The 121,896-nt window shown below is 39.8% G+C and overlaps 2 protein-coding genes across 3 annotated transcripts; both read right to left on the bottom strand.

Annotated features, from left to right (window-relative positions):
- Positions 1-26,352: 26,352 nt before the first annotated feature.
- LOC146492076 (E3 ubiquitin-protein ligase Midline-1-like) lies at positions 26,353-118,269 on the bottom strand. 2 transcript variants are annotated; one of them, XM_085150393.1, is made up of 10 exons: positions 118,085-118,269; positions 64,646-65,439; positions 49,668-49,763; positions 41,457-41,564; positions 37,619-37,767; positions 36,812-36,939; positions 34,304-34,447; positions 29,865-30,026; positions 29,365-29,572; positions 26,353-28,748 (listed from the first exon to the last, which is right to left on the bottom strand). In XM_085150393.1, the coding sequence occupies exons 2-10, from the start codon at positions 65,369-65,371 to the stop codon at positions 28,400-28,402; spliced, it is 2,070 nt and encodes a 689-aa protein (XP_085006519.1). In that variant the 5' UTR covers positions 65,372-65,439; positions 118,085-118,269; the 3' UTR covers positions 26,353-28,399. The 2 variants fall into 2 exon arrangements, with proteins under 2 accessions (XP_085006519.1, XP_085006518.1); XM_085150392.1 differs by lacking the exon at positions 118,085-118,269 and adding an exon at positions 86,421-88,841.
- On the bottom strand, positions 75,333-76,425 carry LOC146492077 (selenoprotein S-like). Its single transcript, XM_085150394.1, has one exon. The coding sequence runs from the start codon at positions 76,207-76,209 to the stop codon at positions 75,907-75,909; it is 303 nt and encodes a 100-aa protein (XP_085006520.1). The 5' UTR covers positions 76,210-76,425; the 3' UTR covers positions 75,333-75,906.
- Positions 118,270-121,896: the final 3,627 nt, after the last annotated feature.

Consider the following 121,896-nt stretch of genomic DNA (forward strand, 5'->3'; position numbering starts at 1 on the left):
TCCAATACCTTCTTGCTTTTTCTTTGCCCCCCAAAAAAGTTATGTACAAAACGAAGGAGAACAATGCCGGTCCGTACAAAGACAGACTTGATGAAAAGGCAAAGAAAAGATACGAGGAAAAAATCAAAGGAGTGAAAGGGTTATACCCTTATGAGCACACAGAGGGACAAAATACGTTAGCGTGCTGCCCAACTTTCACCACGCTCATATTTATAATTATACGGTTCTTGGAGTGAGTGCATACACTCATGAAGTTCAGTAACTTCAGGTCACTGCAACAAGCCCCGGTACAGTTTACTGACGGATGGGTACAGGACCATGAAATGCACCGTGTAGAACGAAAGACCATCGTACGTATCATAAGTTTACCAGTCTCACAAATCGTCTTCATAAATACACATTCGTTAACCGTTTATTAATAGGACCTTTGAGCTCAACGGTAATTAATTAGTAGTGGAAATAATTTCTGGTTCGCATTACAGAAATGTAGCAGTGACAATAATATTGTATGCTGTAATCGTACTGGGCAATTAGTGATAGCATAGCGCCACAATTTCTGTTCAGCGCCAGACTTGCTTGTAACCTATATCACCAATTATGTTATGAAAAATGACGTATTAACTACTACAAAACACTGACCTTTGTGGAAATGCTTGGAGCAGACTAACCTATGAGCTGGAGTGTTCTGGGACGTTATATTTGGTCTTTGAATGGCTGCAATCCAGGCCATCTGTCGCCTCTTTTTACTTCAGAAACATGGCTCGAATAATTTCTCTTCAACGACGTAATCCGATAAAAAAAGATCTCTTTACCCGTCGGCTTCCCGTGGCTGTCATGCGACCGGCTATTGCAGTTAATAATACAACAGCTTCTTGACAGTTTTTTGTGTTTCTTTTTATCGCTGTGTAACTGATTTCAATTGAAAGCCTGCGTGCGCTAGTAACACTTGCCACGAGTTCCCAGAATTCTTTGCGGTTTTACCCTTGAATGACGTCACATTTTCAATCTCTATAGACGTGCTAATGCTAGCAAGCTTGATTAGCAAGGTGGCTTGATAGACTGAATGGATGGAACACACAGATAAACAAATCTAGTGCTAACTAACATATGAACAGTTACACACCATTCGATATCCCCATGTTGGTGTCGTTTCTTCATCACCATAATAATGTTCTTCATCAACATCACGACTGACCAATGACATTAGCTTAACATTCATTTAGCATTAGCCAAGAAGCTATCTTGTTTTACTAGAGAAAGTTTTTAATAGCATTAGGGGAGTAACCTTAATTTAGATAACAGCAACCTAACTTGATAATATATTTGTTATATTGTATCGCAATATAACATAATATAACATTTTCCTCACAGTGTTGATTCTGGACCAACATTATTATATAGACACCTAATTGCTTCAGTTTTGGCGAGTGAATTTCTAGTAGTATTTAGACTTTCTTGATGGACTACTGGTAACTGAACACCCAACTATATTATATGTCAGATAATAGCTCCAAAAGACATTAACACCATAGACAGTGTGAATAAATCCAATTCCACAATGCAAATTGACAGCTGTATCTTTAGACCCAACCGGTCACAGTAGATGCCGCCTCTCTCTGTTAACAGGTTTCTTCCTATTAAAAGGGAGTTTTTCCCTCCCACTGTTGCTATGTGTTTGTTCATAAGGGAACATCTGATTGTTGGGCTATTCTCTCTATAATTGTAGGGTCTTTAACTTATAATATAAAGCCCCTTGAGCTGACTGTTCTTTTAATTTGTTGCTATATAGATAAAAAGTAAATTTTTTGTTTTACTTTTTCCCATCAGGGTCTATCGAGATTGACTTGCAAAAGGAGGCAACCTCTAGTGGCCATTCAGAAAATTACCGTTTCTAGAAATTTCACATTGGGGTTATTTTTCAGCCCCTGAGGGTAGAATAACAACTAGGCACAAATAAAAACTTTCGAGATGAAAGGGGGGAAAATTTTATTTTTCACCCATAAAACAACATAAAAAGTTCAGAAAGCACCGACGTAAACATGGCAGTGTGTGAGCAATGCTAAAAGGACCATTGTAGCAGGGATTCTGTGTTAGCTGCAGCTATTTAAAGACGTGTAAGTGTGGTGTAGGAGGTTATTGTTGAAAGAGCATTTTTATCATTCTTTAACAGTGGGAGGTTCATATTCACATTCACTTATTGTGGGTGTGTTGGGCAGCAGCAGTGCGATTAAAGCTAGACAGTCTGATTACCATTTGTGATCGAGTTGCTTAAAGTGTACATGTAAATAAAGGCCCAGAATTCTGCTGTCATGATCAGTGACAGAGCAAATCTAATTATAGTTAGGGGCGATTATTCAAACCCGCCAGTTAGCTGTTGTACTGTCAGCACAGATTTCCTCACAGCTCTGTGGAAATGAACCAGAAGACCTCCACTACAACACTGTCCATCTCACTCTCAGCTGCAGTTCCTCCTCAGAATTATACTATCACTACAGATAACCCTCCCATATGTTCTTTTACCTCCAAATACATTGTGAATCACCTGAGTGAAACTGCAACTCACCTTTTTTTCCCAGAATAATCCTTTCTGGCAATATTTCAGAAGTTTACTGGACAGATTGCTTGTTGATACAAATACGTTAACACATCAGCACACACAAGCACCCACATATATGCATGCATGAAATGTTTAGAGGATGCCCAGGGAACCTTACAATTCAAGGTGTTGCCTCGGTATTTATGTCCTTCCCCTGGTGTGCGTTTGACCCATAAAATTACTAAGCCAAATGGATGTTTGACTCAAAACATCACCCGTAGGATGTTTATGCAGCACTGCGAAGCGCAGTCGGCTTCAAATCGCCCTGAAGTAATTGCAGGGCTTTCCAAAAGCCCGTGATTGCTCTTCCAAGCTGTAGCGTTAACACATCTGATTGGGGGCTGAGATATAAAGGTGCTTTGAATGTGGGATGATTTGGGTAAAAGATGGTTGGAAAGGGATCTGTGTGGTTACATAAATCCACACCTTGGGCGATGTCTTATGCTGGAGCTGGAATGAGTGAGGGTGGAGGAAGCATAAGCTTTGCAAGCTGTTGCACACGGGGACAGGGAAATGATCCCAGGCATCTTGTTTGCATTGTCTTGCGTGGCCATTGTTTGTGAATGTCACGCAGCAGCTTCCAGCTCTCAGCGTGATGGAGAGGGTTGAAGCTTAGTACTATGACACATACACACATGTACAGATATGTGCAGACACACACATACACACACATACACAGTTTTAGTGTTGCAGAGGGTAGGACAGTAGATTTTTCCCCAAAGCCGCAGTCTGTAAAAGTTCCATTACAGTGTGTGTATCGCCCTCTTCTGTTCAACCACTTGAACTGCACTCAGTTCCATTAGCTGACCCAGACTTTTTACTCTTAAATTTGCTTACTGTTTTTCTCTATTTGTGTTTCTCAGTCTGTTTTTAGTCATTAATCCTTAATGGATGGATGATTGAATGTTCAACTGTCGAAGAAAATGCTGCTTTATGGAGAACCACGTGCTGAATTTCGTCAGCTTTGTGTGTGTTAATTATAGAGGCAGTGACACATCTCGACAAGCATTGCCTGCTTTAGCAGCATACCCTTTTACCAGCAGTATTAGCCAAAGGTTTTAGGCACTCAAGGTTTAGAATCTTATCCAACATCAAATACCATCTGGGCTTCTGATGAGCCCCAAATACATTCTGTACCATGACAACAGGACTAAAAAAAGCAAGGAGCAAGGACTCCAGCTACAGATGGTGTGGCCTTCACAGAGGCATGATCTTGACATCATGGAGTACGGGATTACATGGAGGGACAGAAGGAAGAGAAAAGCAAAGTACTGTGGCAAATTCACCGAGATGCTTGGGAAGTACATGCCAAGTACTTTGGCAAAAGCTGTACCTCAGAGAGTAAATGCTAGTTTAAAGGCAAATTATAGTCACACTGCAGATAGTGATGTTTTATGTTTGCAACACTTATATAGATATTTAAGATATAAATTTATAGTTTTATGTCTCAGTACAACATAATGGTTACTTTGAGCGTTTGATTGATTGTTTTGTTTGTTTGTAAAAATATTTAAAAAAATATTCTAAAAGCATTTATTTTCCATGAATAACTCTACCACACAATTTACATGCTCAACAAGGAGTAGGATGAAGTATACGCTTGCTTAATCCCCCCCCCCCAAAAAAAAAAAAGTATTTAAGAATTTATAACTGCATAGAACTCAATACTAACTCAGTTCAATTTCATTTATATGGCATATATTGCAATTCAATACAACACTTGCCTCGAGGAGATTTTATATGGTAAAGACTACAATAATGTAGAGAAAACCCCAACAATCAGACGATCCCCTATTAGCAAGCATTTGACAACAGTGGGAAGGAAACACTCCCTTTTAGCAGGGATAAACCTCCAGCAGAGCCAGGCTCAGGGAGGGGCAGCCATCTGCCGTGACTGATTGAGTGTGAGGACACACACACAGTCTGTACATAAAACAATATAAACTTCACAAACCAAAACAACAAACTCCATTTTTACATACACCCCGTGATTAAGAGCCATATAAATTCCAGTACATTGGGAAAATAACCTTTATATATATTTTTAACTGAGTTCTGTTTGGACATGGCTGAAATTTCACACTTAAACTGTTCCACAATTTTACACCATATATGACCATAGAGTAACATTATAAAACAGTTTGACTCAAAACTTTACCCTACACTTCTCAAACATTTTAGGTAAAGAAATGCAGGTAAAAAGTGTTAATGCCAAGGTATTACAGAGCGAAAAATCATAACAATGGGGGGGGGGGGGGGGGGGGGGGGAACATGTAAAAAACACTTCACTCTGGCAAGTCAACAAACAAAACATTTTGACTGAGTTCAAAAATCAGAAAATGCTATCAACAGTCAGGAAAAAGTCCTTTTTCTCTGAATGATATATGAACAAAACCCTCCATAGAAATCTTCAGAAGGCAAGACAAGAATAAAACTGGAAAATCTGATGTATGCAAGTTCTTCTGAAGTAGAGATATATGACATTCTGAGATTTCTGAGTGTATGTGGAGATTTTGCAAGAATAAAGAGGAAAAACACGTTTGTAGATAACAGCATGTTATGAAATACCACCAACTAAGTATGTATAAACCAAAAGAGAATAAAACAAATGAAATAAGTAAAATGAAAATATATACTTTGGATATTTCCTGTGTTTTGAGAAAAAAAGAATGGTATATTAGGTTCCTGCAGACTATCAAAATATGAGTATTTCTTGTAAATCAGCTATTCAGAACAGGTATCTTTGCATTGCTTTAATCCTGGATTAGCTCTCCTGCTGTACTCTCAAAATATTGATTCTTTATAGGTCAGTCGAGTGCTCTGGAGAGCCTTGGTAAAAAAAAAAAAAAAGAAAGAGAAAATATACCTTTGTTTTTTTTTTCTGGTATTCACTGAAAAAAAAAGTTTAAAAGCCTTTTTAAACCTTAATTAAATATTGATAGTATTTTCAAACTTCAAGTCAGCCTCAGAAGTTTAGGCCTCATTTATATATCGTTTTACCCAGTTGGCACAGACCCACTGCATGAGCCACAGTGTGATTCAGTGCCACAGTGAAAATACAAGGACCACTGAATTTTCAGCTTATCCCTGTCACCCCTCATCTACTTCAGGCCCACCACGGTTCAATACATGCTGTGTGTATAGAGGTATGTAATTGAATGTTACCTATACCTTTCACTGCTCACAGGTTCTCAGTGAAACTGAAACTCTATCAAATACCCTTCTCAAAAACAAGCCGTCTCCGGTGTAAAGGCACCCATCGGTATGAAGTGAACACTGCAGCAGCAACTTTCTGGTTTTATCTGTGGTGATTCTGTGGAAACGTAAGTGAATCATCTGGCCTTAATTTCACCGACAAAGATCATTTGCAGGTAACTGATGAATTTAAAGGAGATGTTTATGCTAATTTTAAAGTTGACATTATATCTATTAGACTCTACCCGAGGCTCTTTTGCATGATTACAGTTCAAAATAATCTTTACGAATTTTCATAGTTCACATCAGTGCCACCATGAGTTCATCACAGCCTGAAACAATACTGTAGCTTCCTTACCCCTTCACTCTTTAACCCCTCTGTCTTCTAACTGGCTACCTCTCTCAAACAGAAGGTATTGAACTGTAGGTGGGTTGGGCTTCTGGACTCACAGTGAGAGCCTTTTGCCTGAGAGGACATAGTTCATAAAAGATGGGACTAGCTACCATGACATCACTCAATGTTTCTGAAACCTCAAACGTGCATTTTACTGTCAGCATCTTGGTTGCAGAAAAGGGGCAGGTCTGGCTGACTGTAGATAATCCTCAAATTTAAAACATGACCAAGACCAAAAAAATTACAGAGCCTCACAAGGGACATTGGAGAAAAAAATGACATGTACTTTTGCAAGATCCTGCAAAAGGGTTGCGAGATCGTGAGAAAGACTGTTCTTTCTTCCTGCATTGATCATATTTCCATCTGTACTTGTGAAGCTGTACTGCAGCTTGTTGTCAATGAATTCAACCAAGACTGCCAGGCACATCTTGCTATGACCTCTGTCCCCTTACACTTCCTACACTGTCAAAATAAAAACCTATGAATCTTTTCCATGGGGTAGTGTTTTCCATCGCGTCGAGTCGCAAAAGCAACTTGACATCTCAAAAAACTTTTTCAGAATCTTCCTTTTTTTTTTTCTCCAATGTCCCTTGCAGGGCTCAATATGAATCAAAGTGAGTGTCATAACAGAAAGTCATTTTTCCATAGACTCTGATGGGGTCAGAAGCCTTTTTTTTATCATAACTGTGGCCATCTGGTGGTCTTCTGATAAAATGCAGGTTAAGGCAACTTAGGACTGGCTTCCTTTTTCTGACCTGGAAGCTAAATCCAGACTCTATACTGCTTATGGAGATGATCATATTAGAATATCGACTATCAGTGACATCATACAGAGCCAAGAGCATAAAAAAACCATCAAACACAACGTCTTAGAGCACTCTGAGCTGTTGATTTGTGTGGATTTATTTCAGATATGTTGACCTGATTGCTAGGAAACTTTGGCCACGTTTAATTAACCATCCAAAATAGTTTAAATACAATGTATGAATGTACTATTGCAATCCTTGTCCAACGTATGGTCCACTGTCCTTGCTTTGCTTGCATATGTTCACCTTACTGTGTTCTGTGAATTTATATTTCATTTTGAAGGTTAGTTTCTCACATTACTCATATTTTCACTCCCCTCCTTTGTTCCTTTCCCTGCCCTCTTTATTGTCTCGATTGAGTCCCCTTGTGCCTCGTCATCCCTCTCCCAGGTTTGTATCTGTGTGTGTGTGTGTGTGTGTGTGTGGACTGACTCTTTGGAAATGCCATAGTATTTTGCAACTGCCGTTCCTCCTCCTACACCGTTGACAGCTGGGTCTACACTTAATTATTACCTCAAAGTGTGACAGTAAAAGCACAACAGGTCCACTTTAAGACCTGTACAGTACCTTTTTGATTAGTTTTTATTTATTTATCTATTTTAGTAAGTGTTCGCTGGTATTTTGGAACCACTTTCTGTCCTGAAACAGATTTCTGCCAAGCCGCCTTGGCTTTTTATTTGACAATAAAAACAGTTGTTGCCTAACATTTATCACCTCTCATTTGTTGCCAGGTCAGCTCTCTCAGTTTTTTAAAACAGTCACACACCAAGAAAGTCCTGGATTTTTCTTCAAAGTACCTTCAAATAAATGAGGGATGGTGTTTAATACAATTCTGGGACAACCTCACCGAGAATTACACATTGTCATTCACTTTCCTATCTCACCTTGCAGCTGAGGTTATATAAATCCAGTCAATTATGAGGAAGGCATTTGCAAAAGGACATATTTCACTATCAAATCAATAAATGTTCCAGCAAAAAGAGAACTCCATTCTCTACGTTCATAGCAAGTTGAATAACTTTTTTTTTTAGTCATTACTGCAAAAATGTTTTATTTGAATCAGCGCAAAGACTTCTCTGTACTCTGCACATGGGGATATTGAAATCCCTCCTGTGTCTGTCACTCTTTGAAATCCTAATTTGCTGTAAGACAGAAAGCAAGCTTGTCAACTGAGAAAATTGCTACCTATATTTTCACACTATTCCCTTCTGTTTAACGTAAATGACGTAAATGACAGTCTGTCGCAGCAGAGACAAGTAACAAAGCTTCACCACAATATCCATACCTTCAGTAGAACAATCTCCCTGCTTAGCTTGTACATGTACAGTAATGTGCAAAAGTCTTGAGCCACCTGTCCTTTTTCTTTCTTTTTCTTGTTTATTTTAGAGCAAGACCTTATTTTTTATTTAGTTTTTATTTTGTCCTGATACCTAATGGCAGTCAGGGTGCCATTGCATAGCCTGTAAAGGTCTCGGCGTCCCTCCATGGATAAGCTTCCTCAGACCATCACCCTCCCATCACCAAACCGGTCATGCTGAACGATGTACACAGGCAATATAACATCCTCCATGTTTTTTAGACCCATGTACATCTGTCACATGTGCTCAGGGTGAACTGCGCTCATGCAGTGAGCACAGGGCCCACCAGAGGATACCCTGCCCGTAGGCCACAGTCATAAAGTCTATTTCTCATTGTCTGATCAGAAACAAAGCCCTGTCCAGCTCTCTATAGTTACTGCCTGTCCCTTGAAATATCCTCTACGCTCTTGAAACTGTGCTGGCAGACACTTGTGGTAAGAATACATATAGATGTGCCATCCTGGAGGAAGTGGACTACCTGTGCAACCTCTGTAGGGTCCAGGTATCACATCATGCTACCAGTAGTGACACTGACTCTAGCCAAATGCAAAATTAGTGAAAAAACAGTCAGAAAAGATGAGGAGGAAAGAATGTCAGTGGCCTCCAGCAGTAAAACCCTTTCTTTTTTAGTAGTTCTCTCATTGTTGACCCTTCAGTGAACTTGTTAATTATATTAACACCAAAGCAGCTGAAACTGATTAACAACCTCCTCTGCTATTTAAGTAACCAGACCAATATCCGAGAAGTTTAATTGATTTAATGCTATACTCTGATAAAAAAGTCTTCCTTCAACTTTTTTGAGAAATGTAATTCTACAGGCCTACCCAAGTGTTTCCAAGTGTTTCTTTGGACATTGGCTGCTTTTTTTTCTTTTTTTATGTTTTAAGCCACTGAACACCAACCTTTGAATCATTCAAGCATTATTTTATAAAAAAGCACCTACCTCAAGGGATGAAGCAGCATTGTCTACACATACCAGGTAACTTAGAAGAGCACCAATTTAAAATTGCATCTTTAGGCGTTTTGCTGCTAGGAGCCTGCTGCAAAAACACAATTTGTTTTCCTCTACAGTTGAATTTATGAGGAAAATGCCAAAATAACACTGTTTGACACATATAAAATGTGTTTTGTTAAACCACCTGACAAGCAAAAAAATATTACCGGTCAGGTACTAGGACTTTTATGTCTGCATTCTTGAGTCAGTAAGCATTGTTAATTTTGTGTTCATTGCTGTGTATTTGATAAGTATTCCTAACACAAACAATAGCTAGTGTTTGGTGTTATGAATTTTATTGGTGCACATTATAGCTCTGTCGGGTATATTTGTCAAGCAAGCACAACCACGTGCTTTGAATAGGCAGACATGAAAAGATTTATTCTAATTGCCTGGTAAACACTTACACCCTCACACTCACATGGTTTGAGCTAGAAATTCAGGGGCCCCTTGAGAACAAAACAGCAGTTATTACACCTGAAATATATGTAATTGCAGCCATCCTCTGAGGCCTCTGTGCAAATTTCGGCCTCTCAAATCACTGATGCTACACACTTTGTGGAAAAGCCAGCTATATTAAATTGTTCGCAGCACACAATCCATCTGGATAGGATGTCAAGTTGCACAAAAATGTTCCTGGTTTTAGTTTGTCATCTGCGACCGCACGGAATTGAGCTGAATCATGGATGATAGATTTCAGGGTCTCGGTGTATCTGTGTTCAGGCTAAGTTTGTATGTGTGTGCAATGAACATCTCTGACGTCACAAGATTATTTCTTTGTGAGTCAGTTAGATGAAAGAGACAATGTATCCCCCTCGGATCTGCAAATGATTACGGGCAACATATACAGATACAAGGGATGGCACACAAGGATGTGCACACAGGAGGCAGAGCAAAAATCAAACCCTCGCTCAGACCGGATATGAACATGATTCACCGAGTCACCCGGGAGTGTCATTTCTAAGTATCTCCAGTGGGACTCGCCTCAGGTAATCCATAAGCAATTATTCTGCGGAGACAACAGACAGGCCTGTCATATCCGTTCTCTTCTCTTGGCAAATGCACTCAGGCAAGAACAAACGGTGCCACGGGCCAGCGCACAAACACACCCACGCACGTACACACGCATCCATATACAAATGTGCATCTTCTTCTCACCTTCACACACAAATACACCTAATCTCACGCATACGCGATGCTCCACTTTTTTGTGTTTCCTGCACAAATTCATCAAATTCACCTTTTTATTTTTTTTCTGTTATCATATTTTCCCTGCTTCTCATCCTCACCTTTCTCTCCTTCATGCACTCTCACATAGCAGTTACATTTCAGACCTAATGAGGTCTTTTCAATGCTCTTATTCATTCCCCATCAATGATTGTGCGCGCAAGGTTCATATTACCCATCACAAGAAGTAGTACTCAACCTGAACAACCGCTGTATAATGTTTTTAGCATCTCTGAAAGAAAGATGGGGCTTGTTTCAGATTATCTATAATACAGATGTTACTGATTTAATTGTATTTATTGGTGATGTGCACATTCAAACTGGCTTTAAATCTGCAGTGTGTAGAGAAGAACTGGGTCTGCAACAACAGCAGCAGCCTCAATGTTGTCATCTTGTGGCCTCAGAGTAAGTCGAACCATAAATTGTAGTGATTTGATCCATTTGGCTGTGAAGCTTCAACATTCAAAAGTTTTCTTTTTGGAGCCAGAAGTTTCCAATGTTTGGACAGAAGAGACAGAAGAGGTGGAGTGCTAAGTCATTAGTCATCGATGCTAGCACACCTGGTTTCTAGCATTGATAGATTGATAGTTAGATGGTCTTCACAGGTACAGATACCAGCTAATTAGTGCTAAGCAACATTATAATGAACTACCAAAATTTCTCTCACCAAAACTGGAGTATAGGCTTCTTGAACAGCCAGCTAGCATAATTAACTTCACAGCATGCTGTACTGACATGGCCAAATTTAATGCAGTTAGCAGCCAAAGAACTTCAGCACTACAGATCAAACCAAGAAGTGACACCTAGCAGACAGAAAAGGTCAATTACCTACAGAATCCAACCTAGTTTTTGCCCCAGGCTCTAAATATTCCTGCTATAAAGTTAGCTATTTTAACATGGGAGTTTATGGAGGTTGAGTAATTATTAGAGCCGCCATCAGGAACAGGAACTTTAGGCTCTTCCTCATAGGTTGGTACATAAGTTTAACAGGTTTTCGATCAATTCTGACACAGCTTAAACTAACCTTGACTTGGAACTGCTGTTAATGACTTGCCTTATCTTCCTTTATCTTCACCCATCTCTTTTCAGTGTATGTGTTTATGAACCACTCTACATTTAGTCATTACTCATTATTCATCTCTGGCTCTTCTTCATAGAAGAGTGATTTTTGAGGTTTGTCTCAAATAATGTGTTTACCTTTCAATGTAAAGGGCCTTGGGGAGACTGTGATTTGGTGCTATATAAATAAAAATGAAGTGGGTTGAACTGAATGTGAAATGGAAGATTTGGTGCTTTTAAAGCATGATACCTTTTGGATATATCTATGCCCACATTTGCACAATTTTCCTATTAAACGTCTGAGGTCGGAGTCATCATCTTTGATGACCCGAACACTAGCATCAAACCCTTAACCAGTATTAGAATTTGAGACAAGCAAAAAGTGTTTATTTAGAAAATAATGTCAGTAGTTTTTCATGTCTGTCAGTTTGTTCCCCGATTGCAAAGAATTCGGAGAGCATTTTTTTAAAAGATCAAATTTAGATATCTTACTTGCATATGGTGGACCTGAAAGGACTAAAAGAGGGTACTAATCCCTCAAGCTTTAACATAGTCAAATTACAGTATAATATGATCCTATTATGACCTAATGGTCCCATTTTAGAACTTGTAATAATGTACTGTGATAATTACATCTGATTATGAGAATTTGAACTTTGTGATCGGATGTGCGTGTGCAAAATGTTTTGGAAATAAAGAGGAGGAAAGCTTTACCCTTATGAAGAAATGTCATCTTTCAGTAGACAGTGATAAAAAGCGTATAACACAGACACATTTATTACATTTCTCGATATCAAGGAGAAAAGAGAAATGTGTACACATTACAGCAGGTATGGTCACTCAATTGTGAAATTCATCATTCTCCAGAGTTCTCTGTTTAGCTGCAGAGAACTCTGCAGAGAACTGATTGGTGATAGTGGAGATGAACCTCTCCACTATCACCAATCAGACAGCCTGTCCTTGATGTAGTTCGTAGAGGCAAAACTCAGGTCATTGTGCTTATGTCTCTTTCAGACTTCCCCAAAATAGTGAGACCTCAATAAATGTGATCAACTTCAAAATATCCATCACATAAATTATAATAGGTAGATTTATCAAAAACGTTTGCACTTCCCAGGTCGGGGAGGCCATTCTGCTTTATGGACTAGAAAATCGTTTTCTTTGTTGACCACAACAGCTTTAACCCTGCGGTCAGTCATCAGCACTGACACTGTAACCCTAAGCCTAAGAGTATGCTATCAGAATGTGATTTTTCACAAAATATTCTTCCAAGTCTTTGAAATGAGGGAAAACTTTTCTAACTGACACACACACCAGGTCTTTGCCTTCATGTGTCCTTTTTGTTCTAAGGGCGAAGTTGTAAGGACTTTTACAGAGATTCCTTTGGGTACACACAACACATGCCACGGCACACGCATTGAGTATTATCATTTGACTTATTCAAATTCATCTGTCTGATTGGTTAATGTTTTGACTCATTCTTTGTGACTTCTGGAAACTTTTAATTGTCTATTCTCCAACAAAATGATTGACCTGCACACTTTTTCAACCTAACCTTAGAGTGCCATCGCTATTGTACCTAAGAAGCTTAACTCTTCAGCCCCTGAAAGCCTGAGCAGGAGTAAACCCTGAAACTCTTTCTGAACTGAGCAGTTTCTGTTATACTTCAGGCCTGCTTGACTGGGTTTGCTTCAGAAGTTAGTGAGGGTAATCTCTACCCATTCATTTACCCTTGGAAAGACCCCAAACCTGTTTTAATGGTCGTTAAAACCATGTTTTTACTGATATACAGTATACTGAGGTGTCAAAACTCATTAAGGGTACTGGGGATTATCAGAAGTTGTGTTTTGGGGGAAACGACAACTTCTCAAGAGTTTTTTTCTCTGCAGTGGTACTGAATTTACACTTGACTGATTTGTCTGACAGTACAAGTCAGACAAATCAGTGCCTGAAGTCTTCATACAGAGGTGAAAAGTCATCACCAAGTTAATAGTTACAAATTCCTTAAGACAAATTCCTGCTAATTCCAAATGACAAACAACATAGTACAGATATTTATTTTATTATTATTTATATTTCACAGCCTCCTCCAAAGTAAACAGCCAGCATTATGAGCTAAACAGTGATGGCAGTAATGGCAGACAGAACTTTTAAAGGTGGCTTGGGGTACAAACATAAAATATACCTTTTTATACATTTTCTTTACTCCTGATTTATTGTCAAGTGTTCTTTTTATTTAATACGTTAAATCTGTTAAAATATAATGAGCGATAAAACTGTATTTATACACATATAGTAGTACAAACATGCCAACCGAGCAGTGGCCGTTATGAGGAACCGAGGGTTAATGCTATCTGAACTTTTACTACTACATTTAGTAACACCAAAGTCGACTCACATATGAGAAATGCTGTCACTCAAGCACATACAGTACACACAAGGAAGTGCAGCCTTGTTTATTCTCCTACTTTTCCGGGTCCGGTACTCCCTCCAGCACTTTTCCAATAAAAATAAAAGTTGATGTGTTGCTCTCCTGCATTTTAAAACCAGATGAGACACATTCTAGCTCTGAGCCAACTTCTGTTGCACACCGCCCCGCTGGGACTTCTTTTGCAAATGCCTGCCACTTAATTTGGCCTTATTCAAAAGAGAAATGAACAGAAATGGCTGAAACTGACACGCGGCCAGTGTCTGCTACCTTTTTAATTCATGCCTTTATCATTTCTTGTTGCTTGGTTGCTCCCCTCTCTTGTCTACCTTATTTTTTTCTGCCAATTACTTGAGTGCACAAAAGCCCTTCCCCATTTGGAGTGCAATAAATTATCGTCTCTTAATTAGGCAGCGAGGCGGTAAAAGCATGTCTGTCCAAGTTTGTTTCAACCCAACTGAAGATTTTATGATTGAGAGGTGCAAACTAATTGGATTCTTGACTGGCTGTCTGGATGAAATTGCAAGACTATTGAAGAGAGACTGAGTGAGTGAAGGTGGGAGAGAGACGTTTTAAAGGAAAGAATCCCAGGAAAAGAAGAAGCGCTGAGAAAGACAGATTGTCAGTACCAACAGAAAGGAGAGTTCAGAGGATGAAGGGAAATTAGAGGCAAGAAAAACCCAGGGTAAAGACATGTTTATTTAGAAACCGTGATAAAGAGGCATTATGATCAACCATGAGAGAGTGTGATTTCTTGTAGTCAAAATTACAGTCATAAAGATCACACTACTAATTCTCTTTTTTTTTTTTATCTTAATATTTGGGGCTTGATGACTGTGTTCAGCTTCCTTGCTAAAACTTTCCAAAACCCTATCATTTTTAAACCAGTCACTATTCTCTGTTGCCAATGGCCTTGCCTGATCAATAGATTAGATTGTTCATCACAAAAAAAACACCCTTTTCCAACACAGTAAGATTAGAATGCTAAGCTAGGCCATACATAACAGGTCTCAGATTAAAACCAAATGCATTGAAATAGAAATTAGGGTTTCTGTTCCAAAAAGATTTAAAAAGAGGGTTTTGGCAAGCGAGGGTACATTTGAATATTGTTCGTCAGGTGGCGGCTGGTAATAGGAGCCCTAATAAGATGCTGAGCTGGATCTGATTCTCATTAATGACCCTCCTGTCTGCTGTCTCTTCAGGAGGCTTAGGAATGAGACCAAAGCTTGTGAGAATAATGAGTAAGCCACAGAGATGTTTTGTTTTTTTTTTTTTTTAAGAAGATAGAGTTGCTATTAAGTCATGAACTTTGTGGAAAAGGGAAAGAGAAATTTGTTCTTAGAGTAATTGCATTGATCTGTAACAAGGCTTAGCAATGCTGACAAGATGAAAAGCCTGCTACCTCCAAATTCCACAACTGCTAGCCTGCAATTAGTAATGAGAGTAGAAGGGCTAATTGCAGGCTTAGGAAATGGAGTAGCCTGCTTTTTAGGGGTTTTCTAACACCAGCTTTTAATAAAGCCAGGCAATGAGTTCTGTACTTTAAGGGGATTTTTTTGAGGCCATCAGTAGATATGCTTAGCTGGACAGCCTTTGGCTCCCTGTAGCTACCCTACCTCCTTACAGGTGAGACCCAACTAGCAGCCAAAAGCCTTGCAGCACCCTCCCAGATGTACTTAAGCCAAGTGCAGAGGCTCATTCTAGACGTAAACCAAGCCCAGAAGCACAATCTCCTTTGCCAACATTCTGGTCTTCAGGATGTCGGCCAATTCCTGGATTCTCAGACTCTGCAGCTTTGGTGGTCATTAAGAAGCTCAACCGGTAGGTGGAAAACATAGGCAGCAGCACATCAAAAGATATGGTTGACTGCCTTTAGTGGCAAATCTCTGCTGTAAACAACAACAACAAAAAAAGAGTGGGCCTTCCATTTGCTGTGAGAGACAATCAGAGCCAGCAGGGTTTGCAGCTGCCCACATCTCTCTCCACCTCTCTGCTAATGATTGACCTGGAACCTGTTAGCCACAGAAGCTAATAACTTGTCCACAATAATTATGATTTTAACATCAAAACTAGCAATTATTTTGTCAGAGTGGGTGTTATTTCTTACAAATAGTGGTCATTTAGCAGGTAATGTATAATAACACTTTACCAGTGGAATGATCCCTTTAGAATAAAAAGCAAATCAAATCACACTGTGGCATCTTTAGATTTGGCAGGGATGGGGTATCGCACTGACAGACACATGATTTTGTTCACTTTTATGGCTAGTCATTTAGAGATCTCAAGTCTCAGAAAGTGCTGCCACTGACTGACCTGAATGACATTCAGCTTAGGACTCTATGCCAGACTATTGCATCAGTCCTCATTTGTCTTTTCGTTGAAGAATGACCATAGCTGCATGCTAGTGTTTATTCCTGAATGAAGTTAGGACCACCCAGATGTAAAAATCTAAGGTGCGTTAATTTTAAAAAAAGGAAGTGAGTGCAGGTTGAGCTACGTTTTTTAAAAACAAAGGTCTCCAGTTGGTGAAAAATGAAACCGGGAACCTGTTTTGCATCTACAGTGTATTGGATCTCTACCTGTATTATCACATTTTGAACGTCTTCTGATTTGAGGGAGGTAAACTTTTTTTAAAATTGTATTTCAAGCCTTTTTTCCACTAGTACCTACTGAGCTCAAGTTAACTTGACTCTACTCTGGACCACAGTGTTGGTTTTTGTGTACCCATTTCCCTCATTGCTGGTTTTCAAAAACTCGTTTCAAATGACTCGTATGTGACATCATTGACTAGCCAATCGGTGCATGCAGTCTGTTTTAAAATATTTTCAAACACTTTACTAAAAAAGTGTCTGGTACGAGGTACTAGCTCCTAACAGAAAACTATAAAAACATAGTTGAGTCCAACTGAGCAGAGTGGAAAAGGGCTATTTGGTATTTTGAAGTGTACAAAGGGAGTTTATTCAGAGATGAGTCAAAGATTTGCTGCTCTTCACCCAAATTGGTCAAAGAATCTTGGAAGAGTTCCACAAGACCTGAAGATCAACACTTTGTCTCTGTGGTCAGCAGCAGGTATTTGGGAACGGTTTTGCTAAGCTAGGGCTGGAGTGGAAAATGTTAACACAAACACATTAAGCCTACCAAATGAATCCATTTTTGGAATAAGAAAATGACCGTTAGGCTGGTGATTGCATATCGATTGCACAATCAGACCACTCCTACGACATTATGCCTGCAGTCAAGCCTCATGACGTAGTTTGTCTGTCTATACGCAGACATAGACACCTACAGCTTCTAATTGTGATACTATAACTTGTGAGGATTAAACAGTGGTTTGGAGTCACAGAGTGACCTGGTGGAGAGCCAAACAAGTTACTTGCTCATGCATACAGGAACTGCATTTCATTTTTTGATTTCGTCATTTATGTTCAATGAAGTCTAAATCAGTGAGAAGATGTATTATTTTTTTGGTTTGTTTTCCACAGCTGGACCAGAGGTCTCACTGTATATGAAATACTTCAACTTCATACGCATGAATTCCTTATAGATTATTATAAATGCCAATCAATCAATCACCCTGATCGAGAATACCTTTTTCTTTGATGCCAGTAATGACTCACACACACTCATGTTTGCAAGACTTTACTACACTGCACTGACATATTCATTTTCTGAAAATTCACCTGGAAACTAAGTCTTTACCCATAAACTAAATCCCCAAAAAGGGAAGCTGTGTGAGTAAACATCTTTATGTCCTTATGTCTAACACATGCACACAAAACACATACACACCAGGTCAAAGTACACAGAAATTCATCTGCTTTGTTGCCATTTACTGTCAATAATGAAGTGCGATTTCTGTGGAGGTACTTGTGTGTTTATTTTCTTGAATCCTAGCAGTGACATCTGCTGGTCATTACAAGTAAGAGCCCTGTTTGCAAGACTGCACAGAGAACAAAGCTCCTGTACAGCCAAGCCAAAGACCTACATTAGCAGTTAGACATTAAGAAAAAAAGGAAAGCTATTGTACTTTTCTTTTTTTAAATTTAAGTGTGAAGTGTATTAGAATTCCTTCTGCACAGAGCTGGTGTATTAAAAGCCATTTTAACATGTTACAAATTGGAATGATGTGAAGTCACTAATGCTGTTGTTAGACTTGGGTTTGTTTTGTTTTTGTTGCTGCTGTGCCTCTGTAAGAAATGCTCTCTCATTTTGTACACCCACTCCTGAGGGAGTTGCTGGTATTGCTCATCTTGAAATTCTGCAGTTGCCTATTTGCTTAAAATGCCAAATTGTTAGCAGCAAGCAGCCACTACTGCATGCCCACTACACACACACACACGTATATTATATTATATATTAGGATGGCAAAAGCCCATAGAGTACATGTACAGCTCCCCAGGGAAGACATAGGCTGTGTCTTTTTGTCTCTGTGTTGTAGTGTAGCCATGAGAAAAAAGATCCTCATGGGACTGCAAGGCCTCTGGACTCACCAGACAAGTACAGCTGCAGTGCACAAACAGCAACCCACTGAACCGACTCTGGCCTGATGGCATGTGCAAAAATGGGACAGTGTTTGCCTAAAGGACAGTGAAGTGGTCTTGTGAAGGAAGGTCAGTGGTTCAACTTCCCACGGGGGAAAAAGTATCATCAAGGTCTCCAACAGGCAGCAAAGAAAAGGCCTGAGCTGTTTAAGTACACTAGTTCACACTAGTTGTCATGTGTTAATACAGTGCGACATCACGAACCGAGGCTGTGGAGAAAAACAACACGAGCTCGGCAAAACCTTCCCTTGACAAAGGTTAATAAAATTGTCGGGACTCAACCTTTTGATGTACATTTGAGGCAAGCAGTAAAATCCCAAGACACATTAAGTTGCCGCATCGATTGTTTAAAATGTCACACAAACTCTTGTATGGCAACGCCAGAGGATGGGTAAGTGTAGAGAGTTGAAAATAGCTTTCTAGTAAAATCTGGTATCAGAAATAAACTGGGGAAAACAGCCCCCCGCCCCCCCCCCCCCCCAAAGGTTTTTGTTGTGATTGTATTTTTGTACCTGTCATTTAAAATGCTATCCTACACCCAGCCGCTAGAGGGCGCATTACGCGCAGTGGTATCGAGTAGCGTTTTGGGGCACAGAGGAAGAATAAACCTTCCTGTTGTGAAACTGACATCAGCTCAACGTGTGTCCCTTTTTCTATTCTTTATCACAGGTTAGTAAATGCATTTAAATGAATGTATACTGCAGACCTTACAAACGGACGATGTTGTTTATGTGGGTAATGAGCGCAACTCGCTAAGGAAATGGATTCGTTCTGAGTTGTGTCTGAATTGTGGGTTAAGGCTGCAGGCTAAATGATGCTAATGCTAGCGGACTTGGCTAATGTGGGATACTGAGTGTGTGTGGGGAAGCTAATCTGACCTGTGAGAGACTCTGATAAATGGGTTTTATACTATGTTTTATTCTTCTGGTTGATCTTGTGGTTACAAGAACAAGTTGTGGTTTAATACAAAGACATTTATAGAGTGTTATAAGGAAACTGTTTGATCAATGCTGACTGCACAGTAGTAGTGAACGCTGTTAAAGGAGCATTGCACTCTATATAGTTGTAGGTTGTATAAGAACAGTGAATATGTTTGTTTTCTGTCAACGACATTATTTTCTTGTAAAGAGTAAAATAGCTATATTTTAAAAAAACAGAAGTTACATTGTCAGTACAGTGGAAATACATTTCACATAAACAATTTAGCGCTGAACAAGAATTAAAATGTTTAAAAATGAGTTCATTTTATGATGTTTGTAATTGTAGTTAAAAATGAAGTACAGAGTACACTATTGTGTTGTGTTTATCTTTGTAAAACAAATGTGTTTATTGTGATACATTGTGGATCTGATATTATCAATGGATTTAAGCAACATTTTGTTTATGTTTTGTCAAAGTTGTATTGAGAGATTTATACAGTCTCTAGCTCAGGGAATTGTGGCCATGTATGGTAAACTGGACTGAAACACAAGGCCATTTCTTTACAGTTAGTATGGTGATACCTGAAGCTGTTCTAAGCTGTTGTGAAGAAGAAACCTTCCTGTTGTGAAACTGACATCAGCTCAACGTGTGTCCCTTTTTCTATTCTTTATCACAGCACCACACGTTGTTGAACAGGAAACCAGTTGCCCCTCTGGTCATCATCTTAGGGAGGCAACAATTCTGGGGGCTCGTCCGGGATTAGCGCCATGGCGGTCAGGTGCTAATCAGCCAAGAATTGCGGGATCCCTATCCCTCTGATGCACAGCATTAGTAACGATTGACATCAGGTATCCAGACATGGCCACTCTGCACGACCTACAGTGGGAGATCCAGAACCAGCTTCATCAGCTGACCAGAGCCGCTAACAGGGACCTGCTACATAAACTTGTAGTATTGTGTCAAGAAGAAGAGGTGGAAGATGTTCCCAGCGAGGATGCAACTGAGGTGGAGCTCTTTGACTTTATTGTTGACTTCCTGAGAAGTAAACGACTGAAGAGCCTCGAAGATCAGGGCATGTCTCGTCTGCTTGCATTTCGTGACCTCATTGATGACCTGCAAGCACCTCAGGTAACTGTTGAACTTGGTCAAGCGTCTGATGAAGGGGATGCTGTTTCTGTATCAGAGACTGAACCAGCAGTAGTAGCATCAGTAATGAAAAAGAGTATCCCAACATCAGTGATTGCTGATCCTGTAACTGGTTTAGTAAAACTGACAGATGTTGCTGCATTGTTACCACATAGAGAATTTAAGATACATGGTGGTCAAATCTCAGACTCAGCTTCTTATTTGAGTTTTAACTGTCTATGTAAACAAATTGATGAAGGTCTGGCTGAGGGGTTCTCAGAAGCTGAGGTCTTAAGAACGGTGCTCAAGATAATTAAGCCTGGTACCTTTAAAGACATGCTCATGACCAAAGACACCCTGACCCTTGCTGAGTTAAAAAGGTTCCTTAAAGCACACCTTAGGGATAAGAGCAGTACTGAATTGTTCCAGGAACTAAGTAACGCAAAGCAACATGACAAAGAAAGCCCACAACAGTTTATGTATAGGCTAATGGGGGTCAAGCAGCATATAATGTTTGCTTCTAAACAAGGTACAGACTTTCAATATGATAGCAAACTGGTGCAGGGAGTGTTTCTTCATTCGCTTTACCAGGGGATGAATGAAAAATGCTCATACATCAGACGAGATCTTCAACCACATATTTCAGACATGAATGTGACTGATGACGTCATACTCGATGTGATCACAAGATCACTGAGGGAGGACACCGAGAGGAAAACCAGGTTGGGACAGGTATGCAAACAAAAAGCAATCAGTATCAATACAGCCCAGCTGGACAGTGACAAACAGAATGCCATTCAAGTTCAGGCAGAGGTGCAGGCCAATCGCAGTGCTATACAGGAGTTAACAGCCCAAGTGTCATCTTTGGCCAAAAGTTTGGAGAAAGCCATCACACCGGTAGTGAATGTGGCAACAGAAAACACCTACAACCCTTTGCCACACACCAAACAGTCAGCCAAGCCTGAAGTTAAAGGGAAATGTCACCAATGTGTATCCCAAGGAAATGACACCTGCTCACACTGCTTCCGATGTGGAAAAGAGGGACAGAGAGCTATTGGCTGCTTACAAAAGGGAACTCTGTCGGGAAACCGTGTGAGGTCGCTGGGGAGGGACCACCAGTGACCTTGGAGAATGCAGAGTCCCCAATCCCAGAGAAGCTGCACCCGAAAGATAAAATTCCATCTTCAACCAAGACCTCAAAATCATGTCAAGTGTCCAAAAGGGAGCGTGTTGCCCAGCTGATTGGGGGCAGGTGTATGGTAACTTGTTATCTAGATGGGGTCAAACTTCAAATGTTGTTGGATAGTGGGGCCCAAGTAAGCATTGTGGAGAAGTCTTGGGTGCAAAAAGCCTTGCCAAATGTGACAATTAGGCCACTGGAAAGCCTACTCTCAGATGACCCACTCAAAGTCACTGCAGCTAATGGGACAGATGTGCCGTTTGAAGGGTGGATAGAAGTTTTTCTTGAGATCACAAGTAGCAGACATGGCTCAGTTGCTATTCATGTTTCCATGCTAGTAAGTCGAGGAGGGTTGAGCAGCCCACTACTAGGCTTCAATGTGATACAAGAGATGATTGCAGGGAATGGTGATCAAAGAGACGACGACAACTTAGTGAGTCTCCTTTCAGAAGTCCTGAGAATTCAGAAGAGTAATGCTGAAAGTCTTGTTTCGGTGGTTCACACAAAGCAACCCCTGGAAGAGTCAGAATGTCCAGTATTACGAGTTGGAAAGAAGGGACTCACGATCCCCCGCAGTCAGATCTGTCAGGTGAAATGCCGCATGAGAGCTTTTCCTGGAGGAGGAGTCATGTTGTTTGAGCCGAATGTAGACTGTCACTTGCCAGATGGGTTGGAGTTATTTCCTGCGCTCGTTGAAGTGCCAGCCGGCACCTCAAAAATAGTGAGAATACCAATCCAGAATTCAACAAGGCATGATGTTTTTTTACCTCCAAAAGCAGTCTTAGGATTCATTGAAGAAATTATTGAAAGCACACCTGTAAACATCCATCCAACTATGCAGGGGCCTAGAGAACCACACAATGACACCCTTCTGTGCGCTACCCAAACAAGTCCGACCAGTGAAGAACAAAGTAATTGGAAGGAAAATCGCCGGGCTGGCAGTGTGGAGGAAAGATGGCATCCAAATGTGGATTTAGATCACCTGCCGGAGCCTGACCGGAGCACGGTGCGGCAAATGCTTTATGAGGAATCAGACGTGTTTGCTCGTGATGAAGGAGACATTGGGTGTGTCCCTGGCTTACAGCTCAAAATCAATACAACTGATGACACTCCAGTTCAAAAAAGCTACAATTCCATTCCACGGCCACTGTTTAAGGAGGTGAAGGAGTATATCCAAAATCTCCTAAACAGGGGGTGGATTAGGAAGTCTGTTTCTGCCTATTCCTCACCTGTAGTGTGTGTGCGAAAAAAAGACAACAGTCTTCGCCTGTGTGTTGACTTCCGTGAGCTTAACCGCAAAACCGTCCCAGATCGCCATCCACTCCCACGGATCCAGGATTTTTTGGACAGCCTAGGCGGCAATTCATGGTTCTCCATCTTGGACCAAGGGAGTGCGTACCATCAAGGGTTTGTGAGTGAGGAGTCAAGACATCTAACTGCCTTTAGCACACCCTGGGGACTCTACGAATGGGTACAAATACCCTTTGGACTGACAAATGCACCAGCTGCCTTCCAGAGGTGCATGGAGGGAGTGTTAGAGGGCATCAGAGACGAGTGTTGCGTGCCGTATTTGGATGATGTCCTTTGCTATTCCAAAATGTTTGACGAACATGTAGACCATCTAAGACAAGTGTTCCACCGGATGCGACAACACGGCATTAAGCTTCGCCCAGCCAAATGTGAGCTCTTTAAGAGACAAATTCGGTACATCGGGCGAGTGGTGTCAGGAGAAGGGATTCAGATCGATCCAAAGGATTTGGAAGCAGTTCTAGCCCTGAAAGACAAGAAGCCTCGCACAGTTGGAGAGGTCCGGACATTGCTTGGATTTCTCAGCTACTACCGGTCCTTTATCCAAGACTTTTCACGACTGGCGAGGCCCTTGTTTGAAATTCTCCAAAGCCCAGCTGAGACAGGTCATGCCATCAAGCCTCAGACTGTTAAGGGAAAAAGTCCAGCGACCAAAGGGAACAAGGGGCAACTTCCCTCTCGCTCACCTGTCACTTGGACTACTGAACATCAGAACGTGGTGTCCCGGTTGGTGGACATGTTGACAAACCCCCCCATCCTGGCCTACCCAGATTTTGATCTTCCATTTGTGTTACACACGGATGCTTCAAACGAAGGTCTGGGAGCTGTATTATACCAACGCCAAAACAACAAACTGCGTGTCATTGGGTACGGCTCCAGGACCTTAACACCTGCAGAGAGGAACTATCATCTGCACTCGGGCAAACTTGAGTTCCTGGCACTTAAATGGGCTATTTGCGACAAGTTCCGGGATTACCTGTATTATGCACCAACTTTCACAGTCTACACCGATAATAACCCCTTGACCTACATCCTGAGTTCAACAAGACTAAATGCTGTGGGTCACAGATGGGTTGGGGAGTTGGCGGATTTCCATTTTGACATTAAGTATAGACCCGGAAAGAGGAACGCTGATGCCGATATGTTGTCCAGGTATCCCGTGAACCTGCAGCAGCAGATGAGTGACCATACAGAGACAGTGTCACCGGAGGTGGTCTCTGCTGTGTGGCAGGGGACAAAAATGGTACAAAACGATGATGTTCCCTGGGTGGCTGCATTGCAACTAAATGGTGATGATGGAAATGCTGTACCACACAATAGCGTTTCAGGCATCATTCCCAGAGATATTAGAGCTGCACAACAAGCAGATCCAGCTATTAAAGAAGTTATTTCTTTGAAACTGAGAGCTTGGACTCCAAATGAAAAAGAGAAAAAAACAATGTCTAAACAGACAAGGAGACTGCTCTATGAGTGGAACAAGTTAGAAGTAGAAAATGGACTACTCTACCGAAAAACAAACCAAAACCGACAACTGACTCTGTACCAGGCAAAAACATTTAGAATACAGACCTCCACATAGAATATCAAGAAAATATCTTCTTACTAATTTTGGAGTAGTACAGATGGGCTTACATAATTAGTTGCACCTCTTTGCATAAAATTATTAATCGATATAGACTAGAGCTATTTATCAATGAAAATAGATAGAATTACCATGAGCAAGCACTTGGCAAAAAGTGGAAAGGAAAAACTCTCTTTTAACAGGAAGAAACCTCCAGTAGAACCAGGCGCAATGAGAAGCAGCCATCTGCCACAGCCAGCTGGTTTGTTGTCCCTCCTTCAGATTGTTTCCTCTTTTATTTTGAAATTTACAAGCTAGTTCCTTATATGGCTCATGGCATTGTGTGCGCCCTGGCTTTGTTTCGTCCCCACCCTGTGGTATACCATCCTTTTTGCTTGGGTACATTTGGCTTCCTGTTGAGTATTGTCACTGTTGTTACATTCTCCCTGCTGGCGTTCAGAGTTTGGTTTCTTTTAAATTGTTTTTGGACATTCAGCTTACCTGGAGTGCTTTTCATCATCCATGTAAGCTTGGAATAAAATTCAATTATCTTACCTACCTGCTGTGTGCCTCCACAGGTTACAGTAACATTTCAGTTCAATTCAGTTTTATTTATATAGCAACAAACCACAACAACAGTCACCTCAAGGTGCTTTATGTAGTAAAGTAAAGACCCTGCAATACAATTTTTCCTTAAAAAAAAAAGACATAAATAAAATGTAATAAAAAGTTAAACTGTTGGTAAACAAAAAAAACAAACTCAGAGCTGCCTACACCGACACATTATTAAATCTCAAAAATAAGGCTTAAGATACATAGTTACAATACCACAACCCATATTTCCAGCTTGTTTTTTTGTCATGATGAATTTTATGAAAACAGGCAAAGAGCCATCCTAGCTGTGAATTACAAACATACACTCACACACACATGCGTGACTCTGCCATTTGGTGACCTGAAAAATTGTCTTTGTGTCCCTTTTGTTGTTTGCTCAGTGGAGCGCTGGGTAAACTAATTTGGCGTGCTCATGCCACTGAACCGTGTGAACGACACACAGAGCTTCAACTAATGCTACACTACAACAGTCTAGCAGTGAAGCCCCAGTGAACCCCTGGCGTCTTAGAACAATTGCTCTTGGAAAAATCAGGAAGAGCCCCCGATGTCCGCGGGAAGTTCACGTGATAAACTTGACAGCTTCCTCTTCTACGGGAAACGTGTAAACTCAAGTGAACTCAGCAGGCTGAAGTCTGAACCTTCTGAAGTGTTTGACGTTAGAACATTTTTTGAATGATTCATGGCTTGACAGAAAAAGCCCACGCTGTCAAGTCCCTGTGCAGCATCTGTTCCTATAGAGTGAAATAGCAGTGAAGTACAATGCTGATGTAAGAATATTGATTACAGCAGCTTTAAATGACTGATTCTTGCTTACAGCATCAAGTGCAACACCTGCCCGAAGGGCACCAGTAACTTTATTCAAAACCAAAATGTCACAGTCTAAACTTATTGAATTTGGGACCGCCTGAATTTTCTCAATATGTGATCTTTATTTTTCACCAGAAATGGCTCCTGGCATTTCTCCTGGATATTTTATGAGAGCGACTCTTGACATTCTCACACCGGCGCCATATTACTTAAATGGAGAAAAACAAAAGAGCACACTTTAATGTGAAAAGGAACCATGTTTATTTTTCACTCTCGTACAGACTTAGCTCAGACAGTAGTGACGCAAGCTCTCGTACTGTATTTTTTTCCCGTAAAAATATCCACAGAGACTGAACGGATAACATCATGGCCTCTTACAAAGTTCAAATGGAAACATTAAATTAAACACAATATTTGCATCATTTACAATGAAACACAGAGTTCAATCTATCGCCAATAAACACAGAATTGAAGCTCATTTGTCCTATGTATTGTGTTTTGAACCAACGTCCGTCAAGATATACAACCAAATCTTTACATTTACAATTTTGTAATGCTTAACAATTATTCAGTGGACTCTAACCTAAATTACAGAGCACATACTGTACTTGATTGTGTTTTTTCTGGGAGGTTTTGTTATACGGATTTGGACTATTTACGTATCAACAGCTAAAACTCACGTTGGCTAATTTTATACGTTTAAATTGGAGAAATTAAGGAAAAACAAAAAAACAAATAGGACCCGGTGACTGAGTGAGGTGAGTTTACCCTACTGACATCGTCATTGTGCAACACATCTGAGGACAGCCCCCCTGTGCGTGGGTGGTTGACTTAATAAAGTATCTTTTTATAGACAGTCTGAATATAGGTTTGATGACCTGAAGTGTAAAAAGAACATGTAAAGCAGTATGTAGAGATGAGAACACCCTGGTTTTGGTGTAACGGTACTGTGGCACAGATGTGTCCCACTAAATATCCATATGCTCAATTAGCAGAACGTTTAAAAAAAGAAGAAAAGAAAAGAAAAAAATGACACTCAAATGTCCATTTCACACCTAATCTCCAATAATAACCTGTGTCTACAACTGTAACACAATTCACATATTATGTACCACATAAAATAATAATGACAGGACTTGTATGACTGCCAAAAACGAACTGAACACAATAAGTCCAACACAACACTTTCCCAATATGAATACATGTTAATTGCACCAGAATGCATTTGAATGTTAAGCTACAAAAAGCATGAATAAAGTATGAACAATGTGCAAAGACAAAGTCTATATTTAAGGGAACTCTGCATTTAATATTGAGCTATTTTCTTCTCTGTCACATTTTAAAAATAAGTCTCCATTTATTCTCATAGCGTAAAATTGATATGAACAGCAATGGCTACTTTGGTTCCTTTTTAATGAGCAAGGAAAAGATAAGAGGGGTGAAATTACTTTACAAAATATACATCTGTAATTCTGCTCTTTCCAACAACCCTGACTGATGAAAGTATACTTTTTGTGTTTATGTGTGCAGTGTGTGCAGTTTGAGGGAATTTCAAAATGCAATATCTAAGAAAATAATCTAAAAAAGGCAGGTAGAGAGGAAAATAATAATTGATTGTGGCTTGTATCCTAGTTACCATGGTACAAATAAGCTCACCATAGCCCAAAGTGCCTTAGAGTAGATTTTTCTAGTCCAGCACAGTCTTGAGACTGATTTAGACTGAGTTATCACAAAGCCTTTCAAAGTCAAGCCCAACATTAACCAGAGTCAGATTTGATTGAGCAAATTTTAATAATAGACAGAAAATCTGTTTGAGAGGCTTTGACAAAGCAACACGTCATGCAATACGTCTTCTTTTTTTCTTTTTTGCACAGTAAAGCTGCACTAGGTAACTTTGCACAAATGCTAGCAAGTTCTGTTGCTGTCTGAGAAAGTGAAGTTGCTGTGATACTCACATAGACATTTAGCCCAAGACAAACAGGGTGTTATGGCATGTATCAAAGGAAGCCAGCTCGTAAAGGAGGAATAAATCAGACATTTGCAAGTCTGGCTTTTTATTAGGACAGTGTGCTTGCTAGCTTCTGATAGAGATGCCATTGCCTCTGGGTACAAAAGTGCATATGAGGAGAATTTATGTTGGGTAAATAGAGCAGAGCTGGTTGAATTAAAGAGGATAGATCCCTCTTCTGTTCTCTATCCAAAGATGAGTACTTTCTCATCTCTTGCCCAGTGCAGCTTTAAGATACAAAATTTGGGTTGATTTATTTTTGTCTCTGTGTAGCCTTCAGTTGTTGGGTTCCAGTCCCTCTAGATGGTCAGGGATCGGTAGACCAGTAAGAATGGTTAGACACTTGTTCCACACGTTGAACACAGGACACACGGGTTGGATGAAAGAGACATGAAATGTGTGTAGGTGCTGGGAGCCTACAGCATCATAGAAGCTCAGGTATCCGGCATCGTAATCCAGCAGGACCCCAACGCGTCGCAGGTGGGGTGACGGCTCAATCGCTAGCTCCTTGCTGTTGTGACGAACCACCCAGGAGTTGTTGCAGCGGCAGAGCACCCAAGACGCTGAGTTCTTGCCGATCCATTCGTGCTTGGGGGCTGACTTATAGGCTATGCCTACAGCATACCTTGGAAGGAGATAAAACTTCTATTATCATTATTTGGAAACCAAAGACCATCAGTATTTGCTTAGTTGAGTATCTCAGTATTCTGTTCATAAGTGAATGTGGTGGTATAAGCAGATGAAGTGGTGAACTGTCAGAAGTAATTGTGAAATGAGGCAAAGCTTTCAATTTCAACATCAATCTAGGTTCCATCCTTCATTTGTTTCCATGACTGAAAAGTTGGGATTGCGGATACAGCTACCTGCGGAGTGTGTCTACACGCATCTTTAGCAACAGGCTGAGGATCTCAGACATCTATAAGGACCTGCTGCTCCTTTATGCAGAAAGCAACAAACTGAGGTGGTCCAAGCATCTAAATAGGATGGAGCTTTCCTTTTAGAGGTTCTCTGGTCATGCTTGGCTGGGAGGAACCCCAAAGGCTGATCCAGAATACAATAGAGGGATTACATTTGTCATCTGACATAGGAGGATACCTCAGGAGAAAGGAGGAGGTTTTGGTGGGGAAAAGTCTGAAAGCCCCACAACCTAATTTTGAATAAGTGGACAGAAATGCATAGATGGATAGATGTTATCCTCAAACAGAATCCATAAATTATTACTTAAAATGTGTAGCTCTCACCATGTGCTCCCTCCAATGAGAGCTTCCCAGTAGTGACGCCCACTGTCAATATAGACATTTCCCACTACACCGTAGCTGCTCTGGCTGGCGAACCGCTCTTGGCTGTGGCCTTTCTTGGATGTGGTTTCATCTCGCTCCACTGTCAGGTTGTCGTGAGACACTTTCAGCTTCTTGTGAGCAGATTTAGGATCAAGCTTGAATGGCTGGCCTGTTCGTAGTAAACGAGATAAATAGAAGAGTTGATTTACAAATGGTTCCCATAATTTGCTAGGAAAAGACAGAGTATACCTGAGTTCTTACCAACTTGACCATAAGGACCATGTAGTTACCAGTAACAGATTATAGTGAAGACTTTTCTAGCATACGTAATTTCTCTCCTTGACCTAGTTACCACCTATGGCAAATATTTAGCAGTCCACCAAATAAATAGTAATTAGGGGCTGTGTGTTTACAGACAGGAAAAAAAAGACTCAGGACTATTTCAGTCTTTATTATCTTACTGTTTGTCTTTAAAGTCCCTGGTTCACTGCTTCTGCTCCCCGCTTGGTTAATAGCCTTCACAACAAAGATATACTTGGTGCCACTCTGCAGACCGTGCACTGTATAGTGGTTCTGCTTGATGTTGGGAACAATCATCCAGCTTTCCAAGGAGTTACAGAGACCTGAGAGTGGAGGAAAAAAACAAAAAAGTCATGTCAGATTTAGTAAATAGACAGTTAATTCACTTAAATTATAATTCATTGTATTTATTTTTTGCATTATGCGACTCTATAGGACAAAGTCTAGAATGAAAATGAAACTGAAGTGCTGAAAAATTCATATAACTGCAGGCATTTCTCCTTAAAATAACTCAAAAATAACAGAAAAACTATTTACTTAAGAGTTCCCTGGAAGAAAAATGCATCGCTGTGTGAAAGGACGGTGAACAAAATAACTGGTTGTGTGCAACCCCATGCCAGTGGAAACAGGTGAGAGGGTGTGAAAAGGCACATGAGGAAACTATTCACACCTTATTGACTTCATAGCTGCACAGTGCTCCCTCTGCTATGTGTGTTTGTGTGTCTTTGGTATGTGCTTTTTATTTAATGGCACTTCAGAGCTGCTGCACAACCTCCTAAGGCATATGTGTGTATATGTGGGTGTTCATTTTCCCTCCATTTCATGTCTTTGTTTGCCTGCTGATTTACTCGGGAAGTTGCCACTGCTCGTTGTTATCCATCCATAGATGGAAACCAGTGTTTTGGGTGTGTGTGTGTGTGTTTTTTTTTTAAATAATGTGCACCCACAATGCAGATTTTAATGTCACTGTCACATAAACTGTTATGCCATATTCTAACAAAGACCTTTAAACAGACAAAATTATCATCGGGTGCGCTGACACTGAACACAAAGTCGTTTAAATATTTGTTTTACCTTTTAAAATGTTAAAGCAAGAGAGGAAATGAAGAGTCATATTCATTTACGAAATGAAATGGAAGCATTTCTGCAGTTATGTAAAGATAATTTGCAGCACAGGCCTAAAACTAACCTGTATATTATGGAGCCCTACAAAGGACATTGGAAAAAAAAATGAAGATGAACTTTTGTGAGATCTCGCAAAGCTTTTGCGAGATCACGCAAAATAGGCCGCATCCTTCAGAGGCTGCATTTGAAGGCTGATTATGTCACAGCCAGGCGAAGACGGCTGTCCCAATTCGAAGGCTGCTCCAAATGCATCCTTCATTTTCCCGAATTTGATGGATGGGTCGGGTGTATCCTTCGTGGCCCAATCTATCCCAGAATTCATAATGTGGCCCAGCCAATTCCAGTTTCCAGCAATGGTTGCAGCTATTACGCTTTTAAGATATTTTCAGGCAAGAATGTAGCTGTGTAAACTTCAAATATCTGCTCGGTTTATCAAGACATCAAACACAAAAGTGCTGCGAGGTTTTCGATAACGTCTGTTACCCACCAGCTCAAACCTAACCAGGAGGTCGAGGCCCACTAGAGCTGACGAGAACACCGCACTTCTGGTACATCGTGCCTGGATCTCCCGTCAGCTTCAAGCCGGCGGCCTCCGAAGGATGCAGCCTATTTTGGAAGATCTCACCAAAGGTTTGCGGGAAAAAGTAACTTGAGATCTCGCAAAAGTTCATTTTCATTTTTTTTTCTCTAATGTCCCTTGTGGGGCTCCGCAGTATATTGTAAACTCACATATGCTAGCTTAATTCTTTCAGAAATGGTAGCTAGACAGTGAGATAGCCTTGATGACTAACTTTAGCTAACGCAAAAACATATCTTGTCAAGGTGATTATAGATGATAGTTTGTTATGTAATATATAATTCACTGATTATGGAAGAAAAAGCATCTAAAGTCAGGCTAACAAAAGCTAGCTTAGCATAAAAGTATGATCTGTTAATAATATAATATGGTCTAGTAAAGCTACTTTCAATATTCTGAATTATTTACAGTATATTGACAATAATGTGCTTAGTAAATGAATAATCATAATGAAAGTAGACCGGCACCTAAATTCATTAGTTATCAGTTTAGGCTAATATGTTAAACATGTATTTGTGTGTACTTTGTTTTTGAATGCAATTTAAATTTCTTTGGAGGAAAAAGAAACAATGAAATGTAGTTAACTAAAAATCCTGAATCCTGAAAATTATTAAATCCATGATGCTAAAGACTAAAGGCAATATTAGTGTATGCCACCATGCAGTTATTATTTAACTACTGAGGAAGCTACTGACACTACAACAAGCTAAAAGACCTCTAAGACTAAAAAGCAGTTTGTGCATGATCTTGTCATGCATTTCCCACTGGAAATTAGATTCAGAAGGCTGTACAAAACAATTAGAAGGATAATGTTTTCACTGTTCCATTCCATAAAATTACAATACTTCTACTTCCTGCATAGTGATACAACTCAATTTCCACAGGGGGGAAACTTCTTGCACATGACTTGAATGCCAAAAGAAACACCTCTGACATTACCAGACCTGATAACAAGAGGAGAGAAAAGTCACGCTGTCTTCGTGAATGGAAAGAGACAGAAATGTGAAAGCAAGAGAAGAAACGAAATGACAGTTTAATGGCTGTCATTTTTAAATACTCTTTAATCTGTGAAGTAATGACAAGGCAATGGCAAAGGTGTAACCTTACATAGATGGGAAGGAAAAAAAATAAAGGAAGGGTGTAACCCAAAAGTATCAGGAGCTGAGTGAAAAGGAGGGAAACAAAGCATGGGAACCAAGAAAAGAAATGGAAAAAGGTACTTTTGCTGTTAGGTAATTCTGTTTGAATGTTAGAAAGGATTTCAAAAAGAACAGATGAAAGACAGAGAAAAGGCGGTTTGATTGAAAGGGAGCAGGGGATCTCGCCTTCAGATGCCCTGACCCCATTTTCTTCCTTGTAGTTGTTGCTCACTTGAGTGTGCTCATGATTGTCTAGGGCTTGTGTGTATTTGAGCAAGAGTGAGTATGTCGGCATATACTGCCTGTCTGTTGTTGCTCTACGAGACATTGTGTCACTTAGCGTGCGTCAAGGATGCTGATTCGTTTCCCAGCTGTCATCCCTCCTGACACATCTCACTCCTTCGATGCCACTTAAACCTAAATGTTTCACATGTTTCAGTGTAAGAACTCTGCGTTTCCAGTGAAGTCTAATCTTTTACTGAGTGCTCTCCATGCATTCTGGATTTGCTATTGTCAAATCTTATCCCTCTTTCATCCTTCACAAGCTACAGTCATTTGATGTGTGACAACATCAGGGTGATAGTAGCATAAAGGCCAGAGGCTTCACTTCAGGAGCTTCCACTTCCACTCCAACGTTATCTTAGAAAAGCACTTCAACTCCCATCTGCCTAAGGGGAGCTAGTGGCCAGCAGTAGGGCAGCAGTTGATCTTAGGTCTAACGAGGATGCCTCCTGGATGCCTCTTAGGTGAGGTGTTTCAGGTATGTTCTGCCAGGAAGAGGTCCTGGAGCAGACCCAGAACTCACTGGAGAGGTTATATCTCTCAGGTGGTTTGGGAATGACTCAATGTGCCCTCGGATGAGGTGAGATGACTTGTCTAGAATTAGGGTTAGGGCTTGGTTTTGGATGTTTCAAGGTGGATGCATTTAGAAGGCCCAATTGACATTGGTATGGGGCAGAATATGGCTTTCTGGCACTACTTTGTCTACTTTCAAGGTGCATGGAGAAAAGAAGAAAATCTAAAGAAGTTAAAAGTCTATCAACACTTTAATAATAATTTTAGTTCTTGACCAAGCCATTAAAGCTCGTAGCCCTCATCACGGTCATCCCTGATGTCTGTAGTGCACCCATGCATATAGACAGCTGTCACTGGATTACTGTGATGATGAATAAAATTAAACTACCATAAAAGTGTCAGCATTCAAACATAACATGATTCTTAGACAAGGTTGATCTTCTTAAAGGATATGTGAATGTTTATCCACAATTCAGCGTGACAGATGGAAATTACATCAATCTGTTTGCATTCACATTTACCAAGTTAGTACTGCTAAAAGGATTGCTTTTTTTCCCACAAATTACATTAATTGGATACTTAGGAAGTGGAGTTGTACCTTAATTACTTAATGGAAGCCATTACGGTGCTTTAAGACCCTGAATGTGGCGCTCAATGGGTCGCTTCAACCTCTCTCCTTCCCCCTGGGAAGTTTTTTTTTTATGCAGTTCAAAAAGCTCTTCCCTACAAACGGCTCACCATCTTTCAACTTTCTTTTTTATTTTGCTAATGCTAATGAATTCACCCCCGTAACCTCTTATTTTCTTTATTGTAGCTGGGACCTTAAAAATAACTACTAAAATAAACTTTGTAGATTGGTTATCTGAGCTGGGTTATATCTTCATGTATTTATTCATTCTTGTGCTTTCAAGATTTGAAAAACCATTTAGTTCTTATCTGATTCCAGCATTCATTTCATACTTACTGGCAATGTTGGACTGTCCGGTGAAAATAGCATACTGGAGCTCATAGGACGTCACAGTGAATTCATCATCTGACGTCCAGTGGGCAGTGATCGTGTCATAGGACGCCGTGCACAGTTCTTCCCTTATGCACGGAGCACTTGGAGCTGCAATGATTGAAGAAAAAAATCATCGCCTCAGGCCCTAATTTTAGATTGTGTTTGGATAAAATTGCAAATTACATTAGCGATATTCCAAAGTGATGACACACTCAAAGGTTGTCAGCTGTTACAACGGTAGCCCTGATTAACCTTGTACGTGTTCATTTGCTTCGATTTATGAGTCTACAAGCTTCATTACACATAGGACTGAGGATGCTCTTTCTAATAGAGTGGTAGGCTGAGCATTAAAAGGAAGGCAGGAGCAAAATAATAAACAATTCAGATAAAAAGCAGATCGCATTAACAGCGGGAACAGTAAATGTAACAGCCCTTTTTAGGAGTAACAAATGCGAGTCATTACATAACCAGAGATGTTAGATTGGCTCTCTTCCACTCATGCATTGATTCATTGGAAAACTTCATTATGTTATAACTGTTTTTGTTCCACAGAGAAATAAATACAATGAATCACTCTTGTATTCAGTGCATGAAACCTCTCGGTAGCAAGAGATAGAAACAGAATGGACCGAGGTAAAGAAATAAAGATACAAAGGCACAGCTTAAATTGATTGTAAAGCCACTTCCTATCTCTTTCTTTGTCTGTCACTCGCTCCCTCTCCCGAGCCTTCTGTCATGAGTGGCTGCACATAGTGGAGTGATTCAGACTGATTCACTTAGTGAAAAGGCCCTCCAGCGAAGCCCTCATGCATCACAGAGAATAAATACGAGCCAGCCACTTTCACAGACCTTCAAAACCCACTACACTACCTCATTTTTGTCCCCACCAAGCTCCATAATTCATGCAGTGACATTTTGATGGGGCCTTGCAAATAGGGCATCGGAAATTAATGTTGAAAATTAATTTTAGAGTTAATAGGCTGGGGTCTGTTCAAATGCAATGCTTGAAGAAAACCAAGACATCAAAAGATTTTTTTAAAATCCTAAATTAAAGCATGAATATAATCTTAATTGGAGGCAATATTTGAGTTTCACAGTCCATGAGAAACTGAATCGTGTAATCAAAGGGCTACACTATAGATTAAGACTATACATTAGGTCAGGGATTCAAAGAAAGAAGCCATCAAAAGATGATGATAATGAGGATGAACATGAACAGCAGTTCTCAGTGATTGTCACCACACATTTTGAAAATTAGTTGTCTGGTTAATCAGTATAATCTGTCCTGTCTTCCACCTCTGTTGTTGTGATTTAGCACCGTATAAATAAAACTGAATTGAACTGAATTGAATTATAATCAGCAGACGTCCATTTGATGAAAAATGGAGGTTAAACATAAAGGTTTCCCAAGCAGAAAGTTCTGGGTTTCTGGGTAAAAATAAAGCCTGCATTTCCTTGAATGGCCACTTGAGGCTATCTTCAAATGCAAAGACTTCCATGTTAAAAGGCTGAACTTTACAGCAGAATAAACATCTTTACAGCCTGATACAAAAGACACTTTGCATCTTAATGCCAAATTACTCCCTTTTGGAGTCACCCACCTGAATTGTATCTAGGCTTATGCGGTCAGATTTCGTTGAATAGGCAAAATGGCACAATCTCTAAACTCCTTGGAAACATATCCCTAAACGTAAATTTTGTGTCACAAGCATTAACAAATGCTTTTTACGCTTCTCACTATATTTTGTGTTTTGAGAAATACATATCCAACACAGTCAGTTGCAGATATTCCCACTTTATACATGCCACCCTGTCACTGTCCTCTCTTTGTAAATACTTAAAATTTTAATTTAACCTTTAGGGCCCTACATGGTCAAGCTCCTCAGTACTTATCTGACCTGCTGAAACCACATTCCTCTTCCCAAGCTCTAAGGTCATTAGGTCAGAGACTGTTGGTGGCCCCACGCACTCGATTTAAAACTCGTGGTGGTCGGGCCTTTCAGGCAGTGGCACCAAGGTTGTGGAATTCTCTCCCACTGGTTTTACGCTATATAGACTCCACTGATTCTTTTAAAAAGCAGCTGAAGACATTTTCATATAGGCAAGCTTTTATTTAATTTGCTTTTATGTTGTATTTTATTGTTTTACATTGTTATTTGTTGTATTTCCATTTTTTCATTTTCTTTGTTGTAAACCACTTTGTGATTTTTATCTGCAAAAAGTGCTATAGAAATAAATTTTACTTACTTACCAACAGTATTTTTTTTTTCATCCAATACCCACTCTGCACTTACGAAACACATTAGTTAAGCTGGCCCATAGTCTACTAACCAGTATTCTAGCATTTTATTTGAATGCTACTTGGCACTAATTAGCAGTGATCTGTATAGTACATTGAATGCCTGCCAAGCTTGTTAGCATTAGTTGGTAACATAGCACATCACCCAAACACAGTCAGGCTATGATTTTTACCAGTGAGGTAATCCAGATTCTCCAACAGCTTCTTCTCTCTAGTAAAGTCCAGGGCAAATGTGTCGAAGGTGTCAGTCAGGTGTATCTCAGGAATCAGCACTTGGGTTGATGCAGTAGCCATGGAAACCCTATATCAGGACCAGTAGATACTTGTAATACACTTTTCATGTGAACTAGTCAGTTTAAGTTATTTTGTAATTGTATATCTATGTTATAGGGGTGTTTTTGAAGGGTAGACCACCCGAAAATAGATTTTAACTGGACTTGGAAAAAAAAAGCATCGCTCATGTCAACATCACAAGTGTTAGCGATACAGTGACAAGCGTTTTTAGCATTTTGCAAAGCATTGTACATAACATCCATATACAGAATTAACACCTCAACAATTGCTAAATAAAAACACAAATTCCCAATCTAAAGAAAATCATCTTCCTAATTAGTGAAGCTGTGTAGATTAGATTCTGATTGAAACACTGCTTTTTTATGAAGGACTAAAGGATAATGATTTATTTTTATATCACCCCTTTTGTTTCTCCTAAGGATGCACATATTGGAGAGCAGGTTTTGTTCTCAATTGCCAAATCAATTAGTCAGAGAGCTTAAGCAGGGAACGGAATAAGATTATGCTAAATAGAAGATGAAATCCCACTCTACTTGTTTTGGCTGTTGGCGAAGTTATGTACACAAAGTTTTCAAACTGTTTCTCACCATTTATGTGGTTGCAGTCTTTAACCTCTCCCTTAAGCTAGATTTTAACATGCTGAGCTGAATAATTAAGGCATGCGGTCAGTGTGTGGGCTGTCTGACCTCTCATTGATGCTCTTGGCTGTCTGCAGAAAGCGAGCATGATCGGTTTCTTTCAGCGTTTGATCGGCCTGTGTTATGAGGGCTGTGGACCTCTCTATGCATTGCTTGCAGTTGGAGATCTGTTGGGCGAGCTTCCGAAGCCTCTGTGCCTAGAAAGTGTGAAAGAGAAAGTCACAGAAAAGACTATCAGGATGAATCAGAATGGATGAAATAGTGGTTATGCAAGTTAAGGTGTTGTGAATCATTATGGTTGATAACATAATCAGAGCTGATGGCACGAAACGTCCCAGAAATATGGGGTTTTATGGGCGCAAGAAGATGGATGTTAACATTTTGAAGTCACTCATACATGAAAAGGTCAAATCCACGGTTGACTAATGCAGGTAGTCATCAAATTCTGCATGTTTTCTTCTACTGATATTAGCATCACAGAAGGTTAACAAAGGGCATGAACATACCCATCATCCATAAATAAAATCACAGGACATTTAGTTTAGCTTTCACTTTACTTGTCTCTTTTTCCACATTCTTTTTGCACGTGACACTTCAAGGTAATGTTTTGGACATAGCTACCCATGATTGGTTGGTTTCTTAAATTCTGTTTTGAAGCCTTGAGGAAACAGACTTGACAACGAGATTAAAAAGTCATTAGGCATTGAGCACATTTATCCGCTATTTTGAAAAAAGGAAAACAAGACTTTTGAAATAGACTTTTTATTTTATTCAGTATGACATAAAATTAGTGACTGACCCATCAACTTAGCAGGATAGCGTTTATAGGTGTCATAGGGGCTCATTTGCTTTCCCATAGACGTCTATAGAACGACTATAGAAAGTCGTTTTTGCAACCAGATACTGGCTATCTGGTGGCCTTCGGATAGAATGGTGGTTTAAGACAGCAGTCACCAACCTTTTTTGTACCATGGACGGGTTTATGTCCGGACCAGCCTTTAAGGTGTTGCGGATAAATACAACAAAATAAAACCAGTACCGGTACCAAAAAAAAGAAGATTTATTCATAACACACGGGAAACGACCCAGGGAAACCGAGTTAGCGATAAAAACAATAAAAAAAATAATGCTAAAATTGCTGAGAACCATGAATTTCACACCCAAGCCTCAACTCTCACGGCCCGGTACCAAACGACTCACGGACTGGTACCGGTCTGGGGGATTGTGGACCGCTGGTTTAAGACACTTCCACGCTGACTTAATTTTTCCAGCTTGGAAGCTATGTCCATGGTTTATCTTGTGTATGCCAATAAAAATGTATGAATTCAATTATTCATATGAATCATTTTAAGGGCATTCATTCTGGTAGGGAAATCTGAAATCGTGTTCATTATTTGAGTCACTTTACCATACCTACCTTGTTGCTCATCTGCAAGATGCTTTGCAACCCACCAAACTAATGTAACAACATGCCTCTTGTTTTCTGTGGTTGGAGATATGGGTGTATAGGTCTTATTGCCGCACTACTAGAGCTACCATCAAAAATAAATTGTTTCATTTAAAAAAAAAAAAAAAAAATTTTTTTCTTGGCTGGAGTAGTCCTCAGAAGCTCCATATAGATTTAAAATCTTAACAAAAGAAAAATATATAAAGAGCAGACAGGGTGCTTGACAAAATGTTTTCTTTCAATATCAGCTAATCTTCTCATGCCCCAGCTAATCTTAACTTTTTCATAGCTGTCAGTGATTCTGCTAAATGCAAATCTGGGATTTTAGATGGCCTCGTTTGCTCTTCGGTTTCATTTTCTTTCCCTGTCAGCAAAGATTTCAGGAGACAGATTTAGGTCAGTGGTTGCATTGAGGTCAAAGGACATTTCATCAGCAGCTTGGCTTGCAAAGAACCCAAGATACTGTAATCCTGATTTAAGGGCACTGAAAATTTCCATCAATTGCTAGTCATTATTACTACAGAAACTTTGTCTCAGAAAAGACAGTGTTGAGTTGTTTTTGAGTATGAGTATCACAAACACCCAAAATCAATTTGTAAGAATTCTGTTGGTCTATAAACAATGATCCATCCATCTGTATCCATTTCTCTATTTGCTGCACAATCCTAACAGCTGAAAGCCTAGATTACATGGTAAAAAAAAAAAAAAAAAACCATCCCTAGTGCATTCCAAGTCTCATTAGACGGAGCTTAAAGAAATCATCTTGGTTTAGAGTACGAGAAAGAGTGCCGTCCCATATGCTCTGGGATCTGCTTTTGGGCAGTCTGTCTGTTTTTCCCTTCTGTTGAATATGTGTTGAAGGGTTTGCCGTCTGTTGGAAGAGTAAGGATCAGGACAAGCAACTGTGATGAAGCATTGTGTTGAATAGAAAATGAGGTCTGATGATATCTTAAATTGATGTCAGAGAGTTTAAATTGGGATTAATAAAAGCTTGGCCTTATAAGTCAATCAACTCTAGCAAAACACAAGCTCTAAATTGTAGTTCTGTGTCATGTAGATATTAAACACACAGCATGAATGAGGGAATCCATTTGTTTCACAGGTGATTACAGCTGCAGACAAGGTTCACTCTCGGAGGATTATTATGTGTGCTTGAGCAGTTGATAGATGGACTGAAGCAGCATTTTAATATTAAATGAAAGTTGTAAGAAAGATTAAGAGAATATGTAGGGAAAGCTTGTTATAAATACAGCATTTATAGCAAACAAATGGTGTCACAGTCCTCGCCCCTCTAAGCGTTCTATGGGCAGAAATCTGTGCCATCAGAAACTGAATTTGAATAAGTTACATTTGAATTTGAATTGCTCGGATTGAATCTGAATTGTAGCTTGAATAAATGCTTTTAAAAACGGAATATGAATTAGCCTAATTTGAAATTCAATTTATTGGTTTGAAAATGATCATCACTAAACTGAAATTGAATTTTATAGTTTGAAAATGAATTAATTTACTTTGAAACTGTATTTTATCCTTTAAAAATTTAGCTCTCGAATAATTTCAGATTCACTTCTCACCATTCAGTTTCAGTCCTACAATTCAATTTCAGTTCCAAAATTCAGTTTTTTGGGACTTACATCTGGTTCCGGTTCAAGAGTAATCGAGCGCAGATTAATGGAAAGTGTTACTGACGGGAATCTACAACGTCTTGAGCTGAATTAAGACTTCAGAAGTCATTCATCATGTCGAATGACCAGCGGATAAACTCTCAGGTTGGTAATAAATGTATTACATGTATAAGAACAAGTGTCATGTTAACAAATGATAGCCGTACAGTAACTTTTATGCTTATTGTAGCTGTTAGCTAAAAACGCTAATCTAGCGTAGTTTGTTCTGGATTCAGCTTTGACAAACAAATATGATCGACTGTTTCTAGTAGAATTCCAAAGTTGTCATCTTGTACCCTGTCAGAGCCCTGTATGCTTGCAGAGACCCCTACAGTAGGGAAACATGCAAAACAGTGTCCAAACCTTTGTATTTTAGCTTTATTTATGTCTTACACAGCATCCCAACTCTTTAGCTTAATAACTTTAGCTAAAGTGAATAGTTAGTCTAATTCATTAGTGCAGCATTACTGGATCACCTCAGTTTGAAGTGATATAATATGATATACAACTATCACTGAAACAGCAAACTTTGAAAATAAACAAACAACACTTCTCATTCTCTAAACATTCTCTAAATAAAATTCAATTTCAGTTTAGTGATGATCATTTTCAAACCAATAAATTGAATTGCAAATTAGGCTAATTCATATTCAGTTTTTAAAAGCATTTATTCAAGTTACAATTCAGATTCAATCCGAGCAATTCAAATTCAAATTTAACTTATTCAAATTCAGTTTCTGATGACACAGATTTCTGCCCATAGCGTTCACCTCACCTTCCCCTCTTTGATCTTGTTCCCGATGATCTGCCTCCTCTGCTGAATAATGTCAATCAGGACGTCACACTCCTCCAAGAGCTTGCCCTCCTGGCGGGACGCGTTCACCTGAGAAACCAATTCACGGCGAGTATTAGACAAACAAAGAGACTGATGAAAGGTGTGGATGGGGTATATAGAGGGATGTATGTTTAGTGATTCCACATCATGTCCACTGAGGGACAGGGTGTTATTTTCATCCATCAGCCAGCCCTCCTGTCTGGAAGCAAACACTTGACGAAGATGGGGCATATTCAGCTATTTTGCCTCCTGCTGGCTAGAGGGCTGAGTGATAAGGAAAGTAAGCGTGAAGCACTATGTCTGTAAGAAAGCACACATGACTCTCAGAAATATGCTGTGCAAGGGTAATGAAATGAGCTCTTATACACGGTACAGTGTATATATATTTGCCTTTTTATATGAGTGTGAGAATTCTGAATGTGAAAGAAATGTACAGTAGGTTTATGTTTTTGCTGTTTTATATATTAAACAAGTACATAAAAAGGTGAAGCGACGTACAAATAGACCTTGTGGAAAATCTGACTCTCTGAGCAACTTCAATAAGTTGCTTTTCAAATTCAACAAAGGGCATTTGTGAACTGTCACAGACATGTAGACATCTATATCAAAATGCCCAATTCACAGCAGAGATAAACATGTTCACAGGCTGATAAACTAAAGTATTTTTGGTCGTATTTTCCCCTTCATAAAAACTCTACTTCCTAACTCATAACTAGTTATCCATTATTAGGAGTGTGGCAGCTTTCAGAGGCAGGTTGGCTAGCTACAAACTGGATGGCTACCTCTTTGCTAATCTTCGGTTCAGCTAATTCAAATCAAAGATCTAAATCTTCAAACTGTGTTTGAGATGTTGGTGCCTTTTGAATCATTTTTAATGCAATTATCTGACAAATAATATGCCATGCTCTTCCACTAATTTTACTAAACAGGCGTTCTATCTATTGTAGCTAACCTAGGTTAGTTAGCTTGCTAAAGAAGCTAACTAGTCAAGAGTACTTATTATTCTTGACTAGTTAACTTGCTAAAGAAGCTAACTAGTCAAGATTACTTATTATTCATGACAAAAAAAAATATGCAGCAACTTTATTTTTACAGATGCTGTTGTGTAGCATTTAAGGGGAATGGAATATACAGTGGGGCAAAAAAGTATTTAGTCAGCCACCGATTGTGCAAGTTCCCCCACTTAAAATGATGACAGAGGTCAGTAATTTGCACCAGAGGTACACTTCAACTGTGAGAGACAGAATGTGAAAAAAAAAATCCATGAATTCACATGGTAGGATTTGTAAAGAATTTATTCGTAAATCAGGGTGGAAAATAAGTATTTGGTCAATAACAAAAATACAACTCAATACTTTGTAACATAACCTTTGTTGGCAATAACAGAGGTCAAACGTTTACTATAGGTCTTTACCAGGTTTGCACACACAGTAGCTGGTATTTTGGCCCATTCCTCCATGCAGATCTTCTCAAGAGCAGAGATGTTTTGGGGCTGTCGCCGAGCAACACGGACTTTCAACTCCCGCCACAGATTTTCTATGGGGTTGAGGTCTGGAGACTGGCTAGGCCACTCCAGGACTTTCAAATGCTTCTTACGGAGCCACTCCTTTGTTGCCCGGGCGGTGTGTTTTGGATCATTGTCATGTTGGAAGACCCAGCCTCGTTTCATCTTCAAAGTTCTCACTGATGGAAGGAGGTTTTGGCTCAAAATCTCACGATACTTGGCCCCATTCATTCTGTCCTTAACACGGATCAGTCGTCCTGTCCCCTTGGCAGAAAAACAGCCCCATAGCATGATGTTTCCACCCCCATGCTTCACAGTAGGTATGGTGTTCTTGGGATGCAACTCAGTATTCTTCTTCCTCCAAACACGACGAGTTGAGTTTATACCAAAAAGTTCTACTTTGGTTTCATCTGACCACATGACATTCTCCCAATCCTCTGCTGTATCATCCATGTGCTCTCTGGCAAACTTCAGACGGGCCTGGACATGCACTGGCTTCAGCAGCGGAACACGTCTGGCACTGCGGGATTTGATTCCCTGCCGTTGTAGTGTGTTACTGATGGTGACCTTTGTTACTTTGGTCCCAGCTCTCTGCAGGTCATTCACCAGGTCCCCCCGTGTGGTTCTGGGATCTTTGCTCACCGTTCTCATGATCATTTTGACCCCACGGGATGAGATCTTGCGTGGAGCCCCAGATCGAGGGAGATCATCAGTGGTCTTGTATGTCTTCCATTTTCTGATGATTGCTCCCACAGTTGATTTTTTCACACCAAGCTGCTTGCCTATTGTAGATTCACTCTTCCCAGTCTGGTGCAGGTCTACAATTCTTTTCCTGGTGTCCTTCGACAGCTCTTTGGTCTTGGCCATGGCGGAGTTTGGAGTCTGACTGGTTGAGGCTGTGGACAGGTGTCTTTTATACAGATGATGAGGTCAAACAGGTGCCATTCATACAGGTAACGAGTGTGGGGGACAGAAAAGCTTCTTACAGAAGACGTTACAGGTCTGTGAGAGCCAGGGATTTTCCTTGTTTGAGGTGACCAAATACTTATTTTCCACCCTGATTTACGAATAAATTCTTTACAAATCCTACCATGTGAATTCATGGATTTTTTTTTCACATTCTGTCTCTCACAGTTGAAGTGTACCTCTGGTGCAAATTACTGACCTCTGTCATCATTTTAAGTGGGGGAACTTGCACAATCGGTGGCTGACTAAATACTTTTTTGCCCCACTGTAAAGGTGATTACATCTAAACAGTCAAATTATTATTTTCATATACAGACATATATACCTACAATCATTGTAGGTATATATTATGGAATTCACAATATGGAATTCCAGTGTAGAGCCTAGTAATATCCTAAGTGAGCAGCAGTATTATAAAAGGAGCATAATTAGCCTAATTTCAGTCTGTGGACTGAAACATCTGTGTGCCTCAAATCCCACTGATGGCAGTTAACTTTAATAAAAATGATTTAGTCTAGCTGGAAGGTGTTTGAAAAAGTGCAGCTGACCGCTTTCAAGGTGGTTCTGCCATGAGGGTCCATTCTGTGAGGCAATTGATTCACTTTGCAGTTGGAACCTGTACAGTCTGAGCAGGCTATAAAAGTTGTTCAAGTCCAATTATCAGAGTGCAGGTCCAAACATAATGTGTAATTTCTCATTGTGGTCATTTCCTAGTGGCCCTTTCAGCACCTTGTAAAGTGTTTTCTTGCTGCAGCAGAGCGATAGCACTGGGAGTAATGAAAGGGAAGTCTGCTGTGAGTGTTACCGAGCTGAAGAAAGACTGCACAGTTATTCATGCAAACATACACTCTTACAAGCACACATCGATGCTGACAGGTGTTTTAATAATGACATCATAGGGGCTCATTTGCGTTTCCTCCACAGAGCCAAACGAGGTTGGAGTAGACTTCCACAATATCCTCAGCGTCCCTTCCTAAACAGCATTTATGTGATTTTCTGGGATCATTTTGCCAACAGAAACAATTTTCCACCTGGATTACATCTCAGTGCTTATGTTAGACATGCCGAGCTGAATGCCTAAGCTCTGCTCTATAGCAATGCCTCTGCAACTGTCTTTTCAACACTGTTAATTGCTTTCATCAACATCACTGTGACAGCTCTGGGGAAGCCTGACATTTTTAACAGTTTACTGTATATGTTATCTCTGAGTGGCATTTTGTACACCACTTAGTATACTTATGCAGATATAAGGTATTTTGGGTTGAAGCCTTTCTTAATATAAACCAAAAGAGCACATGCTGAGGCTAATCTGTTCCTTGGAAGGCAGCTCTTTTCATCTCTAGCCGCATTTATTTAACTTCTGGCACTGATTAATGTTTTGATGTTTTAGGAATGGTTTCCAAAAACTGATTGAAACAGCCTAAAATGAAGTTGGAATAAAAGCCTCAGAATTTTCTGGCATTAATTTGTCTCTTTAGTTTACCAGAAAGCCCTAACTTGCTTTCTCGGACATTACGTGACTGTAGAGGGTGACATCTGAAGGTGTCACTGTGGATTTAAGGTGATATGCCCCTCTATGCTTATCTCTCAATAAGATGGCACAGACACACAAAAGTAATCTTAAGCTCTTTTCACAGATGCACTTTAGCCCTGAAACTTTTCGGGATTTACACAACAGACATTTGAGAATGCAAAGATCTGACACATCCTGGATGTTAGCCAGTATGCCCTCTGTGCCCTCTCTGTTCAACTTAGTCTATGTGCTGTCTGAACATGCCCATGTGAGAATAACACATCTAATGTTCCAATGTATTAACCAATAGTAGGTGGGTGTCACCTTTGCTGTCACCTATATGCTCTATGTCAGGGGTGGGGGAAATCCAGGCCTCAAGGGCCGGCGTCCTGCAGGTTTTAGATGTGTCCTTGATCCAACACAGCTGAGTTAAATTGCTAAATTACCTCCTCAACATGTCTTGAACTCTCCAGAGGCCAGAGGTAATGAACTAATCATTTGATTGAGGTGTGTTGACCCAGATTGAGAACTAAAACCTGCAGGACACCGGCCCTTGAAGCCTGGAGTTCCCCCACCCCTGCACTATGTAGGCAGTACCCTTGACTAAACCAGTAATCACACTTCTATGAGTGCAAATACATGTATTTATGAACTATCTATGGCTCATTCAGAATAATCAGACTGAAAGGCTAGTCTAAAGGTAGGGTAACCCATAACTGACAAGCATGGTTCTGCACTGGTAGTCCACATGGACTTTTGGCCTTAGTGTATTATGAGTACTCACAATCACTCTATCTGCACTACCCAAGATAGCCACCAACGTGGAACCATAAATCCCACATCAGGAAATAATCAAAGTTGAGCATGGTCTAAAGGACGAGGTTGCACAGCACCTATATTGTCAATTGTTCCTCACATTCTTCAACTACCACTTTGTTTTTGTGTCACTTTCTTACAATAAATTAGATATTGAGTTATGTGTAAGCTAACGTTAGCATTGCTTGCATCAGCACCTGATGCTTTTACCTTTTAGCTTTTACCTTGCAAGCTTAGGGGATCGCTCTGATCTTAAAAAAATGATTGATTGTATGTGGCCTGTGTTGGTGTACCACACAACCACACTGGTTAACACAGCTGTCGACTGTCTTACTTTTTAACATCGACTGTTAATGACTTCCTGTGGTGTCTGGCACCATAATCAACTCTACCAATTCTAGTGCATTTCTAGCAGTGGTTACCAATCCCTCAGGAAGTAGTGCATAATTACAATATCTTATCAGCTAGTTTCCTGCTTCAAATCCACTTTCATAGTTTGACAAAGAAAGCTTATTTTCAAGTAAGGAAAAGAATACTTTCTGTACCCTTGAACATAGTTAACCTGTTAGTAAATGGATGTCATAATATAAACAGCAGTAACAAGGGAGTGGCGCAGACACACTGTCATGTACACAGCCACACAGACACCCACACACAATTTGTGACCAAAGTACATGATGTGCTGTGTAAAGATGTGAAGCATCTAATGACTGTGGGCAGAACCCTCCGGAGCATATGATCAGTATGACAGATTATAGTCTGAGAGGGACATTAAGTGATTCATTTAACCACAGAAACACACGCATGCACACAAATTATTCAAGCCTGGAGGATATCCAAACTTTGTAAAATGCGCATCAAACAAACTTTCTGGAGGGGGGGGTGGGGGTGAAGTTGGTCTTGAAGGGCCTATATTCCCTGACACGCATCAGAGGTAACGCTTTCCTTCTCTCTCTGGCTTTAAAACAAAACTGCAAAAGCACTAATCCTTTTTCATTTTCCTGTGTTCTTTTTCTTTTTTTAATGGGATAATTTCCTTCCTTTCATTTAAATAAACAAACCAATTAACTGCCTAAAACGATCCCTCTTTGAGTATTTAGGATTATTGCATTGAAACTCATTGTACCTTCACCAAATTACAACTGTGCCCCATTTTTGCAAAAGAAAAAAAACAGCATATAAGGGTCCAAATGTGGTTTGGCACTAGATTCTTTGAAAAAGAAAAAAATGTGTCACGATGCCAGCCGAAAAAGAATGCGTGCGTAATTTGGTGTGGGAGTGTTAAATGAAACTGTGGCCACAGCCGAACCACAGCAGATGGTGACTCAGAGGAACTGGGTGTGCAGTCATTTTTTCTTCTTTGTTTTTATTTTTTTATTTTATTTTTTTAAACATGACTCGTTAAGGAAGGTTGCCATTTGCTTGATCTTTCGCCAACATTCAGGGTCTGAGAGAATCTCAGCAGCCATCTTTAGTGAGGCTTTGGGAGAGGCTTAATGTGATGTGAAAAGCTCCATCAACAGCACGCCAACCAAAGCTGAGTGACCATCTCTTTTTTTTAATCTATTTATTTATTTATTTTTAAGCCCTGACATATTCATGCCAAGCACATCAGACAGCTCAGTTTCCTGAGTTCACGTAAGTTGTATTTGTATTTGATGTATTTTTTAGCCCATGATCGTTATTGGTTTTTTGCTTGCAACTTTTTCTAGTCCAGTTCGACCCTGTGCAACTTGACCTGACGTGCTATCAGTGTACACCTCAGAGGTTATTTAGGGTTATAGATTATGTTGCGAAACTCCACCGCATGTGTCATAATGCACTGGGGAGAAATAGGTCAAGTGGGTTTGTTTGCCCTTTTCATGTTCATCATTTATTCATCAGAAAAGGATCAAAGTTTTTCTTTCTCCTGTTTGAAATTCTTGCCTCGTCACAGTTTCCCCCTGAGCTCAAAGCTCACAGGAAGCATATCTGTGTGATGGGAAACATGAAAACATGCTCGGAAAAAAAAAATGTATACAGCGCTTAAATGTTAATAAATCATAATCCTCTTTCCTTGCAGCATGCAAAGGCCTTGCCACGCATGCAGGCTGTTCTCCGTTATTTCTAAACTAAGATGTCACTGCCTTTCAACCACTGCCTGTGGCATCACTTTATTTAAAGCTTCTTAGTGGGCTAGTGGAACATGAACAGGCAGGCTTAGCACAGAATTGCCTTCACTCGAGTTAAATGCATGCAGACATTTTCACAATTGGTTGTTATCCCAAAAATAAACGTGTTAAACTGAAACCTGATGATTTGCACTTGCCTGTTTCTGCACTCAAAGCTTTTGGGAAATTTCAACATTTCAATTTTGAAAACAGTTTTCTTAGTGCATGGAGGTTGAAAGATGTTGCAGATGTTACATATATTTGTATTTTTATATATTTATATGTAACCCTTAAAAGATGCTAAAGACGCTATGTTTGTTTGTGTACATATATTTTTGTCTGCATCCTATGTAATATCAGATTTTCGCACGTTCTCTGTTATTATTAAGAATATTTATGTGAAATTAAACAGAGCTCTGCAGTTAATGTAGATGCTAGATACATTTTAGAAGCAGTTTCATTAAAAATATATACTTTAGGAGCGTAATATTCATAACGTATTAATCACTGAAACTTTGAATGTTGTAAAAAAAAAATCTAATATGCTGGCCACATTCCCTGAGTCTACGATGACGCCTCCAAAATAACTTTTACAAATAATGAGAAATCTGATTTTCTTGAGTAAACTTTGCTTTACTCGTATTTGTTTTTAATGTAAATAAATCTACACTGTCACTTGTCATTTTTTTTCCTTGTTTCTGGGCAGATAAAAACAAATATCAGACCAGTAAATGTGAATGAATAAAAGCAGGTTTAAAAAACAAATCACTGTAAATTTTTACCAAAGTCTGCTATGTTTACATTCACTTTTTAAAATGATATTCATTAACAGTCTCACAAATACATAAAGAAAAAAAGGTTTTTGCAGTGGCATTACAAAATACAAAACACAAATAAAACAGCACAACAGTCTGAGTGAGTAATCAAGGAAAAATAACAAATATAAAAATAACTAAAACAAAAAAATAAATATTATATTAGGTTTTGAAAATGATAGTCATATTCAGTCATTTACTGTAAGTTTTGTTGTCAACTCTTACTACATGCTAAGCTAAGGGTTAATAAACAATGTTGAGTAACTATACTGTACAGGTTACACAAGAGATGCTACAGTTAAGTCTTAAGTAGTAAAATATTGTATTATCCATTGATTTGATAAATTCCAACATACAGCTAACTATAAAGCGCCACGTGGGACTCACCTCTACATGCTGACAAGTTTGAATCAGTTTTCCCATAAGAGACTCCAGCTCGTTGTTCCTCTTGATCAGATTACTCAGGTTGGAATCCAGAGCTTGCTGCAGAAAGCAATAACACAAAAGAGACAACGGAGAAACTGAGAGACAAGTAAAGAAAAAAACAGTCTCTAACGTGAATGTAAAGAAATCAAAGTGGAGAAAGAGCTGTAAATACAAGGAAGATAAAAATGCAAAAAGAACTGCTTTCCCTTTTAGTTTTCTCATGGAAGCCAGAGGGGTTGTAAGAATATCAGAACAACAGCAACAACAGAAAAAGTTCTAAAGCAAGTGGAAAATGGCTGCGTCTGGAAAACACAAGAAATAAAATAAAAAAAACTGTTTGATTCCTCAGTTCAAGTCCACAAAATAACAGCAAAGAGAAGCAACGATTTTCTATCAGCTCTCCTTCTGTGCAAGTGTCCCCAGGAGCTCCAGCGTTATCGCCTGTCTTTTTAAACAGGTGCGTTTGGTGACCACGTACCTCTGAGTGATACCCCTCGTCTCTGTACTGCCTCCTCATACTGCCCCGTCCGAGTCCGAGCCTCTGACAGAGAAACCTACTCTACGAGAGGATGTGACCGGGACAGCCACTCCACTGAGCACCAAGCCATGCGCAAACCCGGCCAAGCGGCAAATTAGGCATCAAAAGCTTTCCCTATGAGAGCATGCAGCAGCGCTCCCGGCTAACGAACCGGCAAACAGGTGACAGCACGTCCCTTAATGCTCCTCCCTGCTCCCCCCCCCCTCTCCATTCCCCTTTTCCCCCCTTTTTTTCCTCCTCTCTCTGTTGCTTTTCATCTGCCTGGGCACAAGCTGTCTCTACTTCTAAGACCATCATATTATTGCCAAACCAAGCGTGCTTAAGCTGCTCTGATGCCACATCTCCTCTTGCCCATTCAAAACTGTTTTCCAGATGAATTTCACCCCAGACTTGATGAAGTTTGAGATTTCCATGTCTCCAAAAACAAAAAAGGTATGCAAGTTTGCTGGAGCAGCAAGGCCGTGACAGGCCGCACACTTTTCCTAACGCACAAGAAGTGAATCTTTTGCTTTCTTTACAGCTGCTACTTACTTGCCTTCACAAGTCAGGCTGCTGTGAAACAACATTTGTATTTGCTCGACCTTTAACCCCCCACCCTTTTTTTATAGCTGCAGTGTAAACAAAGGCAGTTCTGATGCTACAATAAGGATTAAAAAGGCACTACCAAGAGGGAATATTGTATAAACAACCACGGTAAATAGTGATAGAGGTTTGCGTGTGCAAGCATGTGTACACTACTGTACTCGGCTTAAATGGATGGCCTTAATACGGCGATGACACACAAAAACCAAACAAGGCATACAGGACTCTTTGAACAGAAATATGGCGCTGTCATCATTATCCCTCTAAAAAATTGAGCTCTGAAAGGATGGAGATGAGGACAAGAGAAACAACAATAAGTCAGCAGCTCCCTCAGATCCAGTTGAAATGTGTTTCCACGCCCCAGTGTAATGTAGGAAAGGTAAAGTTCATGAAGTACACAAACACGCACACAAGGGAAAAGGAGCAACAAAAATTATGTTAAGTTTTCCGTGCTTCTGTTTACGGCTACGTTCCTGTTCATGTTAACATAACCTTTGCGTGTTTGTTTGCTGTTTTATTTGGACTCCACATCGACAGCATCCATGTTGCCAAGTGGCGTTTATCTCTGGGGATTGCTAGCCCTGTCAGGTCACCTGTCAGTCATCCTGCCGGTTTATCCTACCATCTCTCTTTCTCTTTGTCTGCCTGTCCTCTTTTTCTGCTGCCGGTCCAAGCAAGATTTTTACCCTGAATCCCTCCAAAAGAACAGAAAAGTCTCTGTGTGAAGTTAATCTGCTCTGAATCACCTTGGCTAAGCCTTTTTGATTTGTTGAGTTTTATTATACATAGCGAGCCGCAGGATTTAGATTATCTTAACATGGATGCAAAATGATTTAATAAAAAATGATGGATACTTTCACGTTTGACACTGCAGATGTGAAATATACAGTTTATAAAAATGTGGAACACTTACATGTACTAAAAAGATTTTATTGCTTGAATGCTACGGTGATCTTAGACTACCTTTTTCCTTCTCCATCCTCCTTTACTAAGTGGTTTTTGTCCTGACACAAAGACAAAGACTGACACAAAAACTTTAAAACTTAGTTATTAATTCAGAGTGTGTGACTATAGTTTTATTATTATCATGATATTTTACTTGTTTTTATTTTATCAGAGATTTATGCTGCATTATAGCTTGTTTGGAGGTTCTGTTGGTTTTGTTGTTCGTCCCACTGAAACACAAGTTGCCGATAAAAACTGAGCTAACCGACTGAGGCAGTGCCAAAAAATGTGTTGCATATAAAAATGTCATGTCAAAGTGTTTTTTCTCACTTCCTTGTTTGATATGGCTGTCTAATGGGAGGTAAAATTGTAAAAATGCTACAAATACTTGTTGTACACCAATAATGATTTCTTTTAGCTGGTTGTTCATTGCCATCTGCTGCAGAGAACACACTGACTGTGGATCAGACACTGATACTACTCCACTGCAACACCAATGAGCCATGCCCAACAGAGTGAAAACAGATTACCCAGTAAAACTGTCGTTGATTTCCAGTACTTTGTGACATCTCACATGTTTCTTTCATAGAAAGCCTAAAATATCAAGGTAGGACTTCTCAGTCCACTTGGTTTCCACACTTTCAGAAAGCTTGTTAGTTTACTCCCACAACCCACCTAGGGTTTATGTAAACATCCAGAGGTCAGCGATAGAGGAGCAGTCTCAACCTGCTCTGTAGAGGCGGTTTGATTCAGGCTTTTGTGTAGAGACTTGAGACTTGGCTCAAACTGAGTAAATAGGCGAAGTGAATGAAGAGCAGTTCCATCAGAAGACGCATAATTCAAGCCTGTTCTCATTCCCATGGCCTCAATTAAAGCTGTTTTGGCAAAATCACCGGATTGGGGCTTTTGGAATGAAGGTATATTTGGCCCCTGTGCCCGGATGCACAGGCTCACGGTGTTAGTAAGATGGGTTTAAGTCATTATTTTTCAGATGTTGTGAAAGAGAATTTTTTTTTTGCCAAACTATGGTCTTTTCTTTAGTACCCACACCGAAGCAAGAAATTTCCAGTGCCTAAAACTAAACAAGTACTTTTCAGTACCTGAATCTAACCAAGTAGTTGTCAGTCCCTAAACCCAACTAAGTAAATTTCAGTACCCAAACCCAACCAAGAAACATTCAGTACCTAAACCTATCAAGGCGTTTTCAGTATCTTAACCTAACTGTAACTTTGTTATGCCCAAATCTAACCAAGTAGTTTTAAATGGATAAACCGAACTAAGTACTTTTCAGTACCTAAGAGTAACCAAAAGACTTTTAGTGCCTAAATGTAGCCAAAAAGTTACAAGTGCTTCAGCCTAACAGCCATGAGAGTTCAAAACAGTTTTTGTGAGGTTTTTATATTTCAAAGAAAGGCTTATTCCCTCAATGGCATCTGTTTTTAATTAGTAAGAAGCTGTTCTGCTGCAGCATGCTCAGAACTTCTCTTAGGTTCTTCTTAAATCGCCCTAAAAGAATCCACTCTTTGAAACCGAGGCAAATTTTTCATCTCTTTCATCACCTAACATCTTTGTGACGGCTTCAAAAAAGGTTACATGTCTCTATATAACAAGCATCACACTTGTTATCAGTGTATGCACTGTTCATGTGTTCAAAAATGGCTGTAGATGCATGCTGTGAATGAAACAAATCACCCTGGAGCAGTGCTGATAAGCTAAGAATGTATGCGAGCGGATCACACATGCTCGCTCACTCACAGATAGCAAATGGTAAGCAACTGAAGTCGAAACTTCAGAGGACCTACGTCTTTTCTAAGATTTACTGTGACATTGAACAGGATTGTGCTCTGAGGATTCATCTCCATTCTCTTCCTGGTTCATGAGTTAGAGAGATCAGAGAAACCTCAGTCATGCAGATGAGGAGAGAGACTGTGAGGAAAAGATGAGGAAGAACAAAGGCAGACAGTTAAACAGCAAGACAGACATTAAAGAGGAAGCAGGAAGAGGAAACAGGAACTTTAAAAGAGTCCATGCTTGTTTACTGCTCTGCTTTATAGTCTGTCCACCTGTCCCTACACACATCTATAATGTATTTATCTCATATCATCATTGAAGTAGGCGTTGTGTATTGGTTGGTTTCCACTAGTGAGCTAAATTATAAATTGGGAACAAATTGTTTGTGTTTTTTTATCAATCTGAGAGAAACACAGATGACTGCTACAGGAAAAGGGCACTGATTATGAAGCAAAGCACAGCAGAGTAAAAAGAAAACACAGCATGAAAGGAGCATTGTTGTAGAAGAAATTGAAAAAGGATGCGTTGTGTGTGTGTGTGTGAGAGAGAGAGAGAGAAACAAAAACGCCCAGAGCGAAGAGAACATTGAGTACAGGAAGTAAAAGTTGTCTGCGAGTGCTACACAATGCACTGTAAATTTTCACAGAGTGGCTTTTACTTATTACAGTTAAAGAGAGAATCTCATATCTGTATATGAGCGCATGGGATACCAAGCATCTTATAACATCCTTGGTTTGAAATTCAGACTCTAGTTTAGGATTTATCCTTTTATCTTCTTAGTAGCTACATCAGTACTGCATCTAACAGCAGCAGGCAGATCTTTCGAGGGCAAAATGACTCAAAAGCACTAAACAACAGGAAATGCTAGTAACCAGTTCCGAAGACAAAGAGCTTTAGCAATGACAAAGCCCAGTGCACAAACACAGCAGTCTATTTATGCTAACCACAAATAAGCAAAGGTTGATAATAATCACTATTTCAACTTTACAAGGGCAACAATACAAATGCTAACATTGTGCTTTCACCTCAAACATACTGTACCAGACTTTGATATGACCAGAACCAGACCAGCGAAATATCCAAAATGTCGAGGTCCGGGCTCTGGGGAGATCAAGACTGAAAGAGTGGCTTTTCTATCCAGGTACACTTTTACTGCATTGGTGGAGTGTTTGGGATCATTGTCATGCTGGAAAATGAAGCCGTTGCCAATCAGATTCTTCCAGATGGTACTGAATGATGGATCAACATCTGATGGTATGTTTCTGTTTCATATTTCCATGAATTTGGATCCGCATAGTCCGCAACATCACTGGCTGAAATGTATCCCCAAACCAGACAGAGCCTCGACCGTGCTTTACAGATGGCTGTAGACACTGTCGTACCTGACCTGACTTGAGTCAAGAAAGAAATTTGGATTAATCACTTCATTTTTAGTCTACTTCCTTACAAAATTTGGTATATCTACAGCCTTTTCTCTTTGTTTCCCTTCTTCATAGACACTTTTCCACCTAGACCATTTTTGACGAACAATAGAACATAAACTGAAGGGCCAGATGCATCTCTCAGGCCCCCAGTCAGGTCTTTGTTGGATTTTTAGTTGATTTTAGTGGATTTCTGTTCATCTGGAAATGATTCTTTCTTTACCCTCTACATGTCCAATTTCCTTGTTTTTTTTTAAACACACTGCACACATATATGCCATGTTTGCAGGTAATAGGTAATTTTTTTTTTGGGGGGGGGGGGGGGGGTGTAGCTGAGAAAGATGATTTACCAACTAACTGACTCTTGCTTACTTCCAAACATGATCCTTACTCAGGAAGTCCAAAAAGATCAGCTATTGAAGATTTAAGTGACTCTATACCATAATATTGTAGGTGATAAATATGACTGGCATATTAAAGAATAGCCAGTTGCCCCCTAAAAAACATTGCCAATGGGTTTACTTTTCATCTTGCTGCATCAGTAAAGTGATGCAGAGTGTCCTCTACACTCTGGCATCACTGTTGTGTGGTCAGAGGGAAGAAGCAGTGCTCACTCTCTCTGTTTGAAAGTTTCAAGCTTGTTGAGTTTTTGATCACACCCAGCGGCAGCACCAGTGGAGGGTGTGATGTCAAATTGCACTGACACACTGTGTGCTTTTGGCTGTCAGCATATGTATTTTTAATTTAGCTTTTTATTGCAGTTTTATGATCCACTTTAAAGATTGTTTGCCAAAGTCAAGGTTGCATTTAAAAAAAGGAAGAAAAAAGGTCAGGACGATAGGATGGACTGTCAAAGCATGTACGGGAATAAGTCTTTTTTATGATATAAAAGATGAATGAAGTGGCTGGAGGACATGGAGCTAAATGTCATGCTTATCACCAAGGTTATGGTTCAGAAGCTTTTGTGTTTGCTCATGTTTTAATGTGTTTGTACTTGACAGCCCCACGTATTTTTTAACACTAAAGGGCAGCTGATTAACCAAAGTGGATTACAACAAAACAGAACCAACCTGTGATTTGAAATTACACACACAAAGAGCAGCTGCCATCTTTTATCCTCAAGGTTCTTTCTCCTCAGACCCAGAGCCAAGGACTTTAAAAGCTATTTCCAGCCGCCTCCTCTGTGACGGGGGTAATTTTATCTCCGAAAAAGGATGGGTGTTCCCACAATAACCTCCATGGCTCTTATCAGACACACACCACCACCACTGCCACTGGAAAAAAAGGAAACTATTCCAATCATCTGATATTCTCCCCCGCACCCCCTGTGGAGTGGGGATATCTCAAACTGCAGCAGATCAGGGCTAAAAGTGATATGAATGAAATGTTCCAGAAAATATGACCAAAACAGTTTCAAGTTGTCAGACTTTATAATGAAAGAAAAAAAGTGAAAAATCATATCTAAAGAAAATCGGGTGACTTGTAACAGATTGAGCATTTTGGCTTTAAGCTATTGGAACTACCTAACAAAGGGAGGCTGCATGCTGGACCTCCTCGTTTAAGAAGTCTCCCCAAAGTTTTCTGTCTTTATAAATTAAATATCAAATGCGTTTTTCAGCATTAATATTGCATTGCACTTTACTTGGTAATTATGTTAGACCTCAATTTACTTCCTAGCCTGTTTTTGTTTACCACGCAACCTGCCTTTTTAAAGCACAACACATTCACTGTATACTGTACAATGCTCATAAAATCTGAGGGCAGTCTGTGTCTAAATGTACTTGTGTTGCATAATCATAGCTCAGCATTGCTTTTATTTATTTATGACTATATGCTGTCTGGTTTTAATGCATTGTTTCACAAAATACTGCCATGCACAGATTAGAGAAAAAGAAATAGCTTACAGAAATGAATTAAAGTTAAATGACGTGACATGTGTGGTGCCTTGAATCAGAACTTATCCTGAGGCAGAGATATATTTTAAGCCTCACTCTTACTGAAGACAGCAAAACAAGCCAGTGGTCTGAAAAATAAAGTGTGGCTTTTAATGTGATTAGCAATAATCCGTCTTTAACTTGAAGGATAATGTATAATATTCAGCTCAATGGCCTTTTTTTTATTATCCTGGACTTAAAGTCGTGTTTATGAAAATCAGAAATGCTGTTGTGTTAATGTTTTTTTCTTCTTTTTTGAAGAAAAAAACCTGGAATTTTCACCTCAGTAACAAACAGTCACTTTATAAGTTTGTAAAGTGATTGCAAATTTGATGCAATTTCTTCATAACAGCTCAAAAGAGATGATTGAAATTAGTTCCTTCATTTTTTTAATTGCATGCCCTTCACCATTTCATTGAGACAAGGTGCAAAGACAGTTCATTTCAACTTGCTACCAAAACAAAACAAAACAAAACACAAAAAAGCTAATACCATGAAGCTGCATTATACTGGCACACCCCACTGAATATAAAAGAGTGAGTAGATGTAGCCAAAAGTACATGGCATCAGCTCAGTGGTGGCTTATAACATTATGTTTAGCTAATAATAGTAGCTTGCTAACACAGAGCTAATGTTAGCTATATGACAGCTAACACAAAACATGGCAAAATAATCAATTCAAATCAATTTTATTTCTACAGCACCAAATCATAACAACAGTCACCTCAAGGCGCTTTATATTGTAAGGCAAGACCCTACAATAATACATACAGAGAAAAACCCAACAATCACATGACCCCCTATGAGCAAGCACTTTGGTGACAGTGAGAAAGAAAAACTCCCTTTTAACAGGAAGAAACCTCCGGCAGAACCAGGCTCAGGGAGGGGCGGGGCCATCTGCTGCGAACATTTGGGGAGAGAGAAGGAAGACAGGATAAAAGACATGCTGTGGAAGAGAGACAGAGATTAATAACAAGGATGATTTCATGCAAAGAGGTTTATTAACACATAGTGAGTGAGAAAGGTGACTGAAAAGGAAAAACTCAATACATCATGGGAATCCCCCGGCAGCCTACGTCTATTGCAGCATAACTAAGGGAGGATTCAGGGTCACCTGGTCCAGCCCTAACTATATGCTTTAGCAAAAAGGAAAGTTTTAAGCCTAATCTTAAAAGTAGAGATAGCGTCTGTCTCCTGAATCCAAACTGGAAGCTGGTTCCACAGAAGAAGGGCCTGAAAACAGAAGGCTCTATCTTTAAATACCCTGTCAAAGCTGAATATAATAGTTAAGATATAAACAGATAAGAAATAAGGATTTTTTAAAGTCAAATATCAACTATATTCTACTGGAGTATAGCCTGGTGGAAGGCTATACCCCAGTATACGGAAGCCTGATGGTTTTTCCTGCCTCCTCCAGGCTCCAGTCCACATGCCTATATATTAGGGGTGCAACGATACACAAAATTCACAGTTCGGTTCGGTTCGATACTTTGGTGTCACGGTTCGATATTTTTTCGATACAAAAAAAAATGTTCATGCCTTTTTAATTTGTCATTTATTAAATTTTCACGGCACATTCTGCACCATACCTCTGTGCGTTCATCATTTGTTTGAAGCCAGCTCACCTCCTGCAACCACTTTTCCGAGAATACGCGCTTCTTTTGTGGTTCGGACTCCTTCTGACATTTCTTTGGAGGCGGAGGAACATCAAAGTAATTGCTTAAAGGAGCTTCTTCGACATCTTTAAGAGTTCTAAACAAATGTCTGTCCTCCTCCAGAAAATCTTATGTACGCAAACACGCGTTGCAACTTCTTATCTTGTGCGCGTTTTTTATTTTGACAGGGAATGCGCACCTGCGGACCACTTATGTGCAGCCCTGGTTATTTAGCTTGTCATATTGCAGCCACAGAAATTCTTTTGTCCATGAAACCATAAAGCTGCACTTTCTTTTTGCCTTATAGTCTGATTTGTCATAACTTTTCCGTTTTGTGGTAAGCTTTTCTTTGGCTGTCACTTCTTCACGCTGACCTGTCTTATTTGGCTCAGCAGAACTAAAATATATATCCTGCTGCTTTGACACACGCACTCACTTAATGCTCAGCGATTCTCTGCGCGATCAACCTCTCACATGTTTAAGCTTGCTGGGGGAGATTTCACTTGTCATGTTTGCATAGTAAGCTAATGATTGATAAGACGATGTCAGACGAATTGGTGCGCAAATTATCGTGACTCACCAATCAGTGCTGTCGCTCTCTATACACAGTTCGCGCGATTGCAAAGTGAAAGCAAAAAACAAGCGCAAATTCAAACGCGATTTCAATATGTCACATATTGACAGTGGCTCACCGATGCCAATGACATAATTACCCAGCTACATTTCCAAAAGAATGCAAAAGCATTGACATAGATTTTTCCTTCCTACGATAGGCCGACGGGCAGGGCAGAGAGATTTTGGTAGCCCGACTGGAAAAATCGCTAGCGATTTTGCGAGCCCTGTATCTGATTGAGGAATCACTCATCTTTGGAAAAGAGTTTATTACAGAGAAATGGCTCTTTCCAAAATAAAAGCTATACTATACGCTTCTTCTGGGCTATATTCTCAGCAGCATATTAAACATATCAGGTCTCCATAAGGAGAATCATGTGCTAACGGCTGTCTAAATGACTCGGGTAAAGCTTGTAGCATGCCTGCTTGTTGTTTTTCTCTGCTTCCACTTGTCTTTGCACTAGGATGATGTCGGCATAAATGTGCAGTCATATTTGTTGTGTTCCCACTAGTGCTGTCAGCATAAATCTCACTGAAATGACGTTAACGCCACAACACGGCAAATCTCCGTTAACGAGCTACCGCGGATCGCCCCGTGCGTGGGGCTGGACGGCCAACACGTTAACGAGCTAACTGCGCTAACACACTAGTTCCCACCCATGTAATTGAGCATTGCTGGCACATCCAACATACTGTTTTACTTTAGTCCATGACACGCTTACCTTCAGGGTCATACTTCACATGAAAACCAAAATAGTTCCAAACGCCAGATCTGAATGAGGGTGGGGGAGGTTCAATTTGCCATGTTGCAAGGAGAGCTTAACTTCTGTCTGGCTAGCTTGCGCTGCGCTCAGTGAATCTGCGTTCGACTACTCCGCCTAGGCTGCACTGTCGAGCGCAGATCCACTGAGCAGCGCAGATCCACTGAGCGCTCAACACAGACAGCACCGCCAGAAGGAAAGTTGATAAAATAAATTAAAAATTTTGTATTGTTCGATACATATGCGTACCTCAGTACCATATTGAATTAACATATTCAATATGGTACTGAGGTGATGATACTGAGGTGATGAGTCAAAAAGCTATGTTATTAAACACTGAAAATAGTGAACATAGTCACTGAGTGACTGAAATACTTGGAAATTATTCCAAATAATAATTGTTGAAATAATTTCAACTATGTGATTTTTAAAATAAACTTTCAAAGTTATGTTGCAAAGCACATGGTTAACTTGAAATACAATATGTAACTCAAAATTTCATGTCATTTTATCTGAGATGTGATTTAAAATGTTAAAAATGTAAGATACCACCAAATTACCTGAAATTATGACTTATGGATGGCAAAAATGTTTTGTTTCGTTTTTGCTTGGATAGAAATGTCCTTCCTAATGGCCTCACAATTCATTTAAAAAGCTGCCACTAGAATACTGCCTATACACCAAGAAGAGAGAACGCATTAAACCAATTTTTCTGGCTTCTTGTGTGACAGCACAGAACTTCAGGACCTGGTTTGCTGAATAAAGAAACAAAAAGCAGACACATCTCTCACACCTGCAAGGACTGGTTCAAACCAAATCCAACAAACTGACTTTAAACCAGTGCACAGTTGTGATTCAGCTGCATTTGGGGCCTAGAGCTGCCCCAACTCGAGCTATGTTTAAAGCCAAGCTAATGACTTTTTGTTCTACTGCTTTTACTTAATATGGACCTTGTACTTATTTAATAAATTCAGATTTAATCTTACCTGCTCATTCATTCAACTGGTTCATATTTTATTATGTTATTTTCTTCGTCTTTTACTTTTTTCCCCTGTCTTTGGCTTTTAAAGTGTTCTTTTTTAAATTTGCATTTTAATATTCTTATGAAGTTTTCCTTTCTTTTAAATATTTCAGTAGATTATGGAGAGCCCGTTGAAATGCCTGTGTGTATAAACTGTGTGTGTCCGTGTGTGTGTAGACGTTAGTGCCTTCGTGTGTATGTTTCCTTTTGTGTAAGTGTGCCAGAAAAATCGAGCGAGCGCGCTCACAAGTTAATGAAGCAGTCACATATGCTTTGTTTTCCCATCTGTTGTCAGTGTCCTCACAAGGTACTCTGAGTGATGTCAAACAGCAGGAGGACTATATATTTCAACAAGAACTTCATTTAACCAACGAGCCCTGTCAGAAGTAAATGTCAAGACGTTTGGGGGGGAAATGACTGAATAACAAAGTTGGAACATGTGACAGAAATCCCTCATTTGGTTTTAGACGTGTATCCTCTCGCATAACTGTTAAGAAACGCTTGAAACTTGGGAATGCACATGAGCTGCAGTAGTATTGCTCACGCGGATTTAAAGTATGACATGGTTTGCTTGGCCTAAACAATTTGTCTTGCACGCTTTCTTGGCTTACACAGGCAATATTTAAAAACCTCTGCGCAAGTAGGAGACACGAGTGCCATCCCGTTGTTTTGTTTTGGGTTTTTTTTGGGGGGGGGTTGTGTTTTTGTTTTGTGGTATATGCGATAATTAGTTTGTATAATAACTGCAGGGTGTGCTGACCTGTGCTATTTCTCTCTGGTTGAATGGAGGGAGAGCGGGGAGAAAGAAAATCACGATAATTAGATGATGCACTGACCTTCCTGCTAATTTTTCTTCTCTGCTTAAATTTGCTGAAACAGGCAACATGAGGCGGCAGAGGCACCCACATTAAATCTAATGACAAAGAACATCAAGCCCATCATTGGAGGCAAAGCTGGTTGTAAAACAAAACAATGATAAACAGAAAGGCAGGAGGGAATGTTTTAGGCTTATTTATTGGGTGCACACATATGTAATCATAATCACTGATTTTAGTTAGGTTGAATTTCTCCGATTATATCACTGCAAGCCCTTTCTCCAAGGACATATTACCAACTACTAACACATATTTCAAAGCCCTTGTAAAAGGAGAACCACGCTCAGTCTTGACATTTTATTTAAGGGTGCTTAGCAAGGCTGAATAAACACTATCTCTGTGTGTGTGTGTGTGTGTGTGTGTGTGTGTGTGTGTGTGTGTGTGTGTGTGTGTGTGTGTGTGTGTAGTACGTGGCCAAAAAATGTCCCCTGGTTAAATGACACTTTGGTAAAGTTACATGTATTTCCCTGCCTGCTGCTTTGGTGCGGGGGTGGGGAATCTTTATTCTCCCTGTTGCACATATGCTTGTGTGGACTTATCAGCAGAAAAGCTCAAACGTTGTTTTTATTCAAAGGTTTGACCTAAGTGAATGCGCTTGTGCTGGACATTAGAGGTGACACAGCTGCAACCCAGATGCATAAATGGGTATACTTAGGATGCACCAGTGGGGATCATGATGATTGGGGACGATACCAAGAGGAATACAGAAATAGCACAAAAAAGTCAGTTCCTCCAGCTGCTGCTTGAGGCTGCCTCCAAAAGTGAGTCAGTCCCAGTAGACTTTAAAGCAGAAAAACATGTTTACAGCCCTGTGCTCTATAGCTAATTCCCACTTCTAAACAACTATAAAGGAGTGTTTTTGTTTTCTTTTAACATGACTCATTTTTTCTGGAGGAGAGTTTTATACAACCTAAGACACTTTCCCCCATATTTCAAAGCTATGACATCACAAAAATGTGACTGGTCAATATTGATCGTGGAAAAACATTACAATAATGGGATATCTCACAGACCCATTTGTGCTATAATCAGCTAATTTCAGATCATGTGCAGGAGGAGGAAAATGTGGTGATAGAAACATAGTTTTTTTCTTTGATAGCACAAAGGGACAAGCTCATGATTAGTCTAGGACAGAAACAAGCACCGCTAACACAATCTCAGTTCTTTTGCAACCCTCTACACAAAAACATGCTAACACAAAGCTAGTCAAGAGCACAGAATGAAGACAAAGTTAATCGCATGCTGGCTCCAGCCCAACAGCCAGAGTCTGAAGTTCAACAGGTAACAGAGGCAGTGACATTGTAGCCTCCATTCCATATTTGTAAAGTAGAATTACCATGGCGATCCCTTTAAAGTCTCTTTGAGTTTGTTTTCAACTTTGCTTTGTGTTCTTGGCACATAACATGCGTACATATTAAAGGAAAGATTGTATATGTGTCCTCATTCAGACAATCATTTGAGTTGTGTGCAGAACTGTAGCCTATGGTTGATATTCCTAACTTGTAAGTATGAGACAATTTATTTCCATTCATTTTACTTAGATGAAAAGTACTGAGTAATGTGTAATCTGTTACTTGTTTTGAGTAAAGACTCTGACTGGTTATGATTCAACAAAGCTAAGCTGAAATAGTGATAGTGTATCTGTATGTGCCTATATACTGTTTTACATAACTTAAATAATGTCTAATTTTCAACTTTAACTGAAGACAAAGACGCATTCTAAAACAGAAAGTGTTGTTGCAAACTGTTGACCTGTTGGCTTACTCTAACTGAACAGAAGAAATGTGTTCATTGTGTGACATAGGAGGCCGTTTGCCAGAGAAAACTTTCTCTGTGCTGATCTAAAATCAGATTACTAGCAGCCTAGTAGGACCGCAAACGTGAGGTAAAAGTGAACTTACATCATCAGGGGTGTGATGTGGAGACTAGCGATGCGTCTTGCATTCATTAATTCAGCTTTGTAAATGGAGGTAACTGCATACTCCTAGTTTCTGGATTTTGCTTTGTACTATGAAAGCTTGGCTCTGGACTGAAGTCGCTATACCTTGGCCATTTCTACTTTGACCTATTTTTTCCCTTTTTTGTCTCCCTTCCCTTTTATAGAAGCCATTAAAATACTCCAACATTATGCAAATGTAATCCTAAATCACTGGAGACACTCTCCAGCAAAGTGCTTATATTAGTCAAAGGCAGATTAATAGAAGAAACCATCTGGTGGACATCCAAGGTAACATTTACTTCTGCATGATCTTTGCTGTAAGACACACACAGGCACAGACACACACTGCCTCCATCTCCATTACCAGCACATTGTAATAGCCATGCTCAATTAAGCACACCTACACCCAACAGGCAATTGGTGCTCGTTAACCTGCAACCTCATTAAAGACACCATGCCTCGTCACTAATGACACTCCCCATATTCGCTCTGTGTGCTTGCTTCTGAACGCCCTCCTGGCACAGTGGCATGGCGCAGTGATTATGCTAATTGCTTAATTATTCAGCAGAGATAATAAGTCAGCACATGCTAATCTCACATGATAATCGAGTGAGATACCTGGATAAGGATAATAGAAAATTTCACACTTTTGAGCAGAGTAAAATTAAAGTTTAATATTCATTATATGGGTATAAGATAAAGAACAAAGAAAGTATAAGCTTATCTGTCATTAGAATGTGACGGATCTTGCAGGTTTTAATTAGAAAATGGGGATTTTTAGAAGATTTCAAATGTGAAATAACTTCATTAAAATCAATTAAGCAAACATAAGAAGGGTGAGAAAAAAATCCATTTCTGTGCTTACCCTGAGTTTTTCATAGCGGTCGCTCAGTGCTGCCACCTGGTGGTCCCTGTGACGTCCGACTAACTTGCAGAGTGAGCAGATGAGCTGATCGTCAGTGACACAGTACATGTTCACCTTTTCCTCCTCGTGCTCCAGGCACTGGAGCCCTCTGAGGTGGCAGTCCGGCATAGGCTCGATGAGCCGGTGGCCAGTGAACGGCTTCTTGTTGGGGTGCGTCGCTCTGAGGCATTCGTCGCAGTACGACACCTCGCACGTTACGCATGTCTTAACAGCGTCCTGTGGCGGGTCCTGCTCGCAGAACTGGCACTGGACCGGCTCCGGAGGTGTGCTCGGGCTGGACATGGCAGCGCTGAGGGGGACCAGGGCCAACCGGTTGCTACCTTCCTCGCCGGGAGAGTTGGGCCCACTGTGAGGGGCAGGCAACGACAGCGGCAGGGAGAGCCCGGCTGAAGATGAGGCCCGTTGAACTCTATCAATAATATTCTGCAAGGTCACGTTTCTCTTAAGTCCTTCTAGTCCACGCTCTGGACTCAGGGAAATGACATATCTACAGGTGGGGCACTGGAAGGCGCCGATACTCTGAACTGATTCGTTGGTGGTGCAGTGGGAGACGAGGATGCGGTGGGCGCAGCCGAAGCACAGGCTATGGGCACAGGGGAGCAGCAGTGGGTCTTCAAAGAGCTCCAGGCAGATTGGACAAGTTAGCTCTGACTCCAGAGTGTCCATCCTGATTAAAAAAGGCCAGGCGGGACCAGGTGCAGTGTCAGCGAAATCCAGAAGAGCCACTCAGCTGTCTGGAGGCCAGAGAAATAGATGGAGGCGAGCAGAGAAAGGGAGAAAGGAAAAGAAAGCAGGGGGATTTGTGATTAAATGGTGTGAAATAGCTTACTTCTCTGCGCTTTCTTTGGAGGGCTTATATCTCAATGGAGTAGACCACTGAGTTGACTTAAAGCTGCCGGGTTTTCTACATCTGACTGAAGACTGAAAATAAGATTAAGCAAACAGATTAATTAGCATGGTTCAGTATGTTCCACCAATAAGCATTTAGAAGTTTAAAATCAACACCTGACGATAATTTGGCTGTGGAACTTCTACTTTTGTCCACAGTATTAAGTAGAAAGGAGGCACAGGGGTCTATAAATTCCAAATTATTTATATACTGCCTGTGACAGTGGCCTCAAGGCTCTTTGATTTGTAAGCTACATACCCTTCAACATTAGAGAGAAAACCTCATTTATCAGACAGTTCTCTATGAGCAAAAATGTGGTGATGGTGGGAAGGAAGAACTCACTTTGATGAGGAACAGACAGCCATCTACTGAGCAGTGAGGTCAAAAAGAAGACCGAAAAGAAGAACACAGCAAGGCCACAAATAAAAGACAAGGAAAAACTACAGGAGAGATGCTCAGTGCATGATGGGAGGTTCCTCATCATGGTTCTGGGTCATCTGACCCAGCCCTAATGATATCCTTTATCAAAAAATAAAAAATCTGAACCTTAATCTTGAAAGTGAAAATAGCTGGGAGCCTATTAGCAAGATTCAAGACAGTCTAAGTTAGAAAAAGCTGCATTAGTATGAAAAAATAAGCTTATTTATATGAGGCCATATTTATATGGCCTGATTATTGGGGTCTTCTGTTGTGTAGTACTGATTTGGTGCTTTATATATACATTTGAATTGTACTAACAGAAAGCGTAAAGACCATTCTGTAGGCTGAAAGCCAAACATATAGTTGCTCTAACAAATATCTCATGGTCTTTGTAGCAGCCACATTGCAGATGTGCTGTTGACCCACTTTGTGCCCTTTTGTGATTCTCATTGTTGTTGACCGCAGTACGCTATAGGTTTCCCTATGCTTGGATTAACAAGATTACACACCAGCAGCAGCAGCTGCCGCCGTCAAGAAGCATCTGTCAGCATCTGTCAAAAAAATAAAAAATAAAAAAATAAAAAAAGAAGCATCTGTCAGTCTGGACTTAAAACTACTGAGCCACAAGCCAGTAATGCAACTTCTCACTAATCAGATACTTTATGTAACTGGTGTGCAATAGTGGCAGTGACGTTTGCTGTATCCCTCGTTCTTTACCATTAAGTCACTGTACAGATAGTACAGAAAAGGCCTTAACAAAAGTCTAAGAGCAGGTTGAAGATGTCTTTTTTTTCCAACTTGCTCTTAAATGGGTGGGATTATGGAATGTGGGAAATATGTTTGTGCTCTACTCATTTTGGCTACAGAAGGCTGACCCCACTCATGTTTTCTCAAATTATATTTAATTGCCTGATGCACGATAAACACACAAAGTACATTTTGTGCTAGCACCTTCTGTGACTTTACTATCTTTCTTTTAGCTATGTACTAGAAGGGGTATAATTTTCCCAGCATGCTCTGAGTGAGACAAAATAATTATTGTTCCAAGTCATCTGGTACATCATGTTCTAGCAAGAAGCACTGCGAGATTAGATAAGGGTAGCATGAGAAATGTTTTAACTAGCTACACTGAAAGTTTCAGAACTCATCCGAAACTACCGTGTTCACAGACTGAATGACGGTCGCACACAAACTCGACATAACCTCTTTGGCGGAAGTAATAATGCTTCAAAGGAATGACTATAGATTGTTCTTCTCACCTGGTTTACATTAAAGAAAGGAAAGAAATGAAATAAAATTTGATGAAGCTTGATGAGATTTTTAATGGGTTTTTTTTGTCTTTTGAGGCTTCTGTACATTAATTTCAAGCTATTTCAAGCTATTTTTGCTCAAATCATATAAATTCAACTTTGATGCACCTTTACCACTCGAGTTGAAATGGGAGTCTTGTTTTAACATTGACTACAGCTGTGGCTCCATCTGCCACATCTGGAGTCAGTTGCTAATTAGAACACATGCCAATTCATTTCTCCTGCAGAGCCGCTGACTCTGGATTTCCACGTGAACTTGCATGCTGTCAACATGTCTCCAAGAGACTCAGAAAGAAAATGTAGAACAGGCTCAAACTCAACTCAAATTTAGAAACACAAAACAACAAAATGTAGCAAGATTTATTGTTTTATAAATTCCTGATTATGTTGGAAAGCATTAAGGGGAGCTGCCTGCTAATTAATATAACTAAACGTGCTCAAGTAAGCTAATAAATAAGTGTGGCTCTGTTTCCAGTCAGTTCTAATAAAGAAAAGTTACCTCTGAGACTTTGCCTCCAAGTTAAAAATTCAACAGTGCATGCTTTCTTCATTTCTGAACTCGTAGCCCTGGGCTTTTTAATACACTTTTGGTTAATTTTAAGAAGATAAATTGGATTTTACTGTAGCTGAAAATGTCAATGAAAAAAAAATCCCTATTTTAGAAGTGAAATAAAAGTGAAACCAACCCTTAGGGCTAAAAGGATCTTTGCCAGTTTCAAGAAATGTGTCACAGCACAAAAAACGAAAAAAGAAAGAAAGAAAATGTCAGATTAGCACAGAGATAATTCTGAAAACAATGAGATTTAAAAAATAAATGATTTTGAGTATGAATGCATTTGATTGTAATGAGTATGTAAATTGATATTATAAACTATGCTCCAATTTCTACACGCTTTAAACATAATAACGACAGTGATACACACACACACAAAAGGAAGCAAGGAATGAAATGAAATGCAGGAAAGAAATCCGCTCTTATCTCCACGGTGCGGCCCTTTCAGCAGATGTCACTGTTTACTGAGATTAAAACTCGTGTGAGTGGACTGCTGCACTCTGAATATCTCCTCTTTATTCTCTAATCTATCTTTATGCATGGTTTCCTCTCATCCTCTGGGGAAAAAAACAGCAAAACAAGTGCTGCAGATGAACTGTCCTCATATGAGCTCAGCACAGTCCAACCACCACTTTTAGTACCTGTGATATTTGAGATCAGATATTTACTGTGAGACCTGGTGAGCTGGTGAAAGAGATGGGATGGGGGGAACTGTGTACAAAGACGTGTTACCAAGCAAGCCCTTGATCTCTTACACCCTTATATCAGAAGGGAAACGCAAATGCTGGAATCAAGCAAATATGGAAGGATATACTGAGGAAAATGCAAGTAATTGAATGTGGGAGATGGGAGTGATTTGGCAATCGCATGCTTTAAATGAAACGGAATGGGTATGTGTTTGCTTGGACTGTTAAAAACAAACACTCAGAGAGACACACTCTTCTACACTGGCATCGCAACATGTGCACACACAGTGATACATACTCGACTGTTGAGGGTTGAAAGGGTTAGCATATACTGTTATTCTTTTGGTCGAATTGCCTTTTCATAACAGCATCGTTGGATGTTAGCTTAGAGCAGCTCTGAAGCTAAATAATCACTAAAGGACCAGTTTCAACATGAGGGAGCAAAGTTTATGTAGTAGGGTGAGATGTAATCTTATTTAGCCCAAGTATTTGACAGTATGCATCTGCGGTCATGCATGTAAACACAAACTTAACACACGGACTTCTCCAAATGTAAGATCATGGCAGAAGAGCTCCAAATTCACTCCTACCTAAATGCAAGCAATGTAAGATTGGGACAAATCTTTCAACTTTTTTTATGATTCTTTACAACAAGAGGCTGCGACCTGGCACAGCTTCACTAATCTGTTTCTTATATATATAAATAAGGAGAGAACACTTGTGTAGGGAAGAATTATCATCAATCTCTGTATTTTAACTCCTGTCAGGTGTGTAAAGTTTTTTGTGACAAAAAAAAAATCTTCTTAAATCCTACTTTTACCTGGCATGCAACCAATAGTATCCAGACTAAGTTAGCAACTAGCTTGTGGCTAAAGATGCCGAAAAGCAAAGTAATTTTCTAGACAAACTCTAGAACTTGAACTAAATGCATATGTTGTCATTTAAAGCCAAAAAACAAGCCCTTGAATAGCTGTACACCATTAGCCTAACAGTTGGAAGACTAAGCTAAGTTAAGCTAACTTAACTTGTTGGTAAATGTAAATGTCCTGCATTTGTACCGCTTCTCTAGTCCCTAAGGACCCCAAAGTCCTTAGGGACTAGAAACACTACATTCAGTCATTCACCCATTCACACACTGGCGATGGCAAGCTACATTAGAGCCACAGCTGCCCTGGGGCGCACTGACAGAGGCGGACACTGGCGCCACCGGGCCCTCTGGCCACCACCAGTAGGCAAACATGGGGTTAGTATCTTGCCCAAGGATATTTGGCATGCAGCCTGGCAGCCTGGGATCGAACCACCGACCTTCTGATTAGTGGCTGACCTGCTCTGCCACTTGGGCTACAGCCACCCGGCTGTAGCCGTAGCTCAGGTAAGACTGAATATCCCAAAGAGGTCATTGTTTAATCTGGTATCCTCTTTATTTTAGCTTAATTAGATATGGTGCATTAGCCAAACATCTTTTTTTTAAAACTTTTTTTTATAATGTTCTACTATAATAATAAAATAATTTAGATATGTTTATAATACCCTTTGTTTATTTGTTTATCTATGAATTCTAATATCTAATATGTTGCATATGTTATTTTAATAAAACTAATGAAACCCTTAAAACTTAATCCTAGAAACATATTTTGTTAAATCCTACTTATGATTAGAAAAATTAGATGACACATCTTCACTCTTTCAAGGTGATTTCTTTGGATTTCTGCTATTGTTGCAGGACAGGGTCAAAATGACCAACCATGGCAGTTGTGAGGGGAATGAATGATGCAAGTGGTTTTAGTAGAGCCTCATAAGCTAAAGTGAATGATAACTATTTCCTGAAACATCAGTTTTTTACTGTTCAGTGCACTTTTATGCAATCTAGTAATCATCAGTTCATAAGATACTAAAATATAAAACCTTATAGCATTGTGTATCAGGTGATTTTTTAAAAGTATTCCTTTAGGGCAGCAAATTATATTTGCCCTATTTATTGATATCTGTGATGAGTTTTCACTAATAAGCGACTGGGCATTTAAAGCTAATGTGTTTGTACAATCTTTCAGCACATGTTTAACACTTTCCCCTTTTTCTATCAGTAACAAACATCTCAACGTGACTCAAGCTGACAGAAAAAAGGGCCGGCACAAACTGGCTAAGATTAGCTGGCAAACTTGCAAACATTTATCCTTTAAATTAGTTTGAGGCTTGCATTTGTTTTTAAAAGATGTCAAAAAATGTGACAATCCAACCACGTTGATGAAGTTAATATTAAAAAATGTTTGAGCTCGGCCAATCGGATGTCCTCTAACTGGTTCATTATGTTCCACTTGTTCCACACTGATAGCAGTGGACTATTGATCAACTGTTGTTAATTAAAAGATAAACTACATTAAATAGCTCACTGAAAAATACCACAATCATCCAATATTACATTAAAAAAAGTTCTATTTAATTTTCAGGTATTCTTGAAGTGTAAAACAGTTCCACTCCTTCTGGAGCACGCTTCCTTTTGTTAATCAGACTCTCTAGACTCATCACAATGAGGTTAATACAAAGCAGAATCATTAAAACAAAAGAAATCTAATGCATGAGTGTTGTCTGTTTGAAGGTAATGAAAGTGCATAAATGAACTAAATATGAATTGGACCAGTCTAAGGACTGCACTCCATTTATGCACTCCATTCCAGCACACAGCTGTCAGCCAACTAACAAACAAAGTAGAGAAGGTAGATGCAGGAAAAAATAACTTCCTGACAAAGCCGAAAAAAAAGTTAGACATTGACGAAGCTCTGACAGGTTTGAAAAGGGAGGGAGGAAACCTGGAGGCACGAAAGGATGAAGAGAAAAAAAAACCCCCTCAGTCTGACAAAGGAACACACACAAATCTAAATCTGCGCTTACATATAGACATGCATAGTCACACAAATCCAAATTGGCAGGTGAGACAAGATGAAATGCCTCTCAACACACCATAGGTGACACTGTTGAACCATGTTTTGAGGTGACAGAGCACAAAACAGAAGAAGAACGAGTGGAAAGGGGATGTAAAGAAGTACTTTCAAAAAACTGGAGGCAAAGAAGAGAAAGCAAGAGAGAGAGAGAGAGGAGACAGGCCATTCAGAGTGGAGGAAAAACGTGATGGAATCAGAGTTGTTTATTTTTCCCACCATCACTTTGTGCCCCATGACTGTCAGAGCTGCCACTATGTGTGAAAGACTTGTCTGCTGTGCTGGAACCACTGAAATGTCAGTACCAATAGCGTTCAGTGGGGGGCAATGCAAAGCTGAATGAGCGGTGGAAGACTCGTCCGCAGTCATTTCTCCTCTGTTTCTCTGCAGCTTCAGCATGTGAAGAAAATGTTTCATTCTGAACAGGAACTGATGTTCCTAACATTACTTGCAGCTATATTTTTATGGGATGCTGGATAGTGCCTCATCCAAAATGACATCTATCTAATTTATATAAGTCTATGTATCAAAAAAGGAGAAGGCTCATTATATTTTTGTTCTTCATCTTTCATTAAAATGCTTAACAATTTTGTGTGTAGACTAAAAATGTTCACAACATATTTATCTAGTTTATCGAAATGTTGTGTAACAGCTGCTTTCAAAGAAGTTCTAAATGTCGCGTTTCATTAAAATAATCAGTTTTTCTCTGTCTATATTCATCTATCTGCTTGGAACAATCTGCGATTGTTATTCATTATTTAACTATTTAAGGTTGTCTAAAAAAACAGATTCATGATGTTTTGAATTTTATCTTATGTTAGCAGCTCTATCCTGCTGTGTTATGAGTAATAATGCCATTGTACACGTTACTAAAGATATGTCCTCATGCTAAAAGTTTTCTGATATAATGCTAAAATTTAAAAAACAGCTTTAAGCATACAGACTAATCCTTTCTATCAATACTTTAATTGTTTGCCTTGGTCACACAGTGTTAGCTATTAGCACGATACTATATAGTCTTTAATAAGCTTGAATGATGTTTTCACTTTTTAAAGGTGCCTGTCTACAGGTGAGTCATATTTCAACAGGAAACTGTTTTCAACCAAACTATACAGCTATTATAGGTTTAGCATTAGTGCAAACAAAATCGCTAGCAATAATCCTCATTATGTCATGAAACTTTGCTAGTTTAGGTGTAGTCTCAACCAGCCATTATGCAATACTTACTTACTACTACTTACTACTACTTACTAATTACTAATTACTACTGCCAGTGAACACTATGTACTGTACGTGGTGTTAGCTCAGCTCAAATGTTTAGTACCCTGAAAAGCTAAAAGAGCTTTTTAAACTGCTATTTAAGTCGCAGTTATAACACTGATTAAGATTTCTATTGTTTACTGGCTGTTTGTTGGTGCTCGCAATCAGTGCATCCCTGCTTCTGTCTGTAAAATAGCTACTGTCTTACATTTTTGTATTTTCAACCATTCCTAAAAGAGGATGTGGTTATTGAAGCTGCTGACTGTTACGTGTAGGGGAGCCTGCAAAATGATTTTTTTTAACTCATTAACAAGGAAGCATTTCGACAATAGATCCTGCTCATCATGTAAAATCAATGAATGTTCCCACGAAGAGGATTTTGAGAGTGTACAAATCTCAAGGCAAATGAGGAGGCAGTTTAATTTCATTGCTTTAACCACAAAAAATTCAGTCAGAAAGCACAAACTGTAACAACATTCAGTGAAACTCTGTCAGTGACCTTTTCCTCAGAAATGGCAATATAATATTCAATAGATATGATAGGCTCAGAAGGATCAGATTGACATTTGTTTATCTCAGTCTTCCTCCGTTTCTGTCTCTACTCATCTCATGTTACATCATGACACAAGTCCAAAATGCTACATTTCTATTTTGAGTGGGCACAAATGTCATTGCCCCGATGCCTCGCTGAAACGCCTGCTGTTTTATTTTGAAAAAGAAAAGTAACTTTTCTGGCCATTATCTCAGCGTTCACTTATTCAGTGAGGGTTAAATCAAATCCAACTTTTTTCCCTGTGATTTCTAAGTACTCTGGCTAATCTACTTTAACCCTCATCCTAAACCAAACCCTAAGTATTTAAAGAGACTACCAAAGATTTGGTGTGTGTAGCAACGAGTGTTTGTTGAGACAGACAGGGTTGGGTTAGAGGTTAAAGTACTTTTTAGAAATGAGTTCATATTTAGACAAATGCTCACTCACTCCACATACAAATCTATCTGAAAATAACTAATAAATTCATTTGGAAATTAAGCCTCTGTCAACTTTTGATCTCCCTTCCTGTTTATATTTGGGCCCGGCTCCCCCCATTAGTCTGCATTCGACTTCTAAATCTTTCATTAACGTCAGGTCCATGAAGGTTGCCGCTTTCCTTTCCCCTTGTAGTTTGAACTGTTAAAATTTTCATAGGACCTCTTTCTTTTCTCTCCATTTTCTAAAAACTGATTCAACAAGAGAATGATGCAGACAAAAAAAAAATCCCCAGACGAGTGAGAGAGAGATTCTGTGTTCGATTTAAAGGGAAAGACTGAGTGCTGCCCTTTTACATAATGTACTGAGACAATCATAATGAAGATGATAATTGTTGCTAACTGCAGGTCTAAACACTAAGATGTTTTATATGTTTTTGTAATAAAACTTACTTCGTGATCATTTGTTCTCTTAAAATGTTGCTTCAGGAAAATTTGATTGCATTGCTTTTTCTGATTTTTTTTTCAGCACAATGAATTCTTCAACTGAACAAAAACCTGAAAAACTGAACTAAAACGAGCTACACTTCTGCGTGGAAGTGTAGAGAGATTCCATTACCAGATAGCTTTGAGTAAATTGCATAAAAGAAATTACTCGGCAATAAGTACCCAAAAAAGCTATGAAAAAAACCTCACATTTGGGTGCAGGGTCCATTTGGTGATTTGACGTGTGCGACTGTGGCAGTGCACGGAGCAGAACTGAGAAGTAGGTCATCCCCATTGACCTGGCTCACATAATAAGCATACACACTGCATGTGTGTGTCACTTTATGATCTCGCTGTTCCAATTTGCTCTTAACTCAGAGAGGCAGAAAATAGCAAACACACAGCGAAATGTTAGAACCGAGCGAAAGAGGGCAAAGCATCTGAAGCCGAGCCAAAACATGACGATGTCTGGCTGTCAGCCTTTTTAATGTCACATTTTACACGCCGCAAAGTCTTTTCCTGCTCAAACTTCAAAATGGAAATTTGAATCTGTAATAGATTCAGGGTAAAGGTGACCAGAACCTGTCCGCGTTGGATTGTCAGGTACCATTTTGCCTAAACTGCCCACAAACATCGCCTACTTTAGTAACTGGGACAGAGAGAGAAAAAGAAGCAGCTCTCAATTATTCACATTTTTATAAAAAGCTGAATAAATTATTTACATTTTTGTGAGCTCTTCAGTGCAACCTCTACTTGGCTTCGCTTTTTTGCCAACATCTAAACCATTTGACACCTCACATACACCAATATGTCAAAGAATTTTAAAGATCCCTCAAATGTTTATGTTTTTCCCTGAATTGCAAATCCTATAATCTGGTTTCATAGGAGGGCTGGAGAGAGATTAACCTTCAGCCTCGTGCGGTTGTTGAGAACAAGGAGCCTTTTCGGGGGCTTTCTCTCCTTGCTAAGGTCAGAGGAGATTAATATTAACTGTGCACAACCAAATGTTTTAAATTAAACAGATTTTTATTAAATGTAAAATCTAAGTAAATGTTTTGAACTTCTTCTTTTTGTTTAAACATTCTACTTAATATACAATTTCATTGTACTTGGCCATCAACAATTTTTTTTTTTTTTAAATCCTGCAGACTGTATTCTTTATTGTATAATGCAAATGAGCACAACAATGTACAGAACCTCCATTTTTATATATCAATTTTTCAACGATATAATCCAAAAGTTCAATTTCATTCTGTTTTATGCACCAGCTAGAGTCCTGGATATAAACTATTAGCTATAGTGGCACATTTAGGTATAAACAAAATAAAATATATAAGGACACCCCCCCCCCCCCACACACACACACACACACACGCACTCACACACACTGGTTGTGTGGAAATCATCAGCCAACCCTAATGGTTATAACCCTTTATAGGAATGGCTTCATGACAAGCAGATAATTGTCAGTTCAGTTATCGACTAAAAGCACACAATGGGCTGAACACCAAAGAGAAATAAGATGCAGGCACATGTCATTAATTATGCCAACTGATCAACAACTATGAAGTATTCTGAACTCTAAGAAAGCATGGGATAGGTGACATTATAAGCTTAATTTCCACAGCCAGTGTGTACATCAGGATGTCAGAGGTCAAAGGTCCAGCAGTCCAGCGCCTCCAACCTTCTTTAACCTCATCCACCAGACGAGGGTCCTCTCCTGCCAGGTCTCCAGGAACAAGAACCTCCTCCTCCCTGTCCAGTGAGGGGATTGTAATCTGCATTGCGAAAAGGCTTCTTGTCCTTTGGTTTCAGCATCGTCTGGGATGAGCTGGTCTCCTCAGTGGTCTGAGAGAGTTTTGTAGCTCCTTTATAACTCTTCCCCTGCTGCATGCTCTCCCACATCTCTATTTTCTGCCTCCTCCTCTCCTCTTCTTGCAATTTCTGTTTCTCTCTAAAGATGGACGCTTTGGCATCAAGCTCTTCTTGCATCTTCATCCTGGCTGCTGCCACAGCCTCTTCTCTCCTTTCCACCAGTGTTGTGAGGCTGGTGGCGCTGGGCTGTGCTGGCTTGATCTCCTCTTGTTCAGGTGCAGAATGAGCAGGTAGAACATCACAGCTCCAAACACCAGGAACCAGCCATACTGGGCCACGAACTCCTCAACCGTCAGGCTTAGGGAACTCAGGTCTTGGTTTTTTAAGGGCGGCTTCTTCACATGGCCATCAATAATTAACGGTCACATCAAGCTCTGGAATTCCAGGTCCAAATTATTACATTAGCTAAAATATTTAGTTGTGCTACAAGTGTTGCATTATGTTTATACTTCATATCAGAATGCATGCCTCAATACTGTGCTCAGTTACTAAAGTATGTTGCAGTGTTCGTGACTATCACCATGACAAAACTGTAAAAAGTAACATTTTATAATAAACTTACAAATTTAAATGTAAATTCTGTTAACTGAAAATTGTTGAGCTGGTACATCATCATGTTACATAGTATCTTCCTGCATCCAGCATTTTTCTACAATGTTTTCCTGCACTGTTAGCCTTCTGGCTCGTCTTGTATGTAATAAATCTTGAAGTGCAAGAATATTCATTTTATATATTCAACAGCCTTGCTCACAGGTGTAGTTGTCATAAATCCAACTAGGACAGAGGGCGGAAAAGTTGGGTGATGAACATGCCCAGAGTTGAAGCTAGCGAAGTCCAAACAAATCAGTTCGCTAAATATAAAAAAGCTTTTTGAGTGTTAGATGTCAAATTCAAGGGAGGATTAGAACTCAATCTTTTTCCTTTTCCTTTCCTTCCTTCCTTCTACCTCCCTAACTTCTCCTTCATGTTCACTACAGTATGAGACTGGATATTTAACAAGTTACCAACACTAGCAGTTGCCACACGCACGCACACACTAAAAGCTTTTGTCTGATTCCAGATACCCTGCCATGCTGATCCCTAATCAGCTTCCTACAATACTGGCTGTGACCAATCCCGGCCTTTCATGTTTCGAAGCGGTCAGTCACACCTAACACGATTGGCTGGTGATAGTCTGGGATGCAGAGGCTATTAGTGATTATAATAAAGGGTGACATTTGTGAATGTGGTGTGGGTGCGTGTGTGAGCCGGTGCGTGTGTGGCAGGGTCTGTCTGGGATCTCACTTGTGTGACCCAGATTGGGTACAGTGGCGCATGTGAAAATGGAGGGCAGTAGGGGGGCGGAGATTATGTTAACAGCTCAAAAGCTGTAGTTGTCAAGGACAGTTTTTGTCAGGGAGAATGATCCTTACTCTCCCACCGCATGCAAACACACAAAGGTGCCTTCATCATCTATTAGTAAAGGATTTCTATCTCCTATATAACTTTTAAAACCTGGTGATCTCAACATATTGCCCATAAATTCATGCAATAAATAAATGTAAAACATTTTATGGAAAATTAATCGCACAATTCTCACTGTGTGCCAGAACGGTTAGCGCTGTTTTAGGCTCTATCTGTGGCCAAAGGTTCAACAATAAGCATGTGTAATCAGCAGCTCTAAACACTTTGTTTCTGATTTTTTCTACTCTCAACTCTAAATGATGTCACAGGGGTTATCCCTAATGCGGTCTGCCAATTAGAAGAAAGTCGGCTTAAAGGAAGGGGAAAGGCAGCTAAAACAGTCTGCTTCAGAGATGAAGTGGATGACTGCGCCAAGGCTCATCATACATGAACAAGTGTCATTTTGAACTTTGAATCACGCAATGTGACTTTAGTAGAGTTCAAGAGCAAAAATACAGAGCTGAAAATGAGTGTAATAGTCATCTTTTTGAATTGGAGTAGAAAAAAAACACCCTACACTTAGCTGGAAGCAAAACGTCACACCTTTCTGACACCTTTTGATAATCACACATCACAATAGTGCTAGCTTGAATTCACACTGTAATAGAATTCACCACAGCAACAGTTCAGTTAAGTGCCATTTACTGTCCGATCCTTAAAAGCTGATGCACTTCAACGTTACTTCTGGTTCACTTTTCAAACTGTACAGTAAGATCCTCAGTTGGCTATTTGACATAAGACTGACTGCAGAAAAGAAAGCACTCACTGAACCCTCATATGTTGCATTTCCAGACACTACATGTTTAGTTAATGTCTCCTTCCATGAGCACAATTATTCTAAAATGCCTTAATGCTGCCTCAAAATGTGTGCTTAGGATCCCCTAGTGGAGATGAAAGTGATTAAACTGTGGTTATGCCCTGAAGTGCTAAATTATCATAGCAACTTTGATTGGATAATGAAATGTTTTCAATGTGAAAATGGCCCCAGAGAGCTGGTAAAGATTAGGTAAGCCAGTGTTTGCATGCATGAACAGAGCACTAGTGGGATAAACACCACTCATGCACCATTTGCACGACTCATGCAGTGTAGCATGCAAAAAGATCTTGTTTTCGGGAACTATTCAGGGCAATTAAGATTACTGATGCAAAATATCCTTCTTATCGAGTTACATTTACATGTTATTAAGGCTTTCCTACATAAAACAATGAATATCTTATAGTTGTGCACAGATTTCTCTGTGGAAAAACTCAGATTTTCTTTTGTGTTTGAAGATTTTTAACTTGTTGGAAATTAGGATTTCATCTTGTTGAGAATTTGTTAAGTTGTGGTCAAGCAGTCACCTTGGACATCTGCTTCTTCAAGAAAAAGCTGATTACTTCTATATAAACTCCGTTTAACCTGCCTGAAATGCCTAAATGACCCTGTTCCACAGGGCACCTTGTGTCATGACACCAGAGATGTGGAATATGCTAACAATTATACTAGATTTTTAATACAAGGCTTCAAGTCATCTGTGTTTATGTTGAACTGGAAGGTTAGGAATGTCAAAAAGCATGATGGTATTCAACCTATCCAAGACCTCAAGAATGATGGATATTCCAAACACATCTGCCGAGCCGCAGCTGATTGAGTAAGTCCCTTGATGCGTATCAAATGTCCGCAATGTTTTTTCAGAACCGAACACCCCAACCTGACACCTGTGAAGGGGTGTTTTTTCAGGCAGCATGCTGAGAGGATCACTGATTTTGCCTTCCATTAGTAAAACTGAAACTTCATGTTACATAAACAATTTAAAAGCAGTGCTGATCTTTGGGATCTTCATTTTTGTATCTTTTTAATACTCTGAGAAAGTATGACCTAATTAAGGATGGCTCCAAAAGTTAATTCATGCTGCCCACATAAGACAAAGACTCCAACCTACCAAGACTCTAATGCATACCTAAGAGTGAGTTGATGGATGCCAGTTGAAGTGATGAAATTCTAAACACATTTTAAGAAAAAAATTTTAAACAGAAAATGTAGCAAGTTTACAAAGACTGAAAGCAGCATTTCGAACTTGGGAGAGGTTAGCTCAGAGCATTCAGATTTTTAATGCATGGCAGAAATCATTGTGTGCCAACAAAGACAACTGTGCCTGATTGCTGTCTGCTAGCTTTACCTCCTGCTAACCTGAGTTGCTGAACTGGACTTCTGAACACACTTAGCATTTTGAATACAATGATGTGACAAACTACATTGTTTTCTATGTTGCTAAACCAGAAAGTCTGCTTGAATTTTGGTGTAATATATTAAATATGTTACTTAGCACTGATTAGTAGTTATCTTTAAAGCTTGCTAATCAAACTGCTTAGCATTAGCTATTAATGTGATAACTTCTGGTTCCAGAAAGCCAAGATGGCAACAACTATGATGCTAGAATAATTAGAAATCCATAGGCGACAATATCAGTGAGTGTAGTCACATGGCTATGTCCATCTTTTACAGTCTACGGATTTAGTTTAGGTTTTGTGTTTTTATTATTTCATGGTGAAATAGTCAAAGGTTCTTAGCTGATAATATGTGGAATCAAATGACCCAGAAAGCAAAAAAATGCCATTAACAATGTGCAAAGAGACTTACAGAAATTGAACTGATTTGTTTAAGGATGCTAGATTAAATCTTCAGATTTTATCCGTAAAATTTCAGGCTGTTTTTATCATAAATTTGACAACGGTAACATCACTCTACTCCATACTACAGGCCGACTCTTATCAGTATATTTTTTAGTTATGATTTCCAAATTCACCAGGCAATACAACAACTACTTGTTCAGCGGGGAAGCATCATGCAGAATGTGTGGCCACTCATTAATTTAGTCAGACAAGCAAAACTGTCATTTACATTTAGCGAACGAAACAAGGATTTAGATTTTAAAGAAGAGTTCGACGTCACTTATTTATTTATATATTTTCATTTTTCTTCTTCCATTTCTCTGTGTTACTGTTCAGAGAGATTCAGTATCACAGGTTTTACAGACCATATTGCCACATTAGTGGAAAGTTATTTGCAGTGCTGGGTCACTGCACCGTGGTATAATCCTCCACTCAACCTTTTAGTATAAACATGAATTATTTCGACTGCAGATCAGACAAAAAGGCTACACTTCAGCCTCCATTAAGTGGAACAAACTGTGTAATAGCCTGATAGTCGTACAAGCATTGTCAATTTCATATTTATATAGTTAAAATGTTGAAACTTGTCTAATACCACACTGCAGCACACTGTTGAGGCTCCTGACAACTTTAAAATAAAAAGTTTGAGGATCCACTTATCCTCTCCACAGGACTGCACAAGCTGCCAACTCTCACTGAACCGATTGTGCTCATTGTCACCGTTTCTGATGTTTCCATAGCAACACTCTCATCTTATCCAGTGGGTGATTAAAGAACGCACTGGGGTGGATAAAATGAACTGATCTGGAGTGGAAATAGAGCGAGAATGAGAGCAAGAGAGAGAAAGGAATCCAGTATGTCTTGTCCCTTTTGAAGCGTGTTTAGATAGCAATTAGCAGTTCACCCCTCGAGCGTCTGAAGTAGGCAACTGCTGACGCTTTGAAGACTCTCAGGAGTTCTACCTCCCCGTTTTATCATGGATACTACATGCTTGTGAAATAACAGAATATTTGGGGGCAGCACTGCTGTCTGCTTGTCACGGCATTAGCCACCAAAGTTTTTCTGGAATACATTTTTTTCTTGCGATCAAAGCGTTATTGCACTTTCTTTGAAGCTAGGTCATATGAAGTGCTTTTCCATAATTGGTACCTGTACCTGCAGCATGCCCCCACTTTGGAGAAACTAAGTAGTGTGCTGCTTTATACACTGTTGCTAGCAAAATAACAGCAACCTAACCACCAAAATCAATATCCTAATTGTACTTTTGCAGTGCTTTACCTTAGAGTCCGATCATTCAAGAATTTTAGAGAGCCTCATCAACTGGTACCATGATTGGTTAGACTTTTTATCAGATTCAAATGGACTTAGTGACACGACTCCTAGTGAAGACACATGCAAAGTACAGCAGTCTTGAGTTTTGGTGATATTGATTAGTCTGACACTTGCAGTAATTAGCAGATACAGTATCTGTCTGTGCATTGTAATTAGGGCTGCCACAAACTATTATTTTGATAGTCGACTAGTCACCGATTATTTTTGCGATTAGTCGACTAATCAGATCATGCATCCATTGGATGTAAAACGTACAGCTTATTGCACCAGCATGCGTCTGCTCTTATATAACTATCATTAGCTTACAGCTTTAAGTGTTTAAGGTATGTGTTCTCATCGGCTCTAGAGAGCCTTGCCCCAGGCTAGCTATCGAGCTGGTGGGTAACAGACGTCTCTGAAAACTCTGGAGCGCTTTTGAAAATATGTGGTGCCTTGATAAACTGAGCAGGGCTGCGCTATGAATTCTGGGACACTGCTTCTTCTTCTTCGGAGTTTAACGGCAGCTGTCATCCTTGTGCATGCAGTGCTGCCATCTTCTGTTTCAGTCCATTATTACACTCTTAAATACTACTTATTCCTGCGTCTTTTGGGATCTTACAAAGCTTCAAACGACACGTCGACTATTAAATTAGTCGTCGACGATTTTGATAGTCGACGTAATCGTGACTAGTCAACTAATCGTGGCAGCCCTAATTGCAATCAACAGTTTATGGATACAGCTGGCTAACCACGCTTGCTAGCATTAGTTGATAATTGAGCACATAACTCTCTTGTCCAAATATGCTAACATCAGGCTAAATAAAAGAAAACAACATGGAAACCGCCAAAAATTTTAAATTTGAGGAACTTTGACGAACTCTGATGTCAAACACTGACTTTGGGCTCCAGAGTGGTTAGGCTACGAGTGGAAAAATGATGTAAACAAACAGCTTCAGAAAAGGTAAAGTCTAAAACAAAAGTAAAATAGTTTAAAAAAAAACAAACATGTTTCCTAACTTGAGGCCCCAGCTACCTCAGGAGAAGACAACAATAAAATTTTAAGAGGAGATGGGGTTTGTGATTAAAAATGACTGTTGAGCTGGAAGTGAGAATATGTTGTGAGAATACTAAAGTCAAAGCTGTAGTTGATCAGCAACCAGTGTTCTGGAAGAAAAATTAAGTTATTTTTTTGTCTAGGGTGTTTCTGAAGAGGTTGGCCTCAGTATCTCATCAGAAAGGACTGCCATACAGCGAGGTAAAACGGTGACACAACTTACCCTACATTTTCTTCATCTGTGGGTCTCGGATTAAAATATATTTGGCTTCCAACCCTGTAAATAGCAGCACGTTGCTTAGCTTGCAGTCCATTAATGCTTCCTGCTTCTCAAAACTAGAGGCTACACTGTCTATAAATACCTCACACAGCTCTTCTTCAAAGAAACCAAGCCATCCGTTTTACATCAGCAACGCTCAAAGTTTAAGAGTGCACCTTATCCCCGAGTCAAGTTTACATAAACTGACAGATATGCTCCAAGAAGGAAAACAAATGAAAAAAAATCAGCATTTGCTATATTTGTCTACATAGTTCCCACGCTCAGTCTTCATTCACGGGAGAGAAAGGGGGGGTTTGAAACCTAAGATGCTTCAGTCAAGCCTGCCCAGGCTGACAATGTCTCAATGAAACATGTCGGGGGGAAACAGGAAAAGAAACCGTAACAATGCTATTGTTGCTATATTGGTCGGCAAAGTGACAGCTAAGGACCAAGTACAGAGAGGGTCTTTTTGTTTTGCCTAGTCTATTCATGTCAATGCAGACTTTGAATATGGCAACTTATGTTGAGCACATAAGTACTGCTATATTTGGATGGATTGGATCATTTCACTTCCATGTGACTTCCACACAGCAAATTCAAAAGTGTTAAATGTTTTGGTGTTAGTAGTCTTAGAGTTAATTTTACTCTAAGTAGAGTCACATTCTTTTAATGTAACTCTGAGGTGTAAAATGACAGTAGTTAAAATCGAGTGTTAAAAATGAGTGTTTCTATTTCAAATCTGGAGGTGTTACAATGGAAACATTAACTCTTGACCTCTTAACTCTGAACTCCTACAGGGGCTATGACACTAATAGAGTAAATTCACAGACTCCGCCCCCAGCACGGCTCCAATCGAAGCTGAAGTGAAGCCGTTTCAGAACATTTTGCTCTACATATTTGAGTTGTTTGCCATGCTTGGTAAGTCATTTTTTCAAAGATTGTTTCAATTATTATTATTAGCTTTTACTTCTGTGGCTCTTTGGAGTTGAGACAAAGCTGTGTGAAAGGCATTAGTCATGTTGCTCGCTGATAGCATAATATTCTGTTTTAGCTAGCTGAAAGGTATTGTTTGCGGGCAAATACCACAGCCTTGAAAAAAAGCTTGCATGTGAATTTTCAGTCAAACCTTTGGTCAAATACACCTAAAACAATGTCTAGAATATGAAATGTTGGTATAATGGTGCTACTTGAAGCCTGAAAACGATCTCCCATAAAAAACGAGCAAACAGCAGTAGCAGATGTCCCGACTGAGTTCTACGTTAGCACTTAGATTCCTCCAGTTTTGTGCACACGGTTTAGGTAAAAATGAAAAAGGTTGAGGTTTTACATTTAGTTCAGTATTACCTGTTGCCTGTGTCCTTGTCTTTTGGGAAAATATTTTACACAAGTAGTGGCTCAAAAAGGATTCCTTTTTTTTTTTTACTGTGCTTCAATTGATTTGTGCCATTAATTAGTGTCAACTAATTTTTATTCACTCTCCACATAGGATATGCTTGTGAAGATGGAATATGGGGGAGAGCAGAAGTGCGTTGAAGTTCCACAAAGTGATGAATGAAGGACATGTATATTGTATTGAAGAAATAAGTGATGAGAATGCTGTTATTTGCATTTACCAGCTCACCTATGTCAGATCTTTTGATAAACAAAATTCTAATGAAAGTGAGAACATGTAGACTGTTACATCTTTAGAAAATGTTTTGAAATTGTGGTGCACAGTTCAGAATAAATGTTTTTCAAAAACCATTGCATCTTTTTAGTAAATGTTTATTTCCAAAAGAAATTTCTAGAAGTTCAGAACAGTAAAATTCCCGCTTTTTAGAATTAATTAGAAGATAACTCTTACGTAGTTAAACTAAAATACTCTTTGAGAGTTAATGTATAAACTCTTAACACCAAGTGTTAAATTATCAACTCCAGACAGATTTGGTGTTTAACACTAAATCAGAGTTAACATACCAACTCTCCAAAAAGAGTTAAATGAACACTCTCTGGTGTGGACCCATATAGACACTTTAATAGTGTTGAAATCAAATCTGACAGTGTTAATTTGGACATGCTGGATTTGCTGTGCATAGACAGTTACAATTAATGGTGAACAGTCTCTGTGAAAAGTGCTACACAAACCGAAAACTAAGTGTTTTCAGACAAGTTGGCATCTTCCAAACAAACTATGGACAACTGTGGTAATCTGCTGGTGACCAAACTTTGACCTGTACGGAAAAAAATACTTGGGTTTATAAATCATAGCAATCATAAACTATTTACTTTTTTCCCCACCAAAAAGTTCTATTTTATGAAGACTATATGGTTAGGGGTTAGAGTTACTTTACATCAGACCTCATGAGGTTAAAGCCATTTCCAACTTCAACATAAACTATCACTAAAAGTGAGCAGCACCTACTTCTATTTAATGCATTTGATTGCTTACTTAAGGCCTCAAGTTAGGCTACAGTGACCTCCCCTTCCTCAAGTTCTCCACTGTCTGATCAAACACAGAATCCTGGATTTCCTTGATCTCACTGAGCCACCGCAGGTGAGAAAAAGCACTCGCAGCCCTGAGCCCATGTTATCCAGCTGTCACCCACATGATTCAGCACGCACAAGATGCATGCACGCTCTCACACACATGCACTGATGTGTACTTAACACGGCTCAGCACAGAGAAATTCAATAACTTGACCTCTGGGAGGCTTAAAAACACAGAATGAGCGACTTGTGCGGATGTGAACAACGTGTAGAGCATGTAGTGCAGCTAACCTGTATACGAAGGTGTTTTATCCTATCTGCACATACAGGGCTTTCAAACGAGGAGGAAGGAATTGGGGAGGACAGTACAGATAAACATCTCCCCTTTCAAATTAACGCTGTCAAACTCCCTGCACACTTTAGTGGAAAGCAGACAAAACATTTGGGACCTCTGAAGCTGCTCTTACACACTCAAGTACTCAAGTACGAGCGCACTTTTAACCATCCTTCAAGGCACTTTCTCCTGTCTCCTTTATGTGTGCCGGCGCTTCAAGCAACCACCAAAATATCCAGTGGCTCTTTGAATTTGGGTCACAAAAAGCCAGACTCACATGCTACGTAACAATGCCCACACACAGACTTTTTTTGGTAAGCTGCCAAAGTTTTACAGCTAATACCTGTCGACCTCTTAAAGTGGGATCAGCTGATTTGCTCGTGTCTGTGGAAGCTGCCACACTTCATGGAGGACCACGAGCCCAAATTAAAAGCTGAAGTTCTTCAGAACTCCTCGCTATAAATGTCTGTCCAGCAACTGTTTCTTCACAAGTTTCTTTTCAACCACCATACAGACTGGCTCCACACTACTCACTGGCTCAGTCCTGAAGCCACCCCTCTGTCATTATCATTCCAGCAATGCTGGCACTGAATGCTTCCACTCCTTATTTCCACTGAGAATACAGTCTGATCTGAGATGGAGGGTGAAAACATGCGGGAATCCCCCAGGGACTGGGAGACTTAAGTAAACTACTCTAAGAAGAACTCCCTCTGAGACAGCCCACACCTCCCACACCTCCATACAGTAAGCACACACACATACAAAAAACTAAATAAATACAAATCAAACTCCCCTCTCTTCTTCCTGTTCCTTACCTTCCACATGATTAAAATCCCATCATCCACAAACAAAAGTGAAAAAGAGAGGAAGAGAGAGAGGAGTGGGGGGGGGGAGGGAATGTCAGCTATCTTTGGCTCTCTCTCTCTCCTCTGTGGGATGCAGAAACAGCAGCAGCAGCAGTGGCAAAAGCAGCAGCGAGCAGCAAACTTGGGAGTCAGAGAGGATGTGGATGCGTCTCCGTGGCTGTGTCATCACCTCTCATGACATGTTTCCTCCCCTGCCTGTGTAAGCCTTTCCATCCTGACCCGGTACAGAGAAAGAGAGAGAGAGAGAGACGGGACAAAGTAGTGTACCGCCCCCCTCTCTTTATCCCCTCCTCCTCTGTCCATTCCTCCCTTTCTGTTTCCCTGTATTCAAATCTGCCAGCGAGCTGCTCTGTCTCAAAGTAGGCCAATCACTGAACTGCTGGGGGGTGGAGTCAGGGCCCGCTGTGTGTGCAAGTGTCCTTGCAGTCATACAAACAGACATTGGGTGTCCATGTTTACTTATCCTTGCTGTAATATGCTTTGCATGCAAATTCATATTCCAAGTGTGATGAGCACAAAAAAAAAACATCCCATAGTTCTCAAGAGTGGATTTTCAAATAATTGCTTAGTCTCAGATGCAATAATTGAACAAATAAAAAGACTCCAGATTATTTTGCTGGGTTTATGTTTTTGTCTTGCAAATATTTACTGCATCTCTCAGTCACTTCAAGTGCCCTCTAAATGGCCAAACCTCCGGGAGTGAAAAATGAAGCCAGTAACAGCAGCTCCAAGAGTGGTTACTTGAGCCTGAAATGCTAGAAAAGAGAAAGTCCCCACAGGCTGTCGTGTTAAAATGCCCAACTTCATAGCATTAAAATACACGCTTACAGATACACGAAGCATTTGGGGTGTTTATGGATACTTTCCCCGTAACAGCCTTATAGTAGACACATTTTCATAACTTCTCCTGTTGGATATTTTTAAGGCTAAAAGTTAGAGGTAGGGCTGTTTTGATTGGCATAGATGATAACTATAATACTTTTAATCATGAGAGATATGGCTTGCTTATGTGGCACAGATTGTCCAAGAAGTTTCAGGTCTATTCTTGGTATATTAAAGTGCAGTATCATATTAGCCCATAGCTTTGCACCAGTTAGTGCTTCCAGCACATACAGATTATGCAGCTTGTTAATCGAGCTAGCTTATATTTACACCCCAGTCACTCAGGCCAAGATTGTTGCCCCAGTTGGCAACTGGGTGCCAACCACCATTTGGTATAGAAAGAACAAACTTCCTGAGTGTTTGCTGTAGGCAGCTGGAACCCTGAAGCCGATCACTAAAGTCTGGGTCATCCAGGTTTAGAGTACATCAGTGACCGCCCAATAGCCTCCTGTCACTGGAGAAAATCTATATTTCGCAAGTAGTTGGCAAATGGTTGCTGGAGGTTGGTAGGTGAAATTGTTTGCTAAGCTTGTTTGTTTACAATGCCTGGTGAACCAAACTTCAGATTGCCACAGTTGTCCATAGTTTGTCTGAAGATGCCTACTTGTCTGCAAACATTTGCCAACTGCTAGTAAAGTGGTAGTAAAGTAGTTTTCCGTTTGCATAGCATTTTTCACAGTTGCAGCATTAACTTTTGCTTTAAAGGCATCACAACCCTTTCATAGTTTCAGGTATTGTTTGGTAGTTAAGCATAATGGAGGACATAAAAACTGTTGTAAAAAACATTGCTAAGATTACATTTCTGATTATAGCTAATTTGTTTGGAGATTTGCAATGCAAAACACGAAGGAAGCCAAGAATCCAGAGCCTGAACTTAAACTGGTCCACAAATCACATGTTGAGCTGTCAGGATTTAAGGCTCCATTTTCTAACTGTGCATGTTTCTAAAGACGAATCACTGTATTGATCGGTTACACTGGTGCCAGTACTGAACAAAAGACCTGATGTGTGTCCTCATCAGGATAGGGATTTGTGTTGACGTGTGGGCCTACAAGTTTTACATTATTCACTTCAAAATAATAATATGTATGTCTGACTTTTGTTGAATAAAAGTTACAAACTGAATTGCTTGAAATACAAGTGCAGCAAGAAGATGAGGAAGTCTCTTATTGCATATTACATCCTGACACTATGTTTATCATCGTTGTGGTCAATGACCCCTAAAGACACCAGTTGAATTTGACATTTAACTTTAATTTATACCAGCTGTGCTACAGTTAATAGCAGTTAGTGAGGAAGAACATTGTTTATGCTAGGGAGCTTAAAACCACAGTGTAGTATAAATGTCGTGACCGTGATTTGTCATTTACTAGGAGAATAACAAGCATAGTGGAAGCTGTACTAAAGGCGAATGCCATCAACAGCAGTTCAAAGTAAGAACACTTCAACAAATATGTTAAATATTTGTCAAATGAAGTTCTCTTTGTATTGGAGATGAGTAAAATCCACTACACATGAGACACCTGTGTATTACCTTCCATCTATCCACCCCTGACACGTCCTCATCACAAATTCACCCTCTGTAATTTATTTAAATGCCTCCCCAATGCTCCCTCTCTCCCTCCACCTTGAAACCTCAGCTGTTTTGGCTGCTCCCCATAAAAACAATCTCCTCCTTTTTTTCCTTTTTTTTTTTAACACAGCCCACAAGGAAAGCAGCTTAAATTAATCTCCAAGATGCAAGTCAGTCGCACACACAGCCCACGCTGGCCTGTCATTACTGCAATTTTTGATCCAGAATCTTCAGCTGCTTGGAAAGCCTACCTGTCTGAAACGCAGTGGACAGTTCACTTTGAGAAAGCGATTATGTGTGAGAAATGGCAGAAAGTCTGAATCAAAACCATTTTTAAGAAGTCTACAGTTTATGTTTAAAAAAAACCCTTGATAGCAAGCAGCTCATTGCTAGCTTATCTGCAATAATCCCTAACATTTTGCCCTAGAGAAGTGACTCCTCTAGTTTTTGAGTGTAGAACATGGTTCCTGCTCTTGCAGTGGATTGTGGGTTTAACTCTATCTTGTATGCTTGTATGTTTTGGCTTGAAAATATGTTGAATATGCCAGATAAACCTGTTTGTTTGGGTCTGCTAAGTCCCAAACAGCATGCCTAAAACTGTCAATGCTTGGCATTTCGTTTCACTGGCGCGTTTAACAGATTCCTATTAGATAATGTGTTTTTGGAGTTCTTATAAGGTCATTTAGAGCCAAAGTGGTAAAATACGCTTAAAGTGGGAAAGTATGGCATGCTTAGTGAATTTTTTAAACATCAGGGAACATTTTCATATTCCAAACCCTAGACTAAGTTCACTAAAGTGTATGTGTATGCTCAGTGTGTGTGTGTGTTTGCTGCGGTTGCAGGATTCTGGTGTGTATTTCTGGCGGTTGGAGTGGGATCAGTCGAGGTGAGGCTGCTGCTAAAGAATGCTCTTTTGGAAAAGGACAAGGAAAGAGTTTCCATCTCGGGTCAGTTGCCGGCAAGAGAGCAAGACCACTCACTTTCTGAACACTCTTTACCAGGCCGGCAAGACGTGAAGTGTTCCCTCGCTATGTGAAGAAGGAAAAGTAAAAGCACATGCAGTTAGTAAAAAAAAAAGAAATGTCAAAGGAAAAATATAACCCTACGATCTAAGAACTAAGAATAAACATGAGTTGACTGGTGAAATTGGAAAATATGTCTCGCTAAAGGTTGGACTTTCAGGAGTGCCTTTTTAAAGTCTAAGATATTAGCTTCACAGAGATGGCAAGCATAGTCAGCTATGCTAAGTAACATACAAACACATTAATTGAATTTCTTTCTGCTGGTTAGTGCAGTGTGATAGAGTGTGATACAATTACAATGTGATGTAATTGTAGCAAAATTCTTAAAAAGCACACTTAATAATGAAAACTATAAGAACTTATAGATAGCTAGTTACAAAAGTATCCTGCTGGTACCACTGAGGAAACTAGCTATACACATACCAAAGCTGTATTCTTAAGTAGACATTTAAGCTTGATTGGGACTTCTATGGAAAGTCTGGGTCCTAACTTACGTTGTAACCTGAAACTCCTTTTAGTCCTACACCATAACCGTCCACGCCACTCAAGTCACTGCCGGCTGCATCGACCCAGCGTGTAGTTACATTTCTCAGGAGGTGCATGTCAGGTTACATATAAGGTTACGGTGTAGGGTTAAAAGGAGTTTCCGCTCCTGATGGACGTTGCAATGTAGATTTCCTGCTGAAGCATAAATAACACAAAACTCTGTTTCTGCTCTAAAGTCGGGCCTTTTAACATTTGAGGATTGACATGTTTTCAGAGTCGGACTCAAGTGGCCATTTCAGGAACTGCAGTTTATGCAATCAACATAACGTCAGTACACTTGTGTACGATCGCCAGTTCCTGTTGGAATTACGAACATCGACCAGTTCTCAAGCAGTAAATTCATCAGACCATATCTTTGTGATGCTAATACCTGCATATAGGCCCCTACTAATCAGAGAAAAACTCTTTGTGAGGAAGGTAAGAGTTTCGTCTGAGGGATTAATGGAAGTCTAACAGAACTGCTTTGAATCCACGCAGACATGTTCTGAGCTGCTGCCACTGATAATCAGCACACTAATGGGCAGGAGTATGCTACATCTGTATCTGCCTACATCCAGAAATGCACAGAGGACATCTGTGTCATAAAGAACATCCCCACCTCAGTCAGTAAGAGTGGAAAACAGCATCTCCAGCTCCATCTCCCTCTCCATTAGCTCGCCTCAGGGCTCTGTTCCGAGCCCACTGCTGTTCACGCTGCTGACATATGACTGCAGCGCTGCATCTGCTTCTAATCACATCATCAAGTATGCAGATGAAACAACAGTGGTAGGTCTCATTAGGAACAGCTATGACCTGTCCTATAGAGAGGAGGTGAAGCGATTGGTGGACTGGTGCAGTGTTAATAGTCTGTACCTGAACACTGAACATTAAGAGGACCAAGGAGATTATCATCAACTTCAGGAAAAAACAGCCCAGTCATTCCACACTTGTCCTTGACAACAGTGCTGTGGAGGTAGTCAAAAGCATCAAGCTTTTGGGGGTAGAGATAACTGACAGCCTGGACTGATCATTTCATACAGGATCAGTAGTTAAACGGACTCAGCAGTGTCTGTACTTCCTGCTCCTGGATGAGGAGAGCATACCTTCGCCCTCCCATCCTCTCCACTTTCTACCGTGTCACTGTCGAGATCGTGCTGACCAGCTGTACCTCCATCTGGTTTGGCAGCTCCAGGGTCCCAGAGAAGAAGTCGCTACAGAGAGTGGTGAGAATTGCTGAAAAGATCAGTGGGACTTCTCTTCCATCCATCCAGGATATCGCACACAGACGCTATCTCAGCAGAGCCCGTAACACCATCCTTACTATTCAAACTGGCATTATTCATTTGATTGATGTTAATCACCAGTCTATTTTGCCATCTGACTATATTTTGTTCTATTGTTTTGCGTGAACAGCCTTTACCTATTTCTTTAAAAATTGCTGCCTATTTTTGAACTTACCATTTATTCAGCTTTCTGTACCACTAAAGTGAGAGTTTGCTTTCCTTTGAAACAAAGTTTTGTCTTTGAGCTTGCACAGACTCAAAATGTTTTATTCCACTGATGCAACACTGTAGACATGGATACTGTATTGTGTTGCATTGACAGGTTGTCTGTTACTTTTTTTCTCCTTGGAAGTTATCCAATAGCACTCTTTGGAATTAAAACATGAACACGAGGACTCTTCATTCAAGTCTCTCAGCAGACACAGTAGCTAAAGCTTTGTATGGTCTGCTGTAAAGCAGCGTGACTGTTTTTCACTTTGAACTATATATCCCTGTGATGCCCCTGGTGGTATTGTGATTGTGCTTCAAATGTCATTGTGGAAAAAGACAAAGGGGTGCTGAGTATTAGAATAATAATGGCTTCATTTGATAACTTTTAAAGCAAGAAATAAAGGAAAAATTGTTTTTTCTTCTTTTTTTTTAGTAAAAACACAAAATCTTCCATTCTGTTCAGAAATGTCATTTCCGTGAAGATGTTTTGACACACACATAGAAACACAGATGTGTTCACAAACCGGAGAGACCGAGAAAGTTTGACTCTGTTTGTATTCAAGGCTGCGGTTTTGTGTTTGTACCCAGAGAGCTTTTTTTTTTTTTATCTTCAGCTGTAAGAAAACATGAGACAGAAAATAAAGTTAGTGACGGTAAAAGCTTTTCTATGGAAACCCAAAGCAATATTTCCAAGCTTGATTTTTATCGTCTGCTTTATGAAGGCTGCTCCATCTTTTGGTAAAATATAGGGCCTGTACTCTTGCCTTTTCATTTTCAAGTGTCCCATGACGACTCTCAATTTGGGAAAGGTTGGCCTCCGCTCAGAATTTAAAGAGGCTTTACTTTCAACTACCAGGAATGAGAGGAATGCAGAGGGGTCTGTCTCCTCTCTCGGACCATTACAGGGATAAAAGACGACAGGGTTATGACCAAGACCTTTGCAGAGGGCAGCAACGCCGTGGGTAGCCTGGGATTTGTAGGATTTACCTCACATGTGTGCACTTCAAGGTATTTAAATAGACCCTGGTCAACATCCTGGGTGAACGATATGCAAAAAGACAAATTCTGTAGAGTATCCAACAATGCAAATCCTTTCAAACCCACCAATCCGTACTAAAAAAACATCAGATCCATCTGCATATTATCTTCCAGAGGCACCTTTACGACTTGGATGGAGAGCATCTTAAAACCTCCCCTCTTCACTGATTGTTATCTTTAACAGTATTTACTGTATGACTCATGTGAAGCTTGGGAGATGTTCTGTATAGGCCTTCTTATGTTTGCTCTTAAGTGCAGACCTTCTTGTATAAGACCAAAAGAAAACACAGGGCCATCTTTGTAGTTGCAGTAAAAGCCCTTTTGGAAAATGCCAAACAGATTTCACCTGAAGCTGACCTTTGGCCCTTTTTTTAAGTGCAAGTTCACATGCGGTCAGCAGAGGACTGGTTTTAATCAGGAAGTCGAAGACATACAGCTGGTACCAGCTGAGACATTGTCTGCTTTGAAGCGCAGTTTGGGATTTAAGAGGGTGTAAAGTAGGAATGAAGTTGCATTTTGGTTGTGCTCCTTTGTGTGTTTTGTTAAGGAGATACTCTTGTGGAGCCTGGAAGCTATCTGTCTCTGTCAAGTGACCTCAGTAAATAAAGTGATCTAATCTGCGAGAAACTAATACACAGAAAAGCCTCGAAAAACAGACATTAGGAAGGGAGCAACCAGGGACAAGAGGCAAGACAGACAGATTAAGAGATAAAGGGGGGGGGAGGGGTAGTGCAGGAGATAAAGAAATCAACATGATAAACACTAAATGCAAGGTCTCTCTTTTCTCAGATGTAGATATATTTGTATGCAGACGAGGAAATAAACTAAAAGGGGAAAAAGAAGAAAAGAAATTGAAAATAAAATGACTACAGATCAAGAGTAACCTTTCTGTGGCAGCAAAGAGTAGTTCCAATAACAAACAAATGAGATGTGGGGCCTCAATTTGCTCTGTTAGTACACTCCATGTAGTGCACACTATTTTTAAATAAATTATATTGCATATTATGTGAGTTTGTGTCTAATCGAAGACAGTGAGTTGTCTTAGTTTTAGGCATAGCAGCAGTAGCATTTGCAAAACATACCTATCACCCAGCATTCACTTACAAGCAATTCAACTTGTGCATCATCTGATGACACATAATACAAGTTTACACTGAAGGCCACTCTTACAAATAAATTTGAGACACCTAGTATTTCAGTGTAATGTCGCTATTATAGTAGCTAGTGATGAAATAAGAAACAGCAAATAAGGCAGTGGCTAGCAATGACTCCTGTCATTGTAAATGTTGAATACAAGCTCCCTGTTTTCGTAGAAGTAGACACATTTTTATTGAAATAGAAAAGTAAATGGCTGTTGATCAAGAGTAACTTTTCTTTAGCAGCTAAGAATAGTTACAATAAAAAACGAATTTGACCCTACACCTGGTATTTCAATGAAACGCTGCTGCTAGCTAGTGACCAAACTCAGTGATAGCTTGCTATGCAATGGCTAGCTAAAACTGCTGTTATCCTATGCTCTTCTACTGGAACAGCAATGTTATTCAGGTAACCTGTTAGAGGATGTTCAGATGGTGAAGGTTTTATTCCAAGAAAATATCCTCCACGCCATGACATCACCACCACAAGCCTGAATCACTGACATAAGGTGGCTCCACGCTTTCATGTTATGCATGCCAGACTCTGACCATACCATCTGAGAGTCATCAGACCAGGGTTCTAACCATCTATAGTCCAATTTTGGTGAGACAGTGTGACTTCTAGCCTCTTTTTTCTGTTATTCACTGACATGTGGCTCCTGGTGTGCTCTTCTGCTTAAAGGTTTGATATCTTGTGAACCATTTAGAGATGCTCTGCTGCATACCTGGGTTGTAACAAGTTACTGTTGCCTTCTTATCACCTCAATGCAGTCTGGCCATTCTCCCCTGACCTTTGGCATCAAGAAGGCATTTTCCCCAGAGAAGTGCTGCTCATTGGATAGTGTCTCTTTTTCAGACCATTCTCTGTAAACCCTAGAGATTTTGATTGTGTGGAAAAAGTCCGGAAGATCAACATTTTCTGAAATACACTTATTTCAGACTATAGGATAACAGAACACACTTCTGTGTTCTGTTATCCTATAGTCTATCATAATGCTTTAATGTAAACACAGCACATGTAACCTTGGCTCTACATACTATCCTGGGTCTGTTTGTGGTAGCATTGGTTATATTCATTTCATCTGTGCAAATGTACTTAAAGCTAAATGTCACTTCATCATTAATTGATTTGAATCTTTCATTTGTTTATGTAGTTTGGTTATACTTACCATTGTGTGTTCCTCTGAACAGGTCCTATGTGTAAAACAGGTATGTGGGAATGGCCGCCCCAGTACTTCCTGGTTTTATAGGATATGATGTCACTGATTATGTCAATTGGGTGTAACCAAATGAAGGGGTGTTTCTTTTGTGTAAAATTGTTTATTTCATTTAAAATAACCCCATGAGTCAGAGTAAGTGAAGAGATTGACTTTTCAAACTGTTTAGTGGGGTGAATGAGTTTGTTAAGTGGAAAAATTAGTCTTTGTCTAGACTATGTTATTTAGTCTACCCTGTTTTCCCAATGGTGGAGGTTAATGAGATCCAGGTGTGAGTAGAATTCTATATAAAGCAGGTGAGATTTTGACTGAGAGGTGCTTATGTTTTTGTGAAATAATTGTTGAAAGGCGACGCCAGAAAATAAAGAACACTTAAAAGAAACTTGAACAGTCTGCAGATGCTGTCTTCTTATCACCTTCCATGCTGCTTATGTCGTGCTACCTCACAAATGGTGGCAGCAGTGGCTCCAGGCCAATAGGTGATAACAATGCAGAAATCAACCAAGTCAAGGAAACCTCAAGGGCCAACAGATTTTCCCCCAGAGGAGGCCCAAGATGATGGCAACCTTCCAGAAGCTACGGGTGAGCACAGCACGGAAGAACAAAGTCTCTCAGAGCTCTCAACTTTATTAAAAGGCCTGATGCAACAGCATGCTGACCGTGAGGCAAAATGAGACCAGGACAGACAACGCCAGGATGAACGGTGGCGTAGAATGCAACACCAGTTCAGCCAACTGCAACAGGAGGTCCAGTCGGAGCGCCGGGAGCATCAGATGCTGTTGGAAGGTGCAGTAGCTGATTCCGGCACGCCTCTGAGCCCCTCAGTGCGGCAAAAGGTGCAGCAACCTGTTCAACAGAGAGGAAACCCCCGAGTCTTCCACAGCACCACAGTCATCCAATCTGGGCAGAGTAAGCGGCTGGAAAGGCCCGAAGATGCAGCCCTATGGTGAGGATGAAGATATTGAACATTATTTAACCACTTTTGAGAGGATTGCAACAGGATGTCAGTGGCCACAAGAAGAATGGGCACTGCATCTGGCTCCACTTCTTAGTGGTAAAGCACGTGCGGCATATGTTGCTATGGACACTGAAGAGACAATGGACTATGATAAAGTAAAAACCGCCGTTCTTGAAAAATTTGAAATAAGTGCTGAGACTTACCGAATCAGATTCCGCAACATGACGGTGAAGGACGATGAGACACCCAAAGAGCTGCGAACGCGCCTTAAAGACCTATATGAAAAGTGGATGCTTCCAAAGGAGAAGACAAAGGACCAAATAGGAGATGTCATAGTGATGGAGCAGTTTCTCAGAGTTCTTAACCCAGAGCTGAGGACCTGGGTGAAAGAGCGCAACCCCACCACTTCAAAAGAAGCTGCAGAGATGGCAGAGGCTTTTCTTGCAGCCCGACGATCACAAAAAGGGTACATGGTAGGAAAACCCAGTTCAGCCCCTGCATTGGTGGGTAAGTCAGGGGGTGGGAATGGGTACAGAGCTAAAGGCCCTAAACAAAGTTCCCCAATCACTAGCAGTAGCCACGCTAGAGAAGCAAGGCAGAGAGGCCCGTTGGTGTGTCATGCCTGTGGTCAAGCAGGTCACTTTAAGGCAGATTGCCCAGGTCAGCAAGTCAGTAAGACTTACATGTGTCTTTCACCACAGTGTTTTGACTTGCTAGAGGAAGAAACAGAGTCTCTAGTACCCTCCAGTGATCAGGAGCACACTATCTGTGTTTTCATTGAGGGAAAACTGTGTGTTGCCCTCTTGGATTCAGGCAGTAGCCGCACACTTGTCAGACAAGATTGTCTCCCTAGCGACACCACATTTTGTGGTAAAGTGAAAGTCTGGTGTGTTCACGGTGATAATGTTGATTATCCTATTGCCAACGTTTGCCTTCAAGTTAATGAAAAGGAGTATGTACTTACAGTTGGAGTAATGGATAAACTTCCCTACCAGATTGTGTTGGGCTGGGACATGCCAATTCTTGGGGAGTTATTAGCAAAGACAGAGAAGGACTGAGAAGAGAAGAATCTGCATGTTGCATGTGAAGGTCTGCTAGTAGTCACTAGGTCTGGTAATAAAGCTTCTCATTCAGAGCCAGGTTTGAGTGAGTTGCCCTATGCAGACAGTGAAATTCCAGATATTGACAGACTCAGTAGGCCGCATATAAAGAAAAGTAAAATGCAGAGAAGACAGGAAAAAGTGAGGGGGACAGAAATTGCTGATTCACTTCCTGAACCAGAGATTGATGAGCTCTTGGTTGTCCCGAGCAATATTGTCCAACTCCAAAGGGAGGACCCCTCTTTAGCACCCCTGTTTGCTAAGAGCACCCAAGAATCAGCACAGATTACAGACAGAGTACGGGAAGTATTCATTGTTAAGAACGAACAACTATATCGTCGTAGCAAAGTTGGTGACCAGTTGGTTGTTCCCAAAAGCTTAAGGCCTGTAGTCTTGCAGTTGGCTCATTCAGTTCCTTGGGCAGGCCATTTAGGACATCTTAAAACCTTTTCCAGAATGGTAACTCGTTTTTTTTGGCCACAGCAATTTTCAGACACTGTCCAGTTTTGCAAATCATGTCCACAGTGTCAGTTGACAGCCCCGAGTAGGAAAGGAGACAGAGCCCCACTCATTCCTATGCCTGTGATAGACATCCCCTTTTCTCGTGTTGCCATGGATATTGTTGGCCCATTGGAGAGAAGTAGTTTAGGGCATAGGTACATTCTAGTGATCTGTGATTATGCAACAAGGTATCCTGAAGCTTTCCCATTGAGAAGGGTCAAAGCCTGCCAAATAGCTAATTGTCTGATACAAATGTTTTCAAGGGTGGGTATTCCCAAAGAAATCTTGACAGACCAAGGCTCAAACTTCACTTCCAACCTGTTGAAGGAAGTCTACAAACTTCTGGGAATTACCGGAATCAAAACGAGCCCTTATCATCCACAAACTGATGGACTTGTTGAGAGGTTTAATAAAACCCTGAAATCAATGCTGAGGAGGTTCGTAAGAGAATCAGGAAAACACTGGGACCAATGGCTACCATTTTTGCTTTTCGCCTATAGAGAGGTACCACAAGCATCAACTGGATTTTCTCCATTTCAGCTCTTGTACGGCCATAATGTCAGAGGTCCACTGGATGTACTTAGGGAAGCTTGGGAGGAAGCTAGCCCTGAAAAACAGTGCTCTTCCCTCTCTTATGTGTTGAGAATGAGGGACAAGCTTGAACAGTTTCAGGAACTGGCTCATTGTCACCTAGTAAGTGCCCAGCAACGTCAAAAACAGAACTATGATAAGACAGCTCGCAGGAGGGCCTTTAAAGAAGGACAAAAAGTGTTGCTGCTTTTGCCAACCACTGAAAGCAGTCTCTTAGACAAATGGCAGGGGCCATTTGTGATAAACAGGAGGGTTGGCCCTGTCACTTATGAGCTCAATATGCCAGATCGTCGTAAAAAACACCAGGTGTTTCATGTCAACATGTTGAGGGAGTGGATTGAGAAGCCAGAGCAATCACTTCAGTTGTGGGCTCGTGTTGTACTGCAGGAAGAAGAGCCTCAAGAGCAATTCTTTCCCACCAGTACTGTAGAAGAGCTATTTCCGGATTTGAGCCATCTATCACCAGAACAGCAGGAGGAGCTCGCGGCCATAATGCCACAGGAGCTTTTCAGCACAAAGCCAGGCTACACCCATCTTATTCAGCATGACATACGCCTGCGTTGTCCGAATCAACCACCCATCAGGGATACCACCTCCAGAGTTCCAGCAAAGCTAATGCCAGCATTGAAACAGGAGGTGGAAGAAATGCTTGCAACGGGGATTATAGAGCCATCTAGAGGTGAGTGGTGTAGCCCTGTGGTACTCGTCCCCAAGAAAAATGATGCAAGACAGAGATTTTGTGTTGACTTCTCAAAACTTAATGCTGTCTCTGTTTTTGATGCATATCCTATGCCAAGAGTGGATGAATTGATTGAGCGCTTGGGTAATGCTAAGTACCTCACAACACTCGACCTTTGTAAAGGTTATTGGCAAGTCCCCCTAACAGAGTCCTCAAGGGATTTAACTACATTCAGGGTTCCCAGCGGACTTTATCGTTTCAGAACTATGCCTTTCGGACTACATGGAGCTCCAGCCACATCCCAGAGGCTGGTGGACTTGGTTCTGAAAGGAGCTGATGGCTATGCAGCAGCGTATATTGACGACATTGTGGTATTCAGCGAGACATGGGAGGACCATGTGAAACATCTGGCTGATGTCCTGCAACGCATCAGAACAGCTGGACTAGTCATCAACCCTGGAAAGTGCCACATTGCACAGACCGAGGTGGAGTACCTGGGATACGTCATTGGGGGTGGGGTCATCCGCCCTCAGGTGAGTAAGGTCGAGAACCTTGCCTCTTGTCCTCCTCCAACTACAAAGAAAAAGTTGAGATCCTTCCTGGGTTTAGCTGGCTGGTATCGTCGTTTCATCCCCAATTTCTCTACCAGATCAGCTATTCTTAGTGATTTAACTCGTAAATCGTGCCCCAACAAAATTAAATGGACTCCAGAGTGTGAGGCTGCATTCATGGATTTGAAAAACTGTTTGTGTAATGAGCCTGTGTTGCAGTGTCCGGACTTTACGTGCCCATTTATTGTACAGACTGATGCTTCAGGAGTTGGGCTGGGAGCTGTGTTGCTGCAAGGTGATGGAGAGGACCAAAGACCTGTGCAGTACATAAGCCGTAAGGGAATGTGACAATGTGGCTAGGACAGAAGTCATTTGCCATTTGTCACTTGTGTATATTGTTATTCTGTGTTCTGTTATCCTATAGTCTATCATAATGCTTTAATGTAAACACAGCACATGTAACCTTGGGTCTCCATACTATCCCGGGTCTGTTTGCGGTAGCATTGGTTATATTCATTTCATCTGTGCAAATGTACTTAAAGCTAAATGTCACTTCATCATTAATTGATTTGAATCTTTCATTTGTTTATGTAGTTTGGTTATACTTACCATTGTGTGTTCCTCTGAACAGGTCCTATGTGTAAAACAGGTATGTGGGAATGGCCGCCCCAGTACTTCCTGGTTTTATAGGATATGATGTCACTGATTATGTCAATTGGGTGTAACCAAATGAAGGGGTGTTTCTTTTGTGTAAAAATTGTTTATTTCATTTAAAATAACCCCATGAGTCAGAGTAAGTGAAGAGATTGACTTTTCAAACTGTTTAGTGGGGTGAATGAGTTTGTTAAGTGGAAAAATTAGTCTTTGTCTAGACTATGTTATTTAGTCTACCCTGTTTTCCCAATGGTGGAGGTTAATGAGATCCAGGTGTGAGTAGAATTCTATATAAAGCAGGTGAGATTTTGACTGAGAGGTGCTTATGTTTTTGTGAAATAATTGTTGAAAGGCGACGCCAGAAAATAAAGAACACTTAAAAGAAACTTGAACAGTCTGCAGATGCTGTCTTCCTATCACCTTCCATGCTGCTTATGTCGTGCTACCTCACAACATGCCAGCTTCAGTGCACAAAGAGGAAAACACATCATCATGTAGCAATTTCAAATATCCAGTGGCCTTGAGGTTTTCATTGATGAAGAATGGACCCACTATCGTTGTACCCCATATACCACACCAAACTAGAGATGGCACGATACCACTTTTTTATGTCCGATACCGATATCATAAATTTGGATATCTGCCGATACCGATATGAATCCGATATAGTGTGTTTTTTAATCAATAAAAATGTTTTTTAATATCTTGCTGCTTTTTGTATAAGTTCATACTCAAATTACAAAAAAACAAACACTAAAGATATTCTGTTATACCTGTATGCAAAAAATATACTGCACCCAAAATATTTCATAGTTCAGCAATACTGATCAATCTAATAAGCTTAAACCTACTCCATCCTCCCTGTTCTGGTATTTTAAAGAGTAAGCACCCTAACTAATAGTGTTCTAAAACTCCCAGCCAAAAAAAATATGGAACCACCCACCCTCCACCTCATGATGCTTAATCGATGTAATCAACTTTAATTTGATGCAGTGTGGGAAAAAAATGCACAGAACTCAATTATTTTTCAAGAATAATTAAATAGATTCAACATCTTTCTTCAACAGAATTGCAGACTGCACAGATGGAAAAAGTACTATAGGTTACTAGGGTATATTAGACTTAATAGTTACTATATACAGTAATGGACTTCTATACATTTTTCATCAGATTAAAACTTTGGGTGTAAGATTCGGATAATTATTGATTAAAAGCATTTTAAATGACAATAAGAAAGAAAAGTATGTTTTTGTGCCCCCCTTTTCCCTGTTAATGCCCTATCGGCCCCACTGGCTAAACTTTGCTAGATCCGCCGCTGCGCAGTTACCAGCCGTCAGCTATGTAGAAAAAGATCCTGGTGTAAAAAGTAATATTAAATAAATTCTAACAACAGCTTATCAAGCTTAAATGTGCTGCTGTTGTTCAGCCGCTGGTTTCCTCTTTCTGGCGCAAAGTGGGCAATGAACAAACAAGAGAGATGGACTCGCGACAGAAATGCCGATCAGCTGATCATTGATCAGTTTCATGATTGAAGTAGCAGCAGGAGAGGGAGGGAGAGAGAAGAGGCAGTTGCTCCATATATCGGTTGTTAAGCGTAACGCGGGAATGCTTTACAAACATTTAGAGATGGACTTACACACTTGTTTTACTTCTCTTGGGGATAACTTTGTCAGAGATGAAATGCCGGGTTGGTAGCGAAGCTCCAAATGCTCAACCAGACCACCGACAGGTCTCACACGCCACAGCCACTCTATCACGTGACACATACCGCTCCAACGTGCTAAGGTTATGAGTTACGGCGTGTCGCAAGTTTTGTGAGGTGCTTTTTTGATATTTAACGGATCGGATTACATTTTTTTATTTCTCTCCGATATCCAGTAGTTTAGGTCAGTATCGGACCGATACCGATACGTAATATCGGATTGGTCCATCTCTACACCAAACCATCACTTTTGTTGTTCCAACAGTCTTGGAGGGATCCATCCAATGTGGGGTAGTGTCAGACCAATAGTGGTGGTTTTGTTTGTTAACGTCACCATTCACATAAAAGTTTGCCTCATCACTGAACAAAATCTTCTGCGTGAACTGAGGGTCCTGTTCCAATTTTTGTTTTGCCTATTCTGCAAATTTCTGGGTCATCCTCGTTGAGATGCTGCCATAGCTGGAGTTTGTAAGGGTGCCATTTGTGAGTAGCTAATATCCGCCGAAGGGATGTTCGACTAATGCCACTCTCCAGTGACATGCAGCGAGTGCTATGCTGTGGGCTCTTGCTGAATGAAGCTAGGACAGCCACTGATGTTTCTTCATTAGTGACAGTTTTCTTGCGTCCACATTTTGGCAAATCCAACACTGAACCAGTTTCACGAAACTTAGCAAGCAGTTTGCTAACTGTAGCATGGGAGATGGGTGGTCTCATAGGGTGTCTTGCATTGAAATCTGCTGCAATGACCCGGTTACTGCGTTCACCAGATATCAACACAATTTCGATCCGCTCCTCACGTGTTAACCCCTTCGACATGTCAATGGCTGTGAACAAAGAGAAACTTGTAAATAACTCATGAAAGAATAAAGTTACGTTGAAACTAAGCACACCATTGTTTTTCTTGTGACATTACCAATAAGTTTGATGTGTCACATGGCCCTCTTCCTATTGAAAAAACAAAAATTGTATCCAAGATGGCCGACTTCTAAATGGCCACCATGGTCACCACCCATCTTGAGGAGTTTGCCCCCTCACATACACTAATGTGCCACAAACACGACTTTAATATCACCAACTATTCCCATGTTATTACGGTGTAGCCATATAAATGAACCACCCTGTACTCAGACCAGCCCAACTAGGCCCAACAATCATTCCACTTTCAAAGTCACTTAAATCAGCTTTTCTTTCCCATTCTGATGGTCAGTTTGAACTTAAACAGTTGCTGATTAAACATTGGTGCTGACGAGCAGTTGAACAGGTCTTCCTTAAAATGTGTGCTCAGTCTACATACTATACTTACATACCCATATGTCACTGCATGTACATGAATGTACCCATTCACTCAAAATAGCAAGAGTACATATGGACATATGCGATTTGAGAAACAAGAAGAATACTGAATGTTGCAAATTTACAACGTGAATCAGCAGATAGCACAGAATCAGAGGTGAGTCTGCACTCACGTCTATTTGTGTACGTGAACTGGATGAACTCAAGCCTGACATACAACAATATTTTGATTCCCCACTGTTTGTGTATTCCAAATAAAAAAAGAATGAGACAACTGAGGTCAGATTGAGTAATAAACTCTGAACCATGAGCAGTTGTGAACATCTCCTTTCAAGCGTGACATAGCATTGGATGTGATTAAAAACAGGGTTACAGTTAAATTAGACTCAGAGCAGTTCTTTTTTTATTCATGCGGGGTACTAAACATCCTCTCTTCTAGATCCATTGTCTAAATCTGGCACATTACCCAACAGCTAGAGCTCAAGGTCATTCTGTCACCACTGCAACATCATCTGGGCTAATGCAAACATGCCCCTATGCACAGAGAAGCATGCAAGCATAAATGCCCCCAAAGCCTGCACACTAATGTGCACCCGTATTGCACACGGGCAAACGGGGATAAACATAGACATGTGCACATAAGTGTACTCGCACACATGCATACATATGGGTGTCAGGCAGCATCATCATTAGCTGTCAGTGGACCCAGTGTGGCCTCAAACTGTCACTGGAGGACTCCCGTCCCCGATGCTTGCCTTCAACCCATTGCAGTTCCAGCTGGCACGCTATGACATCACATAATTTCACCAAAAAAAGACTAAGACAAGAAATGTCTGTATCTTTAAAACAATAATAATAATAATAATAATAATAATAATAAAGGTCAAAAATGTTTATTTTGAGCAAAAGATTGACAGCGTTTTAGGAGTTTAGCCATAAAACAAAACCACTGGTTTGGTTCATAGCCTCCAACGATCTTATCTTTGTTCAGCATTTCAGTCCAACAGTTTGAATAAATAAGAGCTGCTTATTATTAGCAGGCTACCACAACTTCATTATTTGTTACAGCTGGCTGTGCTGCATGCATTGTGGCTGGGCAAAAAAGAAAATCTGTCTTGGCATATAAGACAAAATCATTTTAGCTCAAAGTCAAAAAGCTTCGGCTTTACCGGAGCTTTCGCCTGCACCTCGTATCATCAGCAAATGGAAGTCATTTCAATTTATAATGCTAGTCACAGAATAAAGGCATGTATAAAAAAATAAGAAGTCAGGGAGCTTCATAATGGAAGCATCATTTTCACATCAGTAAATTTTAAATGATACCCAGCACCACTGATGCTAAGGCGTATTTCTCTGACCTGCCTAAAGGCCCAATCCAGCGTTAAAACTCTGTCAAACGTAATGAAGTTGGACAGTTTTTTGACCAGGCTCTCATAAACCGAGACACTGAAAACTGTGTGGAAGACCTCCATGAAACGGGGCTATCTTTAAGCCATTTGTTACTGATTCATGAATCAGCTTAAGGGTCAGTAACATCCTGCTTTTTTTAAGTAGCAAAGAGCAAAAAAGATCAGATCATTCTGCCTTTCTTTTTTATATTCCTATTACTAATACCAATCCAGTTTTATTAGATCAAGATGCAACTTGGGAAGGTTTAAAGAGGAAAAAGCATGAGCTGCACATAATAGGTCACTGGATATTCTGCACCACTTGGTGAGCATTAGCCGGCTCTCGGGCGGTCGCTGTCACGCACAACCAAGTTTGTTTCTCTGTTCAGGCATCGCTGCATTATCTATTAAAATTCTCACACGGGGGCAAGAGTACCGCAGAGTGTGTCTGCCATCTTGAATGAGGGTGTGATGAGGGTGTGATGAGGCATAAAAATTCTCTTCACTCCTGCTTCCTTTCAGCCCAGGCTACAAACAAAATCCAGTTTAAGATATTTGCCGTTTGAGGCCGAGAGGAAGGTCGGCGTGTTTTCCCTTTATTGTCCTGTCAAGTACAGCTGAATACCACGGAGCTTTTCAAACTAAAATCCTAATTATGCCCCCGTGTAACCCTCTAATTAGTACATTAACATATCCGTCTATACTGCTCTACTTGAATGTCACACCCATTCAGCTCACCATTCGTCCTTGCTTCATTGTATAACTCATGAACCGCACATTCTACAGTAAATGACGGTCTTTACAAACTTGGATGATAAAGTACAGCAAATGTCAGTGGCTCATAAGCACTGAGAGTACAGCTGGTAAATTACTAGTGTTGATAACATTTTATAAATTTTTTATGCTACCATAGATGACATGAGACAGTAGCAATTACGTGTTTATAACCCTGGTACATTTTAATATATGCTATATTTTGTATTTGTTGTTGATTACGAAATGTGATATTTATGAAAAAGATTTCAACAGTCAAATACTGTTGTTCAATAAAAGCCCCTTGCAATTCAGATCAACACTCAGGGTCCAACATAACTGATGAAACAGCCCTAATTGCCTTTTAAGCATAGACTGTATATAAAAGATAGACAGGCCACCTACCGGTTTTGGACTCCACATTTATCTCAGTGTCATCCACATGGGGCCAGAAATTACCACATCTGGATGTAGTACTAAGAACTAAATAATAAACCAAGGCTAAGCTTTACCACCATTGCCGTCTAGAAGATGTGCAGCACCCTAAACTACGGATACTGGATGCCTGTGCTGGCATTTCTCCTGCGGTGTTGCTATCAGTGTGTGAAGAGTGGGAGAAGAGGGTTGCATTGACAATCCAACACAATGGGCAGCACATTGAACACATTTTATAAGTAGTCAGAAACTTGTAAATAACTCATGAAAGAATAAAGTTACCTTGAAATCAAGCACACCATTGTTTTTTGTTGTGACATTACCAATAAGTTTGATGTGTCACATGGCCCTCTTCCTATTGAAAAAACAAAAGTTGTATCCAAGATGGCCGACTTCTAAATGGCCACCATGGTCACCACCCATCTTGAGGAGTTTGCCCCCTCACATATACTAATATGCCACAAACAGGACTTTAATATCACCAACCATTCCCATTTTATTACGGTGTATCCATATAAATGGCCCACCCTGTAGATCAAGCACTGAGCAATGTAATTAAATAAAACTATCAACAGCTGCAGGAATAAAATGCATATGATTCGAAAAAGAGTCATTTCATGAGTATATTTACTTTAGGTACATTTACTAGATATTAAATATATTGGATTATAAAACCTGTGAACTATTAGGATAGCTTTTTTCCATCTTGCAAAAGGAATATCCATCACAAGATTATGGAGCTCTACTTTTCACAGAAATCTGTTGAAGAAAGAAGCCAAAACGCGTTGGTCAATTATTAAAGTTGTTCATCTTCCCTTAAGTGTTGCTGGAGTTCCTACATTGTGAATTTTCCCACTGGGTCCACAGTAAAATAAATAAATAAATAAAAAAAAACAATTAACAAAAACGTTCAGTTTAGTAATTACCGGGGCACTACCAGAACTTTTTTTCTGTAATTTTACACATTTATTTATTCATGCTAACAGATTTATTTCATTTTCTACAGCAGCATTTCTTGGATATGTGGAAAAACTCAGAAATGCTGTTAAAGCTGCACTTCTTTTTTCTTATATTAAGATATCTCAGGAATTTAAAAGTGTAGTTAAATATCTTCACAGTGACAGAAAGGGTGGTTTCAGTGGTTTGGCCTACTTACGATGGGTTGCATGTGGCCCCTGATGTAAAATGAGTTTGACATTATCAATCTAACAGATGGTTTTACTTCCATGAGATGTGATCATGTGACTGACTGATTTCAGATGGAACCACTGTCTGTATTATTGTCTACTTATAAATTCTTTAAAACAAGTATTGCATTACTTGGATGGAAATTATAAAGTATGTTGTAAATGGTCATTAAATGCTGCAAACTGCATCTGTCAAGTTTTATAAAAACATTTGCAACTTTACAAAAACTACCCAGACAAAGTTCATAGATGCATTAATTAGGAAACCTCAACTGGAATAAAAACTACTTGGAGTAAAGTTAAAGAAAACTGCAAAAAAAATAATAAAAACATGATGGACAGATTGAAAGTGTAACTGCATATCATGCAAGATGACTCTCTCCAGACTGGCCAATGATTCAATCAGCCAACTATGACATTACACCAGCTGGAACACTGATACCGACTGTGAGCACAGAAGTGCACACCTTACTTTGGGTTAAAAATAAATAAATAAATAAAAGATATTGCAGCTCCCATCATTTGAAGACCTAACAGAGGTCATAGGAAATTCTATGTGGAGATGATTGAGGAGCAAGTTGTCATTTTAAAGTCAAAGGCTTCTTTAGCTGAGCATTCCCACTGTGAAAAAAATGGACTTTTTCACAGGTGTGCCGAATGACTGCGTGAAGCATGAATAAGTTATAAGTGAAAGTCAGGCTCTCCGACCTCCCTCTGCTCTTGTACCCTGCAGTGCAATGCTGCTCTGTGATTACATGTGTGTGTGTGCATGTGTGTGTGGTAGTTAATGTAATGCAATAGTTAATGTACTATAGTCCACCCAACGACGAGAAAATATTCTGATTTATGGGACTGCCATCGCCTGTGACAAGAAGAGCACACATTTGCGCGCGCACACACATCGGGAACAACTCGCTCTGCTCATACCGAATAAAAACGTACACATCTTCTATGGCAATAAAAAGAATCCAAGATGCTAGCTGTGGATGCAGATAACTATGAAATAGAGTCAGTGAGAGGAATCGAAAGCTGGAACATTAATCAAAGAGCATGCATTTTGTATGAAGGTAGGTGGCGGGGGGGGCTTAAACAATGTGATGGCAGCATGGCAGTATGAGACAGTGATTAATTATGAATGGAATAAATGATGCTCTCAGTTGGATCATTAATGGGCTGAATTATTAATTAAGTCGTCTGGGCTTTAATAAATCCTAAATATACTTTTGACAATGTTTACAGCTTCAAGACACGATATGTGATCAAAATGTAAACACACAAGTTTGTTCTGCCTTTTAAAATTTAAAGAGAAGTATACAACATTTGTTAATCATGTTTGCTTGTGAATAAATTTTGAATTGGTATTAAAGTGGAACTGACATGATGGTGGGGGGGTTCAAATAATGAGGTGATGCTTGTGAGCCTAAAGCCTAAAGTTCAGCCTTCAGGCTGCTCTAAATACTCCCTGTCTGGTGCAAAGACGCCACTTGCTCTCCAAACCTTCTTTTTGAGGCTCAACCAATCAGAAAGTTACCCTAAAGCGAGAGGAGCTAATGTTTGCTTGTTTCACATGTCCAATGGTTGACAGCGAGGCCCAGAATCAGATAAATAAGTGAGATTTTGAACAGTTAATTCTCCAAAGTTGCTCCAGCAGAGTGCAACAATAACAATATGGAGCTCCAATAAAGAGAGATGGATTTTACTTTATTTGTGTTGCCATATTATGCATTTTATTATTTATATATTATTTATATTTATTTTATTACACATATTATGCATCTATGTGCACATTATGCCCCACCTTCTGCTGCCAAAATGAAAGTAGCCAAACATATTTTCTTGCAAATGAGTAATATATAATCTTCTACTTCAGCTGCTGCTTTAAGGGGGCATCACAGTTGATCATCTGCCTAATGGATAAGGAATTATCAGAGACTATAGCCTATTCCAGTTCTGTGTTTGAGGGATTCGCTTAGACACATAAGGAATATTTGGATTTTTTTAGATTGTAGAAGTAAATCAATGAACCAAAAACCTGTCCACATAAAATAGGAACGTGACTTCGGACCCTTTGCTTTTCAGCTGTTTATGGGGAAGCTGGACAGAGACAGACCCACCTATTTAAGTCACTTCGAATGCATTATTCAGGCAGGGAGATAAACGGGAGGTTTTTGTTTGCGCATGCAGGTGCATCCCAGGGGACGATGCTTCTTAAAGCGAATGACATTTGCTTCCAACATGGTTGCCTGCCCTCTCTACGTGTCTTGTTTCTCTATCGTGCTGGAGCTGTCCCCTCAGGCTGTGCCAACACCTTGTCTCTATTCTTCTAACATCAGCAGAGATAAATAGTGCCAGCCACAGACACACGGGGCCAATCTCACGAACTCACACCAGCACATACACACTGACCTCAGAGGTTTAATCAATAAACCACCCGCAGCACTTTTCCAAAGCTTACAGAAAGACACTGTGGGACTACTTATGTGTGTGTGTGTTTTGTTACCACTCTCCAAAAAAAAACCCACCCAAACATGCCAATCTATAAGCCAATAGCAGCACTGCATCCCTTGGAATGCACAGTTTTGTATATCTCAGTTCATGTTATCTGTTTGCACAAAAGAAATCCATTATCAGCGGTGACGCTAAAAGAAAGTGTTTTCTTCAAGTGTTTGACTCTTGCTTGGAAGAAGCATCACCTCCCATTAATACAAATCGACTTATAGATTGAGTACCTCACAAAAGTTCAATTCAGTTTTATTTATGTATCACCAAATCACAACAAAAGTCATCTCAAGGTGGTTCATATTGCAAGGTAAGGACTCTACAATAATACAGAAAACTAAGACAGTCAGACGATCCCCCGTGAGCAAGCACTTGGTGACAGGGGCGAGAAAAAAACCTTTTAACAGGAAGAAACCTCTTTCAGAACAAGGCTCAGGCAATGGATCTGTTGTGATTGGTTGGGTGGTGAGGGGGATGGAGTCATTCAAAGCTGAATTTATTCATCCCTGTTTATTGTCTTGTTCCTGAGAACCAGGACATGTTTCCATTATTGGTCGGAGATCATTATGTAGGATTGTTGACAAAAATTGTGGTTTGTGTTTTGCGATCACTGTTAGCCCCTCCCAGTAGCCACTGATGTAAGTGGGCTCATCAAATTTTCATCCCATGGTGGTGCCAACGTTTTTGTTTGTGGCTCTTGATTGTTGGCAGAAAAGACCTAATTGTCACACAGATTTATTTAAAAGTGAGAACTTTACATATCAATCTGCTTTCTTTAATTGTTGTCCAACTAGGTTTGGGGTCTGTAGCTTATCCCAGCTGAGATTATGTGAAGAGCTGGGTACACTTTGGACAGGACAAAGGAAACCATTAAAATATTCAATTACACCTTGGACAGGTATATTGGATAAGCAGTCACCAGGCTAACACACAGAACAAGCCTTCACATTCAAAATCACACCTTTGGGCAGTTTCGATTCATCACTAACTGCATGTCTCTGGACTGTGGAAGGAAGGTGGAGGACCCACAGAAAAGGTTGCAGCCAAGACCTTCTTACTGTCAGGCAACACTCAAAGGTCTATTACGAGCTTAAATACGGGCTAGTATTTCCACAAGATCAGTGGCAATTTCTGGGGATATAGAAAGTTTTATTTTGTTCTGTTTATTGTCTTGTCTTGTTTTGGGTTGTTTTGGATATTTGAATCAGGGAGGTCATTTTCTTAAAAAAAAAAAAAAAAAGTATTTTCTTTATTTTAACATTATTTGCTAACAGGTCAAAATCACAATATCAGTTAAAGGGTTGATATCAGCAGATACCAATATTAAGCTGATATCTAGGCATCTTTTTTAATCACTTGCAAGGCACCAAATCACAACAACAGTCCCCTCAAGATGCTTTATATTGTAAGGTGAAGACCCTACATATCGATGGGATCCACTAAAATACAGTTCTAAATATTACTTATAACCCTCACTGAATTTATTTCAGGAAAACATGCACCATAATTCTTTTTGCACTCATGTATGCCATGCTAATGAATGCAAATCATAATAAGGTGAATTAATATCCAAGAAATTCCCAGCACTGTGTGACACGGATGAACCTGTAAAGACGAAATTAGGCTGCGTAGGGAGTACTACTTCACAGCTCTTTTTTGGAGCAAAGAACACTGGTGTCACATACTGGTCCCACATCAGCATCCAGCAGAGAAAGACACCCCCACATAAAAAAATACCATCCTGATAATTTGCGGGCATTGGTAGTTTAAACAGTGTTAAAATGTGTTTGTTTTCAAGGGTATAAAGATGCACAAATGCATTAATGTATTGTACAGTGTATTAGCCAATCCAATACAATTTGAGAGACCTTTCCAGTGCAGGGAAGGGATGTTGAACTAGAGCAAACTTTTTCTTTTGTTCTGCTGCATTTTTTCGACATAGCTTGGCTCCTACGGATACTGTTGACTAGTTACATTCCTATTCTGGTTTTCCCCTAATGCAGACCAAACAAAATGAAATCTGAGTCGCAAGTCTCTGGCATGGGTTTTGTGTTTGGACAGTGTAATCCTTTGTTATTCTTACATTATTGGTTGTCGTATTGACAATGAATTGGCGGGTACACCACAATGTTCAGATTGCACTGTGACAGTCATCTCCATCCACCCACGGGTTATTCTTCATTAATAGTAATGAATTTATAGTCATGAGTAATGAATAATTTAAATAAATATTTAAATATATTTAAATATTTGTTTTCACTGAGAAATATATACACTGGCTCTCTCACTGTTTTACTTACAAATCAGAACTCTACAGTTGAATACTGGCTCTCCTAAAAGTTGGGGGACCTTTTAACCATAATCCACAATGTGATATCAGGATACAGTGATAATACTGCCTGTTTCTGACCATATTTTTTTTAATGTTCAGCTGCTCTTTTTAGGCTTGGAGAATTGCTACTTCTGCACCCCTCTGCAAGTTTATGAATTCTCCATGAGGACACATCGACGACCCCCTTCTACTTGTAGTCCAGACACTGACTCTGAGCTTCAGCTGATCAAAGAGCCAATTAAGGCTGGCAGCAGTATGCGCACAGTGTTGCAGTGCTAATCAATGGCATACTAAACTGCACAGGCACAAAGACTTGGTAAACTAGACAAGACAAACAGTGTCAGGTACTGCTGGAGTCACTCCGAATTACCTTCTCTTGGTATTTACATGGTCTCTTTTATTTTATTTTATTCTCATTTTATTTCAAATGAAGGGGGAAAAGGCTACCACTGAGGTTTTTGGACTGCTGGTTCCATACATGCACTTTTCATGTCCTGAAATTATGAAAAGTGCATGTATTTGAAATTATAGTTTTCAAATACATGCACATGAAATTATAGTTTATTTTGATAATACTCCAGCATAATTGAGAGATGAATGCGCAGTGATGTTTCAAAATCACTGACAAGAAGCCAGAATTGCTTCTAGAAAGAGTTTTTCTTTGTCAGGCTGTCCACTGTGACTGTCTTGTCTGGACGCAGGCAAGTACTACGAACAAAATGGAGAAGAAATCATATCAGAATGAGTGCAGGGACAGTGTTACTTGAGGAAAGCTAAGACTATTGTAATTATGTGAAAGCAATACAGAATAACTGAGAGCCTGACTGCATTATATTGCAGTAGATGTGTTGAATTCTCACCTGGTGCCTGTTTGTTATGTTTTTATTAGCAGAAAAAGCACAAAGGGATGCACAGAACTGTGCAATAAAGCTTACGCCTGAGAGACTGGCCAAGAACACAAGTAAATATATACAAATACATGATTACGAATTCATTTTCTTAGCTAGGAGTGGCTCCTGGTGTGGTCTTCTGCTACTGTAGCACCTGAGATGCTCTTCTGCATACCTTGGTTGCACAAAATAGTTATTTGAGTTACTGTTACCTTCCACGCATTAGCTCAAAGTAGTCTGACCATTCTCCTCTGAACTCTGCCATGAACAAGTCATTTTTACTGAATGTGTCTGTCTTTTTTAGTCTGTTATCTGTAAACCCTAGAAGTAGCTGTGCTGGAAAATCCCAGTAGTTTTAGAAATACTCCGACCAGTGTGTTTGGCAGCATGAACCAAAAGTTCAAAGTCATTCAGATCACCCTTTTTACCGATTCTGGTACTCGGAATGAACTTCAGCAGGTTGGCTTGACCACAGCAAGCCGTATTATTTGATAATTACATTAAAAATACTCTGAGAGCCAACAACAGCAGAACCACAGTGGTCAGGTCTGGTACAGTGACATGAATGGGATGAAGTGAAACAGAGAAGACAGTGGTTGACTACAGCTAATACCCCTCAGTTTTTAAGCATTACCTGTTTTGCAGATGGATCCAACAAATGCTTTGTGAGGATCTCTTGGGTCACATTTCAACCCCAAAACTTTTTTCAGTAAATGTAACCAAGCAGTAAATCTAAACCCAACCAAACAACAAGTTAAACTGAAACTAAATGGTACATAAAATCAATGCAAATCACAGTGTGAAACATAAAGTTCCCAAACAGGATACGAACCCTGGTTTCCAGGTTAACAATTGTTTAAAGTCTCTTTCTGTGGATGTTCTCAAAGAGATAATGCTATCTATAGAAGGTTCCTAGCTTATTTAACAATAGTAAAACTTTATGATTCATCCTCTCTCAATACATCGTGTATTTGAGCCAGCCATTACATGACAATAGCAAACACAGCCAAAGCTTCAGGCAAGCAAAAGCTTAGTTAAACAGTGACGGAACAGAACAGGACACTTGACTGTAATTCGCAGTCCATCTCATTACTAAGTGTGTTTGGCTCGCCTTAGCTTTGTCGTTATGCAGATAAACATTCAAGTGCCATGTTTGGTCACCCGTAGAACAAACCAATCCTTTCATCCTGTCCCGTATCCTCAGGGTGAATAAAGGGGGCCACTACAAATAAAATGCTTCTACTTGCATTTAACCTCCCTCCTAATTCTCCTCAAACTCAAGCCTCTGTCTTCTCTCTTTATTCAAACTGATCTTCTTGAGCTTTAGTGTAAGACAAGGAGGTGGCTATGAGCCAGTATTCTGCTGTTGGGGAGCTGAAACATGAATGCCAAGATGGATGGGATTTTATAGCTGGAATGTGGGGGGTTTGGCTGGGCATGAAAAGATTGGACACACTGGCAGTCGCTGATGCCAAGGCCTTCTAGCATGAGACCCTGCTGGGTTCCAAATATGGCAAAGTGTGTCAAAATTAAACTTCAAAAGGAGAAATATTTTAGGGAGTTTCATGCCACATTAAAGTAATATTCAATTGTTTATTTTATATTTTCATAGTAAAAAAAAATCTGTTTCTGACAGAAAAACCAGAAACTGTAGCAGAATATAGCAATAATGAATAGCTAGCATTAGCAGACTGTTACAACCTCCAGAAAACATATATACAAGAGATAAATATCACCCATTGGTTCATAGATTCAAGCTTTTAAACCTCAACTTTAGCATTATGACTGCTCTCATATTGTTTTGGGGTTTTTTGCTTTTGCAGCCCAAAATGAAACGTGTAGAAAGGTTAGCAACCAGGAAAGTTATCACGTAACGCTATAAAGTTTTGATTGCAAGCACTGGACAAATCATGGGACACAAATGTATATTCCCTGACAGGCTGTGAGTGGTTGCTGGCTGATGCTGACTGAAATTGGTTGCAAAGAGAGATTGGCTGCTAGCAGTTTACTGTTCTTGCCCACAGTTTGTATATCTGCAAATACTTGCTACTTTACACTCCAAGCACTTGCAAAACTTGAAAGAGTGCAACATAAACTACAACAAAATGATTTTAATATTTTTAACCAGTGCAATTGCATGGAGGCTTTTGGTGTAGCATTGCATAACTCTTTGACATCAATTCCATGCTAGCGACTGCCAGCAATCTCTAGAAACCAACTACAGAACACACTCTTCCCTATTACCCAGCATTTACCAATGGGTATCTGATAGGCCTCTAGCACTGTTTGAACAGGCCTTTACCGATCAGTTTCACAGCAGCTGCCAGAATCTGTAGCAACCACTCGCAACCAGTCAAAGAATACACGTTATTCTCTCATTATTCTCTCACTGGTTCTTGCTAGATGCTCGCTAGCCGGCCTCTAAGTCTGTGTGACTAAAGTCTTAGAGAAACAGAATTCTAGGAGTTCATTCACCACTCACCAAAACTGCTGTGTTTTACAGAAAGTCATATCCCTTACTGGATAATTTCATTAACAATGTTCTAAAAGGCATTAATACCAAAAGCATGGTTTAGTTCAGTGATTCAAATTAGGGGAGGTGCAACATTAGCTACTAGCTAAATTCACAAGCTTTGGCATTTACTTGTCAGTCAAAACACAAAGACACCAATCAATACTAATTTAAACTTTCAGCCTTAATCGAAATGGGTGACTAATAAAAAATTTCACTACTAGTGCAGTTGTCATGAAGGTGGAAATTAGCAATATGGAGAGACCTCTATAACTTTCAGAATTACCCGGAAGTGTCCAAATGAAGAACTGCACTTTTTCATCTTTGGTTTCATTTTACCTATGGCAAAAACGCAAATGCCTCTACTTTTTAATCCACTCACTCGCCATCTTGGGTTTTCTCCCAGTACTTGTACACTTCACTGTGACAAGCCAGGAAAGTCACACGTTTGCTCCAGGTTTGTGTCACGTATCCAAACCTAACTCCTTATACGGTTTCACCTCATTTTACTTCAGCGCTACTAGCTCCAGGTATGCAACTGTCACATCCTGCTGCATTCACCAACACCTCCCTCTCCACATGTCAGCACTGATAAGGGAATTGAGTGCCTGGCATCTATAATGGGGGAGGGAGTAGGAATGTTATGAAATACAACTACTTCCACAACCAAATCAGTAATGGCCACAGCAAGCAGTTGGCTCAGTTAGAAATGAACAATGACACATTTCATACTTCTTGAAGTAAAAGGTCAATACACTAGCAGAACTCACAAAAATCTCATCTACAAAAGATGAGCAGCATTGGAGCCTTCTGACTGAATAAAATATGCAATTCTTCAAGAACAGAGTATAGCTGCTCTTGTGGGGAATCATCTCAGCAATTCTAATGTTTGTGATTGTCAAAGAATGTCTATAAGAAACTTTTCAGCCTTTCAGTTTACTACTATAGCTCAGAAGATATTTAGATTAAGTAAAACACCCAAAAGACACAAATCTTGAGAATATAAATGAATTGCTAACGTCGTTTATGGACCACAGTTAAAACAGATTCCATTTATCTCGCAATGTAGTAAACTGTAGATTCACTTTGCTCAATCGCCCACAGAGAAATCCTACTAACTGAATACATTTTACATCATTATTTAATATTAACATCTCTGTGTGTTTGTATGCCGGTCTTTAAAAAAAAGGCAGTCATAGCCCCAGTGCCAACAACTCAGCCCCGATGCCTAAACCAGGCAATAACAAATACAACCAAAAGATTAGCATAGGTAAACACACATTCACTACAGATTTCTGTGTTTAGCATTCAGCTTAGCAAAGCTGTCTATAATTCATAGCTGTGTATGGGCACTGTTTGTATTATTCATTATCAATTTTCTGTTGCACCTTCCTACAGACACATTGCATTGCGGTGACACATCAGAGGCTGTTTAATGCTGAAGTCTACACAAATTTATGCAGACCTGAGGGAAGCTGAACTACTTATCAGTTTCAAGTTGAACTGTACTTTTTAATCTTTGCAGAAGGGTGACTACGTGTGATGCACATCGGGGTGGGAGAACGCATTACAGAAGAATCTGCTTGAAGAAAGGTTCGCAGTGACTCATTCCAAGGAACTAACTGTTCAAGCACAATAGAACACATGACTGCTTTTGCATTGCAACCATGGCTTACATTATTTAGCATTAGCAACATTTAGCACCTAGAAGACCCATTGGCTTGACGTGTCTATCTAAATAATTCCTTGAAAAGCAAAGACTTTCATTCATTCGATGCTATATGTACTCTGGTGGGCTTTTTTTTTTTAACAAAAGCAGAAGCTGCATCTTTAACTTGTTATACCCAGAGTCCAAGAGAGGCTAACGAAGCCTACAAACTAAGCCTATTAGAATGACTAGCAGGAGATTTAGCATTATAATACATACAGGCTATCCAGTTCAAATGTGGAACATTGTTTTCCATTATAATTGAGTCCAAACAAGCAATTTGTCCACTGGCTCTTATACATGGAGAAAAGGGACTAAATTGGCTGATATTATGACATAAACAAAGGCCTCTTTGGGTAAATGCAGGGTACAGCTAATATGCTAATAGTAAAATATGGTCTTTATCAACTTTCATCAAAATGTATAGGTACAATTGTTTAATTGTATAGGATTACACAAGTTAATAATCCACTTAAATCCCTAATTAGCAGTTATCTTTTATTTAAATAATTCTGTAACAGGTACATTTTTATGAAAAGTTTGTTTTTTGTGTGTTCTCATACTTGCCTTTCATTCTTGTCTAAATATGCAATAGTCCCAGTAAATCAGTGCTAAAGCATGTTAAGTTCACAGGCAATACAAACCTACTCAAACAGGCACGAACCAAAGTGGAACCAAAGGGCAAATCTTTGCTAAAAAAATCAAAAATGCCACTTTAAAACAATAACAGCAGCATGCACGTGCATTCAACTGCCACGCTTAGACCACATGGAGCAATCAAGCCCCCAACACCACCACCCCACCTCCGCCCCCACCCCATTCTGACCCACTCCACCCCTCTGATGTATGACATCCTATTGTGAATGTGCTATGAGGTAAAAAAAAAAAAAAAAAAAGAAAAGAAAGAAAGAAAGAAAGAAAAAGACCCTAAACCTATTGCCTCTAAAGGATTGGTCCTGGAGAAAGTGAATTAAGCAACAAAAGAGGCACTTACGTTCAAGAGCCTCACATGGTCGTCCGACAGAAAAGAAGAGAAGCGGGCAGTGATTCCAGCCTCAGACAACAATAGTGAGTAACCTTGAAGAGAGAGAGAGATGGAGAGAAAGTGAGGGTGGTGTTGGTGGTGGTGGTGGTGGGGGGGAGGAGAGACAGTGAGTTAGAGAGATGAGAAAGAAATGTGAGAAAGAGAAGAGACAGATTGATGCGTCCACACACCGCGGCGTAGACGCAAATCAAAACACTTTGGATCTTTTCTTGCATCTCCCCTCCTCTCCTCCTCCCGTTCAGTTTTGCCCCCCCACCCCCACCCCCACCACCAACCCGTGCCTTCGGGTTCCACATGTGTTCAGGCTCAGGCAAGCGTGAAGCGAGCTGAGGAAATCAGCGCTGCAAGTGCTTTGTCCGGCGGTTGGGAAACTCATGCTTCCATTACGTGGAACATTGAGCTTTCTGGCTGCCTTCTGTGGGTCTGATCCGCAGCAGATGGATGGAGAGGCAGGAGATGATATCCAGCATCTTGGCCCTTCTATCACACCTTTCCTGGAAGCTTGCCCTAAACATAAGATTTTATTTATTTATTTTTTAAAACTTGCATGTCCTCTGGAAAATGCAGATAAATCTCTTTCAGTGGCATGTGTCCAGTTTCCCCTACAACTCTGTTTCTGATCATACTGCACTTTTTTTTATCCTCTTTAAAGAGATGATGCAAACTGCTTCAACTTTTATAACTGTCTGCAGTTTTCTACAGCTTTGAGTTGCTTTTAACTTTTAACAGTTTCCACCCGGGGGAATGACAGCAGAGCGCAGCAGGATCAGCAGTTGTTTTGCAACTGAAAAAACACAGATTAACTATGAGCACTGGAGTCTTTAAAAGTAATATCAACAGTTGGTTGATTGGTAGTTTTACCCCTGTCAGAGAAAAAAGTCTTTGATGAATTTAATTTTAATAGGAAGGACAGGGTCATGAAAACAGGATCCAGGTATGGTATCGTTCTAATCCATTAATATGTTTTTAAATCCAGCTTCAGTAGTTTCAGTCTAATTGCCTTCAAATAAATGGCTTACACTTACATTTGCAGGCATATTCTACTTTTATTCTACTTTGTTTATCAGCACTCGGCTCCTTTCAAATGAAGTTGGGTTACCATGGAAACACACCTCTTACTGGCAGCACAACTCTCTGTATCATAGATTGTAACATGTCATTTTTTAACTGCAGATCTTCAGTCAAAGCTGTGTTAAATTGTATATGGATATTGAGTATATAATGCATAGTATGGAATTTTGGATGCAAAGTAAGCCATTTTTCATTATATTATCATGTATACACTAAAAAATAAGACGGTTGAAACAAATAGTAACAAATGCACTGGGTCTTGGAATCTGTCACAGACTGAATAATGGAAGGGCGTAGCCTCCATAAACTCATTAACAGATTTTGAACTTTGCATTTTTTAAACTCAACATTGTTATTTTGGCTATTTGCATTATGCCAGAAGTGACCCTACTTTGATGAGCGAGTGCTAAGCTATCAGTTAATGCCAGTAAGCTTGGTTAGCAAGGTGAATTAACAGTGGGTGCAGCACACATGTAGTTATTCATGCTAAGTGACACATGACAACATTCTACAGTTCAGCTCACTAAAGTGGAAGTACGAAGCATGATATTTATCAGGTGAATCCAAAAGTCACAAACACCATGGAGAGAACGATCTCAGGGTGGAGTCCTGTTGGCTGAGTTGAGGTCTGGTAATATCAAATCACCTACAATGATGAGTTGCCAAAAAAAAAAACAACTAAAATTAACCCTGTGTACAACAAACAAGGAGTTTGTACCTTGTATGTATGTTATAGTAATGAGCTCTGTTAATAATATTTTTGTTAAGATTAGCAAACAAAGTTATCCATATTTGTTTGGTTTTAGCTTTGCATGTAACTATACTAACATCTGCAAATTCACTTGAAATAAAAGGCAGGCTGCAGCACTAGCTAATGCTATTGTACTAAGACCATTAGAAATTTCCCAGTTAGATGTTAGTTAAGTAGTGCTCGATAAATTGATACATTTACCAACAGAAAGCTGTTATTTTACAGTGTTCCTACAGAGAACTGTAAAAATATCACAGTGCTGTTTAGTATAGATTATAAGCTGTAAAGTATAGCTTTACTTCATCATGATTTCTTAGTTTGTTTGTTTTTTTTATGTATAATTTTCACAGTTAAATGTTTCAGATCATCAAATTTATATATTATACAAAGATAACCTGAGTAAATACAAAATCTCATTTTTAAATTATGATTACATTTTTTAAGAGAAGCCTTTCTAAAACTACCGGGGTCTATTTCAACAGGTAACTGCACACCCTGATTAGCCCCACTTTTAGAAAGTTTGATTTTACTAGCCACACCCCAGCCTGCTGAATCAAGAAATCGCCTAAATCACTAAAGAGATGTAAACTGATGAGGAACAAAGCAAAATAAACACAAATACTTATCTTTGAGTCAAACTAACACAGCATTTCATTTTTTTTTTTTTTTTTAAATACACCAACAGTCAAACACGGTGGTGGTAGTGTTATGTTCTGGAACTGCTTTTCTGCTTCAGGACCTAGACAACTTGTCATAATTGATTGACCCATTCATTTCAAAGGCCATTAGTTCATTTCCTGAAGCTAAAGCACATTTAGGTTATGCAGCAGGACAATAGTCTGAAACACACCACCTCTAAATGGCTCAAAAAACAAAGAAAATGAAGGATTTGTAGTGGCCAAATTAAAGTCTGGACTTAAATCTAAATAAGATGCATTACCTTAAACAGCCTGTTCAAACTCAAAAAGTCTCCAATGTGGATGAATCACAACAATTCTGCAAAGAAGAGTGGCCCAAATTTCCTCCAATGCAGTGTGAAAGACTCATTGCTACTTATTAATCCTCTCCAGGCAGGCGTTGCAGATTTGCAACAGTTAAAAACTAACAACCTGATTACCCCACATACATATTTTATGAGGGTTTTTTTTACTCAGAAGTACCACTGCAGGACTTGGTTGTGCATTAGCAACAAAAAGTTTAATGAGCCTGAGAGGGTTAATAGTCAAATGCTTGATTACAGTTTTTGTGTCAAAACCAATTAGATGTAGCAGGCACACAGGGCGAGTTAGGTTTGGATAGCTTTTTACATTAAGAAATTAAATCATCATTTTAAAACTGTATTTTTTATTTCCTTATATTAACTTTGTCAAATATTTACATTTGTTTGATGATCTGAAACAAGTGTGACAAATAGGCAATAAATGAAACAGATAAAACGGTGGGTGCAAATACTTTATATCAAAGCTCACAGCTCATGTTTGATTCTTACAGTACTTTTAATACTTAATATTAGCTAGAAAAATAATACAGTATCTTTCTAGTTAACATTCATATCAACATTTACAGGATTCAAAAGAACGATATACCACATGCAACATTTCATGCATTTTGCAGCATGTAATTTTGTATATGTAATTTTGTAGGTTTTTGTCCAAGGCTTTATCCAAAGTAAGACGACAAAATAAATGAAGCCATAATATTTGAAGCATCTTTGAAAATGAATGAAATTTAATGTTTGTTTTTGCGGTGGTTTCCTGAGTCGGATTATAAAATAGCAGTTGTTCTGAAAGGGTTTCTGGCCATGTTTGCATGACTGACATGTGTCTGAGGCTATCACACTCAGCTGTGTTGTTTATACCACCTCAGCTTCACTTAGTGTCTGGATTATTTTGGTAGCCACAGCAAAGGCAGTGACAACAGATGAACCCAAATCCAAACC

Source organism: Neolamprologus multifasciatus, chromosome 23, assembly GCF_963576455.1.
Source record: "Neolamprologus multifasciatus chromosome 23, fNeoMul1.2, whole genome shotgun sequence".
Lineage (NCBI taxonomy): Eukaryota > Metazoa > Chordata > Actinopteri > Cichliformes > Cichlidae > Neolamprologus > Neolamprologus multifasciatus.

Bases quoted from the DNA above. Each gene is read 5' to 3' on its own strand.
- LOC146492076 (XM_085150393.1), bottom strand. From the start codon at position 65,371: ATGGACACTCTGGAGTCAGAGCTAACTTGTCCAATCTGCCTGGAGCTC. The intron at 41,565-49,667 runs GTGAGTCCCACG...TTGGTTTCTCAG, and splicing joins AAACTTGTCAGCATGTAGAG to GTGAACGCGTCCCGCCAGGA. The intron at 30,027-34,303 runs GTAAGTATGAAA...CTCCACTCTCAG, and splicing joins CGGACAGTCCAACATTGCCA to GTCTCTGTAACTCCTTGGAA.
- LOC146492077 (XM_085150394.1), bottom strand. From the start codon at position 76,209: ATGAAGATGCAAGAAGAGCTTGATGCCAAAGCGTCCATCTTTAGAGAG.